Source organism: Vigna umbellata, chromosome 1 (assembly GCF_029865625.1).
Source record: "Vigna umbellata cultivar VRB3 chromosome 1, Vumbellata_1.0, whole genome shotgun sequence".
Lineage (NCBI taxonomy): Eukaryota > Viridiplantae > Streptophyta > Magnoliopsida > Fabales > Fabaceae > Vigna > Vigna umbellata.
The window spans coordinates 10,606,013-10,732,291 of NC_142165.1; the positions used below are offsets into that span (position 1 = coordinate 10,606,013).

Here is a 126,279-nt window from a genome sequence, read left to right on the forward strand (position 1 = left end):
AGTTTATAAAAAAATTAATTTCAATGATAACATATATATATATATATATATATATATATAAATTTATGTTCAAATGGATAACTAAAAACATTCCGTCTTCCTTTTCTATCTTAAAAATTTAATCTAAAATCAATGACTAATATATAAATTAAAATACAAAATTATAAATAAAATACTAGTGATACTGTTCTTTATTTTTCTTATTAAAAAATCAGTTTAATGTTTTTAAATCAAGTTACTGTTTCTTATTTTTTAGGTGGGCTGATTAATTATTCTTTGTCTGTAAGAGTCAGTTTGGAACAAATGATAGAAAAAAAAGGAAATGAAGGTGTATGGAAAGAAATAAATAGGAGAGAGAAAAAAGCTTTTTCTAAAAAAGAAAAAATATATACATAATTAATTATGTTATTTTGTAGAATTTGAATCGTGATAATTATAATTATAGGTACAAAATAATATAATTAATAATGTATAAAAGAGTTCAAAGATTACTTAATGGGAAAGACATGCTTACTTTCGAATTTGTTAAAAAATTTGTTTTTTAACTCACACCATAGACTTTAGTTTTGTAAAAAATGAAGCATATGAAAACGTGGTGACACTTTCGTAATTATGACGAACTTATATATCTCAGTTATTTAGGGATAGAGGCAATAAGATCGTTCGGCTTCGGTTCTGATATGAACCGAGGTAGTATGCCCTGTCAAACAGGTGACTTTTTCTGGAACCGAACGTCTCAAGCACATTTTGTCCATTAATATGTCTCGGTTGTTTGGGGACAGAGACAATAAAACTGTTCGACTTTGGTTCTGCTATGAACCGAGACAATATGCCCTGCCAGATAGGTGACCTTTTTTGGAACCGAATGGCCCAAGCACATTTTGTCCACTAATATGCCTTGGTTTTCTGGGGATAGAAACAATAGGACCGTTCGGCTTTGGTTCTACTATGAATCGAAGCAGTATGTGTCCTCCCTATATGCCTCAGTTTAGGCGCGAAGTGAGACCTTAACCGAGGTAATAGTTCCTGTGTAAGTTCAAATTTAGAACCCTAAACGAAAACATATTTTCTCTTGCAATGCTCTTCTTCTTCCCTTTCGCGCATCCAAGTCGTGCATCCAACCCTGTTGGAGGCTTCCTTTCTCTTCTTTGTTCCGATTCGTCTTGCTTCAAGTCGTGCATCCAACCTAGCCTAGGGTTCTTCATCGCGTGAACAACCTAGGGTTCTTGTCTCTCCGTTCTGTTTCGCAGCAAAGGAGGAAACTTCCTTCCCTCCCCTTTTTTTGATTTCGATTGAGTTGTTTTCTGTTTGATTGATTCTCTGCAGGAGTGGTGGTGTTTGATTGATTATGTGCAGGAGTGGTGGTGGGAGCGCGTTGTCCTCATCTTGTAGTGATTTAGAGTTTGCATTTCGTCTTGGGGGTTGATTTTCTGGGTTGGTATTGTAGAGAGGCGAAAGAACGGCGACGACGCAGCTAGGGTGTGACGTGGGCGCAACAAGGGCATTGCGATGGCAGCGAAAGAATGGTGATGACGCGACTAGCGCTTGGTGAGGGCTCGAACCGTTCGGTTCACTATACGAACCGTTCGGTTTAGTATGTATCGAGGATTGAAATAAAAAAAAGAAATAAAACACCCTACTGCCTCGGTTACCTAAGAATCGAAACAAAATCCTACCCCTTTTTTGCCTCGGTTCATAACCGAGACAAAAAACATACCCTTTTTGTATATGCCTCGGTTGCGGAATCGCTGCCTATAAGCAAAAATAAACGCTGTCGTTTTCCTTAGTGTACTAGTGTAGAACACTCATAATTTTATTTCAAAAGGATTACTATACAAGGATTTATAATTCCATTCTTTCAAATATAATTACATCAATCCAGTACATTTTTTTTTTAATTTCTAAGTATTTAATTTAATGTTGAAATTATCATTTTGCCTACAAACTTTACTAGTGTTAAAGTGTTTTCTTAAGACAATAATAAGAAATAAAAAAGAAAGAGAAATATATAAACAAATAATCCCTCCTAACTCATGGTATGGAAACCAAGACCATAAGCTGATCCAAGTTTAATCATGAAATCATCACTTTTATTACCCTTCCCAAGAGTTTGCAAAGCTTAACCTATAACATGGTGAATAGGTGTAGCAATATTCACGGAGTTGAAACAGGAAGAACATGTGTAGAGTTCGCATGCAGGTGACGAAAACTTAAATATATATTGGTATAGTCATGGGTGTAATTTGTACTTTATAATGTCTTATATGTTTTGGTTATAAAGTAAACGAAGTATATGATAATTTTAAAATTTTTATATGTTTATAGATTTTGATTTTTGAAAAAAATCGAAAGTTATCAAATTTTTACGTTCTAGTTTCTTAAAAATTGAGATATAAAAATTTGTTAAAATTTCAAAAATTATTTATTAAGAAAATCAAAGCATAAAAATTTTAAATAATCAAAATATAAAAGTTCACCAAAATTTTAAGTTTGTTAGTAAAAACAAAGTTTTAGATGTTAGTTATTTTTATAATCGAAGCCTATTGTCTTTTATGCTCCAATTTTACTAATAATTAAATCTAAAATTTTGTCTAGGGTTAACTTTGCACCTCCACTTTTATATTGTTGCTCAACTTCTAGGCGGTGAACCGGTAAGTGCTTATTTTGTGTTTTTGGTGAAGTTTGTGTATTTTTGGGTTTTTTTGGTAAATTTTTGACTTTTAGGTTGTTATTGTTGTTAATATTGAAGTGAGATTAATTAATTTTCCAAAACGCGTCCAAGATTGCATCTTCATTGTTGCTCATGTTTTATGCTCCTAGGTTCATATTACTATCTTGAAAATTTAGTTTTAGTATGAGCCTATAATATTTTTTCAATAAAAAATTTATTTTTTGTTTGTTAGATATGTGATTAATTATATGTTTAAATATATTGATTTAGTTTTGTTTTATTTGAGATTTTTATTGCATGGAGTTAGTCTTAGTTTCCCAATTGAGATTCAATATGAAAATTATTTACTCTTTACAAGTTTTTTTTAAGAAAATATATTTTCTAAAAATTAATATAAAAGGAGACACTGAATAATTTATATCAAAGAATAAAGTATATAATGTATTTGGGAAAACATCAAATAATTCATTTGCAACAAGCCATTGGAAGAAAAAAAAATTCATATTCTTTGATCTTCCGAATTGGTTGAAGTTAGAGGTTAGACATTACATAAATGTAATTCATGTAAAGAAGAACGTGTTTGATAGCTTGATTAGTACACTATTTAACATTCAGAAAAAAGACAAAGTATGGAGTAAATGCTCATTTGGATTTCTTTGAAATGAAGATCCGAGAAGATTTGACACCAAGGAAAGTTGGTAAGCAAAATTATTTAAACCCTAAACCCTAAACACTAAACCCACAACCCTAAACCCTAGACCCTAAACCCTAAACCCTAGACCCTAAACCACAAATCCCAAACCCCAAACCCCAAACCATAAACCATAAACCCTAAACCCTAAACCTTAAACACTAGACCCTAAACATTAAACACTAAACTATAAACCCTAAACCATAAACCCAAAACCCTAAACCCTAAACCATAAACCATAAACCCTAAACCCTAAACACTAAACCTTAAACCCTAAAATATAAACCCAAAACCCAAAACCATAAACCCTATACCCTAAATCCAAAACCCAAAACCCAAAACCCTGAATCCTAAACCCCGAACCCTAAACCCTAAACCCTAAACCATAAACCATAATCCATAAACCCTTAACCCTAAACGATAAACCCTAAACCATAAACCATAATCCCTAAACCCTTAACCCTAAACCAAAAACCATAAACCCTAAACCCTAAACAATAAACCCTAAACCTTAAACCCTAAACCCTTAACCATAAACCCTAAACCAAAAACCCTAAACAATAAACCCTAAACCCAAAACCCTGAATCTTAAACCCTGAACCCTGAACCATGAACCCTGAACCCTGAACCCATAAACCTTAAACCCTAAACCCTAAACGCTAAACCATAAACCTTAAACTTTAAACCCTAAACCTTAAACCCAAAACTAAAAACCCAAAACGCAAAACCCAAAACCCTAAATCCAAAACCTTGAACCCTGAACCCTGAACCTGAACCCTGAACCTTAAACCCTGAACCCTGAACCCTGAACCCTGAACTCTGAACCCTGAACCCTAAACCATAAACCCTAAACCCTAAACCATAAATCATAAACCATAAACCCTAAACCCTAAACACTAAACCCTAACCAATAAACACTAAACTATAAACCCTAAACCCTAACCGCTAAACGCTAAACCCTAATCCATAAACCCCAACCCAAACCCAAACCCCAACCCAAACTCAAACCCAAACCCAACCCCAACCCCAAACCCCAAACCCCAAACCCAAACCTCAAACCCTAAATCCTAAACCTTAAACCCTAAACACTAAACACTAAACCTTAAACCCTAAACCCTAAACCTTAAACCCTAAACCATAAACCCTAAACCATAAACCCTAAACCCGAAACTCTAAACCCTAAACACTAAACCCTAAACACTAAATACTAAACTCTAAACCCTAAACGCTAAACCCTAATCCATAATCCCCAAAGCCCAAAGCCCAAACCCCAACCCAAACCCAAACCTCAACCCCAACCCAAACCTAACCCCAACCCCAAACCCCAAACCCAAACCCCAAATCCTAAATCCTAAACTCTAAACCCTAAACCCCAAACCCCAAACCCTAAACCCAAACCCCAAACCCCAACCCCAACCCCAACCCAAACCCAACCCCAACCCCAACCCCAAACCCCAAACCCAAACCTCAAACCCAAAACACAAACCCCAAACCCCAAACCCCAAACCCCAAACTCTAAATCCTAAACTCTAAACCCTTAACCCTAAACCTTAAATTTTAAACCCTAAACCTTAAACCTTAAACCCTTAACCATAAACCCTAAACCCTACCCCCACATGTACGCTATGTTTAAACATAAATTGCTTTCCATGTAACAATAAATCAAGAGGAAAGTCCTAAACCCAATAAGATTCTTCTATCTATAGTTCAATTGTTGGACATAGCATGTTGTTAAGGAAATCAACTACTAAGATAAAAAAGCTTGCATGATTGCCCCTCAAAGTTAGTATTTTGGTTCATATATTTATAATTATTTGATTCTTTTTCTTCCAATTATTTATAATTGTGTTAATATATTGTAGTAGTTATAAACAAATTGACACATATGAATACGATCACTATGTAATGCAATAGATGACAATCGTTGTTTATGCTCGTATTATAGCTAGTTGGAAAACGATAATAATTGCATTGAGTCAAATACTTTGCAACTTTGTTTGTTTATATACTAATTGAAACTATTGTCTTTTATGCATAAATTCAAGAATACTACACTAATTCTTGACAAGTCCATTAAGTATTTAAGAATATCTTATACAAAATATATAATACAAATGTACAATAGTATTTAACACATGTGATTCTAGATATTTAACAAATGTACATTGTGATTCATTTAAAAATTTACAATATTGTTGTATCCTACTGATTTTAGGTATCATTTATAATATATTTTGGTTTTGTCTAATTTTATATTGTTGTATCGGACTGATTGTAATTTTGTCCAAGTTTGATGTGTAAGCAGAAACAAAAACAATAAAATCATTTGAAAAAAAAACACATAAAATAGACTTCGATAATTACCAAAATCAAAGCATAAATGGGATACTAGACTTTGGGTTCGTTAAAAACCGAATCCCAATACCTTTTTATCTAAAATTATTTAATTTAAAGAGTGTTAGACTTTAATTATAGTAAAACCCGAAGCTTAATCATTTTTTATTTAAATAAATTATTTTATTTTAAAGATATTGGGTTTCGATTATCTAGAAAATCCAATCATTATATGCCTTTTAAATTAAATAATTTTTATATGAAAAGAGTTAAGCTTTGGTTATTAAAAAACCAAAGCATAATCCTTTCTTTTTATATATTTTTCTATTATTAATGGTGTTATGTTTTGGTTCTTATTGAATCGATGTCTAATACTAAATTTATACTTCAATTTATAATTGAGATAAAAAAATTACTTTTTTTTTATGTTGTCTACATATGTCTAGATTGTTGAACTAATGCACAGTATACAATATCTTAAATAACTAGGGCTAAAACCCATTCTTACATTGGTGAGTGAATGTTGTTTGTCAATCAAACTTAAAATTTTATTTCGATAATATAAGAAGAAATTTGTATTACAAATAAACCTTGATCTAATGGTCGTGCCATCCAAGTTTATAACTGTGAAACTATCATTATTCAACTGGGTGCCATGAAATCCTTCTCGTTTTGCTATCATTGATCAGTGAAGAGTTGCAAAAGTTACTTGAACAAACGTAATTAATTCCACGCAAACAAGTTCTGTATAAAGCGAGACTCTCATTCTCATTGCCAAAGTGCTCACTATTTTCAAAGCCATGCATGTCATGAATCATTATCTAATTCATTATTAACGTGTTACGTTAATTTTAATGAATATCACCTGTTTAGCCTCTAAAAATCTATAGCATTATTGTATTGATTCTTGCCAAAATTGTCACTCTTAACGAATATCCATTTATACAGTAAAAGATGTTTCATCTTGAATAGAACGTGCACGAACGAATGATCAAATGATTATTTAAACATACATCGTAGTCAAAATTATTATATAAAGATCTAACTTTTTCACTGTTTTAAATATAAATTCAGGGTGCCTTATATAAAATAAATTCAGGAAAAAAACTCAATCAGTAGAAAAACAGATGAAGAAAAGATGACTCAATTATGAATGCTATTGCTATTAGCTAGAGAGAGGATAGAGATATGCAATTGTGCGTGGAAGCTAATTTTGGGCGATGTTACTGTTGAAAGTGATAACATTGGATTTGTTTCAATGCACAAGTTCAGATTTCTTGCCTTTGAGGAATGCTTTTGGACGACATAGGATAAATGGGTTCCATGTTTGGTCAGTGGTCAACTACAGTCAACGCAGACTCCATCATCATCATCATCAATTAATCAGTGTGGCAAATAAAGTTGCTTCACTGTTCTGTGGACAAACAGACATGGTGATGGTACTAAAGGCTTTGTCAAATGTCAATGAAATTGAATTGGCTAATTACAATTTTCTTCATGAATTCCATTTTTCCAATGGATATACCTTAATATTATAAATATTGCATATTTCTTTTCTACATTTTATGTTTATATTTTCTTTTATCTTCTTACTCTCTATATATATCACTTTCTACAACGATGATCATGCATTTTCTTCTCTTCTTTTACCACACACCACTTACATATTATCAATAACTTTTTTAAAACTATATCATAAATATAAAGCAGGTCTTTTACCTGAATCTTATATTTTAATTAATATAAAATCTTCTATTCATATAAATAATCTGTTGGTTAGTATATTTGAGTACTTATAAACCACAATTAAAAATAGTTTAAGTTTGATCCTTTGAGTCAATAAAAAATCGTCCAAATCAGGGCTTTTGAAATAATCATTCTAAATTTAATGCATTTATCATGCTAACAATATATGATTAAACGAAATAATATTATACATGTAAGATGTGGTTATTACATTAAATCAAAAGTTCAAAATTATGGACATTTTTTTAATATTGATGCTTAATCATTTTTAGATTATAGCATTAGTGTGAGTAAAGTTAAATTTTAATTTTGAAATGAAGTTCTAATTTTATGTTTAACCGATTAAAAAGAGTTTTAAAGTGAGAAGATTTTACTTTAGATTTTTTATAAAGGTTAGTGATAAATTTTAAAAGATATTTGGTACCAATAAATATAGTAAGAATAAACTTAACTATTTCCAATCTAATAGTATTAATTTTACAGAAAAAAGGTGACTTTATGACTACCTCTTCCGAAAAAAATAATTGTCTAGAAAAGATTACGTAAAAAAGTGACTTTGCGACAATCTCTTGCAGAAAAAAAAGATGTTTTTGTCTCATAAAAATTACGTATATTTATTTCCAAATTTGAAAATTGTTTCATTCAATGCTGTGTTTTTTTTTTTATTGGAAAGTGTATATAAAAAAGAGAAAATAAATTGGTTATATAAGAACCGAAAGTTTCATTTTGTGTCTGCCATTGGTCTCAAATTGTGAGAAAGTTCCCTTTTTATGATCTCTGAGAAAGAACTGAATTCGAAGTCGTGGTTTTTGCGCAAATGGGTATCGATCAACGTCTGCGGCGGAGCCGGTGGTGGAACGCCGTTGTTTTTATCGGAATGGTCAGCTTTACAGTAACCGTTACCAGTTCCGACAGTCACGAGAAGCAGGAACAAGTGGTCTCCCGAATTGCCTTCGGATCATGCTCCAACCAGAGCGCTCCTCAGGTTTCAAAAAATTTTCCTATTTTGTTATGCTTTTTTGTTTTTTATTTTTTCTACTTTTTATTCTTGTTTTGTCTTTTCTTTGTTTTATTTTTACCCATTCTGCAGTGTCGTGTAATGGAACTGATATACTAGTTATTCTGTTTCTTTGTTCCAACCACGATATCTCAATTCTTGTACTAACATGCTGTTGGAGTCCCAGTATTACGTCAGCTTTAAGCGAACTGCAGCTCTTTTGTACTCAACTTAAAAAAAGAAACAGCAATAATAACAACCACGACAATTATGTAAATTTCTGTGAACAAAAGAAATTTGATTAATTTTATGTAACAAATAACAAACCAACTGTTTCTGTTTATAATTAATTTTCCTTGGATTCTGGAACCTGTTCCCTGTTTGTAAGAATTCTTGGTGGGGATGATAAGGAATGTATAATTTTTCACGAAAGAGTGAGATGCATCTGAAACTTCGTTTTATCCCAATTTTTAGAAGAATTCAAAATTCATTATGCAGTAGACAACTTCAATAAATGGTGTATTTCACACCCTTCTGCCACTGAAAATCAATCATTCGTGCTGAACCAAAACTAGACAACTTTTTATTTTACGCTGTACATGGCAGTATGCAACTGTATGGTCTTTTATAGTATTTCTTAATCAAGCCAACAAAATTGTATTTCATCTGCCGCAACTAAATTCAAGAAATCACAGGGCTAAGCTTTAGTGTTCTTTTTGGTTGTAGTTTGGGTTTACAAATCGTACAGCTTTAGACTAAAATCCTAATATCTGTTACTATTTAGGCTTCTAATTGCTACGATTTCTGGGTGTTGTTAACTTCTTCATGTCAGATCATTAACGTTTGTGTATGCTGTGTGTTTGCCAGCCCATTTGGGATGCAGTGGCGGACTTCCGTCCCCAAATTTTTATATGGCTGGGTGATAACATTTACGGGGACTCCAAACGCCCTTTCAAAATATTTGGACGGGAAAGGACTGTTGGGCCATGGAAGAATGTTCCACGATTTGTTCCTTCTTCTGAGCAGGAAATGAAGGCTAGATATGAAAAGGCTAAGTCTAGTCCTGGCTATATTCGACTTCATCAGAATGCTAAGGTGTTTCATTCTAAGATTTTCTATTTGTTATTGTTTTCTAGTTGAGATTGTTATTGAAAGCACAATGTTGAAATGCCTGTGGGCTGATTTACTAAAATGGTGACTATGTTTATTGGTATCTTGGCCTGACTTTCACATTTGGTTTGTTGATAGGTTATTGGTACATGGGATGATCACGATTATGGATTAAATGATGCAGGAAAAGAATTTCAAGGGAAAATCACCAACCAGAAGTTGCTTCTTGATTTCTTGGATGAACCTCAAGATAGCCCACGGTAGGTGGATATGCATTATTATGTTGGACTGATCTTAACCTTGCATTTTGTGTTATTTGATTTGTTCTGCCTAACTTATTGAATCATTCTCTTGATTATTGGGGTAGTTTTCTTATATGATGCTTACGGTTGTATTGCATGTGAAAACTCTTTTTTCTTCATGGAGAGGAAAGATTACATGTCTAGCAGATCATGTATTCACCCATTCACAAATTTTAATAGGAAGCAGATATTGATTTACATACTTACCCTATCTTCTCATTTCAGGCGGAAACAGGCTGGTGTATATGCCTCATATACGTATGGTCCTGTAGGTAGAGATATCAAGGTATTGACCAAATGTAATATAATATTCTTTCTCAAATTCCTACAATTTTTTCTATATTATTGTCCCCTGGTAGGATGGTAGCCATTACTTGATCATTTTAAATGTCTTACATGAAGTTAAAACGCAAACTTTGTTTTTGTCAATAATAAGACTTGAGAGTTGCTTTTAAATCGTGTTTTGACTTTTAAGCACTCATCTTGTGCTAATACTGCTTTTATTGCGGATTGTGGAAAACTTCTCAGATTGTACTCTTAGATACTAGATATCACAGAGACCCTGTAGGAAGTGATGGTACCATTTTGGGGAATTCACAGTGGTTGTGGTTGGAGAAAGAGCTCAAGGGTCCACCAACGGCTCTTACCATAATTGGATCTTCTATTCAGGTACTACAATTACTAATAGTGCCAGACATAGTTCAAAATTATTCATAATAATAAACAAATGATTTTTTATGACATCTGCATCTTTGAATTTTGGTTGCATCATCAACTATTATGCCTGTGTTTTTGACAGCGTGTATCTAAATTTGACTTGAAGTGATTACATTATATAGTTAATCTATATGTCAGGTTATATCAAATCTTTCGGCAACCATTCATCCATTGTTTGCAATGGAGTCATGGGGTCGTTTTCCAAAGGAAAGAGACCGGCTATTTAAATTAATAGCTGATAGTAAGGTAACAAGTTTCAGGACATTCATATTCTACTTCTATTTTCTGTTTTACATCTTTGTTGTTAAAAGGAATTTACATTGTTACCAATTATGTTGGTGAAGTGAGTACTCATTTCACTTCTCATTAGTCTTTTCTATGCAGAGAGCTGGAGTGTTTTTTCTCAGTGGAGATGTGCACTTTGGGGAAATCACGAGATATGATTGTGCTGTGGGCTATCCACTTTATGATGTAACCTCAAGTGGGGTTACTCAATCAGTCGAGGAAGTTGTCCCACCTTTCCTACGTTCTTTTGTGAGATTTGTTGCATTGTTGACCCCATCTACAATGAGAGTAAAGGGCCAACACTGCAGATACAAATCTTGTATATATGGTAAACTTTTCCTTCTTATTTTTGGTAAGGATATTTATATTGTTTTTCATGCTTTTGATGTTTCAAATGTGGGTTTTCATTAGGTCAGCCAAACTTTGGAACCATTGAAATAGATTGGGACTCTCACCCAGTGACTCTCAAGTTAAAAGTGAGGGACAAAGAGAGCATCACGGTTACAGGTGTTGATGTTTCATTGACGGAATTGCAATCATCAAATTCAGAGAGTTTTGACAGAGAAAAGGCAGGACATGATAATCAAAAGCATTGCACCCTTGAAGTTAGTCTGCCATGGTTTGTAAGATATCGCCTAGCGATCTTGTTCTTTTGCACCTTAATTGGTAAGTCACTTCTCTAAGTTCCACTAACAAAGCAAGTGATCATTTAGTTTGTATGTCAATCTTTTAAGGTGGCACGCTTAGTATTATAGTATGATGATTAAATTGAACTCTTTCTTTGTTGCAGTGTTTCTTGTTGCATTCCTAGTGCTAGTTTACACTTGCTTCAGACTTTTCAGACTAGAAGGCTGCAAAAGAAAGCACGATTGATGCAAGTAGATTCATGCACAGTCAGCAAAAGGGAGCATGTCCTATCTCTTCTCCTTTTTGTAGATTTAACATCTGTGGTTGTAGGTGAATAAGATGTATAGAATTCTTCTACTGTTTCTACTAATCAATCCTTTATCAATATGAACAATTCGGGTGTATTTGAGTTACATTTTCAGAAATTGTTTAGTTTTCAAAATGTAGCTAAGCAAGGTTGTTCAGATAGATAGCTTGTGAAGGGTGGTGCAAGATACAAAACTGGAATTGAGGGAGAGGTTTGTTGAACTAGATGGAAACAGAAGTATATGAGAAAAATCTCCCTACTGTTTTTGTTTTGGATGAGAATTTGATTGCTGAATGGTGAAAAATTATTTTGGAAACAGTTTTTTTTGAAACCAATTGTTTTTTGAGTTAGCTTTGTGAGTTTATTGGTGCTTTGACCATTTTATTTGATGCTTTATTTGATTCATTTGTTAGTATTTCTTAGTATTTCATAAATTTGTGTTCTGTTATTTTTTAAAAGCATGTGTTTTCAAAATTGCTGTGCACTTTGACACAAAGAGATAGAAAAGAAAAAGAACATTGCAATACGTTATGGGAAAAGATACGTACTTGGTAGAGCTTCTTCAGAATCAGTTTGTTACACATTTATATGCTATGAAAAAGGACTTTTTACCGTATATGAGAACCTTATAAAAAACTTCACAAAAATATATAAGTTTTAGAAAAAGTAATTCAGAACGTGTTTCAAAACACGAATTTTAATAAAAAAAATCATATTTTAAAACAATGTTTTATAATTTATTTATGTTTCGTTTAAAACAAGAAAGCCTTATTTTTAATTTTGTTAGAATATCGTAATGAATTATTCAAATATGAACAAAAATTAAGAGAAAATGAATTGATTTATTTAATAAAATTGTGTCTTTTAAAATCCTTTCTTTTAATTTCTAGCATTAAAATATTTTAAGTTCAGTTGTTAATATCTTTAAGGAAAATTAATCAATTACTAAAAATAATCATAATTTACAATAGTCGAGAATAAAGTTTAAGTTTACAAAATATTTTTTTGAGTTTTAGAAAAGATGAAAATATCTCTCTTGAATCACAAAAGAGATGAAGAGACATTTTCTTTAAATTAACAAGAAATAAACACCTCTTTTTTTTATCATAATAAAAAAGAATGATATGATGATTAAAGATCTCTTCCTAAACAATTTAATTTAATAAAAATAAACATTTCTAAATTCCATTGATATCAAATCTTGAATATCTAAAGAGACTTGCTTGATTTAAAAAAAACCTGCAAAACATAAAAAAATTTTGGTGCCCAAAACCTTATTTGGATCTTTTGGAGTTAGAGACATGTTACTTTATAATAGGAATTCAACCATATATTTCATTAGAAACATCAAAATGTTTAATATTATATTTGTTTGATGTATGATCCTTTTTTATATAATGAAAACATATGACAACATTTGAGTTTCTAGATCTTTTTTAGTTTCTTATGGGCAATATCCAATTTTTATGATTCATGAAGTAATTGTTTCTTCATGATCATTATGAAAACTAAAAACAATACTTGTCTTCCATAGGATTCATTGTTAGCCATTAAGTAGAAGTGTGCTTGCTCATCCGAGCGCTTGAGTTTGAGGAACTTGAATTGTTATCCTCTCAAGTAATATAAGTTTTTTTATTCTTGAATATTTTTTTTCCTTCTTCTATTCATCCTTTTTGAAATTTGAACAATCTGCCTTAATATGTTCTCTTTCTCCACATCCATAGCATTTGTAGTTTGAAGAATATCATTGGTTCTCTTTTTTATCACTTCTAAATTGTCCATTTCCTTTGAACTTCATGAACTTGTTGAACTTTTTTATCATTAGACTTAGGTTTTCATCATTTGAGTTTTCATCCTTCTTAGGACTTTTATTCTTTATAACTTCAAACTTGATAGTCAAGTTATTTTTCCTTCCTTGGTTTTCTTCTTCATTCATCCACCCTAGTTCAAGTTTATGCGCTCTTAACTTTCGAGAGAGAGTCTTGATTGGCATAGTTGCTAGGTTAACCTTTGGTTGTCATGACCTGTTCAAAAATTTCAAAACTTTTATATTAATTTCAATAGTATCAAAATTTTTACTTAACCCAAAAAGACAATTGACAATATGTGTGAAGCGCTTCTACACGCCATAGATTATTTCTCCCTTTTGCATCCAGAACATCTAGTATTCTTGAATCAACGAGTTTCTTCAAGCATAGTTGACATCATTTGTGCCTTCATAGGTTACCTATAAAACTTCTCACATTTCTTGAGCACTTTTACATATCGATATCTTATAAAACTCATCCAAGTTTAAAGGAGATGAAATAAAATATTTTGCCCTAACATCATACCGTGCCCTTTTAGTTTCTTCGAGTTCATTGTGAAAGGGGATTTAGTTCCTGCAAGTAATTAACAATTATAGTAGGCAAATAAAATCCATTTAAAAGAGCATCACAAACACTTCTATCTACATACTCCAAAAATATTTACATCATCATAATTTTCTCCAATAAAAAGAAGAGGTCTATTAATAAACGCGCTCTTGACAAAGGTTTGTTTTATCCAACCATTTTCAAAGATTTTGAAAAACTACCAAGCTCTAATACCAATTATTAGAATCACACAATGGAATATTTGTATATGGACAAAACCAAGAGCGATTAATTGGTTTCTTTAATAAAATCGTGCTTTTAAAAAAATTTCCCTTGGAAAAAGAGATTTACATAAATAATTTTATATTAGTTCATATCAAAAGACCTTACGCCTAAGTTGTTAATCTCTCTAAAAAAGCATTAATTAATCACTAAAATAACCACTACTTACAATCATAAAGAAATATATTTTAGGTTTAGAAAACACCTATCTTCAAGGCACAAGAGATGAAAGACACCTCCCATGAGATCCACAAGGGATAAACACCTCCTTTGAATATGAACAGTTTCTCCTAGCAAGAGTAGCAACACTCAATCACTTAAGACACACTCAATGAAAGTTCTTGCTCTACCCACACTAGGTTTTTCAAAGTCATTTTTCACAAACACAAAGAGTTTTTCTAGCAATCACAACTCTAAACCTATAAATGAAAAGTTATTTTGGAAACTAAGTTTAGTTAAAACATATAAAATCTCTCTATTGAAAATTAAGTCAAGACATTGAAGAGTCTAATCGCAATTGCTACTGATAATCAATTATCTCAAATGATAATTCATTATCTCATAAACCTCAAAAAACATTTTGTCACTGTGATAATCGTTCACCAACACTGATAATCGATTATCAATAACAATAAACGATTATCACATAAGTTTTTATGAAAAGTAAAATTTTTCCTAAGTGTTATATCTTTTGACTAATGATTTGCCAATTTAAATAATATACACAAATTATAAGATTTCAACAATTAAATTTTTAAGTTTTCAATATATCTTTTCAATCCAAATATTCTTTAAGTTTCAGCACTTTTTTATAAGTTATCGTCATCAAAACTTTTTCTTGAAAGGTAATCATCATCTTTTGTCATCAAATTTAACTTTTTTGAATTTTTTATATTTAATATATGAAAAACCAAAATTATGTTTTATGTTTTACAAACTTTATTTATGTATTGGTTTCTTTATTTTTAAATCTAACCCTAGTTTTCTTTATCATTAGTGAAGGGTATAGATGCAATGAAAGAAGAAAAGCAATTAATTGTGGTTGAATTTTTGAAATTCGTAGATAGTTTTCGAAAACCATGGCCTACTTTAATATAATAATATTCACCAAAAAAGATAAAAAAAAATTAAGTTTCTTATTCTTAAAATAATCCAAATCTAAAAGGTTAATATAAAAATCTAAGATAATTTTAATATAATTTTTTTCCATTAGTATTAAAGAAAGTAAGTTACAAAATAAAAACAGCATTTTTGACGTATTTAACGAATCAAATTAAACTAAATCTCCTTTATCATCCTTAGCAACAGGAAGTCAACCTAACCTAAAGCCAACAAAGTTAATTTGATGCAACTTCCTCTCTTTTTCCACAACCTTCATTATCAGTTGCATTTGAAATAGTATTCTTGTGGTCAATGATAATTGCAACACCAATATTTAAAATATAAAAATAAAATTAGAAATATACATATAATTTTTTCTTAGCGTTTAGCCTCTGTCCTGTTGTTGAATTCCATCTGTCTTCTACTGCTAAAAACAAATAATTTATTTCATGTCTCCACGGACATTTGCTTCTTCTCTCCTTCTACCTGTTATATATAATTTTATTTTACACTCCCTTTGTTTTCATTTCAAATTTTCTTCTCGTTATATAATTTCCAAGCTAATAAAACAGTTGCGTGTGTGACGGCTACATTATCCAACCACATAAGCCACGGAATCTTGCATTTTGTCTCAAGTCAAACTACATTTATCTTCCAACTTGTACAATTCAACATCGTAGCAGAAAAGAACAAGACATGTTCATACTTACTTCACACCTTCCAGAAGAACTACAAAGAAATCCAGCTCATTATTAAAATGCTGTTTTACCCGAAAGAACAATTATTCAAAGTGAACATTAATGTGAATCTCAGTAAAAATAAGCACAGCATTTCAAAGGTGGAAAATTCCAAAAACAAAACGAGTTTGACCGGGTCTCCACCCCATTCCATACGGTTTTTTGTTTGCAACACAAAAAATTGAAACTTGATAACACAGAGTAACGCGTTCTTTGAATTTAAGCTCAACATACCCTCCAAATCAAGAAAGCACTCATTTTTTTTTTTTGTTTTTCTTCACCACTCAAAAATGGCCACCGGGGTGTGGCCCGTAGCCGCCGTATCACTGGTGCTCCTCCTCTGTTCCTCCATCCCAAAATCTGAATCCCAACAAGAGTACGTCAACAACAAACAACTAAATTGCTCCCAGCACGAAACCAACGCCACAAATGGCAACCTCTGCAACAGTGTTCCATCATGCGCATCCTACCTCACCTTCAAATCTTCCCTCCCAGATTACACCACCTCTATCTCCATCTCTTACCTCCTCAATTCCAGCACCTCCGCCATGGCCGCCGCAAACAACATCACAGATGTCCAATCCATCCCCTCCGAAACCCTCATCACCGTTCCCATCAACTGCTCCTGCTCCGGCCTCTACTATCAGCACAACGCCTCTTACAACATCAAAGTACAGGGCGAAACCTACTTCTCCATCGCCAACAACACATACCAGTCCCTCACCACGTGTCAGGCTCTCATGGACCAAAACACCTACGGTGAACGTGACCTCGTTGCGGGTCTCGACCTCCACGTGCCTCTAAGATGTGCCTGCCCCACCCAGAAACAGAGCGAAGCAGGGTTCAAGTACTTGCTCACTTACTTGGTTTCTCAAGGAGAAACGGTTTCTTCCATCGCTGAAATCTTTGGTATTGACCAACAGAGCATCCTCGAAGCAAACGAGCTTTCTGATACCTCCTTTATTTTCTACTTCACGCCGATTTCAGTTCCTCTAAAAACAGAGCCGCCAACGAATTTACTGAGAGCAGCGGCTCCCCCGAACGACTCCCCGTCACCGCCGCCTCCGGCGGCGGAGGAAGACTCGGACTCTTCCAAGAAGTGGGTCATTATCGGAATCGTGGTTGGGGTTGTTGTGCTGCTTCTTGTCTGCGCTGCTCTATTTTTCTTCTGTTTCTATCGGCAGCGACGGGTACAACAGCCATCGCCGACTCCGGCAGCGAAGGCTTTCTCGGGCCCCACCCACAAACAGAGCGACGAAATGACTCTTCCGACGTCGCAGTCGTGGTCTCTTTCTTCGGAAGGGATTCGTTACGCGATCGAGTCGTTGAGCGTGTACAAGTTTGAGGAGTTGCAGACGGCGACAGTGTTCTTCAGTGAAGAGAACAAAATCAAGGGTTCTGTTTATAGGGCTTCTTTCAAGGGTGATTATGCTGCGGTTAAGATTCTCAAAGGGGATGTGTCGAGTGAGATCAACATTCTCAAGAGGATTAACCACTTCAATGTTATAAGATTGTCGGGTTTTTGTGTTCACAAAGGTGACACCTATCTGGTGTACGAGTTTGCCGAGAATGATTCTCTCGAAAATTGGCTGCATAGTGGTAATAAGAAGGACGAGAATTCGGTGTCTCTGAGTTGGGTGCAGAGGGTTCATATTGCTCATGATGTTGCTGACGCGCTTAATTACCTTCATAACTATACCAGTCCTCCTCATGTGCATAAGAATTTGAAGAGTGGGAATGTGCTTTTAGATGGGAATTTCAGGGCAAAGGTTTCGAATTTTGGGTTGGCGAGAGCGGTGGAGGGTGAAGGGGATGACGGGGGATTTCAATTGACAAGGCATGTGGTGGGGACTCAAGGGTACATGTCACCTGAGTACATAGAGAATGGTTTGATTACTCCAAAGATGGATGTTTTTTCGTTTGGAGTTGTGCTTTTGGAGCTTCTTTCGGGGAGAGAGGCTGTTGGTGGGGTTAAGAATGGATCTGGGGAGCAGATGCTGTCGGTGACTGTGAATCAGGTGCTTGAGGGAGAGAACGTTAGAGAGAAACTTCGAGGTTTCATGGATCCAAATCTGAGAGATGAATATCCTTTGGAACTGGCTTATTCCATGGCTGAACTTGCCAAACGCTGTGTTGCTCGTGACCTCAATGCAAGACCACAGATTTCTGAGGTTTTCATGACTTTGTCCAAGATTCAATCCTCTACGTTGGATTGGGATCCCTCTGATGAGCTTGAACAGTCTAGATCTGTCAGCCAAATTTCTGATAGCAGATAGATGAGGAACTTGGCGTTATGGTATTGTCAATAGCTTCAATGGAATAAAGAGTTTTTTAAATTTTGAATTATTTGGTCTGTTGTGTATCACATGGAATGATGGCTGCTACAACAAATTAAAGTCCACACTTACACATTTCGACATATCATTCTTTAACATGTTTGGTAACTCAATAAATGATGTTGTCTTGTTTGTTAACGATGATATTGATACCAAATACGACTACTGAAAACAATTCAGCTAGGACGAAAAGCAAGGATTTCAACTTGTATGTTCTCTATTTCTTTTCGTGGAATATGTTATACTTCAGAGTAACAGTGTGTGAAACGTGAACATTGGGATTTTTTTGGTTTATTATTGAGCCTTTGATGCCAGATGCATATAAGTGCATGATGCACGGCTTCTTCATATTTATATGACAACGTAATTTGTTTACGTATGATCTGGAAACCACTGTTTTTGATTTTTTGTTTTAATTTGTATTTGATCGGGATTCCTCGACCTGAGTTACCTATTCAATTTTCGTAATAGAAAAATAGAATTGAACAAACAAAACGTGCTTCTGATGTTAGATTCCAATCCAACAGGTAATTGGGCACACTTCAATTTTTTAATTGTTTGACCTCTGCGGACTTCAAGCGTTTGGTTTTGAATGTTAATTTAGCCTCCAGAAATATCTGTTTATTGCTTTCTTTCCTTATAAGTTATGTGCTGTTGTCTAATTCTCATTGAATGATTTGTCTTCCTTAAAAAGGATATTTCAGACATGCTCAACCAACATAAATTGATTGTCTAATTCATACCTAAACCCAAAGTGTTTTCCAAATGGTCGGATTTGATATTTAGCAACATTTTAGTTGCACACGAGTAGTGCTTTGAGAACATAGAAAGCAGAGTTCAAGGTAACAATTTGTGAAAGTACGCGGCTATAGAAGTTGTCTGCACAAACTGAGAGCTAAAATTAGATTGATCTAATACCTAAGTCTTGGTCCTTCCAAACCAAGATGAACACGTTCCGAATGCAGCAAATATAGTCAAAGCTAAGATGGAACAACATTTACGGTTAGATTGAAAAATAATGTCATCATACAACATGAAGACCAAGTTTCGGAGGAGACTGACACTGTCACAGTCAAATTAACTTAATGGTCAGCATCTACTTTGAACAAGTAATCAAAACATTATATACCTAGAAGCCTTTCATATAATATATGATTAATCTCAAATTGATTCAAATTGCATACTAATTGAATATCCAGTTATTTGTAGGTTTTAAATGTTTAATATTTGTTTAGATAAACGAATAGGGAATAAATTCTTTCCAAGAAATGTTTCTTTTTTCTGTTTTACCGAGACAAGAGCAACTGGATTAGAGGCTGCAATTGGAGAAACAATTTAACATATACCTGAAATAAACTATAAGGAAAGCTAACTCAACCGAAGGCAGTTGATGACGGAGAAAATGAGGTTGAATACTTTTGTCAATGCGTGTTGATTTGGAATGTGAAAATTAAGTATGCAGAATACTAAGCTCATAGCCCCATACCAATTTAACAAACCAGAGTTTCGTCTTTTTTGATCAAACCTGCCCAAAACATAAAAATTGAGAAGAATTTCTGTCTCCAATATACAAACAAACTCAGTAAGTTTAATGCTACTTGAGTTATTTCTTTTTTTAAAAAAATAATTGCTTCTACTTTTTCAGACTTCTTAGCCTACCCAAAGTTGTATTTACCTTTCTTTTTCTTTAACATAATTTAGTTTACCTCCTCGTGGCTAAAACCAAAGCAAATAAGCAACAACTTAAGAAAGGATCAAATGTACGTAGTAGAGAAGTAACACTACACAGCATGGGTTGCTACAACATACGGTATCAACTAAAAGTTACCTCCTGTCATTGAAACAAGTAAAATATATACTACTATATTCATTCTCCTGGTAAGCAATCAAAGACTTCATATAATTAAGGATCACAAATTAATCTAGGAAGAGAATCCTGATCCACCAAATACAGCAAATATGGTAAGGCACAAAGCCTTATGAGTCTATATATAACTAGTATGCAACCTTTTTCATGGTCAGTGTGTGTGAGCCTGAAGAGGGAAGAGTGCAAACTGATTCTTATCCAACGCAATCCCATATCATCAAGAGCAATAAAAAAAATGTTGATCACAACGTTATGCAAAAGAAGGAAGAATATAAAACATGGCCAACTCAATTCAATATTATAAAACGATAAATAAAAAGAGCAGATTAAAAACATCAAACACATCAACAATCACTTCTAAAATTTTCTCCTCTCAATTATTTTTGCTTTGAGACTGCAACTTCCGATCAAAATAGTATGCTAATAATAACAAAAAAAAAGAGTTACAACTACCCGGCCACTCACATAACCTGAAACAGTGAACTATGTTTACGCCACTGCAGTAATGCTCTCACCCTCCACAATCTCCTTCTCCAACTCCTTCACAGATCTAATCAAACCCCTCGTGATGCCCTTGAGATGCAAACCATTCTCTTTCATTTCCTCAAGTAGCTTTTCCGCCGTTTCCCAATCCAAAGCCTTCAAGCAGAGAGACTGTATCAACTTCTCATACTCATCCACATTGGGGCGAACGCCATAATTTTTCATCTCTGAGAATAAATTCAAAGCCTCATCAAACCGTTCCAACTTGCAATATCCACGAATCAGGGTGTGAAACATAACGGGGCCCAACTTAACATGCTTCTCTTTCGCTTCTGCCAAGATCTTCCGAGCCTCTTCCATCTCCCCACCATTTGAATAACCACTAGCAAGAGAAGTATAAGTGTACACATCCGGTCGCAAACCCCTACTTTCCATCAGCTTCATGGTCTCCACAGCTTTCCCAATTTCACCAGCCTTTGAATAAGCTGTGACAATGAAATTGAAAATATCATTCCCAGGCGGCGGCCCATCCTTAATCATCTTCACCAATAACTCCTTGGCTTTATCAACTTCCTTAATCCTACACAATGCCCGAACAACCGCCATAAACGGCTTTATTGCACGCTCCCTGTTCTCCTCAGGGATATCCTCCAACATATCCAAAGCCCATTTCACAGTTTCATCTTCTCCACAGAGCTTGCCAGCCAAAAAGCTAACCGTACTCATCGGTGGCCGTTTCCCTTTCTCCATTGCCACCACATACACTCCATGGGCCTCCTTAGCCTTCTTGCCCTTACACAACCAAGACAAAATGACACCAACTTTCTCGCCATCAGGCAACGCCTGTGCATCAACCATCTTCTCACAAACCCCACAAGCCCAATCATAAGCACGCCGCCGACAAAGCGCCTCGATTGTGATGTAATACGTGTCTGCATCCGGCACACACTGAAAGGCCTCAAATTTATCAAACACCTCCAATGCAGCTTTCCCTTTCACCAACCTCGAGAAGCAAAGTATCAAATCGTTGAGAATCCTCACATTGAGGATTCCACTCTCCTTCTCTCCAATCTCCTTAACCAAATCCCACAGCGAGTACGCCTCTTTCTTCCTCACATCATTTCCACATATTGCCAAAACAAGAGACTCCACCATTGGGGTGGTCACCTCCAATGATCTCTCACTCCATGCCCATCTGAAAAACCTTATCAGATTCTCACCCAAAACAAGCGGATTTTCGATTACTTTTGTCACCAATTGCTGATGCAGAGTCAAATCCACGTCATTCAAACACGACCCAAAGGACCCATCAGCACTCGTTTGAAGAAGACGTAGCACACTCTCCAACTTGTCCACGTCAATCTCGTACGTGTCTCCTTCTACATAAGTGTCTTCTTCTACATAAGTGTCTCCTTCGTCTACGCGCTGTCTGTCACCGCCGTTTTCTGAAGAATCCGGTGAGAGCTGTGGGAGCTCATCATCGACGGTGAGCGTGGAATCGGTGGCGAAAAATCGAGGGTTGTTGAGAATTTGAGGGAAACTTGATTTGGGGATTTTGAAAAAGATAGGGTTAGAGATGCGTTGGTGAATTGATGAGCAGTTGCGAGCACCAGCTACGGAACGTGTTGCTCGTGCAAGTATCCGCGTCCACATTCTTCTTCTGGAGAATGTGTTAATGTGATGCTTTCTTCCACTGTCTTCTTCCTCGTCTTCACAGAAGATTAAACCTAAAATTACGAACTTCCATGTGTCTTTACACTATTACGACGCCGTTTTGAACCACTTCGCCTATTTCTTCTAAAAGCCCTTGTTCCTGCGGCCATTTGTACAATTCTTTTTTTAAAATGGTAAATGTCAAGAATTTTGAGGATCCGATTAAAATATTTTAAATTTTAAATAAACATTTAATATTGCTAAATACTTATTTAATAAATAATAACTTATAACTGTTTAACATATAATATATATTAAAAATTAATAAAAAAGTGTAAAAATTGAATAATTCTAACATATATTAAAAAAATATATGTATCATCATGTGATGTAATGGACGAACTATTGTATCACTTTATGCATTCTTGTTAACTAAATAATTTAAAGGAAAGAAAACGAACCGTCGTATTGCACTCCAAAAGTAATAATATATATATAACATATAACAAAGCCCAAAAAATGTTTTACCGTTTGATAAAAATAATAACTATTTTTTGTGAATATAAAATTAATAAATGTATCAATAGTTAGTTGTTCTTACCAAACATAAATTACCAGTTATTGATTTAAGTGGTAACCAGATTTGATATCTTATTCAAGTTTTAAGATTTAAGTATTTATATGAAAAATATATGATTGAAGGATTATATCTCATTAAAGGTAATGAGTTGTGTTATCTAGTAAATGTTGATAGTCGGTGAAATGAAATTTATTTTATTTTAATAATTAAGATAAAAATAGTTGCATTTAAACTTTTAATTAATTTAATATATGTACCATAAAATTTATATTGTTAGTTTTTACAAAAAAAAATAATTTAAAAATCACTCATTTATTGAATTTGATATTTAAAAAAAAAGAGACAAACACTATACTTGTTATTGGAGTGATTAATTTGACCCAATTTTTTTTATTTAAAATATTAGCCTAGTGTTGCTAATATAGCATCACAATGAAAGCAGAATGTGTTGTATGTAAGCATCACGAGTTAGGGTTCATTTGGAATGGGCTGCTTCTTCCTGCACTCCCCTTTTTTCTTCCAGCAGCCCCTCCTTTACAAAATACAACAAAAGAGCATAGAGGAAGGTTGCGAGTGTTATTAGTCCATTAAGCGTTACTTTTTTATTAAGGGTAAAATTTGCATTTCCCTACTCGAATGAAGTTGCAGGTGAAAAACAGGGGGTGCAGGAAGAATTTGTCATATAACGTGGTTGTTCAAGTTTAAAATATTTTCAAATTAGATTCTTTCAAGGAATTAACCATATGTTTTATTTTTCTGAGTTATTGCTTTCTGTTCTTCCTTATCTCTTTCTGTCACTGTTCCTTTGCTTGTGACTTTTTCTCTTACATTTTCTACCTCTCAACTTTTCTTCATTTACATTTTAATATATCACATTGCATTTTGATAAGGGAACGCTTCCCTATAAGAAAACTTATCTTATTATTTATTTAGTATTTGAGAAAAAATACCCATGAATTTTTTTTCTACTCTTTTATATCCATATATTTCTGAATATTTTTGTATTTTATTTTTTAATAAATTTATGTAAATGTTTTTTAAAAAATTTAAAATATAAATTTAGTTTAAAATATTAATTTTTAAGTATAACTTCAATCAAATTACTTAATAAAATAATAATATAAAAATTTTATTCTTTTAATTGTAAATTTAAATAAATTGTGTAAGGATATAATATTTTAAAAAAATAATCTTTTATAAATAAATTTAATTTTATAAGTCTAAATAAAAATAAAAATATATGAAATAAACTTATATAATTAATATTTTTTATTGATAATTTTATTTTGATTACTTAAATTTAAAAAAAAATACTTAAATAAAATTTAGTACTAATTTTTAATAAATAGCAAAAATTAGCGAGTCAAAATTATGATACGAGTATTTGTTTATCCTAAAATAAGTAATTATATATATATATATATATTATTTGTAAATATTTATTAAAAATTTATTTAATAGACATTACAAATTTTACTCACAGACGTGTACGGGTAAGACTTCTTTTGTCATACATACTCTAATTCTTGAAAGACTTTGGAATCTATAAGTTGAAAAATATAACTTCACGTTGTGCAATTCAGAAACTTTTTTGTGAAAAATAACTACTTTTCGATTATACAGTCAGAAATAATTTTTTATACAAAAAAAAATACTTCCAACCAATGTAATTTTGTAATCCAAAAGTGAAATGTTTTTTTCTAAATTACACGACCGAAGAACTATTGTTATACAAAAAAAAATGACTTTTAAGTTTTACAACTTAAAAAAAAAAAAAAAACTTTAACTTTCATATTACACAATTTAAAAAGATTTTACTTCGAAAAATTTAAACAGAAGAGACAAAATAGAGATTTTCATAAGAAAAGTATAAGATTGCAAAAGGAAATCTCCTCCTTTCAATTACACAGAAGTCCAAAGCAGCATAAAACCAGTTTCACAATAATTTTATGACCATCGACTGAAGAAAGAAAAAACAATAAACTTACGTCTCTCTATTTTACTTACTATTTAAATCACATCACAACATATATATGTTAACACAAACTTGTCATTTAAGAAAAGTACACAAAACATCTACGATTATCGTCAAATTATAATCTTTGTCTGTTTTTCTTATAAACATGTAACTTTTACCTGTTTTGAACTCTACCGAGAAGCTAATTTTTTAAAAGAAAATATTTTTTAACAATTATTTTTACAATAGCTTATATTATATATTGTTAAAAAAGTGATTAACATATGCTTCGTAATATATCTCTCACAACAGAGATATGAAGTGAAAAGACAAGTTGTTATCATCTTTGTCAGATATTGGAGGGAACTTGAAGTTCTGTTGTGTCACGAAATTTATTTATCAATATTTTCTCTTGTGGCCCTTTTGATGACCATCATCATTGAAAGTGACAATTATCATAAAAAACATTCAAAGGGTCGTCTTTGGTTGCTGTATGTTGCTGCATACAACAGCTTAGCTTCACTTCAGCCACACACTGCCACGGACACGTAGTAACAGTAACAGTAACAATAGCAGTAGCACCTTCTTTCACGCACCATGCAATCGCATTCAATGATTTTTCAGAAAATCAAACTAAATATTAAACACGTTTATTACAAGAAATAATTATTTGAAGTTATCTATTAACATATATATCTCAATATTTTATTTCAATAATAGCATTTTATGTGAAACTTACAGGTAATACACTAATTTCTTTTTCTTCTTATGTGTAATACATTAATGATATAATCTGCTGCAATTTATAACTCATGTGTGTTTAAACATTAGAGATGAAAAGTGAGACAGTGAGAAAGAAATTGAAACCAAAAGAAATTTGTTTAAATTAAGTGAAAGAAAAATTAAAATTACTGATTTATTACATTGCCAAACTCAATGTGTCTTCACTCATTTTTTTTCCCTTTCAAACCAAATACTTTGAAATATCTACTTTCATTTCTTTTCCATTTGTTTCTCTGGTTAGTTTCCTTTCTCTGTACTGAACAAATGCTAACCTTTTTTCCTTTTAACCTTGTCCCTGTGGGTCTGAAAAGGAATTCAATTATTTCAACCAAACTTAACAACACTTCTAATTCAAAATCTTATTACAATAAATTTAAATTTACATGTTATTCAACTTTCTTATTTTTAATTAGAAATATTTAAACTCACGTTTGGATTCTTAATCATATATTATTTTATTAGACTTCAACATTAAAGAAGAATTTGACTCTAATTTGCAGAATTTCTTAGAATCATGCATTTTGGATTGTTAAAGTTACCAACAGACAACAGTTCAGTCACTCACATGCACATCGTATCATATCTGTGCACTTTGATTATGTAATTGCAGTTGGTCCCATTTTGCAATGTGCAAACCTTGCCTTTGATCTATACATACTCAAGAGGGTGTGGTTTCGTAATTGCAGATTCATAAGGAGCATTTTTTCCTTTGCTAAATGTGTAAATCGTAGTAGGTGATGAAGTATACCAATGCATTTAGTCTCTGGCTTCTAGAAAAGATACATCACAGCTTTTCAACTAAAACTACTGTTAAAATTTTCTGATGCAACAGACAAACGTACCTGAATCCACCTTCATCCAATTAACTGTTCCTATGACACGCTAAAATACTTTATCAAGCATCATCATGAGGATATGAAGAAATGGATTTGTACATGCTTTTCTTTTTCAGTTGTTCATTATAAAAGTGACTCTGTGATGGCACATATGGAGTGGCTATAGTGTTCTATCACTTTCCAAGTGTTGCTTTCATTGGGCTGAGTACGGTCTTAAGCCACACAACCAAGGATAGCCTATATAACTCCAAAGCAACCGGACACAAACTTTGCAGATTCAGCATTTCGGGCCACTCATCTCATCATGTGGACCTATTGTAAACTAGTTCTTATCATTTTCGTCCTTTCCATGACATAGCTAATTCTACATTTTCTCAGCACTACTATTTAGAAACTCTTGGAGCTGAAACACTCACACCACATTCAACTCTCTGCAGTTACTCCTCCCCCAAAACATAAAACATGGTGTTAACTTTTTTCCTAGAACTTTGTTTATTGTTCAAAGCTTGTTTTATACTTTGTTGATGTCTTAATGATTTTTCACTTTTCCCCCTCTGTTGTTTATAGGTTCTGGTTGCAAGTCATGGAGAGGAGGAAAAAGGGGCAGAAGGCATTGCTGCTGTGGATTTTCGAGGCCACCCAGTAGACAAGACAAAAACCGGAGGATGGCTTGCAGCAGGGCTCATCTTAGGTTCATATTCATCTCAATCCATAGAAATTGGAGTCATGTTCTCAAGGTTGAACCAAATTTGGCTCCAACAAAATCTTTTTTTTTTGTGCAGGTACTGAACTGGCAGAAAGAATATGTGTGATGGGCATAGCCATGAATTTAGTGACCTACTTGGTTGGAGATTTGAATCTCCCTTCAGCTGATTCTGCCACCATAGTTACCAATGTCATGGGAACTCTCAACCTTCTTGGCCTTGTTGGTGGCTTCCTCGCTGATGCCAAACTTGGCAGATACCTGACTGTTGCCATATCTGCAACCATAGCTGCTGTGGTATGTTAAAAGATTTGCATATTTTGATACACTCAATAGTCACTTCACTCATTTCTTTGGCTTTTAAGCACACGTAGGCAACCAATTTTCTCCCTTCCCTTAAGGGAAAGTGGTTTTCAAGTGCAAATTATATAAAATGAATACAAGAATGTTCACTATTTACTCTTAACATCTTTCTATCTATACTAGAAGTCAGTAATTAGTTTTCATGTCACTTCTCTTGGACCAGGGAGTGAGTTTGTTAACTGCGGCTACCACCATTCCTAGCATGAGGCCCCCCACATGCAGTGGTGTCAGAAAACAACACCATGAATGCATTCAGGCTACTGGCAAACAATTGGCTTTGCTATATGTAGCACTTTACACTGTAGCAGTGGGTGGAGGAGGAATAAAATCCAATGTCTCGGGTTTTGGGTCTGATCAGTTTGATACAACAGACCCGAAGGAGGAAAGGAGGATGATATTTTTCTTCAACAGGTTCTACTTCTTCATCAGTATTGGGTCCTTGTTTTCTGTAGTTGTCCTGGTGTATGTGCAAGACGACATAGGAAGAGGGTGGGGTTATGGGATTTCAGCAGGAACAATGTTGCTTGCAGTTGGTATTTTGTTTGCTGGCACGCCATTCTATCGGTTCAAGAGGCCACAAGGGAGCCCCTTAACAGTTATATGGAGAGTGCTGTTTTTGGCTTGGAAGAATAGGGATCTTCCTAACCCTTCACAGCCCTCCTTTCTCAATGGTTATCTTCAAGCCAAGGTGCCACATACTCAGAGGTTCAGGTAAATTTTCCAACCTCTTCTTCAAGCACTCATCATGTGGTTACCAGTAATTTGTATGAACCAAAATAATAACAAGGGTAAGTGTAAAAAGTTTTAGATTTTTCTTAAAGAACTTGGTTTTCAGTAACTAACCGTAACCGTAGTTTCCTAATGATTTATACACGGTTGTCTTTCTCTTCAATTATTGCATAGCAATGTCAAAAGAAATCCTTATTTTGTGTGGTTCTGATAATGATTGCTTACTTTCACGGGATTACTATTTCTATTAATATCTGGGACAACATGAGTGTTTTCTTATTGTCTCTTGAAAAGGACAAATTTTACGTTTGAGAACAGTTTGTCCAAAAGAAAGTTGAAAAACGAAAAAAAAGACGCAGCGTCTGTTGGAATAGTATTTTGCTCTTCTCTTTATTATCAAAATTAATGTTGTAAAATGATTTTCGAAAACTTTTTTAGTAAACATGTTTGGTTTGGATTCTCCTTCTAGTTCTGCTAATGAAGACGTAATTTCTTCTTCACCCATCTTTGTCACCTTGGGGAACTAGAAAATGATATGCAGATACATCTCTCCCACTCACTCAAATAATAATGCAGACTTAGATCTCTTTTTCCATGGACACACTGCTCCGTACGTTCTTCACTCAGACTACCATCCTTTCAAACAATCACTTTATACAATTAATTTTTTATACAGTAAATAATAATACAGTTTCCACATAAAACTTATATGTATGACTAGAGTAGTGTAAGCCACAAGCTGAGACATCTACCTCGTACCCCCCCCCGCCCAAATTATTTAGGCTCCAAATTTTCTATTATATTCCTTTAATAATTTAACTAAATTATTAGATGAGAACTTTTGTTGAAGACATTAATCTTGATTTTTTTTAATGAAGATATTGCTATAAGCGTATACAAATGAAATTCAGAATCTACTATATATATATTACATTATATTTAAAAAAAATGCATTAAAATGCATTGCTTTCAAAATAAGAGTGATAGTGTAACGGTTCTCATTATCTATACCCAATATTTAAAATTGAAAATTTTAAAGTATATATAACTTTTATTTCAAATAATATATTAAATGTAATTGTTATTGTATATATTGAGCGTAAACTGTTCAACATATTTAATACAAAACCTTGAAAAATAATATTGTAATTAAAAAATAATAAATTATATTAACATTCTATGAAATCCTCGGGAAGTAGTAAAGCCAAAGAAATATTCTAGGAAATCCATTGATGTATATCTCCCTTCAAACCCAGTAATCTATAATTGAAATCATATATGAAGAATTTAACATAAACTAACGGGTACTTTCACTGCTTGGCACTTGATCGTACAGGTTCCTTGACAAAGCTGCAATTCTAGATGAGAACAGTTCAAAGGATGAAAACAAAGAAAATCCATGGATAGTTTCCACAGTGACTCAAGTTGAGGAGGTTAAAATGGTAATTAAGCTCCTTCCCATTTGGTCTACATGTATCCTCTTCTGGACTGTCTATTCTCAAATGAATACCTTCACCATTGAGCAAGCTACATTCATGAATCGAAAAGTTGGATCTCTAGAAGTTCCAGCAGGATCTCTATCAGCTTTTCTCATAATTACCATTCTCCTCTTTACCTCCCTAAATGAGAAACTCACTGTCCCCTTATCTCGGAAACTCACCCACAATGTCCAGGGGCTCACAAGTCTTCAGAGGGTTGGAATTGGACTATTTTTCTCCATCATTGCCATGGTTGTAGCTGCAATTGTTGAGAAAGAAAGGAGGGGGGATGCAGTAAAAAATAGTACTGCAATAAGCGCCTTTTGGCTGGTACCTCAGTTTTTTCTGGTGGGTGCGGGGGAAGCATTTGCCTATGTTGGACAACTAGAATTTTTCATTAGGGAGGCTCCAGAGAGAATGAAATCAATGAGCACAGGACTTTTCCTATCTACACTTTCAATGGGTTATTTTGTCAGTAGCTTATTGGTGTCAATCGTGGACAAGGCAAGTAACAAGAGATGGTTACGGAGCAATCTGAACAAGGGAAGGCTAGATTACTTCTATTGGTTGCTTGCAGTGCTAGGAGTGCTGAATTTTATATTTTTTCTGGTTCTGGCAAAGAGGCATCAGTACAAAGCTCAGCATGGCATACAGCCTAATAACGGTGCAGAAAAAGAGCTTGTGCGTACAAATGATGTGATAGTTGGAGTTGATGGAAAAGAAGAAGCATAGGATACAGTTTTAAAATCTCAATTTGTTTGACCGAATATATGGTGTGGAAGAACTAAACACTGTGCCCCGAATTTGTTTATTTTGATGTACTGTTATGCACTGTTATGTATTCAAAGATCAAAAAAAGACAAACAACATTGAGAGATGTTTCCTGAAGAAAAAGCAAATATGAGATGAAATGTAAATTCCCTGACAGAAAATATAAATAAATTAACCACTAGGCAGGTTTCACGAACAGAAGCCTGAATTTGACTAATGTTATCAGTAGAAAACATTACAAAATTATAGATTCAAACTATAACAATACCTTCAAAACAAAACTTTGTCCATTGGAGATGAAAGCCTTAAACAATGGCATTAAATAGTTTTAGTAGCAAGAAGATAATAAATATCCTTAAGAATACAGTGGACTTCATAAAGCATCAGTAAGCGAGGGAGGTTTATGACTTATGACCAGCGGAGGACGTAGAGCTCGGTGCGTTTCCTCCTTCTGTTTGCGGGCCTTGTACATTTCCTCTGTCTCAATAACAATTAACCTCTTGACCTATATTAATTACAGTGTTTAGCAATGTTAGTATCCACAGACACAAGTCCTTTCAAGCAGAAAATATATTTGGGTAGATCTTGTGCTAAAACCTGTTGGAGCATCCCCCTAACCGTAGGTGTGTTCCATCGCATGACAGTTCGATTGCATTTGCGTAGGCGAAGTGCTTCCAAAGTGCGCCTATGGAGCCTCCTGGTCCCTGGAATACCCCTCACCAAAGTTATGTAGAGATTTGGGCTCCAAGCAATTGGCACGCAAGCCTTGTATGCCTTGAACGCATTCATGCCTTCAGCTTGAAGCCAGAACAGAATTAAGAAACAAATCAAGTTAATATGACTTTCCTTCATTCTCTAACTAGATACCAAAATTTACCAATTATAATACAAAATAAATAAAGATGAGAGTTACCTAAAAATCAGTATAATTGAGAAAAAAAAATCAAAAGTTCACACACTTCATTCAACTGAAACATTCGAAATTAAGTTATGTGAGCAGAACAGAAAACCTCACCTTGTAAAAATTAAATTGAAGAGACCTATGAAGAGTGACAAGTATATTCAAATGAAGTAGTGAAGGAAAGATAACCAGTCCTTTTGAAAAACCTTTTCCACTGAAAGGAGAACCTATAAACACACATATATATGAAAATGATAATAAAATATTTAAACAGTAGATCAGACATTTCATCGAATAGGTTGCAGGCAAATAAGCAAATAGGTTGAATTCCAATAGTTACACCATCCCGCCAAATACGAGTTATTAACTAGCGTTCAGTGCATGTAATACGGGAGACTCGATCATAGATACAAAGCAGAACATGATTGTCACAAATTGGGAAAAAGAGAGAAGGGACTAATCAAATAACTAACAAAATAACTACATGCTAACGGTGAATAGCTTCAGATTAAGAATCAAAATGTGAGAAAAAGAGAGAGGAGAAAAGAAACCTGACCGCCGCTGCTCCAAGTCTTGAGGCAAGCAGAGAATTTGTTGGCGTCGGAGAAATCGGAGTCGCCGAACTCGTGTTGGAGACTGAACTTGATCTTGGAATCGGAGGCAGACTCTGAAAACCTCTTCCGAGAGGTAGAGGTGGCCGCGGTGGAAGGAGGATGAGGTTCGTCGTCGACTCACGCGTCTCGCGGAGCAGAGGTGAGGAAAGAAGAATCAAAACCAACACACCGGCGGTGCTTCCAAAGGGTAAAGAAATTAACAGCAACGCATGTAAAGCGCTTATGTTATTTTATTTTAATAAATTACTTTTAAATATATGGCACATTTGTTGTATTTGTAATTATATATAATATATAATTTATATCAGTATGTACTAGATATTTCACTAGCTATATTGTTTAATATATAATCAAATATTTTATTTAATATTAATCGTATCCATAAAATATAATAAAGTAGTATAATATTTAATATAATAAAGTAGTATAATATAATATATAAAATTGTTTTTTTTTTTCATTATTCTCTCATAACTGTGTTTTATCATGAGTTTTTATGTTGAGTTTAAGGAATTAGAGCCTGACTTACACAACACCTGTAATAGATAAGAGAAACGAGAGTAATTGGTTTTTTAAATATGTTTTCGTTATTAATTAAAATGATAAATTTTCATTGGATTAATTTCTTAATTTATTATCTATCTCGATTTTATGGTCTTTAATCAATTTTAACTATCCCAAAGTCACTTAAGTGTGTAATTATTGTGAAGTCTTACTATGTGATTTAAATTAGTTTAACTATTTTTGTTTTAGAATCATAATTTGAGATAAATCTTGACATGATTTTTTGACTGGCCTGACCATTTATCAAACAATAAGTTTAAATGAGTATGATGAAAAAATAAACACGGTTGAATAAAACCAACTACTTTTTCTTAAGAATTAGATGAACAATCTCTACATATATGATGATAGTAGAAAAAGTGAAAATTTGTGACGATGACATGTCATAATTTCACTAATTTTTCATGAATTCTGTGAAAATTAAATTGTTGATGATAGATTAAGACTTTTGAATTTTCATCACCAATATATGGAAAGGGTTTGAAAATTTACACTAGTGCAAAAAACACCTTTAATGCCAAAACTAAACGAAAAAGTTAAAAAAATAATAATTTTTTATTCTATTTAGACGTCTGTTATGGAGGGAACCGACTTCTGAAGCACTTTAGACGTCTGTTAATTGGGGAACCGACATCTAAACCCTAAATCCATAAATTTAAAAAGTCACTTTTTGACTCCATTTAGACGTCTGATCCCGCCACTCCGACTTCTGAAGCACTTTAGGCGTCTGTTAATTGGGGGAACCGACGTCTAAAACCTAAATCCAGAAATTTAAAAAGTCACTTTTTGACTCTATTTAGACGTCTGATTCCGCCACTCCGACTTCTAAAGCACTTTAGGCGTATGTTAATTGGGGGAACCGACGTCTAAATTTTGGCATTAAAACACCGTGAACGCGAGACAGTCGTTACGCGCACTCATTATTCATCATCTTCGTCGCGTTTTCTCTCTACGAGTTACGCTTTTCAGGTTCGTTTTATCACTTTTGCACCGTTTTAAATTAATTTTACTCCGATTACATCACTCTTTGATGCATTATCTTTCATTTGAACCGATTAAAATGCGTTTTCATTGGGTTTTGGTGCAGTTATTCTCGTGTCTTTAGGCGGCATTCTATGGCGGCGATTTTTGCGTTTTGTACTCCTCCAATTCCCTCCACTACGTTTTTAAAATCATCCAATAAAAAAAATGTACAATACATTCTCTTCAACTAAAATATAAAGTTGTAAACTCGAATCACCATGAGTTAGGAGCAACCTCAGAGACGTCTAACCTATATGGATCGGACGTCTATATAGACGTCGGACCTATATAGGTCGGACGTCTATATAGACGTGGGACCTATATAGGTCGGACGTCTATAGAGATGTCTGACCTAAAGGGTCCGACGTCTTATTAACGTCACCCATATAGACGTCGTACAAAGATCAGACGTTAAAAGCTCAAAATAACATACGTCTAAAGTCCTTTTTGCACTAGTGTTATTAGTTATAATGTCATCATCATTAATTAAGATTTCACTTTACGCAACTTTAGTTTCATTCAGCTTTCTTCTGTTCAAATTTTGTATCACGAGAACAAAATCTACATTGAACTAAATTGTCAAAAATTGCAGTGAATCAAAAGTAGTTTGTCAAAATTGAATTAAATGTAAAATTAGTGCAGATAGACTGAATTGAACTATATTTTATTCTACCAAATTATAGTTCGGTAAATTACATTAAACTATAATATGAACTAAACTGTTATTTGTCTTAACTTGTTTTCGAACAACACTATTTTTGAACCAAACTGCAATATTTTTTAATTGAACCGTTTATAAACTATTTTTGAATTGTGTTGAATTTTTCTGAAACCTTGAAAAAAAGGAGAAGAATTAACACCTAAAGGTCAATTTGGTTATGCTCGCCACTTTTTCAAATATTGATTAAAGAAACAAAACATTTCATTTCATATTAGATATGTAACTGTTGAATACGAACAATTTTTTTTTTAAGAATGAGATGAACAATCTCTAAATATATCATGATAATGGAAGAAAGAAGAAATTTGTAACAATGGCACACCATGATTTGACTAATGCTTCATGAATCCTATGAAGAAGAATTTGTTGACGACAGATTAAGACTTCTGAATTTTTCTCACTAAGATTTGAAAACTCATTAGCTACAACATCATCATCATCAATTAGGACTTCACTGTATATAACTTCAATTTTCATTGAGCTTTCTTTTTCAAATTCTACATTAGAAGTGAACAAAATGAACGGCATTGAACTGTTAAAAATTGTAGTGAACAAAAAAGTAGGTTGACTGAATTAAACTGAACTAAAAATTAGTTTAGATAAATTGAACTAAATTATTTTTTGTTCTACCAAACTATACTATACTAAACTATAGTGAATTGTAATGTGAATCATGTTATGTACCTTAACTTGTTTCCTAATTGTACTATTTTTGAACCAAACTACAGTATTTTTTAACCAAAGTGTTTGTGAATTGTTTTTAAATTGTGTTGAATTTTTTTAAAAATCTTGTCAAAAAGAGAAAAATTAACACCCCATATCAATTTGGCTATGTTTGCCACTTTTTAAAAAATTATTAAAGAAACAAAGCATTCCATTTCATATCATATTAGATACGTAACAAACTTTAGCACCACATTAGAATTGTTTAACTAAATTATTCAATTAAACATTGCATTTCATTTAAAAAACTAAAAAATATAGTATTTACCCACTTCATTCATAATATAGGTTCCTTATAAATAAATAAAAAACATAAAACTAAGTAAAATAGGAAAGATTTATCCCACACAAGAAATAGGATCTCCCATAAACAACAAAATCAAAAAACTAATACATCTTCAAATATAAAGTGTAACTTATCAATACACATCTTCAATAACTAAAATTAATAACACTTGAAGGTCCCACTTTATCTTGAAAGGTTATCTTTACAAAAAAAATATTTCATCATTTTTAAAAACTAAAAATTATATAAATTTTTCATATAAAGTCATCTTGTTCAAATTTATCAAGCTTTTTAGAATCCTCATAAAAAATTATAGAGAAAGGTGTCTCTTTCAACCAATTACAACATTCACCAGAAAAAAAAATAAAGAGACAAATATGAGAATGGAGTGAGGAATAAAATTTCATCAACAAAATATAAGGATTCTGTCATTTAAGTTATTAGAAAAGTAAAATCCTTCGAAAATTTATATACTCAACAACATACTTCAACTTTAATAGTAGGAAAAGAATCAACAAATTTTACAAAGGTACAACTAACAAAAATTTCTACAAAGGCCTTGAAAAAACACAATTTTAGTTTGTTTTGCACAAGTTAGACATTGAAGATCTTCATGCTCCAACTTGAAAGAAGATATTGAGACATTATTTTTATCATTACTTATTTTATTATGAGATATATTTATGGACATGAATATTATTTGATGAATATTCTTAGGAGTAATTTTTTTTTTATTTAGTTGGGTGTATAAATATATATATTGGTAGCTTCTGAATAAAAGAGACGATAAATTTTCTTGTTCTAAAAATTATCGGTCCGTGCCCAGACCAGCATATGATGATTGTTGAAGAATTTCTCCACCTTGAAAATCCATTCAAGAACGAAAGATAACCCATAGAAATGAGAAAATATTAATCAAATGTCACGATGTTGGTAGGCCACCTTGATCGGAGCAGCTACTCTGTGATCCCCTCCATTTGAACCAATTTCAGAGTTCACACAGTATTGTCTCACCAACAGCAAAAGATCTTGTACGTAATAATTAAGAAAGGAAAGCAGATTCAAGAAGAAGCAAGAAAGCATAATCAAAAGGAGAAACAGACTAAGATAAGTCATGTACCAATCAATTGTCTTTCTTTAATACTACAAAATCATTTAATAGGACATTATTTTTGTGTTCCCCAACTGTCTGCTTGGGCTCCCTTCCTTTTATTTTAGTTGTTTCATATTCTTTATTCTCAATTCAACTACACACGTTTTTATGTATGATATTGAAGAAAAATATTTTAGTTTAAAGAAGGTAAATATATTTGGCTTTAATTATGAACCTAACTGAAACCTAATTTTTCTTCTTTTTTTTTCATTATTTTGTCCTTCTTTTTCCATTCATTATTTTGTTCTTTCTCATCATCATCAACTTTTGTTTTCTTTTTCATATTCTCATCTCCTTGCACACAAAAAAAAAAAAAATAGAGACATGAGATCCATCATTTTCATCTCTGCATTGAAAATCCAACTCACGTCATAAAAATCCATATTTGCAAAAATTTCAATTCAACTAAAAATCCCAATCGACACAAATCAAGGCAACAAAAAAATCTCAATCAAGACCTGTGACACCTTTGTCGCTATGGAGTCTTAACAAAAAACACAAACTCAACTAAAACCGCAGAAAACAAATTGAATGGAGAAAAAAGAAAACACACTCATTGTTCGCTTGACGTTGAGTAGCAGTGGTGACTCGTGTTCGAGGATGTTGGATGGAGGTATTCAAGAACATAAAAATAAAGAGAAAGGAGTAAGAAAGGAGGGAAGAAAGAAAGTGTAGGAACAAAATGTTTGACGCGATTGTAAAATTAAAAAAAGAAAAAAACCTTAAACATTCAAACTTCTGGTAGACTGAATCTTATCTAAAACCTAAATCTCTGTCTAAATATTAAATAAAAAAATATCAATGACATTTTTAAAATTAATAAAAACTTCTAGACACTAAATCATATATATGCTTTGATTTTTATTAGAACCAAATGTATAAATATTTTTAATAATTTCAAAAATATCACTGCATTTTAATATATTTTGATTTTATTAAAATCCAAACATGAATTTTTTTTGTACAAAAAGATTTTAATTATGCTTTATATATATATGGATTTTAAAATATACCAAACTTTCTGTTCATATCATTTTGCAGAGTTCTCTAGTTTTATTTATGGCAGTAATATTATAGGTATAAACTCATAACAAAATTTGAATCCCGATAATCTATTCTGCTAGTTCTTCCAAAATGTGAATCAATCATAAACACAACATGTGAAACTCCTACATAAAAACAATGGTAAGAACACAAACATGTGAAAGGGTCACATATTGCTTGACTGTTGACAGATCATATTAATCGTAAATATATCCATTCTATTTCTCTTTAGGTGTAGACATATGTTGAGTGTCCAAATATCTTTCTCCTTATTGCAAGCAACAACCAAACTCAATCATCAAATCAAGGATGACAAACCTCAGTTGCAAGAGGCAACACCAAGAGATCAGGACCCACATACCAGCTTGTTACAGCCACAACATATCCAACACAAACATATATACACACACAAGACAATATGCTGGTAAAAAATAACATACAAGACATGTGCTTCATGATAAAGAGCCTTTTGATTTCTTTCATGTGCATGCACACGTATGAAAGCAAAATATACTTTTCATTAAATTAGGAAATAACACATACAGAAATCTCTAGTGATCTGCGCAAACAGTGTAGATTAATAGAGCATAAAGTTAGATTCATGCACACTTACAAAGCTTGCAGTTCAGTAATGACTTAGATTTTTCGTTCTGCTTTCTACAATTTAATTAAGGCAAAACACGCACCGATGGCATATATGATACCAACTTGGAGAGAGACCTAAACAACTTAAAAATAGATAGGGTTTTTGGCTCAGCTATTGGATATTATAGTAGAGGATTGTGTTAAAGAAGCATGGGCATGCCATCCATTGGAAATGGCTTGCACATAACATTTTCCATGTAGTAGTTAGTTGCATCCATCACCGCAAACTGCATATCTTCAGAAGGCTTCCAATGACGTTTTCTCTGATTGATGAACCAGTTGTTGATCTGTTTCAAATCTAGGCCTGTTGATTCTGCCAGTGCCTGCTTTTGGGATTCCTACATATAAACCCCATCATATTCACCATTACCATAACATTAGTCATGAATATGTAATGGTAAATAAACCTTACCCACATAATAATTTAAGGTTTCAACATTCGAATTTGTGTTGTTTTCTACTTAACACCACCATCAAATGTGTCTGCATTTTGGTGGCAATCAGATATGAAAATTTATAAACCTACGTTCTAAAACACTGTAAATGCATAGTACAGAAGGGAGTGTTATTGTCTTTAACACACTTGCACTTTGTACTGTAGATTAGAAATTGTTGAAACAGACAAAACCTTAAATGATTAATAATTTGTGATTTTCAATCAATAATTAAGAGTTTCCTATGTAGAGCTTAGTTACCGAAGGGTAGGGCCACTTGTAATGCCGGTTCCACCAATCAAGCAGTTGCTGTCGTGCTTCCTTTGGCAACTTTCCATTCTTTTTCTTCTTCAAAAATTCCTTCTTCAGGCTCCCTAGATATCCACTATACTTGCGCAGAAGCTGGACTTTCAGTTCCCGATCTTCAGCTTGAGTGTCTAGGTTGTTTTCATGCACATCAACCTCATTCTGTGATGATGATTCACTTTGACCTTAATTTCAAATAGCCACAACAAAAATGGAAGAAAAATTAAGAACTATTAGGAAAAATAGTTCGTGCAAGAAAATTATCCATCACGAATTACAGAAATGTAGCACAGAAATATTAATTTAACAATAATATATCAAAACATTCTAAATCTTCTTCCCAATCCCCTTACTTGATAAAAAAAATAGTGAACGATTTCATTTTATATATCTTAGACATTAAATATATTAGTTATTCATTTAATAAGTATTTGTTTATGAAAGTATTAGGAGCAATAGTAGAATAATATCATAGGAGGACAAAATAAACCTATATCTTTTCTTTTTCTGAATTATACAGTACTACAAGCATTACCTAAGAAGTGATAAAAACATGCTCAGAACTAAGTTTGATTAACATTATTTTCTCTAATGCACACTAATTATATTACTAAATAGGAAAAGCTTTCATAGAAAACAACTGAACTTTTGATCAGTGCTTAATGGTCTCACCATGCATACAGGTTAACTGCATATTATAGAAGGCCTCAGTACATACAACCTTTACTCAAACAAGTTATAATATATAAGAAATATGGTTCACCAATAACTAAATATGTAACCCTTTCATTCATGACTATATATCATACAAAGGAGGGAAATAACAAAAATAATCATGAAAGCTTAATATTTACAGTGATTTTTTAGAATTAATCTACAGAAGGAACAACTTAATTGACAAAGAAACATATGGCCACAGCAGATAAGACAAGGAGTTTCCTTTTTCTACTAAGTTTTTAAAGGGACCTTGAAAGAGAGAGCCATGCATCTAAATGAGGAGAGGAATTAATCAGAAGAAAGAAGAGGTGACAACTCACTGAGTATGTGTGAAATAATAAGGAACACTAAGGCCACAAGAACCAAAAAGAAAAATCCCTTTAAAAAAAACCCTGAAACCCTTCAAGATTATCAATCAATGGGTCACTTAATTAAGCAGCTTGGGGTTTCGAATAAACTTTTCATCATTAGAATAATAAAACCAAGTCTCATTTTTCTTGATTTCCCCTCAAGCAGTAATTTTGACTCATAATCGTTTTCAAACTTTTTGACCTAATTCAAACACCTTGGACCCATTCTTCATAACAATCTTGAAAACAATGTAAAAGGTTTTAACTCAAGTTCTTTTTTAACTAATCACTATTTGTGATGAGAAAGGTCATTTGACTAACTACTCTTTTCATCTAATTCGCAAAATAATATATGATAAAAGAATAATTTTTGGTATCACATCAGTCTTACTGAAAAAATATTTATCTAGTAGACGCATGTGTGGTTTTCCTTTCTTTTTTTTGGTATTATATCATCTGTGTGGTTATAATTACCCAACCAACTAATATTGATATTTAATACCAACATTAAGCTTTGAAAACATGGCTGGGGAAGATCAGAATTATGACCAGTAACTAGTTCTGGGTTTAAAAATTCTGAGACACACAAAACTACCACTAGTCTAAGAGGATAGCAAGCTAAACCATGATTTATCACTACTAATGTAGACTCTGACTAAAACCTGTCCTCAGATTTGATTTCTAGTCATTTCATAGAAAAACAAAGATCCGTGGCTTCTTTAAATAAATCATTTTTCTCTCTTTTTTCTACATAGACCACACGAGCATGGTTTTCTGGGTACAAGGATGAGGTGTTGTGGTCCCGTAGAAGTTAACCATATACTTCTGGAAAGACTATGACAATTTGATAATTTGATAGGAAGGTGAAGCATAAAACTAAACCAATAAGGTTGGCTTCCAACATCAAGACCCTCACACCATTATAAGTACACGAGTACTAAGAAAAGACGGAAAAGAAATTAATGATCTTCTCTCACTCTGACACGCTATCTGGGTAGCTCACCAGCACCCACTTCCCCAACCAAGAAAACGTCCATAATTGCTCTACAGTACTGACAGATTTGTAGGAACAGATAATGAATTCAGGTAATCACCAAAATCTGATGAAACTGCTAGGGCTTTGAGCTGACACTCAATTCTTGAGAAAAAAAGCATGGCTTCTTTAAAGGGTTTCGTAAGCTCTTGCTCATACTTAATGAGCATCTCACAGTAGGCCTCCATGAACTGGTCCAGGGCTGGATCTTCCCCTATAGAACCACTTCCTGTCCTTCCTGATGATGCATTGATTGATTCACATTTGGCACATGACTCCTCTAAGCTAGCCACCACTTCAGGAGGTGCTCCAACCTGTAAGCACTCCACTCATGCCATCAAAACAAGCAACACACGAAAACAAAAAAGAAAAAAGAATCTCGAAATGAAAAACCAAAACAGAAGGTTTGGATCCTCATAAAACCCGTGAAAGAGAAGATGTTAGTGCAGTTTTAGGTTCCAAGTTAAAGAGTGCATGATCATATACATATATGGACAGCTTGTGTTGGGAAGAAAGGGAAAGATGTGTGTATTTGTGTGAATATGTAGCAAGTAAGAAGAATTTAGAATTGATCACCTTTAGGCAATTGAGGTAAGACGACAAGAGACGAGGAAAAAGAGGATGTGCCATGATTTTATCCCTCACACTGCAAGTGTCGGTGGGGTTGTGGTGGGTGTAGTGATGATCCTGAGCGATGCTGTTGGTAGCGACAGGTACTCTTCTATCAGTGCGCATTTGAGCACCAGAATTGTTACTAAGAGGCAGAGAAAGAAACTTCCTATTAGTTTCCATGTTCATCATGTCCATCTCAGAAAGCTCACTGCAACTGTTCCCTCCAAACCCTATCATAGTTACAAAGTAAGCTGCGTTAAACCCTTGAAAGGAATGAAGAGCTCTTTTCGTTTCTCTCTTTGTAGAACCAATCACATGGTACATATATAATGCATTTATTTATATTTACATTGTATGTAATATTAACAGTAATACCACTAGCTGTATATCTAGCTCTACCTCTTTGGCTTGGATCAGTTGTTCCTAGTCCCCACCTTACTGTTTTCTCAAAAAGAGCACTGCATATAATTGTCCAGAGAGTACTCCCGGAAATGAAGCTAAAAAATCTGAGTCTTTTTTTGTAGAAAACTCCAAAGAACCCAAATGGATAGTCAGTCAGAACAATAGGGATTTTTGGGCTCTTGGCTCTATAGCCTGTAAAAGGTAGTGGAATCAGATTCAGATTCAGAGTCCTCCCTTGGGAATGTGTAGTCTACCTTCCTCCTTCTGTGCATCAACAGTGTTGCTTCTTAATCTCATTCTCTTTCTCTCTCTATCTCTATCTCTTTCTCACACCTAAACTCAAACACTACCAGTGCTGTGTGTTAAATGCAGGTGGAGACACAGAGGCTACACACAGGGTTAACGTGTGTCTCTGCAACTTAACTCAGAGTTTTCCTTCCCAATGAAAGATGTATCTGTGTGAAACTCACCCTCTTAGGTCTATGCACTACCACTGTTCATGCGTACTATATTGTTGGCTATCTCTCACTCACATCATGGAACGGAGGAGAGAGAAAAAGTGCTTCAGTCATCCACAGAAAATTAAATCACAGAATAATGCATCACCACCTATGCTAATCATATTAGTAGTACTAAGTACGTACTTATATGCCATGCCTCTTAATTAACTTATATATCTACTTCATTTTTAACACGCTTAAGTATTAAAATATTCTTGAAAAGATTGGCAGATTTACACATAGATATGTGTAGGAACTAAGAACTAACTTTTGATATAAAAAAGGATTAATCTGTTAGCATCTTAGAAGCTTTTAGTGAGTACTATGTATGGATTGAGATGTGCACATTTTTGGCGAGATTGGTTGATTGGAACCCTAGCAAAACTTAATGGCTTAGAATATAACACCAAGTGCAAAAACCTGTTGGCGTTGGTAATGAAAATAATATAATAATAATATTAGGGTTAGAGGTGGTGGGTGTGATTGAAAGGAATCAAACATCAACCGTCCATTCCATGGACATCTATCACCCATGTGATATTCCTTTGGGGAGATATTGGATCTTTTTTATCTATGTAATATCTCTCTCTCACACACACTCAAAATCTCACACACAGCATACAATGATACAACACACAAACACCACTTTTGCTTTAGCATGATGGAATTGGTATATATTAGCTAGCCACTAGGAATAGGAGGGTGGGAAAATGAGAGGAAGACGACACCGTTTTGTAAATTGGAATCCATGCAGAGACACACCCATGTCAGAGGGGTCATGTCAATCTAATCAAACATAGAGGGAGAAAAGTGGGTTGGAAGAGGTAGACATAGCAAAAGAAGGCCATGTTATATAAGATGTTGCCCTCTTTGTGGGACACTCCCTTCGTCCCTTCCTTTCAGTTTTTCACTATTGCGTTTCTTACCTTACCCTACACCAATCATTCACAATTTGACATTTTGTGTTGTGCATGCCATTTTCTTTTCCATCATCTCCATACTTTTTATGCAAAACCTTTCTCTTATATCTTACTAATCTCCATTTCACACATTTTATTACTGCTCTTTCATTATCATCACTTTAATAACGTTTAATTGCTGGAACATATCTACTAAAGATCATTTTTATCAGTTAACACTATACAAAACTTTACTGTCATAACACAGATTTGCTAAACGTTTTCTCTTATACATACATACATATATATACATGCATATATATATATATATATATATATATATATATATATACATATATATATATATATATATACATATATATATATATATACATATATATATATATATATACATATATATATATATATATATATGTCATGAGAGATTCTGGTGAGTGAATTTGAGTATATACATAGTATTGAAAGTTACCGCTGTGAGAAACTTTTAGTAAATTTGAGTGAATTAATTAATTAATGTTATTGCATAAGAATTTATATTGTAAACTTAGTTTAAAAAATAATTTTTGGATACATTGTGCAAAAAGAATAAATTAAAGAGTTTATGAAACTATAAATTATTTTTTTGATTGTTTGTGGCGATTAAAATATATTAGAAATAGGTAAAAAGAGAACAAATTAATAAGTGGAAAAAAAATTAAGAATAGGTGTGTTTGTTAGAAGAAAAATAAAAGGAGAAGGAAGAAAGTATGAATTACAACTTTTTATTTCTCGCCTCGCCAAAACAATATGAAAAATCTTACTCTGATTAATTTTTTAAAATAATTAGATTTTCTCCATCTTGATTCAATCTCACATATTTCTTTCATCTTATCCAATATACATCGCAGTCATGAATATAGTGCATGAAAATAAAAGTGAAACATTTCACTAATATTATACAATTTACAATATCTATTTTATTATGTCAGTAATAAATTTAGATAATGATTGATCATACATTTATTAGTTTTTCTATTCATTTTATGTAACCTGTTTATGTTAGTTAGTATACATATTTAAATTATAAAACCACTGGTTTTATCAAGTAATTATTAAATCGATAAGTTACTTTGACAACAAATGTACTTTACAACCAATTAAGTTTTCTCTAGAATAAATAGTTGGATTAGTATATTTTCTCTCCGAAAAGTGTAGGTATTTTTTTTGGAATTAAATGTGATATTTTTATTGAGGAATAACAAACTTTTTTTAGGGTTGAGACATTCTTAATAAAAAGAAAATCATAATCTCACAAGTTAATTAAAGTTGATGTTTTTTAAGAAATTATTGGACGAAATCCCCTTTGAGTAATTGTCACGCATAGATCTCAAAAAGTTTTAAAAATAAACATCCCATTCGATCAAATTAGACCTTTTGAGCATAACTTTTTTTTTAAGTATTTACTGTAGTTTTAGATTTTTTTTTAATTCATTGAGTGATTAAATTTTTTATATTTTTAAATTGAGTCTCATTTAAATTTTTAATTAATTAGATGACATAATTGTTATTTGACTTTATAATCTTACTTGTATGTTATTTAGGACAATTTTAATTAATTTTCAAGTGTTGAGTGGTTAATTTTAATTTTTTTCAAAATATATAAAAAAAAGAATCGCTTAAAAATTAAGTAAAGTTAATTAAAACTAATGTGATTTTTTTTAAAATTCATTAAATCTGTTCTATACATTCATATGATAAAAAAAAATGTAAAGTTTTGTAAAAAAATATAAAACCATATCACAATAATTATAAAATTTTGAAAATTATATTTTATTATTATTTAAAATATATTAGATAAAAACGGATTGTGGTAGTTACCTAAAGTAATTATCTTCAATTATTGTGATGACATGAAAGTAGTGAGAAGCATGATAATTTTGATATCGAACCCACTATCAATGAAAAAAAAATTATGATTTTATATCAACATAACTATTATTTTATATTAAATACAAAATTTCACATTTCTTCATTTAAAAAAGTAAAAAAGAGTATAAGATAAGATAATAATCTTTTAGTACCATTAATAAGAAGATAAACAACAAAATGAAATTAAAAAATATAAAAAATTATTTTTCAATAAAATAAAATAATTAATAGAGATTTGGTTAAAAATATAAATTTATGAAAAATTTAAAATTCAATTAAATATTTGCATATTCAAGTATTCATATTTGTATGATGATTGCTTTTGAATTGATATGGAAACATACCTATTATTTCAGAATTTTTAACCAACGTACAAAGTTGGAACTTTGTATCTCCTACATTTATGTTTGTTTCTAATTGACATAAGTATTTTAAACCAACATACAAAGTTCAGCTTTTGTCTATTTAATAATATTTATGTTTTTTCTAAGTCACATAAAAAGTCTTTCTTATTCCATTGGTAATGTTATATGTACACTATTTTAACAATTGCACTAATTAACCGAAAATAAGAAATTATATAAAAATATTATTAGGTTAAAATATTTTTTGTCTTAATTTTTAGTGTTTTTGTTCAATTAAGTTTCACAACTTTATGCTAAGTCAATTTAATATACTCATTATTCATTAAATTTGTATAAATATTGTTAACATTATTTCTGTATATGTAATATATCAATTTGTAATTTTTTTAAAATGTTATTTATTTTAGCTTTATGAAGTTTTTTTTTTGACATTCCATATATTTGTGACATAAGAGTGTTAGGTGGTATATTTCTAGTATTAATGTAATGTATTTAATTAAGTTTTTATATTTATTTTTTTATTTAATTAAGTTACAATTATTTTTAAAATTTAAACAATTACTCTCACAAAAATAATTGAATTAATTTATTTACCAGTAACAATTGTAAAACTTATTATATTATTTTAAATATTATTTAATTCATAAAATTGAATTAAGTAGACAAATGAAGTTAAAAGATGTAAAAAATAATAATGATTTAGTTTAAATTTTATATGAAAATTAACTTTTTCTGGTTAAAAAATTTTAATTTATAAATAAATTAACAAAAGAAAAATATATTTTCTTTAATTATTTTAAATATTCAAATTTAAAAATTACAATAAAAACTTTACATTTATTTTTTTAATATTTTGTTTTTGTTTTTCTTTAAAGATTGGGTTGGTTCTTATAATTGTTAATTTGATTGCCAAGACAGGATGGACCGAACATTATGATTAAATTTTTTAAAAAGTATAACTTTAATTTTTTAAATTTAAATTAAAAGATAAAATTAGTTTTAATATTTAAATGAATTGATTTCTCATATAAATTTATAAAATTATTTTAACATATATATATATATATATATATATATATATATATAAAAGTTATAATTAGATTTAATTATTAATTTAGTTCTATTTTAAACAGGAACAATATTTTTCAATTTTAAAAAATATAGAAATCAATTGATTCAAAACATAAATATAGAACTAAATTGAAAGACACGTTTAAATGATCATATGAAATGACACATTGAAAAAACTTAAAAATATATATATATTACAAACAAACACGTAACATATAAAAATGATTATATAAATATAATTGAACACACATTAAATCAAATGAGACTTAATTAAATAAAAAAATAAGGAAAATAAAAGCAACAAAAATAAGAATCAGCTAACCTTATTATTAATCGAAGTCACTAAGTGACTTTTATTCTTTTCATTGAAAATTTATATTTAACGAGGTTCTCATGTATTTCTTTTTTTATGACTTTCAATTAAAAAATAAGGACCAACATTATTATTATTTTTCATTGAAAACTCGTATTCATATAATGAGATTATCATATGTTTTTATTTATGATTTTCATGTTACTATTAGAGTGATTTCCTCATCTTCATTCATATAAGTGATATATATGAGAGTGACTATTAGACTCATTTCCTCATTTTCAACTTTTCTCGTATATTTTCGTGTAAACTAATTGTAGTTTCATATATGAGAGGAATTGAGAAAATAAACTAGATTTTATAATTGATTATGTTTGACGGAGTGTGATAGAGTAAAAAAAATTACTCTTATTTAATTTGAACATAGTGTTAGAAGTTCTACATCAACTATAAGGTCAATTCATAGTTTATAAGTGGGTGTAAACCTCACCCTACAAACTGATTTTGTGGGATTGAGTTAGACTTAAAGTCGATTTCTAACATGATATCAAAGTTATGATTAGAACCTATTCTTACGATATTTGTTATTTGTTTAACATATTATTTCATCATTATTAGAGAAATGTCAATTCATACTTTATAAGTGATGCTAAACCTCACCCATCTATCACGTAAAAACAAAAAAAAAAAGAAAAGAGTGTCATGTGTAGGATGATAATGGAATTTAGTTTGATTATGTGAGCCAACCATGCAATGGCATGTGGTGCACAGAACGAGGCAGAATCAAAGGTGATTTTATCAGCAAAATATAATAATCATTCCAACAAATCTGATTCTATAATTCCCTTACATATGGATTTTGGATATCCTTTTACGTTTCATAAGTGCTTTTCAGCTTACTGTTACTAACATAGGATTTACCACCAACTTACACATAAAGTGCTTTCTCCCACTTCAACCTTATCATTCACAAATTTCATCCACTATATGCATATTCTTTTTCCAATACATTATCATATGCAACATTGATTATGTATATGTGAGAATATTATCATATTCCAGAATGTAATGTAAAAAGAGACCATATCTTGATATAAATTTTTAAAAAATGTCTTATAGACTAATATAATTAGTTGTTAGTTTATTAGGGTTTATTAGTACTTACTTACTTTATTAGCTTTAATAGATTGGTAAACTGTATGATTTAAAATTCATAAAAATCAATACCAAAGAATAAGATTTGGAAGATTATGACATGCGAATATTATCTTTCACAACTCTTCTATCTCATACATACTATACTTCTTTAAATAACAACTAACATTATCATTTACGCATTTTTTTTTTCAAATGCCATTATTCTTCTGAATATATCAAGTTCATTCTATTTTATCCTTTTAAGCTTTTATTTTTATTTTTATAAGTTATGAATATTCTTTACAAAAATAAACTTTATTTGAATAGGTGAGATTTGATATATTATTTATTCTTTATCAATATCAATTTTGATTTCCAATAAAAATAATTCTTCAATACTATTTAAAAAATTACATTTAAATTATTTAATGGAGTTAGTGGTTTGATATTGAATTTTATGAAGAAACTAATTACTTTTTTTTTTCTATATAATAAGTTTGATGACCTTTTTAAATAGTATACATTTGACATCTAGGAATGTTTTAAAGAAGAATAACCTTACCTTGTTAATCTCACACTTTATTATGTTTCATAATGTGGAAACTCATTAAATTAAAAGTAATATAAATAAAAAGTTATCAAATATTAAGTAAACATATTCATACACTTTTAATCGTGTCGTTATTTGTTGTCACTTTTACCAACATATGTTTGTGGGGCTTTTGGTTTGATCTGATTTTGCGAATCACTTTTCAGAGAGAGAAAAACAAAAGCTGATTATGCGTTTATGGATTCTCTTGAACTTCAACGTTGGACCTTCACAGATATTGCTATTGGGACCCCTAACTACTATTTAAACTCATCAACGTTTTGCTTCATGCTACGAACATACTCAAATATCAAAACTGTTAACCTTAGTTTTCTTATATTTATCTCATTAGTTTATTTGAGAATAATTTATATTTACAAATTATTAAATCTAACCTTTACATGATTTCTTTTATTTTTAAACTCTTTTTATAAGTATGAATTTATTATAGTTTCTAATTAGTTGACCATTTTAAAAAAGGAAAAAATTATAAAAACTTGTTATTAATTTATTTATATTCTCTTTTAAAGGTTTAATAATCAGAGATGAGAAATTAGCGTTTATATTTGTTAATTTATGTAAGGTCTTTTTTTAGTTGGTACATTTTATCCAAGTGTATCAAGTTTTAAGTTAAAAAAATCTCTATTAAAAAACATACTCTAAATTTAAGGGTATTTTAATAATTTTAAAATTTAATTTTAAAAAATAAAATAAAAGGTAGTTATTTATCATTCATGACTTTATAGTTGCTGTTATGTGTATTAATTATTTTTTAAAATAAAATAAAAGGTAGTTATCTATCATGCGTGACTTAAGAAATATTTTAAATTATAATATTTTTAGGAATACATAATTTTTAGGAATATATAATTTTAATGTGATTGTATAAAATAAATAAGATATTTTATTATAATTTTTCACATATAACATTAGTGTAGTAGGTGATTTAATGTAAAACCTTATTAAAATGTGAGATTTTAGAAGTGATTAATGTATATTATTTTAGATGTGATTAATGCATATTATTTTATATGTATAAATAAAAGTTGCAAAAAAGAAATTTGTTAGCAAGATGTTGCCTCTAGATGACATTAATGATCCATTCATTTTTAAAAAACAATTACCTGTAACTATAAAGTCATGATGATAATAACTACTTTTTAAAAAAAAACAATTAATGCAGATGATAAATAATTACCTTTTATTTTTTTATTTTAAATTAAATTTTAAAATTATTAAAATATCCTTAGATTTAAAGTATATTTTTTTTATTAGAAATTTTTTTGTAACTTAAAACTTAGTACACTTTACTGTACCAACTAAAAGAAGACCTTACATAAATTAGTAAACCCATATATATAATTATAGTTTATATATATATAAACTATAATTATATATATATATATATATATATAATTATAGTTTTGATATTTTTATACAAAAACAATTTTCATATTTTTTTGTAACATTATATTATTAAATGAGGCTATGAATAGAGAAGAAAGCAAGTGAAAGTTAATATCACATGAAAAATAATTTCTGAATTCCAAGATATATCTATCTATATGCATTATTTATGCAATGGATAATGTTAATTTATCCAAAAACATCATGAAATAGGACTGAAATAGTAAAAGGTGGTGATCGTGGAAACATTGGAAGCGATTGAAGTTGCTGTGTTGTGAGAAAATTTTGTGATGTCCTGCTTCATCACCAACCATGTCATTGTTTCAACTTGAAATCCTTTGTATTGTCTTTTTCATGCCTCCTTTTCTGTTGTCTTCTTCAAATTCATCCAACAACTTTTTCCTATACAGGTAGCCTCCATGGCAGCACTGTTTATAAACTATTTAACACTATTAACTATGATAATACTATTGAACAACAATTAGGATCTTAATTGGATACAATCTGTTATTAACTTACACGTGTGTAATCTTAATTGGATACGTTCATATTGTTGGGTTCAATACAGATTTTGATACAGCCCATAAATTCTTTCATTTGACGGCATGAAATAGTGATGCAAGTACGAGGTAGTTGGCACCATATTAAGGAGCTGATTTAACTTGTCTGTTTTATCCAACGCAAGTAGCTAGGGAAGATCTGTTTCTGGGCCTATCCTTCACACTCCCGTTTTTCTACTGGACCTTCTCTGTGAGCTAATTTGCTTGGGGTTTCTCCCCGCACCTCCAAATCTTCTTTCCGCACCTCCAAATTTTTTGTTAGTGATAAAAGAATCTTTTCGACAAAGGTAATTTTTTTTTCTCTCCTATAATTAACTTTACCCACTCACAATCATCCACTTTTACTCATCTTGCAAATCCTAGCGCCGCATCCCATATGCTCTCTCCCCCTCTCAACTCATTTTCTTTCGAATTTCGTCTCTTGTCACTGCATCAACCAACCTTCGTTCTTCATCCCAGCACATCGGATATCACAGGTACTTATTCCTTTTCCTTTAGATCTTTTTCTTCATATTTCATTTAAAATGACTAGTATAGTGTATATACACATAGAAATGGTGGACCTGAATGGATTTGAGAAAATAGGGTTCATTGGAGCGATTATGATTCTCATCTTGAACTTTTTAGTAACAATGTACAAGTATATCTAGCATTGTATATTTGTTTTATTGTTATCAATATTATAATCATTATTTTCTTTGAGATTGAATAGAATATTTGCAAACTTCATCCTCTTAGTCATGTTAATAAATCATAATTGTTTAGTAAGATTTAATCTTCCAGCAAAAGGATATTTAACTAAATTTTGTATCACATTATGATTATGATTATGATATTTGGATATAACCTTCAATGTCCCCATTCATCTCTATTAGAAATTAGCTTGGTCCTCAATTTAAAAGGACATTTGCATTTTCTTGTGAAAAACATCATATTTATATTTTATGTACTTTTCACCTCTTTCACATCTTAACAACACAAATGTCTCTTTTCTGAGGTAGAGCTTTATTAGATCTTATAATTACGACAACAAGAACATATTAAAGACTATATATGTCAAACTCGTTCAATTAAGTTATCACTTGTGAGAAAACTCTAATCCGTTGCAAAATTATTTATATAATCTTGTACATTTCATTGATAAAAAAAAAAAGAAAAATCTAACATAAAACTAGATCCTTAAACTAAAAGGATAATCTTTCATCTTACAGTATAACCACCTGAAACATAATATCATTACCATTAAATACCTTACTTCTTCGATAATAATACTAATAATAATACCTCAAGAAATTATTAAAAAAACAAACAAACAAATTACAAAATTTAAGATAAAAAAGTTTAAAATTTTTAAAAAAATTTCATCAAATTTCAAAGTTCGGCTAAAGAAATCACCAGATTTCAAAATTCAATTAAGAATTTAACCACATTTTAAATTTCGATTAAGACTTTAACTAGATTTTGAAATGCTATGAAATCTTTATCTAAATTTCAAAATTTGATAACTTCCTTAACCGAATTTCAAACTCTAACGAATTCTTAAACTGGATTTTGAAATTTTCTTAAACAAATTTTAAAATTTAGTAACTACCCCAAAATTAAATTTCAAAATTCAATGAATAACCAAATTTTGAAATCTGATAACTTTCTAAACCAAATTTCAAACTGATAACTTTCTAGACCGATTTTAAAATCCATTACTTTATTAACCAAATTTTGAAAAATTTTGAAATTCGATAAGTTTCTAAATCAAATTTCAAGATTCGATGAATTTCCTAAACACTTTAAAAATCCAACACATATTGAAAATAAATATATCAAAATGAAATATAAAATTTCAAATAAAAACACTTATACAACGAAGAAGAAAATTAAGGTGAATAGAGTAAAACAAAGAAGTTTTGTTTTCTGATGCACACAAGTAACAGCACCACCCAAAGACAGAAGGATGAACGTAAAGAGTGAAAACTTGGATGCATAAGAGTAAATATAAAATTCATATTATTAAATGCAATTTGATAAACAATAATTATTACTTACCTAATTCTTTTTATATTTATTTTTAGTGAAGGACATAAACGTTAATTTTAAAGTGTAGGAGAAGTGCCGAGTTTACTTTCTTGCTGTTTTCCACCTTTCACGAATACGTTTGAAAATCAATTGCTGTTTTCCTTCACAGGTGAAGCATCTCGCACTCCAGTAAACCAACCTTTGTCTCCTTAAGGAATCCTATCTATAGATTATCAAACATAGTCCCAACACACATAAAACATAAAATCTCAATAGGAACCCTATATAGAAAATATAAGTACTAAATATAATAATTGCTCCTCACAAAAGTACGCAGTCCTAATCAGATTAACTTCTGCGTAATTGCAAAAGCAATAATTATTTATAAGAAAATCAACGTAAAAAAGGAAAAAAATACACATACATTTACAATTTACCCCAGTTCAAAATTCCACAAGGAACAGCCATGACATGATTGTAACTATTATATAGTAATTGCCTTAGTTAACAAACTACAATTTGTGCAAAACATTCAACACTAGAAAAGCATACAGAAATTAAAGTTGACCGAACAGCAATTGTTTTGTAAACGCAACTTTGGAGTGGAGTATCAATGAACATTTTATCAAATTCACTAATAGAATATAAGTAGATCAATCAATGTTTAAACATAAGAATAATACTTTCAAGTCCACTGGAAATAGAAATTTGGTAAACAACCTACAACTTCTGGATTACAACTGAATTGGCTATCCCAGCTTGCTCAATAGACTGGTCCCAATCAATGAGTTGTTTAGGAGGAAAACCCATTGCTTGCAGTTGGTAATTTCTCACTCCCCCAGGTCTTGATGCATCAATGAATGCACGAACATCTCTGATTGTATGGTGGTGATTGAAGCGAGAAACCATGCGTGTGCCATCGGCTAACCTCAGCTGGATTGATGTTACTGGCTGTGACTCGTCTACCACTAACCCCAATGTTGGCAGTGGAGCAGTAGTAAGCGAAGCACCAGTTGTTTGAGTAGCTTCGTCGCTGCTGGAGCTGGGGCCACCTAAGGTTCTTCCAACACCCTGGAAAGGAAGATGGCGTGGCTTCACCGGTTCCTGCACATAAACATTGACAAAAGGAAAAAAAGAAAGGTAAAAACCTTATATAAGTCAGATAACAAATCCAACTATAAAGAAAAAAAATAGAAAAAGGCGTACTGGATAGTCTTCATCCCGCCTTGTGAGGTTGACATGGACAGCGGTCCTTCGATCGGCTGGTTCAAGCTCTTTGGGACACACAGACTTCTTTATGCTCTGTATTGATGTAAAATAATTATAACTTAATGAGAAGACAATGATAACTTCACAAGTTGCAAGTATGTGAAAGCAGTCACAACAAGAAGTGCCACGAATTGAAACTCCTTTATGTCCTAAGCTATTGAGTGAGATTCTATTTGGATAATCTTCTTTATATACAATTTAAGTAAAAGAAAATAACAAAGTGAAATTAATTGAATTCTTCTTTTATAAACTAAAATAAACGTATGCAATATTATCAATTGCAAACTATGAAAAATGATGGAAAACAAACAATTCTCTATAACGTAGAGCAAACAAGTGTTGCAGTCAAAATGGTGGAAAGCCAACAATGCATTATATCATATAGTGGCTAATGTTGCAGGCAAATAGCAGAAGTTGCAAGGTTGTTGAACTATATGATATATCAATTATAGATATATAAAAGTTCAGTAGGTAGTAAATCACAATAAAAAGTTCTTTTGGCAAAAAACTAATTCAGATATTCGATTGAATATAGACCACTCGATGGAGATGAGGGGTGGGCGAAAAATGCAGAACACATGCCATAACCACAACAATAGTAGAAGCCACAATAGCAAACGAAATTGCTAACACAGATCCGATAAGCTCTGTAATGTAACAGTAATATAGTGCCGATATAGCGGCTATTTAATAACACTGCTCATGCACCAGAAAAGTTAAACGAACTTCTATGAGATCTAACTGCATAGGATGTTTCTAACTTAAGAAAAAACCTTAATTCATTTCACCATTTTCCATTTAGTTTTCTTGTAAATGCTAATGAAGAGTTTTATCCAAATACTGTACCAGTAGAAAAAAAAAAACTTACAAAAATAAGCTGACCCGATGACGATAAGTTGCATATTTAACATAACTTATTTCAGTAACCTCTTCAAAGCAGACTATAAAAAGAGACTACAACTTACAATCACTCAGTGAACACTTTCTTTAAGAACTTAGTTAAACCATTTACCGAAATGCACATGCACCTTTTGAAGACGTGCTTATTAATATACAAGACACGGATAAAAGCCTATGAAGAAGAGCTTGTAATGGATCATTTACCTCGAGAAATGGCGCATTTTGTGGATCATCCAGACTCCTCAAAGGGCCATCATTGACAGAGAACCCATTCCTCCAAAACGTGACAGTGTGTACAACTTCCTCTAAACGCTGAGAAACAGACGGCACAGTCTCACCAGAAAGCAACCTCGCAGCGCCACTGAAACTTGAAGAATTTCGAGGGTTTTCAGGAGGCGGATCAACAGCAACTTCCCGAGCATGTTCGAAAATTTCATCCACACTGTTGTTCCCTTTGGAAGGATCTCGAATAAGCATCCCACTGAAAATGACATCAAATACAGAAAGAAAAAAAATAAAAATTCCAATGAAAATGCTACATTAGATCACACTCTCAAATTTTCATAATTTCAATTTTTCAATCAATAAAATAAACAATTGTTTTAAATACCTATTCTCCCCGCCAGTGTAGTACTCGTCGGGTTGGAAATCTGGATCGGAATCAGAATCAGAGTCACGGGAGGAGTGTTTGAGATCACCTAGGGTTCGAATTTTACCTTGGCGGCTGGAAGAAGGTTTCTTGCCCAGAGACCTGCGCGATCGGAGCTCGTAGGGCGCACGCGACGGTGACGGAGTCGGCGAATGAGATGGTGACCGCGAAGGGTAAAAATCCGGAGAATGAGAATCGGATGGAGGGGAAGTGACGGCTGCGTTGGGGTTGGAGTTTGGAACAACGTCGTCGTTTTGAGGGATGATTATAGGGTTATGGGCATTATCAAAGAAGGTGGAAACAGCGGCATCTAGGTCAAAATTATGGCTTTCGAGAAAGAAAAGTGCTTCTTCTTTGGAAGAAGAAGTAATTTCACAGAAAGAGTGTACCATGGCTGCGGCGGCGTTACCATCGGTATTCTCTTTCTCACCTTCCATTCTTGCCCTCTTCTTTCAGTCCCTTCTTCTCTTTCACAATGTCCCACATTGAATATATACACACAACCTTGCTTCGCAAATTCCCAATCATTCATACGACACCGTTTTCACCCTTTTCGCTTTATCTCTTGCGTGTACTGTGGGAACTCAACTCAAGAAGATTTTTTTTAAAAAAAAATATAATTTATTTTGTAACAAAATCTTGTTTGAGTATATTTTGAAAGTATCATGTGGAAGGATTTCATCCACTTTGATTCATGATGAAAAGATATTTTTCAGAAAAGAATAAAGCTATTTTTGTACAATTTAGGACATTTTAAAATAACAGGTCTAATTTCAAAAAATCAATATTTTTTATTGTATGTATTTGTTATAATTTTATAACATGTTTGTAACACTTATTTGTATTCCCTTTTTAGTTAAGTCAATGTTAATTTACAATTAATTGTCCATTCCAAATTCAGATTCATAAAAAATGTTGTTACATTTGTGTGCACTGATAAGAGAAACTCTATAAACAAATAATCAAAATTACTTTAAAAGGAGAACACAAAAAATATTATTAGAGAATTAAAAACAACCTACTAAAATGAAACTCTAATTTGAAACCTTTTGCTGTTTAATTAAATTTTCAATAACTTATTATGTCTTTTCATATTTATTGATGCTATATGAAAATGTGCAAGTTTAGTAAGCAAATGATGTTTATATGTTAGGATTGGTTAAGCCATAAGTTGTTCTTTAATTGAATTAAACTAAGAAATATATTCAATAATAGTTAATTTGAGGTATTGTGTAATGTTTTTATACCGAGTTGATTAATGATAGGATGATTTTAGAGTTTCTCTTGTCATGCAATATAATGTTTGAAAATATGGTAAAAATCTATAAGTTATTTAATTTGGATGGTCTTGTACGACTAAAGATTTGATATTGTATATCATCATAACATTAGGAAACTGTCAGGTAACAAATTCAGCATTTACAGCAAAATCGTTTAAAGACGGGATGCGTATTATCTTAACATAAAACCTCTTAAAATCAAATTTAGGCTAATTAAAATAGATCTCTTACAATAAATCTCTTGTAATTTCAGAGATATTATAAAAAAAATTAGATATATCTTTTAAAAAAATAATTTAAATAAAATTTTTAAATCAGAATAATATTTTTATATTAATTATTTTCTTAGTTAAATACACTCTGTAATTATAATAATTAGTTTTAAATAGGTTTATCCTTTCAGTTCTTATGAAAAAACTAAATTAAAGGTAGGCTGACTTCTTACATTACAATATTTTTATTTTAGAATAATAATTTTGAAAGCTAAAATGGAAAAAAAAATTTCCGATATTCTAAAGTAAATTGATTATCCAACATGACCAATAAATAATTTATCCTTATTAATTACACGTTGTGCTCAATGATCGTATTTGGCCTCCCTTTAATTTGTTTCGAAAATCTACACAAAGAGATTACAAATGAACAATAAACAAAGAAGAAACTGAGGTAAAAACACAACTGATGAGTATATGTAAGAAGAAAGAAAGAAACGAATTTCCAACGATTAAGTTTTTCTCAAATTTGACAGGAGAAAAAAAAAATCCTAACATATATATATATATACATTGTTTAACATATTTCCTCTTTTCACAGCTCTAATTGATTGAATTTCTTGATCTAGCAAAATCTGGAACAGATACAGACAATATGCATTATTTATATAGTAATACATGCAAATGTATTGGCATGTCACTCAAGAAAAACACAAACCATTATAAGAAAAGTAATGACCATTTACCTCAAACCTGAGGCCAAATTTGCGCTCATTAACTGCCATCAATCTTGAAGAAGTACACAGTGCCATTAAACATGAGTTGCTAGCAAGCATTCCCATTCACGTGTGTAAAAGATTTGAAGTGAAGTAGTCAATAATGATTAATGACTGCAAATCTATTTGTATGGTACATGTTTTGAGGCAGTAGCTGCCTCCATTACTAAGGATATCGGTTGGCGAGCTTGAAGGCAAGCTCCTACATCAAATGGAAGCAACCTAGAACCATCAAAAATAAGATTAACGCCAGGAAGGGTTGCTTCTTTACTATCATTTGCTTCTGGTTCAGGTTCTGGTTCTGTCTTATTGTCTTCAGGGGTTTCTTTGACTGGGCTCGTGGCATCTTCATGAGGAAGAGTTAATGCGTATGATCTGCATGCACCATGCAAGAGCAGACACTTTCTGAGACTTCAGATGATTAGATAATCCAATTTACGAAAAGCATTCTTTCTGTCTTGTGTTTGTCAAGGCAAATAAAGTTTTATCAAACGAAAACATATATAACTTTAAGCATCGGATTAATAGGAATTCAGCAACAAACCTAAGAACACTGCCATCACAGCACATCACTTCATTTTGGCAGCTTTGTTGGTTAGCAAGTTTTAACCTCTGACGCACGCTCAATACCACCCCTGAAGCGGGAGAAATATCAATAAGTGGATTCCATGTTGCCCTAGCTTGGTCCGTAGGTTGTCCAGTATCTTCCTCTTTCTTGTAAAGAAGCTTTGCAGCTGGACCTGTTGAATTGTACTCATCACAAATGTCACGTAACTTTGTCCTTAAGATTTGCATTGCATCATGGTGTTCGCCAAATGAGCCGGATTGAAGTATCTTAGATGAAACTATCCTTCTACATATACTATTGCACAACGTTGGACTAAATAGCGGTATCCCGAATTCCACACTCAATGGCACCCATTCATATTTCTCTATGGAAGAGAACTGGTCTGATTTTGTTCCGTTAAATAGTTTCAATAGCCGAACATAACCAACTGTCCACAGTTCCATTTTGTTTGCCAAATTATTCAACAGCGAATTCAGCTTAAAATTTTCCTCTTCATCCTCTAGTCCTAACTCTTTTCCTACAGAGGCAATTGATCCATCAGCGTTTCTTAAAGGCAAAGGGACATCCAAAGTAATAAGTTTTCCAGATTGATTAAGATCAAATCTACTGAGAGGCAGCACAAGCACAGCTGACTGTTTAAGAAGTGAATTTAAGCAATGCAAAAGTATACTTCCCTTCACCATGTTTCCTTCAAGCTTCCTTCCTAAATCTCCTATTGCGGAACCATCCCAAGACCATATAAGGGCTTTCTCACAACCAGTCAATGGAGCAGGAAGCAAGCGCATACATTGGCCTTTCATCAAAACAACTGATAGAGGCCCACTACCTGCAGTTGAATATAATACCAATTTCATCCATGGACTCATGGAAGAATATGCAGGAGGACCAAAATGAACAGGGCCTCCTGTAGGTTTAGGAAGAATTGATGAAGGGGGGAGAGGCACTAAGGACACAAGAATACCATAGTCACGAAGAAACAAACGATCAAGAGTAGTTGGTGAAAGAGAAGCCAAACTTTCAGAACGGAGAAGGTCCACACGATATATCTTTTTCCTTTTCAGCATTTCTATCTTGACATCTGAACCTTCAAACACTGCTGGTTTCTCATTCTCACGGAAATTTATGTGTGACTTGTCAGCTTCAAACATTGGTAGTTTCTCATTCTCACGGAAACTTGTGTGTGACTTGTCAGCTTCCTGAATGTGAGGATCACTTCCTTCCTCCAACGTACTGGAATGAGCCTCATCATCCATCCCACTACCAGTACTAGGAACACCTTCACTGTACACTGAAGCCTCCACGAATTTCCCTGAAACAGAATTTATTAAATCCCCATTACTCATGACAGTCTGTAAAACACCAGACTCTTCTGATTTTTCATCCAAAGAAATTTCAGCTATCACAGAACTTGGCCCATCATTGCTTGATGTAATCATGTTCAGGTTATCAGAGCCTTCCTCTTCTTCATCAGTAGCTATTCCACCTGATTGAAGACATTCTAAGACATAACGCAGACTAAATAAATGATTTGCAAACTCCTGTAATTCTCCCTCATATCTTGCACCTTCCAGGGTACTAAGATCCTTGCAAAGATCAGCAATGCTCGCATGACCCAATTTTCCCGCTTCATAAAGTGTAACAGCATGAGATTTCAGGCCTGCAAGTTTGACGACAAGCAAGAAGAAGATAAACCAACTCAGACGCCATAATGAGTAGCATAATTCATTTCATCCAAATTGCCTTGTAGAATAATATAACTTATATTTTGACAAAACAGGTTAAACTCTGCACTAAGTCCCTGTGACTGTCTTATTTTAAGTTTTCCTCTGAATAACTTGTCTCAAGTAAAAATGGGATAAGCAACCCATCCAAAAAATAAATACAATTAATACTTGCAACCAATCATGTTTAAGTATATTAGAGAATTATACCGATAATTTTGAATGAAATTGTTCAATCCCATAATTACTTGAGATAAGTTAGACAGACCTTTAAAATTCTAGTCCCTACTAGAAAATTAAGTTTTAGTCCTTACATGTTCGTAAGTGTAAAGTTTTGGTAACTATGGCAAGCACTAATACTAGGAAGGTAACATTTTTTATAGTATAACGCCGATACATAAACTTTCGTTTCTACAGAAATTATATAAGGATTAAAACCTATAATTTTCTGGTATAGAAATTAAGACTTAAGATAGGCACAGCAAAAAGGATCCAATGAATAATTTAACCAAAAAATTATTCTGAAAATTATAGCAAATAGTTAAACTTTAAGCTTCACGAATCAAGGAGTGACGGGTATATATAAACCTGGTGAAACAGATCCCATCATGAGGTAGGATGTAATATTAGCATCAACTATGAAAGCAACACGAGTGTAGGAAGAACGAGATGCATGGTTCCCTGAAGCTGGGGTATCCGCTTGATGAATGGAATCATTCTCGAAAAGCGTATTATCATGGTTTTGACTAGCAACAGAACCATCTTCGTCACTAAATGTACTCATAGGAGATGCAAGTATGGTTGAATCTCCAATAATAGATTCTGGATCAATCACTTTTGTTGCCCATCCCAATCTACACACAAAAGCACTAGCAGCCTGCAGCTGTGACAAGTCAGCCTGTAGGGTTGTTGCCAACTCACTAACCGTCACATTTTCATTTGAAACTACAAAAACTGCATACAACAACCTGAAAGAAAAAATCTCTTACATTAGAGTCCAACTATATGGAAATAAATAAGCTCTTTGAACAAAATTGATGGAAACATAGACTGAAACAACTACTTTACTCTTCAATAGGATCTTCATAAGTTTGCTCCCTGTTGGAAACAAAACCTTCAAGCTTTGAAACTGAGCCACCATAAACATAAATATTATTGAAATCAGATTTATAAGATACAGCCTTTGAAAATAACGTACTACATATTGTCACAGAACAAAAATCTTCACCGTACAAAAGATTTGTTTTGGTTTAAATTAAAGTATGAAAGTTCCTTATAACATTTAATCACCCTTAGATTTATAACTACACCTAAGTAGTTATATTATATTACCGACAGCAGGGATAAATTTCTGTTACATACTATATTTATATATCCACTACTTATTATCAATTTGTATCAATTAAAATTTAATTAGATGTAGCTCATTTAATTTTGTTTTTCTTTTATAGATATCTTCATTTAATCAATCCTGAGGAATATAAGACTCCATTCATCATTCACTTAAAGAACAGGAACTTTTTACAGTTTTTTTACAAAGTCTATTATATATCATGAAAAATATTAAAATAATGTTTTTGTTTTGGAAGTTTCATGAAAGTAATAATTATCTTAAAATTTCTTAAATATTTTTAATCAAAATAATTTCCTAGAAGAAATAAAACAGAAAAAAACTTGGGGCTTAGCATGACACAATTTTGAGGGCTCAAGTTTCATTGCCTGGTATGTTTGTGAAGATAGAGAGGAAAGGATAAATTACACAGGTTTTAACTAATATATGCTAAAATCCTTCACAGGTAAGAGATTTTATTACATATCCGCGTGTGTGAAAACATTTGTTGAAAGAAATCAGTTTCTTAAAGTTTTTATAGTTTGAGAAACTTCTTACTGAGAAATCTACGGGTTTTTCCTTTCTCGTTCAGGTAAATGAAAGGCATTATTTATTTGTTCTTCTTGCATAATACAGCGACAATACAGATCAATGCATGGAATTGTAATCAGAATCGGTTCCTTGTCATGTTTAAAGGCAGGACATCTCCAAACATTTTAGAGTATTAAGTTTGATAACGATACGAGAACTATGTTACTTCAGTCTGAACCACAATGCCAACAATTGAAGAAAACTATTATTTAATTAAGTGTTATTAGTTGCAGAACTAGTCAGTAATCCTAGACTTAGTTAGAAATTCTGTGTTGCGCACATCAAGTCGTCACACATACTCAGCTCACTCCTGCCCAATTTCATGTTGTTTTAGGTTTCTGTGGCTTAATTCAATCTCTAAGGGGTTTATTCGGTTCAAACACTAAATGTAACCCATCCTTTACATGATTTCTTCACAAGCTAATGATAACCAATTTCTGATACGAATCTTCTTTTCCAATTTGAAATATTGGAGGCTAAGGATCAAACTCGACCATATTGGGCTATTTTATTTGGAACTTTTCTTCAAATTGATATTTATATGAAATAATACGTGTTAACAATCGAGGTTCAATTTCACTGGATATATTTCATCATTCAGAATGTATGTGAAAGTGAAAAAGGAGAAAGGAAGAAAGAAATCAAGAAACTGTGAAAGTTAAGAACAGGAAAGGAGAATTTGTGAAAAACTTATCCCGGTTCGTTCCTTTTAGGAAACTGCCAAATAAGAGAAAGTGTTCATCATGTTATTCTTGTAAATATAACTATGAAAAAACCAAGTTGAATTAAAAAATAAAACTAGGCCTCCAATACGTTTGGTTTAATTTAGTCAAGCCCCCATAAACAAATCTGTTAACTTTTTGAATTTTGTGGTCACTTGCCTAAATCTAGACCGAAGTCACCAAACGGAGCTAATGAACTACCTTTGTCCATATTATGAAGCTCAAAAAATAAACTCAGTCCTCGGAAAGGACAGCGACAAAGGTAAGATAATTAGAAAATATTAGGGAAAAATACCCATAGAACAAACCTTTAAACCGGTCGTGTGGATAAACAGGAACATCCAAATATACTAGTCCCCGTCTGCATAGACCCCTTATAACGTGAGGATCAAACGTGACAAATGAATTTGCATCATCCAAACAGACTTTGTCTATTGCCGCCATTTCCTCCTTCGAGAGTTTCTATAAAGTAGAAGAAAAGTAGAGAATAAATCGACAAAAGTAATTAAGCCAAAAAAGTTATGAGGAATACTAGACTACAAACAATACATACAATTCTTTATTACTGGGTAAAATTTCATATTAACCCTACCAAAACATGGGTTAAATTTTTATTAGTACAACATGAGATTTCGCTTTGAAGAGCGTAAAGGTTATTATTATAGTATTCCATGTTATTCTTATTACCAATTAACCACATAATAAGTGAAGCTCCACTGTTTTATAAGGGTGAAGAACATACCCCACCTTAAATTCCTCCAAGGTAAGGTTCACAAGGCAAACTGCCCACCACGGTTCAATTGGAAAATCCACAGGTTGAGTAGGCAAAAGGTCTTTTGCTATCGACTTGTTCAGTTTCCACATTATTTTCTGGATATTCCAAAAGAGCAATTGCTTGGTGAGACATGACTCATAAAAATTTGCAACCCTACCTTTGATCATAAAGGCAACTAACACTAACTTAGGCTATACTGCAAATTCAAATCATCATCCAAACAATAAAAGTAAAGCAAGTGAACTTCACAGATTTAAATATGCAAAGAACAAAAACAAAGATAATATAAATTGATACGATGGTTCATCATGCTTGCTGCAAGTCTGGTCAAAGTTGTATATGTGCAGACAAGAAAGAAACCACCGTTCTCCTTCTTTCTCCAAATTCTACTTCTCTTTCTACTGCTTCTCTAATTATCCTGGTTTTATATTCCACAAAAGGTTTAGAAAAGAATCATAGACTATATTTCCTAATTATGTTACAAATATTAATAATGCATGTCTGTGTCTGACTTGCCAGCATCTAAAACCTAAATGATGACACTGCCACATAAAAAAGTCATATTTGTCTTGTGATTTAATTTCAATTCTTTATAATTTTATCTTATATCTAGGATTCACTTCTCTCTAATAAAAATATTTTTATTTATATGTTCCTCTGTATAAATGGGTTATGATATACTCACATCTAAAACCATTTGAGAATTGTAATTTTTAAATTGAAAAATACACTTTGGTACTCTTTCTTTATTCACGACCTATTGTCATATATTTTTTTTATTAAAAAGATTCAAGTGGTATCCTGATTATTAAGTTATAATTTCCCCTCATACATAGCCCTTTATACATAGAGAGAGAATAGAAGATATATGCGGCATGATTGCTGTAGGTAATTAGACATACACAAATATGTATACAATAACTTACATGTAATCCACAGTATTGAAGATACATTTAAGTGTAACGTACATGCCAATCTATGCAGTACCTTAGACCTGCACTTGTTCATTATATCAATAAATTCGTTTCTCCCGATTCCTGTAAGTCTTAAAGCATCTGCAGCACTAAAATTCGGGATGCGGTCATAAGGTTGCTCTGCAAATAATTGAAACAAGCAGTAAACTTCCACAGGCTAGCTTCCACCAAATAAACCTTTTCTAGTCTACAAGTTTATCTACCTTCAGAGTTCAGACTATCAAGCAAAAGGTAATGCAAGTATACTATGAAATTTCTGAACATAATTTAATTATGCCTTTATTATGATATCATTGTGACAATAGAAAAATATGTCAAAGAAGTTTAATCGCTTTCTCTACTCTCCTCTTTTGAAAAATGAATTGGACTAATGGCAGGCAAAGAAACCATTAAAAATCTGGCTAACAATAGATTAGTAAACAAACTTAAATACAAAGTCATTTTTTCTTTAAAAAATGAAAAAATGAACCTAAGATTATTGTTATTTCTAATGGACATTGTTATACATTCTTTCAAACTTAGACCTGAATAGTATAATACATTTATTTGAACTTTTGTATGTTTTTTAGTGTTAAAACATATAAACTGGTGCTTTATTTCTAGTTTTTGATGATGTAAAATTATGATATCATGTCTCTTTAATATTAATTATTTTTTGTTTTTATTATAATTATTACATTAATAATATCAATTTGGCTATGGTTTAGCAACTATAAAGCCTTGAATTTGATGCCTTGATCACGTACTGCTTTAATTTTAAAAATATTTTTACTAACTTCCCTTAATTTAACTTTTAAATCCAAGCTCCTTTATGCATATCTTCATTATAATACGAAACATTTTCCACTTCTATGATGTAATTTTTTTGCATACACTACCAAAGCCATACCTCCCTAAATTTTAGACATTTTTCTATGTTTTTTCTCTATCCATTTGTATTTTCTTACGATTTACTTGGAATTAAAAATAACTGCACAATACATGAAATATTTGATAGTGTAAATGAAAAATAAAAGACTTGTGCAAATGCGAATGCCACAAAATTATCTACTCATTATTGGTCAACAAAGCATTTTTTTCTCTGGAATATAATAACAAGAAAAGAAATATGCCTAATTTTGTGCTATGTATAGCAAGAGTTAGTTAAACACAATATTCATGAAATCAATTTAACTGGAACTGCAAGGAAAAATTACCATTTTTCATGACTTCAAAAATCATATCAATGTAATATCTGAAAGCTGTTACTCTCATTACACGGCATACATAGTCCGCCAGATGATATGGAAATAGCTGCAAGTGAGAATATGAACATTAAAGACAGACGACCTAAGACAGAAAATAAAACATAACAGAGCCCCACAATATCTAAGAATAGTTACTTATAAGTTCTTAATTATTGAGGAGGAGGATGAACAATTCTTTCATAAAATCATAATGTAATAATATGATTAAATTATTTATTAAAACCTTATCCTAAAATTGAAGACATTATGTTTTATTTTTAGTCACAACGTCAGAATTCGATTTTGAAAATTTTCTCCACAAAAGTTCTTTAATATGATCCATGTGGATAAGAACATATGCATATAAAGTTTTGTAAAAGTGCATTTGATATACAATTTCAAATTTCAATTGGAGAAATCAAACAGAGTAACAGACATTCTGTAGAACACATACAGCTAGATTCCTCTGCAAGTAGCGCATCATATCTTCATAATATTCATTTTCTTTACAAACTTTACGAGCAAAACAAATTTCCCATTTAAGCCTCTTCTTTATGCAGTATTCGATTATCCTGCATAAAACTTACATGGTCAACAATTGAGAAAGCAGATTATAATCATGTATTTACTGGAAAAAGTTATTCAAGAAACGAAGATATGAGCCCTGAAATGAATGGAAAGCGTTACATTTTGACTTATGACCTAATTTAAAAATAGAAAATAAAAAACTTATAAATGACGATTTCCTGTCTGATACTGCCAACTCATTCTTACAATTAGACCCAAAAGGAATATTAGAAGCATCCTTTATCTTTTCTCAATAATAGGAAGTATGACTTAGGTAGGTTTTAATAGGAAATGGTTAAGAATCTGGTAATGTTTAATACTCAAGGATAACAAGGTATGCATTACGCTATTATAAATAAGTATTCGTAGTATTGTGATAATTAAGTCTATTTTTTTTTATTTCTCCCTTTTGGTACGTGAGGTTGTTCTGATCTGAAATCAGATTCCAATATCATAACACTCTCATTCCGAGTGATAAATATTAGTTTCCTTCCTAGTTAAAGTCATTACGGCCTTTGAAAATCAAAAGCTTTCCTAATTCCTTTTGAAAATTTACTCCCTTTCAAAAGTTAAAACATATGTTTCTTACCACCAAAAATGAAAAGGTCGTTTTCAAGCAAAGACCATACACAAGAAATTCTTCACAATTGACCTGTCCAAGTACTACAATTCACTGATAAAACTTTCTAACTTGTGTGCAATCTCACCTTTTCATACACACAAACCTAGTGGCTAAAAAAAATCATGATATCTTAAAACTTACGAACTTGGTTTTATTTTGTTTACAGAAAACAAAATGAAACTTATTTGAAAAGTTAGTATAATTAGAGGAATTACACAAAAGTGCAGAAAAACTCACTAATTCCTTTGAACCCTTTATATAAAAAAAAAAACAGACCCAAAAAAGGACATGAGCAGAGCAGAAAAAGCTGAGATGCCAAGTTTCCAACTGCAATGCTATCTCAAAGTTAAGCGGGCTCTCCACCTTAGACTCAATAGTTTTCAATTATTCAGTGAAACATAGGCAGGCAATGTTCAGCAGTAGAGTTAAATAGTAAATTTAGCCAAATAAGTTAATCAAGTTTTTATTCAAAAAGTTCTTAATTAGGGCATTAGAGATTGTATCATAATTTCGACCTGAAACTTACTGAAATGAACCAAAAAAATACTTACAAAAGCCATAATCTATTAAATTATTTCAATCAGTCGAAATAAACTCTACTAAAGCTCTTTCAAGCATCTCCTCAAGCACTTAATCAACGGATATAACAATTACGATAACTACTAACTCCTGAGTACTAACTATAATATTAAACAATGAATCATGATAATATAAACAATATCTGTTAAATACATAAATTTCATTGAACCTTTTGTGCCATTCTTCTTTTGAAGACACAACTGGATAGAGTCGTTTGGGAAGATTCTCCCATGTGCATTCTTCCTTCACCGCTCTTTCCAACCAACGTTCCTCAGCAGTCTGTGTAGCACGTTGCATTTCCCACTACGCATTAAACACCACCATTCCTGAAAAAAAAAAAAAAAAAAGAGAGAAGGTAATACATTTATTCATGATTCATCCACGTCGGAATCTTGCACTCCAAGTCACGTTTGGCCAATAGTTCAACATCCGCCAAATCAAAACCCGTTATAGAAAATAATAACGTACAATTAAGAATCGAATCAAATGCAGCGTAAAAATTACAGAGATCCAAACCAGATTTCCAATGAGCATGTAATTAATGTTGAGGAATTAAGCGATGCAGTATTAGTAAACAGTGAAAGCGAAAATGTGAGAATGTATGTAGATCAAAGGTGAAAAACCTGATGTATGGCGAGGGTGTTGGATTGGGGTTCATTGTTTGGGAATTGGAATCTGCACACTCTTACTTCTTCTCGAGAGCGATCTCAGGAGCCAGATTCGTAAAAGCTCCTAGTTGCACAGCATTGGGGAATCATGTCTTGGTAATAAAACAAAATAAAAGTTAAAAATAATTATTAAAAAGAGGAAGATGGACCAATAATTTTATGAAGTTTATGTAAATTAATTTAATTGACTTTTGACAGTGCATTTTTTTTGTTTGCATTCTCTAAAACAAATTTATTACCACTAACAAAATATTATACATCTATATTTATATTTTTATTATATTAAAAAATATTTTAATTTTATTACTTTTATAGCACTATTGTTTTATAAGAAGTTAATAAAAAGGTAGAAAAAAAAATAACACATATTTTTTGAAAAAAAATAGAATCTATTATGTTAAAAAAAGAGGAAATTAAACATCTATTATAAAATAAAATTAAACTACCTTAAACATGAACTATATAAGAAATTAAGACAAGAAAAGAAGGTGACTTATATTTTGTAGAAATCTAACTCTTAACACCAAAATAATGGAAAACAGAAAACAAAATTGTCTTATACAAATTTTTACAAGTATACTCTTGAGTAATATTTTTAAATTAAAATAATTATTTATGATAAAAAGTTACCTATAAATAAAAAAAATAATTATAATAATATTATAAAAATTATTTTTATAATTACATATGATTTTTTCAAATTAATAAATAACAAACAAATATTTATAATAATATTACAAAAATTATTTTTATAATTACGTATGATTTTTTCAATTTAATAATCTATAACATTTATAAATGAATTTTTTTAGTATATATCATTATACTCTTTACAACATTTTAAGTAATTATTTTTAAACTAAAATAAATATTTATAATAAAAAATAGTTATGAAATAAATAAAAATTACATATTAAAATTATAAATATTGTCTATATTTATTTTTTATAATTTAATAATATTTTTTAATAATTATTTTATTATAACAATAGTTTTGCACTTGTTTTTAAGAGATAAATTATTTATTTTTTAAATAGAAAAAATTATTTCATTGCTAATTTTATTAAATAAATAAATAAATAATTTATTAAAAGGTAAAATTTGTTCAATTAAAAAAATGACATGAAAAGAAGTCAGCAAATGCTATATCACATTATATTGGATATCATATAAACAGTGAAGGAAGTTATTCTAAAAGACATTTAAACTTAAATTACACATTTAGTGACTCTTTGTTTATTTAAATTTTATTAATTCAATGATAAACTTTCCATACTAAACTCTAAATAAATAAATAAATTGCAACTATGCTTATATTTTTAAACAAATATATATTATTGTAAAATAAATTAATTTATTGCCATTTTAAAATTTTAATTATTCAAGAAAATTAATACATAAAAGCTACTTAAAAATAATAATAAATTTATAAATTATATAATGTCACATATTAAAAATAAATTATACAATTATAATAAAACGGTTCCGTTTTTGTTTATTTGGTTGTTTTCATTTTCTTCTGTTATTAAGAAGTTTTCTTCTATTTAGTTTTGTTCGCGTAATTCTCACATGTAAACTAGTTTATGCATTTTTTTAAGTACCTTCACATGTAAACTAGTTTATGCATTTTTATAAGTTTATGCATTTTTTTTAAGTACCTAAAAAATGCATATGATAAAAGCATCTTTTATTCGGTTAAAAATCTAAATAAAATCCAAACTTTTTCTGATTTAAATTAAATTACTTACAACATCAATTAAAAATTAATTACAAAGATATTTGTATTTTCTGTGATAATTACTTAATTTTATGGAAATTTAAAAAACAAAATATTATTTCTCATTTCAAAGGTTCTCAAACACTGATATCTTAAAAAAAACAAATAGATGTCTAATGATAAAGTAAAGATGGTCAAAGCTATACTCTTAAGGTTTGATAAAAAACATTTGTTTAAATTTCAAATTCATTTAGCCGTTGCCATCAGGCTATTTAATTAATTAATGATGTAATTAAGAATACAAATAGCAGCATCCATGGATTGCATGCAGCACGAGTTACTCTTTTATTATTATTTTGACATTACTAAATGTATATATAATATAATGTCATGCCGAGACCATTTCCATGCTACTTCCACAAAAATGGCTACTCACTCTTCTATCACTCTATACTTCTCTTTTTGCTTAACACTCATCACTTTCACGCTTTCTTCTTTTCATGCTCAAGCTGGATTTCATGCTCCACACCCTTCTTTCAGATACTGTGGTAATTTTCTGAACTAACTTTAAGTTCACATCTTTGTTTCATTCTTCAACATTTAACTTTCATGCATCGTCTTAGTTACCAGGTAGTTGGGATCTTCCATCAACAGATTCCACTCTGTACACTGTAATGGGTTCAGTAACCATTTCTGATTTGTTTATTGTTAACGGAAAACAGCACTACCCTATGAGATCAAATAGACGACCCTTTGAGTCTTGCCTTCAGATTCTATTGTTTTGAAATAACGCAGTGGAATGAAAAAGGTGTTTGTGAGTTTGAAATTCAAAATTAGTTCCTTTTTCAATCAGAAACGGAACATGTTAGTTGAGAAAAAGTGAAATCAATTTTTTTTTTTTCAACAGGAGTATTTGAACAGCATTAAAGTGTTGTTCTGTTAACCTAGCTGTGTGGTTAGGGTTTTTGTTGCTTGTATTGCTGGTTAGCTCCCTCTGTTTTAATTTGAATTTTATGTTATGCAGATACGAATGCAGCCTATGCTGTAAAGGTGAAGGGAGTGGAAATATTACCTGACCCTGTGGAGAGAGGAGTTCCATTCACCTTTAAGATCCCAGCTTACACGCGTGAGTGCTGATGCTTCTCCTGATTTTTCCCCAATTCCTATGATCTTCTGGCTCTGTGTTTTTATGCTATTCTTTCAATGCATTATGTTTAAATGAGTTGCTCAAGCTTAATATGGCTATTCTATTAGAATTAACTCTGAGTGGAGATTGTTCATGTAATTCATGCAGCTGAACCAATTCAAAGCGGGGACTTAATATATGAAATTTCGTATGTTGGAGTGGAAGGTCCACCTGCTATATTTCTCCATGATCTTTGTGAGGAAACACCATGTCCGGTGCCTGCAGGCAACTTTATGCTTGTTCACACCGAATTATTGCCGCCATATACCCCACCGGTTAGTCTCCCCCGTATACACACACTATACACTGTCCAGATTCTCTCTCTGTCTTCAAAATACACTGTTTTCGATATTCATAGGGTTGTCTGTTATGTATTATCGACCACTGCAAATCGGAACTGATACTTTTGCTTTTATGATGTGAATGATGGTAGTAAGTTGTCCTGGTTTGGTTTAGCACAAAAAAAGAAACGAATTCAATCGAACTGAAAAACTAGCACCAAATTGAATTGGAAACAGCTTACCTTATGTTTGGTGCATTGTTCCTCCGTTGGTCCATGGTTTGGTTTACTTCATTAATACTTTTTGAACAACCATGTTTGGTTTAGCACAGAAAACCAAACTAGAAAATGATTATTCGGTGCACTGTTAAAAGTAGTTTTGTTTTGTAACTCTTAATTCAATTTGGTTTTCAAATGTTACATATCAATACAAATCAAGCATGTTCTATGGTTTTTGTTATTATTTGTTAATCTAGTCAAGGCCATTTGAGCTGAATAACTCATGAAGCTTATTGTGGTACTAATTAATCCAAATAACTATAGATAGTGTATGCTAGGTATTCATTGCATACTTGCTATTAAATTTTGCCACTACTTATGCAGGGCACTTATGATGTGAAGCTGACATTTAAGGATCATAAGGAGAAGCTATTGACTTGCATCACCTTTCCCTTCAAAATCGGTGCTACATCTGCTATCTAAATTATCTAGCGCCAAACAGTTCTTAGATGCAATCCAACTCTTGTTATTTTTGTTTAGGATGCAGTTTTCATATGAACTAGTTAAGTATCAGGCTATGAATGATACATAAATAGCCCAGAAAGATGTCACTGACATCTCCTTTGTAGGGGTCTTAAATAAATTTGGACATTTAAAAATCTTTATAGTTTGTTACCAATTTAGGAGGATGATGGTTTTCATTGTTGCCCTTAAATTTAGAGTAAGTATGGTATAAGTGGTACCATTTCATGGTATTCACCCACAAGTTAAGGAGCATTTGGGAATTGCCCACTAAAGAGAGTTTAATACAAAATATTATGAAGAAAATTATTTTTATAAAAGAAAGGAAAATAGTTTTTTTAAGGTAATTTTTTGCATCTTATATTATAAAATAAAAATACTTAATTAATTAAGTTTTAAACCGATAATGGTTTTAAATATTTTTAATTGAATTTTTATTAAATTTGTCATTTATCAATTATTAAAAAAGTTTATATTTTTTAATTGAATTTCTGCTATTTAATGATTTAATTTTCTATGAAATGGATTATATGAATGTAATTTTGCCATATCACCATTATTTATTGTTAGTATAATTTTATAATTTTATACATTAATAGTTACACTTATAAATTTAAAATATTCCATTAAATAACTCACCTTTTGTTAAGAAAAAAAGCTTACACAAAATATCTAATTAAATTAAACCAGCATTATAAATATTAAAGTTTATAAACACAAAAAACAAATAATAAAATTCTAACTTTTCCACTTTTTTGGCAACTGGCCGAGAAATTTGGATAATAAGAACCAATTTTTTTCCAAATTCCAAATTTGATCAGCATTTTTGCAATTATTTTTTATTTTCTACTAGATTGCTTTCACCAAGAGCAATTTGAAAATATATAATCTCTTCCTGACATGTTCTCAAATCTTTAGAGTCATTAGTCCTTTTGTAAAGAGATATCAAAACCATTTCAAAGTGGGTAATTAACATCTACTAAATAAAGTACATCTCAAAATTAAAATCAATCCAATACTGGCTAACAAATTACACTAAACTCCAAATTCTTCTAATTTTTCCAAAAGCCTATATTTTGTTGGCATTTCACCATAATTCTAAAATTGAAGACTCAAACATCTTCCCTTACCTTACCTAATTCAAGTGCGATTTACCCAACAAATCATCATCATGTTCAATTTTCTTATCATGTCAAATCAAATCTAAATTTTAAGATTTAGAATTTAGAGTTTTTACACTTTTTAAATCAATTCTATGTTTGTTACACCATATAGTCCAAGCCTCCAATCCTTCAAATTTTCAAAAAACTTAATTTTTTTTCCGCATTTCACAGTAATTTCCCAAAATCGGAGTCTCAAACAACTTATAAACACCAAAACCTTTAAATTAAAAACGAATAATCTAACTTTCCTAGGATAGCTTAGAATATGATTTATTTTAATCCCTAGAAAGAAGTTTTTATAAGTCCACACCTCATTCTTAAGTATTTATAATTTTTTCACAATGTTATATTTTCGTTCAACTTTAAACCCAACTAAAAACTCAATTCCAATTACTCCAACCAAAAATAAATTCTCAATTATCTAAACTTATGCTATTTGTATCATTTCTAAATCCATGCATCATACAATATACACAATTATTTACTTTATAATTTATAAATCACAAAAAAGTAGTAAAATATTTTTCAACACATAAACCAAAGGAGGGAAGTATTTAGCAATAAAATGAAGAGAGTTTTTCATAACAAATTTGATTCAAAAACATACTTTTATATGTAAAAAATAAATAAATCTTATAAACAATTTTTTTTTGTTCTTTCTGACATTTATAAGTTCATTCAACAATTGATTTTATCAAACAGTTCTAATTGAATAAACTAGTTAAACAATTTTGAATCTCTACTTAAAAAATGTGCTCTTACAAAGTTTGTCAAACATAATGATTAGTCACACAGTCAGTATATATATTTTTTATTTCTTCACTGTTTTTATTGACTAATTCAATCACAAATTTTTAAGTTAATATTTATTTCAAAAAATCGGTAATAAAATACTTTTAATATTTTTTTATACAAAATATATCATTGTTCTAAACTTTAATTCTAATTATATAAAAATATGATTATATAAAAGTAAGTAATCACTGGAGTCTGAGACAATAGACTGTACACACACATGATAAATTGCTACTCAAAACATAAAAAATAGTAAATTCAAATATCAAATTTACACGTCATCAAGTTTCTCACAATAGGGCAAATGTTTCTGGGACCAATTTCCCTCTTTAAACTTCACTCTCTCTAATTTTCTTGCATTTTCTCTGGCTTTCTTCCCTTCCTGTGCCATCTTCGCACGTTTTTTCTCAATGTAAGTGCTTTCCACTTCTTTATCCCGTCGATTTCTTCACGCCCTAGCGTATGCACTCGTAATCCGTGAATTTTTTTAGTACAATTTTCACTGATATTTTCTAAGGTACGGTTTTCGGATTAGGTTATTTGGGCGTGCTTAAATCGAACCCTCCCAGTGTTTCATTGGTTGTGATCGATAATGTTATTGATCGAGATTGTGAAAGTTTGATTAGTTAGTAGAAAGTTGGGGTAGTTTTCTTTTTCTGGTTTCGGGGGTTCTCTAGATATGATTAAACAGATACTCGGTAAAATACCTCGCAAACCCTCAAAATCATCTCACGGCAATTCAAACGGTGAAGGAGGGTTAAATGATGGTTTCTCACTGACCTCATCTTCTAATACCCTCTTGAAATCGAATTCTGTTTCTTCAAAGTCTTCGAGTTCTGGTGCAGTTGGGTCTCGTTCTGGGAATGAGACTATTGCTCAACACTATACCAATCAAGCTAAGAAATCAGCTCCTACAACGGCTTCAATAATGGCTTCTACAGTTTATGAGGCTTTGCCTAGTTTTAGGGATGTCCCTAGCTCGGAGAAGCAGAATCTTTTTATTAGAAAGTTGAACATGTGCTGTGTTGTGTTTGATTTTAATGATCCTGCCAAGCATCTCAAAGAGAAGGACGTTAAACGGCAAACTCTACTTGAGCTTGTTGATTACGTTTCATCTGTGAATTCGAAGTTTAACGAGTTAGCGATGCAGGAGATGACAAAGATGGTAGCAACAAATTTGTTTCGCGCTTTACCTTCTTCCAATCATGATGGGAAGTTGGCAGATATCAGTGAGCCTGATGAGGAAGAACCTGTTTTGGAACCGGCGTGGCCTCATCTGCAGATTGTGTACGAATTTCTCTTTAGATTTGTGGCTTCGCCTGAGACAGATCCTAAGCTCGCGAAAAGATACATTGATCACTCGTTTGTGTTGAGGCTGCTTGACCTTTTTGACTCGGAAGATCAACGAGAGAGGGATTACCTGAAGACTATTCTCCACCGTATTTATGGGAAGTTCATGGTGCATCGACCATTCATTAGAAAAGCTATCAACAATATCTTTTACCGGTTCATATTTGAGACAGAGAAACACAGTGGGATTGCTGAGTTGCTTGAAATATTGGGCAGCATAATAAATGGTTTTGCTTTGCCTTTAAAGGAAGAGCATAAACTGTTCCTCGTCCGGGCACTGATTCCGCTACACAAGCCTAAGTGCGTTTCTCTTTATCATCAACAGCTTTCTTATTGTATTACTCAGTTTGTCGAGAAAGATGTCAAACTAGCTGATACTGTGGTTAGAGGCCTTTTGAAATATTGGCCGATAACTAATAGTGCAAAGGAGGTAATGTTCCTAGGTGAGTTGGAGGAAGTTTTAGAGGCAACACAAGCAGCAGAATTTCAGAGATGTGTGATCCCATTATTTCGTCGGATTGGTAGATGCCTTAATAGCTTACACTTTCAGGTGCTTATGAAATTCCATCGTTCTTTTCTTATATGAATTCTGCATTCATTTTATTAAGCATTTGCCAGCAACACCACAGCTCTTTATCTGTATTCTGATGTTATTCATTTCCATTTTCATTTTGCTTCTCTCAGCTATCTTAAATGCTATCTAATATTTGAATATTACTCAATTTTTACAATGCCATTTCATATTCTCTGTATACGCATGACTCTGTGTGTGGGTCTAAGATAGCAGAACTAAAATAGGACAATGTATGAATTTTGTTTTGATATGCTTTGTATGAATTTACATCAGGAAACTAGCTGTGGTTTTGAAGGATTTTTTAATATACTAGGGTAAGAATATATCAGTTAAAATTTGGTAAGTACGTGGCTGTGTAATGATGTACTACCTTAATTGACATCAGGTTTCGACCATCAGGTTTAAAATGTACAGCAAGCTAGTTGGCCTAAAATATTCAACTCTTAACAACATAATAGAATACAATTTTCTACTGTTGCAATTGAGTTTGGCAAAATAGTGGACTATTTTTTAGAGCATTCACATTGAGATATTCAGAACTTGTATTAAAAAGGGGTTCAAATTCATAAGTTATGAAACGGTAGTTTGTAATGGGTCATATTTGTTCCTTCAGATTATTGTAGTGGACACTTGTTAATAACTTTATATAATGCATTGTAATTGTTAAAATTTGGATAAATTTAACAAATGTAAGAAGTTCTACCAAGAGTACTTAGTATTGATGCTGCAAAGCCCAATTATGTTACATTAACATCGGATTTTTTTTTCCATTTTCATCTTCATATCTTTATCTTTATTTTTTTGGGGTGGGATAGTATTTGACTTGATATCCCTTCTTCTTTTCATGATCATTTGGAAAATAACATTGTTATATGGCTCTACGTATAAATCTCAATTTTTTATATTGATTCATAATTTCATATGAAAGGATCATTCAATTTTTCTTGGAAGTTAAACTTATGTTGCCAACAGCACATTATATATGGTTGCTTTTATATAACGATTTTGTTTGGACAACTTTCTATAATGACTTCCCAAAGAGAAAAATAAGAAGAAAAAATAATTGAGTTTCTTCGTAAGTTAAAATTAGCTTATGCATTAGTTAAAAATTTAGAGAAGATGACTGAGCGAACTTATACAAATATGCTTATGCATAAACTAATTTTAACTTATGGTAAAACTCATTTTTTTTCTTATGTTTCTCTCTTAGAAGTTCTTATGTAAAAATTTGTTCAAACAGATTCTAAAACTTGTTTTTGGTCAACCTATAGGATATTGTTAAATCTCAGAAATTTGATATTTATTTTCATATGAAATAATATTGAATTTTCATATAGTTGAACTTTTGTTGCAACAATATATTAATATGATTGTCTTTTATGTTAGAACTTGCATTTGGGACAGCTGTAGATTGTAGATTTTTGGGTTCTTTATTGAGTTTTACGAATACTTACTATAGTTTTATTATCTGGAATTAGTCTCAAAAGATTAAAACTAAACAATGAAACACAGCTTAAGTGCACCATAAAAGTATGTGTTCAAATTAAAAATTAGCTAGATTTACTAAGTTATGTTTGATGTTTTCTTTATTCTGTTGGCAGGTAGCCGAACGAGCTCTGTTTCTGTGGAACAATGACCATATTCGAAATTTGATCTTACAAAACAGCAAAGTGATACTGCCTATAATATTCCCTGCTTTGGAGAAAAATATACGGGGCCATTGGAACCAAGCAGTTCAGAGTTTGACCCTGAATGTTAGAAAAATATTCTCTGATGCTGATCAGGCACTTTTTGACGAGTGCTTGATGAGATTCCAAGAAGAAGAAATCAAGGACAGGGAGAAGCTAGAAAAGCGGGAATCCATATGGAAAGAACTGGAAGATGTTGCCGCGGCTAATGTTGTAAGTAATGAGGCCATTCTTGTGTCAAGATTTGTGTCCTCTGTTGCTATCACAACCAGTGCAAATCAATTGGCTACTGCCGGTGGTTGAGAGCTATCAGAGATCCAAATTGTTTGATCTGACCTCATGATGAGGAACAAAGGTGACTGGGGCGTTAATGTGGATATCAGTCAGCTCCTTGTTTCTGGGCATTTTGTCTCCACAATTTGTTCTATAATCATGGGTATTATGTACCATAAGGAATGTAGTTTAATAGGCGATGTTTGTTTTAGAAGTCTAGCCATTGAGATTATGCAGTGATACATAAACAATCATTTCCTTTCGCTACCTTTCTGCAATTTAAACATTGGTAATTTCTATTTCTTGCCTTTTGCAGAAAAAGATCCCAACCTTTGTTCACATTTACTGTTCCCTCTGGGAGTAGTTTTTAATTTGCTGGCTGACCTGCCTGTCATATTGGATCTTTTTTTTTTCTTTTTTCTAAAGGTGACATTATACGTTCGAATTTTTGGTGCTTTTCGGTTCCCTGCAATATATGTCGCCTTTCAAGGATTGAGATTTAATGATACATCTCTGTACACCCTTCTTTATCCCATTCGGTGAGTGATTTGCCAAGTATAGAGTTGAACACAGCTCCAAGTTAATGTGTGGTCTTATTTTTATAAAGAGATATCTTTCTTGTACACGTTATTACCTTAAAATATATATTTATGTTGATAGGTTTTGAAAAACAAAAATCATCTGCGAGCTTAGTATAGTGATGGAATATCAAGTTGGTCTGGATAAACTCATCGGGAAGTCTTTCCTTGCAAAGGCAAAAACATGAAAAAGGATACAACATAAGCAATTAGTACCAAATCTTTTAGAAGATAGTGAAGTATCGCAATCAGTCAAATATATTGACAGTGCAATTAGAACTGGACGACTAAAACTACAGAACACATCAATTACTTGAAACATCCAGATAAGACGTGCATGTTACTTTAATCATCACCATATGCTCTAAAACTATAACGTTCTTGATATGGGCCATTGAACCAGAGATCAGCTTCAAACCACTTTGGGTACCGGACCAAGTCTCCAGCCAAAAATTGCATGAAACGCTTGCTTCCTTGAGGCACAACTCTCACTTCCCCTTCTTCAATGTACACCAGTTGGTCTACCTGCCAGTCCCAGGGAAGCTTGCTTTTCCCAGTCTTCCACACTGACCATTTTGATACTCCAAGCTCAGTTAGTCTCTCAGGAGACACTTTTCTTTCCACTTTCACATTGTACAATTCCTCCAAGGATTTCTCTATCTTTATTGCTTTTATGCAATACCTTCCTTTAGAAAAATTCCCTGACCTTCCAAATCCCCTGGAACCATTGTTCACAGGAGAATAGCTGATGACCGATGTTGTCAACAAGCTTGCCATGCCAGGTCAACAATTCACTCTCAGTCTGTTTCACTTTGAAAATAGCACAAACCTGCAAGGACGATTTTAATAAGTTCGTAGACTTCCAATGTTCATGTTATAAGCATTGAATAACTCCACAAGGCACCAAAATTCCCACGAGTAATGTTTGTTAAATTTTAATTGCAAGGGAGGGGGGAGGGAACTGACGATGATATAGCCTTCTGTTGTTGATTCTACAGTAGCAAGTTTAATGATGCAGCTCACTCTCTTTCCATCTTTATGTGGGTTTGTTTGTTTTATTTAGCTGTTATTTTGTGTCCGTTTCCATCATAGATGAGAAGTGAATGGCATATACCATACCCAACACCAACGAATGAAAGGACCAGAAAAATGAACATGAATTCAGAAAATTATCAAATTGCATTCACTCACAGATGGAGACACCATTCATTAAAAGCACATAACAAATCTTCAGATTCCAAAACACAAGAATCAATTAAAATGTAAAAACACCCGCTTTCTAATTAGGGTTTCCTCACAAGGCCCTATTCGATAACACAGGATAAATGATTTTCGTATTTGATAAGCGCCGATGCTGAGTTGACATGAAAAGAAACTAAGAGGAAAAATGCAAAATGAATCAAAAGATGATTAAAGTCTGAGACTTCACCAGTTCAAAACAATTGCAGGATTGAGGATGCAGAATGGAATAACCGTTAAACGATAAACCCTCAATGGGAGCAGCAGAGAGAGGTTTATCCTCAAAGTTGAAGCCTTCAAGTAGAGTGGAGTTTCTACTCTGTTGCCAGCACAAAGTTTGTTTCAAATTTTGGGAATAAGGCCTTTTTCTTACCTACTGATATTTCTGAAAATATGAAAAAAATAAAATAAAGAGGAAAATTAAAATAAAAGGAGATACAAATCATAAGCTTTTCCTCTGAAATAATTATTCCCCCAATTGCCATTCTTTTTATTTTATCTAATTTCTTAAAAACAAAAAAATTAAACACATGGGTATTTAAAATTAATAAACTTGTATTAAAATAATAAGAAATGGTTTTAAATTTTAATTGACAAAAATGTATTTTACACAATATTTTAAATGTATATTATTCTTTTCTTTCTTAAGTATTGTTCTTTCTAATTGTTTTTTAAATAATAATTTTTTCGTCTTTTAAAGCTATTTTTTCGACAAAATACCTATATATAAATAACATAAAATTATTTAATTTAAAATCACTTAAATTAAAACCAAAAATAAGTTTGAATGGAATACTGTATAACTTGGTAGTTAAAAACTTGAGATCGAAAATAAAGATTTAGTACGTTAAGTTCTCTAAGAAAAACCAATCATTAACAAAACTAATAGATACTTATTATTAATAATGCTATTATTAGCATTTGAAGAAAAACACAAATATAGTTCAGAAATTAAGAATATTTTTAGCTTAACTTATACCAATATCATATTCTTTTGGATTTAGATACAAATTTAACTAGCTCAATTGTATTCAATTTGCTTTATATTTAAATTTAGACGCAGTCTCCAATAAATGAGTAGAGATAATTTATACTTTCTGTATGAAATAAAAATTAAATAAAAGCAACTAACATTTTTAATCAATATAAAAATAGTTTTTCAATATTTAATTCAGCAAAAACAAAAATATTTATTAGAGACTAATCAGAAATATCTAAATAGAATTGCATTTATGCAAATTCTTTTCATATATTTTCCTACACACGAGAACTTAAAGCTTATAAATTTTTTTTATTTTGTCCTAAAACTATTGTTCCAAATTTATTTCTAAATTTTTCAACAATTTTAAACCTCCTATACAAAAATTATTTTATTATATTAAAAATAATTATCTTAAAATCTACCCAAACTTTCGAATTCCACACAAAAGGTCTACTTATTATTCACTATTTTACTTTTACTTCTTTATTTCTTTATTAGTGCATTTCTCAGAGCTTGGATATATAACCATGTCACTCTCTGTCTATATCCCCCAAATTTTCACACTAAATAGTGACTTTAATTCCTTAAAAATATAGGCTTGTAAATTTTAAAAAAATATTAAATAAGTTATTAAAATACGGAAAAGTCTCTTAATTTAATTCTTTATTATGATTTTATTAATATTCATTAACACTTTCCGTTTTTGTTCAATTCAGGAATAAATTGATAGCACTTATTTTTAAGTTAAAAAAGAAATAGAGGAAGGAAAAAGGACAGACGGTTTTGGTGGTTGAAGTTGAACGTGTGCAATTGTGGTGCGCAAATTCGTCGTCTTTTTCATTGATCATAATCATAATCATAACCGATGAACCAAACACAGAAGAAGAGGGAAAAGCTAGTTACTTTACTCCTGTAACTCTCTTGTTTATCTTAATTTTTTTAGCTTCTCTTGTTATGTCATTGCTTAGGCTTCAACCCATTTATGGAATATCTCAGCTCTCAGTGGGAACTCCATTCCCACAGAAGAAAAGACCCCTCCTTTTGAGACCACAAGCTCTTCCCTCCAGAACCCAGGTACCAAATCTTCAGTCTCTCATGCCACGTTCTGCTTTCTTTGTAACAAGCCCAAATAACACTTATAGTGTAAAGTTTTTACGTTGTCTTCTGTTACGGATTGAATATGGTAAGATTGTTAGCTTTTAACAATCATATGTAGACTGGTTTTTAATTCGTTGATCATGTAAAAATATTATGCTATCTTTTACCTTTTTAGAGGATTATGGAGGGTGTTTCAGTGGGTGGAGAAGTTGGTGGTGCTGGTGGAGTATACTCTTATGAAGCCTTGAAAAGATTAGACAAGCTATGGTCAACCATATGCTCCTCTCAAGAAGGTTCATGTCATTCCATGATTCTTATACCCTTTAGGAAATGAGAGAACTTTATATGATCTTCTAATGTATATTCATTGCAGTTGATCAAAAGCCTCAGCAAATTGTCTCTACCATCCCAGGCTTGTTTGGCTCATCTGGTCTTGCTGACAGAGCAGAAGGTTCATATGATGTGTTGGTGTGTGGTGGCACTCTAGGAATCTTCGTTGCCACTGCCTTGTGTAGTAGGGGTCTTCGAGTTGCGATTGTGGAAAGGAATGTACTGAAGGGGGTAATTTCAGCTTCTTGATTGAGTTATCAACATTCAATCCTACAATGAAAAGGGTCAGAGAATTCTTTGAAGGGTTAATTAATTGAGTTGTCTGTGTTGTTTTTATGACTAGAGAGAGCAAGAATGGAATATATCAAGAAAGGAGCTTTTGGAACTTGTAGAAGTTGGAGTCCTGGAAGAAGATGACATTGAAAGAGCCACGGCAGTGAAATTCAATCCTGTAATTCCTGAACTTCTTCAGTTTAGTTGCCAATCTGTTTGTAGAAAGGGTCATCTTGATTAGGTTTGAACACACATCGCATACCTGAACACAGCAAAAGATTGATAATAGGGTCTTGTTAGTTACAAATTAAATGAAAAAAAATCATAGAGCAGTGCAAGATGAAATGATCTAACAACTAAGGAATATTGGAACAGTTTCTTTCTCCAATCGACAAAAAGATATCTCACAAATGGCACAAGTCTTAAATGCTGCCTTCAACCCAAGTCTTATTTTGTAACCTCCGCAGGATTTATGCTTCCTACACTCCCCTTTATTTTATTTTTAATTTACTTATTACTAACTCCTCTATGGCAACTTCGTAAACTATGCAGAATAGATGTGGATTTGAAAGGAAAGGGGATATCTGGGTCAGCGACATACTTAATCTCGGTGTTTCGTCAGTCTTCTTACCATAATAACTGCTTTCTTGTATTTTAATTATGAATATATAAGTTAATCTTTGTTCTTATCTAGTTAATATTTTTCTTTTCTGTTCTGTCTGGCTTGGCAATGAGCAGTTGCAGTTGCTTAATTTAGTGTATGCTTAGATTATTTAATTATTAGAGAAAATTTACTTATTTCTCCAAAGTCTTTTTAACTAACACTTTGTTTATAACATTTTTTTATACAAAAAGTAAGCTAATTCGACCACATATATAATTGGTGTATATGTATTTCCCTATTTTTCATATTCCTTTCAAGAGAGAACAGAAAATTTGTTGTAGCTGACTGGATGTAGAATTATTGAGAAATGTGCAAGTGGATTGTACATCCAGTTTCAGAATTCTTCATCCAGTCTTAAACTATTTTGCATAAAAAATGCGATTAGACAACTATGTTTTAAGACAATATGTTACGTACTCACCTGAGTACGTAAACTAACCAAATACACTCTTTCACACTCTTTCACACGTAACAGACTAATAACGAATGATATTGGATGAATGAATCTTTTTTATTGATGGTAATATCTGAATAATAAACAAGGATAAACAATAATTAGGAGCATAACCTCCCTTACAAAATAATAATGTCTGTCACGAAACTCAGTAATCAAAAGTATTTCTTTAACCCTAGACTCTAACTTTATTTATATTAATTATTTCCCGCCCATCTCTTATTAAATATTTTCTAGAATATATCTGCATTTAATATAAATATCCTTATATTTAATATTTTAATATTTAATATAAATATCCCTATATTTAATATAAATATAGGGATATTATCCTAGCATATATCCTTAATTATAAATATCTTATATTGAATATTTTCCTAAATATATATTTATTTACTCTAATTAACTTACACTATATTTATTTACTCTAATTAACTTATACTAAATATTCTCTCTGCTCATATACTTTCCGACCCTTATTATTATCCCTACCTTAACACAATAACAAGTCATATATGGTTCAAATCATGAAAGACAATGTACTGGGAGTGAAGGTCCGCAAATTATGGAGTTGGCAATTAAGTAGAGTTGCTAAATATTTGTTAGGAAGTTCCACATCATTTACCTCAATTCCTGTTGTGTGATTTATATATTTGTAGGACAGCTTCACTTAATACCAATTGATTTTAAGCTAAAATCTGACCCGGTATGAGAGCCTATAACTTATCTTGATAGTTGTGTATTCTAGTAGGTAATTGGATATCTGTCTGGCTTAACTCTCATAAACATGCATTTTGTTATTTTCCTATAGGCATAGAGCACAGGGTTTACAATGAAGTCCTTAGACCGTAAAATTTAGTATTCCGTTGAAGAGCTAGACTTTTCCTTAAACATTCATCTTTGCTATTTGCCACTGCAGACCAGAAAAGCTTATAGAGATTGTAAAGACACGGTTTCTCTCCCTCGGTGGAGTCATTTTTGAGCAGTGCAGCGTCTCCTGCATTAATGTATATGAGGATGCTGCAGTGAGTTCACCATAACTTTTAAAACTAGTTATTCTATCGCAATCATGACGTGTTATTTTATGAAATTCTATTACTGATGAATTATCATAGTTAAACCAAACACCATTCTAGGCTGTGTAGCCTGGTCAGATGTCTCATTTTGTTGAAGTTCTGTATACGTTTTTGCATTTAAAAACACCACTTAACTGTAGATAAACATCAAAGGGTTACAAAAAGAAAGTCCTACACTGTATCAGAAAAAAATTGCATAGCAGATTGAGGATGGACATTGAAGCATGGAAACAGAAAATACATGAACCTAGCATTGCAATGGAAATTTTAAATTACCATTTAATTTATGTGACTGATGCATGATAATTTTTATTATATACGGAGATAGTGAATCATGAACCACATTTTGTTTTTCTTTTCAGGTTCTAAAACTTTCTGGGGACAGGATATTGTCATCTCGTCTCATAATTGATGCCATGGGCAACTTCTCCCCTGTTGTAAAACAGGTCAGGAATTTACTTTTACTCACCGTTGCATCCTAACAGATATTTTATGATTTTCATAGTATTATCACAAGGATGTTTGCACATGTTTCATGGAATACAGGCACTGATTGTCCTTTATAAGTTCTCCTTTGGGTCGTCTGTTGTAGTTCTATCATCCATATGCATGACACATTAACTGTCATTTATATGCATCCAAATGCAAGTGATGCAATATTTGTTAAATAAATAGCCACCCAAGTTCAATTATGGTCCCTTTCATCCAGTATTATTGTAAAAATCAACACTAACAAGAACGAGACTGAAAACTTCCATGAAAATATAAAAACTTCTGTTGATTAAAGTTCTACACATGCTATTTAATGAATGATAAATAAGCACATACTGAGTATTAAAATTAAAACCTTTTCCTGAAGTTTCTTCTGATTGCCATGTTCAATGATTTCACAGATAAGAGGTGGGCAAAAGCCTGATGGTGTTTGCCTTGTTGTTGGAACATGTGCACGTGGCTTTAAGACAAACTCCACTAGTGATGTCATATTTAGCAGTTCATCAATAAAGAAAGTTGGAGACTCAAAAGCACAATTGTTTTGGGAGGTACCTTTTACTATATCAATAGAAACATAGTATCCTTATGCTATTTTTAAGAACTTTCGCTGAAATCTTCACAGGCATTTCCTGCAGGCTCGGGTCCTTTGGACCGTACAACTTATATGTTCACTTATGTGGAGCCTCAACCTGAATCCCCAAAATTAGAAGAATTATTAGATGAATACTGGGATTTGATGCCAGAATACCAGGCTAGTTTCATTTTCTTCATCTTCTTTGATGTGTCTTGATCTTTATTTTGTCCATTTTGAAGGACATTGTACCCTTATGTTACATTTGGCAATTAGTTATTTTAGCAGTCATATTAAAATATTTAATGCCTTTGTATTTATCTGTCTTGCTTGTAAGATTATTTAAAGCTTTCGACTTTAGAAAAAAAAAAAGCAGTAGGCGTGAACTCATGATGAATTTAGTCATAATTTGCTGTTTGTTTTGCCTAACTAGGGGCTTCATGAACATTCTATTGAAGTTCTTTCTGTAAAATTTCAAAGTGTGAACAATCTGAGTGCAAAATTAGAATATCAAAAGATCAGTTTTGTTCCTTTCTTCTATATCTTATATGCTCCGCTCTGTTTTTCTAGTAGTTACTGATCAAATCCAGTTTTGCCTTTCTTTCTCTACGTTTTAAAGAGCTTCTGTGCAATGAGTTCTGCAATGGCTATTCTAATCCATAAAGGTTTACACTATTCAAATATTATATTTTTTAAAGTCATATAAGGTGCCAAAAATTTTACAATTCTTCTGATTCATTTATTTATGCAAGTGTTCTGCTTTTCTCAGCTTGATACTGACGTCAATTTGCAATTTTTTCATTATAGGGTGTTTCACTTGACAATTTAGAGATACTGCGAGTTATTTATGGAATCTTTCCCACGTATCGCGAGAGGTAATGTATTGCATATGAGAAAATTATCTAAAATCCTGACGTGCTCTTTGTATTTCAATTCCCTAAGTTTTTTTTGAACTCATTTTGAATCTGCTTACTTGTATCTCAACTTATAATTTCTTTTAACATTACACCGTACAATGTTTGATGATGATATGGAGCACTTAGCAGTCCGCTACCAGCTTCTTTTAATAGAGTTTTACAGGTAAATTACGTTTTACACTTCTGAAGCCTCTCTAAAATAATAAAATTAAGTCATCTGATCTATATCAACTAATATTAAATCATTGAAGCTTCACTCTCTGTAGTTTGGTGATGCCAGTGGCATACAGTCACCTGTTTCATTTGGTGGATTTGGAAGTTTGACCAGACACCTTGGGAGACTGTCAGCTGGTATGTCTTTCAGTGAATTTTTTAAACTTGTGATGTACATTTTGGTACTAGTTGAAGCAGATCTATTGCTATGTTGTAGGACAGGAGTTACCTTTTTTTTTTTTCAATCTGAGACATTAAACTCTGAATGTACAACGATAAGTTGCACGAATTAAATCATGGAGTCAATTCTTTTTTACCCACTTCCAGATTGTTCTGGAATTTATTTTCCAGAAACATGAAATGAAGAACATATACAACGATATCATTTGACTAAAATTTGACCTCAAAACGGAGGATGTAGTGAGTCTATCATCACAATTCCCACCTCTCATGAGTCATGGTTCACTACCCAAATGGCACTGCTGGTGATTTGTATACCCATACCTAATTGTTATAAGTATAAATGTGTGGAGTGAATATTAATCAATCGTCAGTCCAAGTTTGTAAATGCTATAAATAGAACATGCAATGGTGCTTAAAGTATCTGTATAGAAAAAGTATTCATGTGTATAGATGCATTTGGTTGGTTTTTTTTAACAAAGTAGCTCAAACAAGTAACAGCTAACTACAAAAAAAAAAAAAAAGATGTACTATTGAGATAACTGATTCTTTCTTTTCTCCACTTTATTGTAATGAAGGAATACATGAAGCAATCGATGGTGATTATCTTGACTCATACAACTTGTCCTTGCTGAACCCTTACATGGTACTCTCCAACTTTTCTCAAAGGTTTGAGTCTTTCAGAGTATGTGGTATGAAACTAAATACCTGACCAAGATTATGTATCATGCAGCCCAACTTGAGTGCTTCATGGCTGTTCCAAAGAGCAATGTCAGCAAAGAAACAGTCCAATGTTCCTGCAGATTTTATTAATGAACTTCTTTATTCCAACTTTAGTTGTATGCAGGTGGTATATTTCTCTCATGACTGACATTATTTTGATGTGTTTTCTTACCGTGGCTTCTTGCATATCCTTCACTTTTGCAGAGGCTAGGTGATCCTGTGCTACGACCGTTTCTACAGGTATACTTTGGTCCCAATCTGAATATCTGGATATGTTTTTTTTGTGTGTCTTCTGTAAGATGTTTGTTCTCAAAAGACTCAATTAATTGAGATGAGAACCCATATCACTTGGAATGATGACTTTCCTAAGATATCATCTCTTATATTTACAGGATGTTGTACAGTTTGGGCCACTTTCCAAAACATTAGGCCTGGTTATGTTAACAAATCCTCAAATACTCCCATCCATATTCAAGCAGGTACTTCATGATGCAAGGAAATTTCACATAGTCTTGAAGTGCAACTTTTATATATGTTCTTCTCTTTTAGTATCTCATATTATATATGTAATTAGTCACACATATAGGAACCTAGTTGGAGTTTGATAAAAATATGTAGCATAAATAATTAGTGAGGAAAAGTCTTAAACATAAGGGGTTAAGAATTTTATGTTGTTCCAGGTTGGTGTTCCTGTACTTGTTGATTGGTCGAGACATTTTGTGGGGCTTGGATACTACACCTTTCTATCGACCTTTGCTGATCCTATTGTGAGGTAAAAATCTTTAAAAGGTCCTTTTAAACCACTTTTTAGCTTCCTTATTTATTCAACAAGCATATAGATCCTATTGACACACCTTGTATTCTATGCTCATGTTCAATGAATCGCAAGGCCACTGGTACATACCTTGCCATCCAAGATGAGTTTCCAGTTGAAGCGGCATCTAGAGGCTTGGAAATATGGAGCTGGTCTAGATTATAAGTTATAGGAATTATTTTTTAAGTCTGATTCATACCAACTGGAAACTTATTTTTTAATGTTGTTTAGAAGAAGATGAGGTGACATATGGTAATACAATCGTCTATTCATTTCACGCTCATTTGTTGTTCAATCTCAAGAACAAATTTGGTGGAATGACATTAATGTAACGGAAAAGATTACATTGAATCTCTTTAAAAAAATAAATATAAAGGTAAAAAATACTATTAAGTCATAATTTAATTTAAAGTTAAATATGTTTTTTTTTGTTTTCAAATTAACATCCTTTTGACATACGACATGTGAAATGTTTTGTATGTGAAGTGATTTATAATATAATTTTCATGTGTTGTTTATTGGGAAATAAACTTTCATCAAATATTTGGAAGAAATAAATATATCATTTAGTTTTTAAGACGAAACAATTTTAAAAAATAGTTTAAAAATAAAATAAAAAAACGTTTAATCTTTAATTTATATTATTGACCGGGTGTTCCAAAACCAAGCATGCAAATCAAATCACCAATATAGGGCATACTCTATCTGATGAATTATGGTTTTCAGAACCTTAGCAGTATGTCTGGTCTGCTGAAATATCAGGATTGTTCACTTAACCAAAATTATATTCTTCCATTTACTACCGTCTTAATGATTGATACACAATAATACCTTTTATTATTTTTATTCTCCGGTTCAAAATTTACAGACACAACAACAGCCAGAGGCATACTCTATCCAACTAATCCATCTTTGGATGCCCATGCCACATATTTCCACAGCAACTAAAGTCATGTAAATCTCAATCTGATGTATTTCTACCCCAAATTTTAGATAGCTCCTTTACGATAGTCTTCTGTTTAACATCTTCCCCTTCCTTATGCCACTTTTTTGACACATTCTCAGCCTGCAAATCCAAGTTTTGAGTTAGGCTTGTGAATTGAAATGTTCTCAGAAGACTGAAGAAATACAATTTTAAACTTGCCCATATTTTGAAGGGAGCAAATTGTTCTTTGATACTCTCAAGTTGTGGCTCCACGTACTCTTTTCCCTTAGTTTTGATGTCACTGATCTGTAATGTAACAACAACAAAAATTCTGATAAAAACGATTTTTTATGGTCATAAATGTCTTTCAACATGATGAATAATTTAAGAAGAACGATGAATGAAAATGGATCAAGGTAGACATTCTAGTGGATTACTTAACTAATTTAAAAAAAAAAAATACATATATTAAACTCTAGGATCAACATATTAAATTATGTTGGTATTTTGTATGAAAAATATATTTTAAATCTATATAATAGATCATATACGTATCTGACCAATATCCTAAAATTTGAAACTTAAAAAACTCCTAAAAATTAACTTGTTCATGTTCAAATGACAGATAGTTAGGCATATAGTTTCAACAAACCAAGTCACTTACATTATGCAGCTCTAACTTGGAGGCCACCGTACCAAACACCAATGCAGCACCACCAAATACAAATGCAGTGGCAACAGCAAAAGCCTTTCCAACTAAAAAAATGGTAATTGAAAAATTGCATTAGAAAACATATGCATCATTCCCAAAGAATTTGCCCGAAAACTTTTTTCCTTAACAGCATTATTGATATAAACACAACAAAATCTGGATGAAGTCACAACAAACCAATCACTAACGAAGTAAATAACCACCTGAACATTAATTTAGTACAGGTCCTAAACATATGAGTTCCTTATAAATTACAAACAACTCTCTTCAATTTTAAACAATTTATGTATGCGGACCAACATTAAAGTAATATTTATATTTTTAAGTAACTCTTATGAAATATGCTCTATGTACCACAACTTTACTCCCTCAAATTATTAATATACTCTTTGGACCCAATAAAATTACCTAAACTCCTCTGACACCTTCCTCTTTATACTACTGCATCAACCCAAACAGATTGGACCAAGTTGCTTAGTAGAAAACACTTGATGCTTGTTTTTACCTTCAACCATTAGCAGTTGTAGATTCCACTATAAACCCCACAGAGACATTAAGTGATTATGTGAAAGATGAGGGCAACAAGCTCAATATATATAATCCAGTCAAGTAGATATCAAGTCCACAATGTACATATTCATAGGTGAGAAAAACAATTTATTTCCCTGATTTGCATAAACAAACCAGGTATCTACAAATATTGAGAATTGCTTAAAACACTCAGTTTATAATACAGGGCAAAACAAAGCAATGAAAGATCAAAGATATACAGTACAGCAGGAATTTAATGAAATGTACCATGTGCAAGCCCTTCACCAGCAGCTTTCAACTTCTCCGGGTTAACATGAGTGGCAAACCTATCTTGACGCAATTCATTAGCTGTTGAGGCCGAAACTGTGTTTGCTGCTTCGGGCAGTTGCCACCTGTGCAACCAAACCGTCGTGCATAAGCAATTCAACAATATCACTCATTTTAAACATTAAAAAGAGAAGAGGAAGAATCACAACCAGCTTCTTTGCCTATTAAAACCCTAGTTCTAAAATTGAAAAGTGCAAATAGGGTATACTATCGGTATAAAACAATTTTACATTGTTATTCAATCACAAAATGCAATAAATTTGTTAAATTTTACAATAATTATCTTAAAAGTCATTCTTGTGACGATTCTTAAATACTTAGAAAGTATAGAACTTTTATACGGATAACACACAAAAATGAAGCTCAATTTAAAAGTAAAGGATGAAATTCAAATGGGAAACCGTTATGCATATGATATTTGATTGACGATGTAAAAGTATCTGGGAAATTGTAAGAGAGAGTGATGATTATTAAATACTAAGGAAGTATAGAATTTTTTATACTGATAATACACAAAACTCAAGCTCAATTTAAAACTAAAGGATACAATTCAAATGGGAAACCATTGTGCATATGATATTTGATTGATATGCTAAAAGTAATTGGGAAATTGAAACAGAGATAGACGAAGAAACCTTTTGGGGCCAAAAGTGACTTGGGGCAGGGAAAGGTAAGCACGTAGAGGATTGAGAGCGTCGGGGGATACGGAAGAATGGATTTTTGGATCGGAAGGAAGGACCCATTTGGAGGCAGAGAAGGAAGAAGTGGTAACTTCATCATTTCTGAACACTCTGGAAGGAAGATGATGTCTTAGAACCTCGGGAAGAACATCCGAATGATCATGTTCTTCGTGGAAGTTTAGGTTGTTGTTGTTGTTGCTATTGGACTTAGGAATAGGGTTTTTTTGGGCTAATTTTCCTACGGCTTGTTTGGATTCCTGGAAAAAATACGATGCTTCTTTCCCAGCTAACCTTCCCGCGAGAAAACTCATCTTTCAGTTTTACTCTGTTTCTCTCTTTCACTCTCTTCCACCATATTTATATGGCTCCCAAGCTATGTATGTCGTTGAAAATAATTAAAAATTAACAATTTTTAAATGGTTGTTTGAAAGAAAATTTGAAGAACTTTTAATACTTTAACAAAATAAAAAAAATTAACATGTAATTGGTCAAAATTTCAGCAAAAGTGATTAACCAGAAACTAGTCACTTACAATCGCAAAATATATTTATAAAGAACTATCACAGAAAAACATTGACAATGCATCATGTCTAAATTCTATTATATCAATGTTTTAAAATCTCCCCCTGGTAAAATGTTTGATAAAGTTATCGTATAAATGATAAAGAAAGTATAGAGTATAATGGTTTATGTAATTCAGGAAGACGATCTGCAGAAGGGATATCATGTAAATTGGTTTGTAGTAGAACATGGCAATTACTTTGTAGAATAAAAAATGAGTTTAGTTTAGTTTAGTTTATGAGTAGAAAGTGTTCTTTGGTAAAGAAACTGAACTGTGAAAAGCTTAGATTATAAAGAAAAATGTTGACTAGACTCAAAATGATTATCAAATTACTTGGGAAACAAGAACTATGCAACATCTCTTATGCTTGCACAACAAGTTTTTGGTTTGTATTCAACATCTTCGTAGATTTCTCTGCTATTGTTTATTGCAGTGCAAAAAATAATGCTATTCTTGTGATTGTTTTGGGTTGGGCTACCTTTAGGGTAAGGTGGTTAGAAGGCAATTTCTTTCTGCACCTCCTTAAATTTCTCCCCGCACATATGAATAAAGTTTTGTTTTTTGATATCTCCTTTAAACCATATTCCGAAAATCTTATTTTATAAATTCCGTTATAGATAATTTCCAAAATATATAATTAAAATTCCCTTTTATAGAGGATAAAATAGATTTTGAAACATATGGAGTGTACACATAAATTATGGAGGTACAGGAAGAAAATATGTGATAATCAAATCAAATGAATAGACTGAAAAATCAGTGATTCTATGAGATAGTCAATTTATTATGTATTTTAGTCTTGAACGGAGAAAAATGAAAAAAAGACATATTCGTGTAGTTCTTGTTTTTCTGTTGAACTTTATCTTCTACATTTAAATATTTAACATACATATAATATTTCTTTGGTAAGATTTCGCGTTTTATATTTCAAATCTTCTTTTAATTTTTTCATATCACACAATTTTTATGAGTTAATAAATTAATAAAAATAATTTTTTAAGAATAGGTATGCAAAAAGTGAAAATGATATATGCACACGAGACAAATGAAATACTAAAAAACAAATAGTCAGTAATATAATTCTTTTTTCTGAAATGACATTTAAAAAAAAATAATGTAACATATAAGACCTGTAAATCATTTAGATGAATAAAGAATAGAAATTGTATAGATATTCTATAAATAGTTATTTTTCATCTCATTAGAAATTTGATTTTTTTAACTTTTTTTTAACTTTATCTAGAATTTTGTGTTAAATTATATTAATAATTTACATTGGTTCATGTAATTTAAAGTATAACTTTGATGTAAGGATTCTAATGTGATGATTATTAGAATATAAGGTATTAAAGTTATTGGGATTATTTTAGAATTATTAAAATTAATCCCTCTCTTCTCACTCTAAAAGGGCATTTTGGTATTTTATTAAAGTTAATTAAAATATCATAAAAGAGGAAAAAGTTTTAGTTCTGTTGACACATTAAGTTTCTGAAGAGATATAGAGAACGTAACGTTCTCAGGAAAGAAGAGAAACTGACAGAGAAAACCATCCTACAACTTCTATATCATCCAGAAGGCATTAAAGAGGAGTAAGAGGAGAGAGAACATTTGACAGGAAGAGACAGGAAGAAGTGCACAATGAATCCAGGTTAGTTCTCTTTTACTGTGTATTATGGAAATTGTGAGTATCATGAAAATTCAAGATCCTGTGTGTGTTGTTTTCATTTAATTGAAAATTAAAGATTTGCTTACAAGTGGTATCAGAGCACAGTTCTGAATTTTATGATTCTCCTTGAATGGTAATATTTCCAAATTTTAAAACCCTAATTTTTGAATTATAAAATTTAGGGATTTTATATTTGTTGGCATGAAAATTAAATTCACTGTAATGTAATGTGTGAATCTCGGAAGCCGTAAGTTTTTAATTTGATTGTCAGTGAATTCGATCCGTGCAACTTTAAAAATGGCTTTATGCCGAGAAGTGAAAAATTTTTGATGGAAGTGAATTGAATTCACTGTACGTGAATTATGAAATCTGCAAGCATTTGAATTCGCACCCTGAAAGCCAATTTTATTTATTTTTATACTTCCATTAAAGTATTGCACGTGATTTGATTGTATTGTGGAATTCTATTTGGAAGCAACTTTACTGTTGAACGTGAATTTCATTATGGAAGCAGCAAGTTATTTGATTATCACATTGATGTGATTTTGATCTGTGCATAAAATTAAAGTTCATTAAAGTTGCTTTATGCCAAAATTGAAATTTCGTGTGCAGTAACCAAATAAAACCTGCATAAAAGAAAATTCAATCCCTTGCAATTTTTTTATTTTATTCATTGTTGCATTAAAGCAACTTTATTGTTGCGGCAGTGTTCTTGTGCTCATGTATATTTTAACATTGTTATGCATTGAATGCAAATTAATTGTGAATTAAAAGTTTAAAGTTTCAAATACTTTTAATTTGAAAAGTACATTTACTGACATGCATGATATAATTTTGTTTTATGAATTATATGTTTTGGAAGAAGGAAATTCAATTATGTTGAATTTCGGAGAGTAATTAGTCATTGATGTAAGGATGTTATGGATTACCCAAAGGTGAACCATGGTTTATAATTGATGACATTAAAGTGAAACATTTCATGTACTTAGTATATGTTTGTATATCCAAAGATAGCATACATATAGTCTCAAGTATGATTGATTGTTTATTAAAGTATATATATGGAATTTGTCAGTTTAAGAATCACCCAAAGGTGAACTTAAATGAATGACTTTATTGACTACCTATCAGTTTAAGTGTCACCCAAAGGTGAACTTGAATGTATGACTAGTGTAGTAATTTGTTTGAATCCATTAAATTTAATCAAAGCATTAATGTATGAGCTTCTGTATTATTTCCAGCTTACATGAATTTAGCAGGTTTGAGCAACAATGTCGTCAAGTTTAATGGGCTCAATTATGCCGATTGGTCAGAACAAATCCAGTTCCAACTGGGTGTTCTAGACTTGGATATGGCTATTATGATGGATGAAATGCCCGCAGCCATTACAGAGACCAGTACAAGTGACGAAAAGTCTCTTTATGAGGCTTGGCATAGGTCTAACAGGTTGTCATTAAACTTGATGCGCATGTCTATGGCAGAGAACGTAAAGCCTTCCATGCCCAAAACGGAAAACGCAAAGGAATTCATGAAAATGATCAAGGAGTATTCACAATCAGACATAACTGACAAGTCTATTGTAGGAACTCTTATGAGCGAGCTGACTACCAAAAAGTTTGACTGGTCACAGCCCATACATGAACATGTAACTGGAATGGCTAATATAGCAGCAAGATTGAAGTCAATGGGAATGGAGGTGAATGAGTCTTTTCTAGTACAGTTCATCATGAACTCTCTTCCTCATGAATTTGGCCAGTTCCAAGTGAATTATAACACTATTAAGGATAAGTGGAACTTCCAAGAAATCAAAGCCATGTTGGTTCAAGAGGAAGGGAGATTAAAGAAAATGAGAGATCATTCTATCCATCTCACAACTCATGAAGGTGCTAGCTTCAGTAAAGGTAAATCAGGAAAGAAGAACAAGAAGGACAAAGCCCCAATGAAAGTGAATAAGGGCGGTATCCAGAAGGACCAGAAATGTTTCTTTTGCAAGAAAGTAGGTCACTTCAAGAAAGATTGTCCGAAAAGAAAATCTTGGTTCGAAAAGAAAGGTACTTTTTATGTTTCTGTAAGTTTTGAAGCAAATATAGTTGAAGTGCCTAATAATACCTGGTGGTTGGATTCTGGAGCTACTACTCATGTTTCTAATATTATGCAGGGATTCCTTTCAATCCAGCCCATAAAAGGAACTGAAAAGTATTTATATATGGGGAACAGAATGAAGGCACGAATAGAAGGAATTGGGACTTACAGATTGATTCTAGACACTGGCTATTGTCTGAATCTTGAAAAGTGTCTCTATGTTCCTGGTTGTGCTAGGAATTTGATTTCTGTTGCAAAGTTGGATTGTTTAGGTTTTAACTTTAGGATTGAAAATGGTATTTTTCATTTGTATAAACTTTCGTACTATTATGGTTCTGGTACATTATTGGATGGTTTATACCGTTTAAATCTTGATGTTAATTTTTCTGAATCCCTGTTTAATGTTGAACATGTTGTTGATAGAAATTCTAGTGCAGGAAAGGAATGTTCTGCTTTCTTATGGCATAAAAGATTGGGTCACATATCCAAAGAAAGGATGTTGAGGTTAGTAAAGAGTGAAATTTTACCTCAATTGGATTTTGATGACTGGGATGTATGTATTGATTGTATTAAGGGTAAACAAACAAAACACATATCAAAGAATCCCGCCACAAGAAGCAGTCAACTTCTTGAGTTAATACACACTGATATTTGTGGTCCTTTTGACATTAAATCCTGGAGTGGTGAAAAATATTTTATCTCCTTTATTGATGATTTCTCACGTTATTGTTATATATATCTATTACATGAAAAATCTCAATCAGTGAATGCCCTTGAGGTGTTCATAAATGAGGTGGAAAGGCAATTAGATAGAAAAGTAAAAGTGGTGAGATCTGATAGAGGTGGTGAATATTATGGTAAAACTGATGAGAGTGGACAATGTCCAGGTCCATTTGCAAAGTACCTTGAAAGTCGGGGTATATGTGCACAGTATACAATGCCCGGTACACCACAACAAAATTGTGTAGCAGAAAGGCGGAATCGTACTCTTATGGATATGGTTAGGAGTATGTTAAGTCATAGTGTTAATACCCAATTTCGTCCGGGTAGTTAAAAAATATCTAGAGTTAAGAAGGGGTAATAAAATAAAATAAATGGACAAAGATAAATTTGATACGAAGTCTCAAAAAAAATGATTTTGTTCCGTTTTCCTTTTTTTTATTACTTTTATCCTCTGTTTTTATTTTGTTTCGTTTTTATTTATTTTCTCTCCTATTTATATTTTATTTTGTTTTATTTTATTTTGTTTTATTTTATTTTGTTTTATTTTATTTTTATTTTTACTTCATTTTATTTGGTTTTATTTTATTTTGTTTTATTTTATCTTAATTCTTTGTTGTTCTACCTTACGTTATTATTTTAATTCTATCTTTTATTTTGCTTTATTATATTATATTTTATTATACTATATAATTATTTTATTTCGTTTTATGTTATTATTCTTGTTTTAGTTTCTTTATATTAGTTTATTTTATTGTATTTTATTTAGTCTCTTTTAAAAAAAAAGAAAAGGAAAAAAAAAAACAAAACAAAAGCAAATGAAACGTAATCAGCCAGGGGACTCCACGCGCTCATATTTGTTTTCAAATGCTATCAACCCATTTTTGGTGGAAATCTTTAGCTCAGTGGCTGCAGGCCTAAAATATCTCTGCTAGGTGTCGTGAAAGAAAGAAAAAGACAAAGCTGGTAGTCATGAGAAAGGAGAAGCAGACAGGGATGGCTGGAGCAGGAAGCAATGGAGTGTCAGGGTGCAATGGAGTTTAACCCCTCACGCAAGGTGAAGAAATAAAAAAAAAAAAGAAAATTCAATTGGAGAAGAGGCAGAGAGACTGGTCGAAGGAATGGAAAAGGAGGGGATAAGGGGATTCTCTCTAACACTACGGGGATTTCCTCGGTTGACTGAACATATTCACCTACTCAGAAACTCCAACCTTGGACTCCTCTCATCAATAACCACCTCATCACCATCCTCCCTCTCACACACACTTCCTTTTGCTCTCTACCCCTCCGCTCCTCTCATCGGATGTCGAGTTTTACTGCCATAGCACTGGATAGGTTGATAGAGCCGGGAGATTAAAATCCGGTTGATAAATCTACTCCAACTTCCATTCCTGTTCCGAACTCACAGAAGCTCGAGAGGAGTACTAAAGCAGTTGCCAATAAAAGTAAGGCTCTTCGCCCTCCATTGAAGCCTACGCTTTATTCCACTCGTGAGGTGACACTCCTTCCGGAAACTCCTTCCTCGTTCCTTCCTTCACCATACATTATCAACCACAAACGTCGTGGCCCAAGTCTTCTCATCAGGATTTCCTCTGATTCTGATGTGGATGTGCATAATGATGAAAATGTTAATGACAAGAACTTCGGTGCTGTTTTTGCAAGTTCAACTGGTGACCTCCATGTTACTTTTACAAACACTGAACTTGTTAAAGAGGATATGGTGAATGGTGTCTATGACGGCAAACTGGGTAGGAGCAGCGGTGTTGACCCCGCAAATTGTACCAGAGAAACTGAAAGTAGTATCTTAACCGATTATTTACTCAAGGACAAGTCACTGACATTGAATTTGGACAGAGCTAGGGAGGTTGAAGACAATGAGTTTTGCAAGCAACACAGATGGGGAAGAAAGCATGTTGCTAGTGGTTTTAGCAAGCAGCGGACGGCGTTGTTCACGATGTTGAAGACACGTCGTGGAACAAGAGGGTTTCTCCATCGCGCGGGAAGGAGGATGGAGGGCAGAACTTCTCCGACAGGCGTGGACAACATCGTCGGCGACGGTCGCGGTCAGCCAAAGGAAGGTGGCGCTACTAGGAGGTTGACGATGATCCTAGCGGCGATTGGCGATGCTGGCAAATGGGGGGAAGCTTTCGCCCCGACCGACGATGGCCCCAACGGCGAACGGTGTCGTCGGCGACGCCCTGGACCGCGGCTCCTGACGGCTGATTCGGTGGGGGAGACGGTGGCACGTACCCGCGGGAGAGACAAGCTTCAATGGAGTTCTTCTTTGTCCTCGAAGGAGACCCTAGGTCTTTGGGAAATTGATCAAGAATGTGAGCACTGCTGGCAGACCCCTAAAGTGTCTGCTGGGAATAAGGCCTAGGGCCTACCGTGGTCTGTCTCTTTTTTCTTCCTGTTGAGAAGGGGTTTTTATTCACACCCCCTTTCTCTGGACTGAAGCCCATTTTGTTTGCAAACAAAAAGGGAGAGGTTTGGACTTGGACACACATTTCGGGATGCACCTCCGTTTTCATCTTTACACCTTGGCAGTTTTAAAGTTGGAGAAAAAGGACTTTGACCCAAACCAAAGGGGCCTCAACTTTACTCCGCACCTCTGGTTTTTATCTCTGCACCCCTATTCTTGTTGGGCTGTTCTCTTGCTTCATTTTTATGCTTTTGTTTCTTTATTTTTATTATTATTTGTTTGGTTATTAGTTTTTATTGCATGTAACCCCTTGTATGATAGCCCACACCCCTTCGTTTTATTTATATCTATTAGACTTGTTTGTTTCGTTCTCCATAAAAATTACAAAAAAATATTAAAATTATAAATATTTTAAATTAACAAAGAATATATTTTAAAGGTTAAGCACATGTGTGATCGCACGCATCGTCCTTGTGCTAAAAAACCTTTTCTGTTTATTTTATAAAAATACCAAAAAAAAACAATATTTTAAAGGTTAAGCACATGTGTGATCGTGCGCATCGTCCTTGTGCTAAAAACCTTTTCTGTTTATTTTATAAAAAAAAAACCGAAAAAATATTTTTAAAGGTTAAGTACATGTGTGATCGCTCGCATCGTCCTTGTGCTAAAAAAACCTTTTCTCTTTCTTTTATAAAAATACAAAAATATATTTTAAGGCTTAGGCACGTGTGTGATCGCTCGCATCCTCGTGCTAAAAACCTTTTCCCTTTCTTTTATAAAAAAATACTAAAAAATATATTTTAAGGGTTAGGCACGTGTGTGATCGCTCGCATCGTCCTCGTGCTAAAAACCTTTCCTTCGTGCTTTATAAAAAATACAAAAATATATTTTAAAGGTTAGGCACGTGTGTGATCGCTCGATCGTCCTCGTGCTAAAAACCTTTTCTCCTTTTTATAAAAAATATAAAAAAAATACAAAAATATATTTTGAAGGTTAAGTACATGTGTGATCGCTCGCATCGTCCTTGTGCTAACAACCTTTTTCTTCTTTCTCAAATAAAATTATAAAAATATGTTTTAAAGGTTAAGCACATGTGTGATCGCTCGCATCGTCCTTGTGCTAAAAACCTTTTCTTCTTTCTCAAATAAAATTACAAAAATATGCTTTTAAGGTTAAGCGCATGTGTGATCGCTCGCATCGTCCTTGTGCTAAAAACCTTTTCACCTTTTTCTCAAAAGATACAAAAAACTGTAAAATCTTCAAAAACTAAAAACATCAACACTTTCAAGCAAACAAACAGTCTTTCTGCCAGAACTACGTTATCCTTGATTCTCCATCAAAAGTGGAGATACGTAGGAGCAAGGCTAGTCCTTGTCAGGTTCACTTCCCAAAAATCCAAAATCATTTCAGAACAACTTTGCAACCAACTTCCAAACAAACATCTCAAACAGTTTCAAAAGAACTACGTAACCCTGATTTCTCATTCTGAATGAGAATACGTAGGAGCAAGGTCAATCCTTGTCGGGCCCAAAAAACTAAAAAATATATTTTGTTTATTTAGAGTTTTATTTTAGGGGATAGTTAAACATATTGAAAACCACATCATATTCGCGTATTTAGTTAAAGGTACTGCCTTAGGGCAGGCGTTGTAGGGTGCTAATACCTTCCCTACGCGTAACCGACTCCCGAACCAAGAATCTCATTTTCGCAGATCATGCCTTATCATTTTATGGTTTTTCCGTAGTTTTCCAGAATAAACTATGGTGGCGACTCCAAATCCATTTTCGAAACCCGTTTCCTTTTTTGGATCGTCGTCCCGTCGCGATTCCGGTTGCGACAGATGGCGACTCCACTGGGGACATGAAGAGAGTCAGGCCATTTAATTAGATGCGCGAATTTGACATGATTTTTCTTTGTGTTTTTTTTCCCTGTTTTTTTTCTTTATCTGTGTTTGATAGTTGGAATAACTGCATGTGAATTGTTGAATATGGAACCCTAGGGTAAAAAACATGTTCATATCTGCCTGGGAATTTTTCTGGTTGTTTTGCAGGTGAGGGTTTGGGGTATGCATTGCATTCTCCCTTCACACACACACTTTATGCATATAATGAGTGGGGCCCTATACCCGGGTCTGAGTGTAACTTAGAAATAGAGGGGTTGTGTAGCGGTGCCATTTGGGACATACTTCCTGTTTGGCTATCGTGAGAACCCCAGCTAGAGTTTGTTCTCTTCACTTGCGTCTTCGCATCTAGTTGATTACTCGACTGTTGTGGAAATACTATGAAGGGGGCCATAGCTCTAGTGACTATCGACCTTTAGGTTCAGGGAGCCATCCTTGTGAGGTTGCATATACTTGACCTTCAACCTGAAGCGCTGAACCTTTATTAGGGCACAAAGGGAGATGTGTGCAGTCTTATAACCCTCATTTTTGCTTAATAAAATCCAACACCTTGTACATATCACTATATCTTTTGATACATTTTTTTCTTTCTTTCTTTTCTTTCTTTTTCTCATGCATTTTTATGGTCTTGTCACTAGTTCTAGTCAGGAAATTATAAATTTGTGACTAAGCCTTTGAGATAAAATGGAAATTAACATGAGATCTGAAGTCAAGGGGGGTTCAAGTTCAGACATTTTAAAGGAAATGTTAGCCACTGAAGTAAAGGAGGGTAATATGGTTGGCTTGAGAGAACCGATGAAGAAAATGAAGATAATCCTGAAAGATGCATTCAAGAAGGAGTATGAAAATTTGTTGAGCCTGTCAAAATGGAAGAATCTGGGCAAATCTTAGATACATCTCCCGAGGGAAAAGCTCTATGCAATTACCTTGGGCAGTTTACCCATGTCTTGCAGATAACGAGAATTATAAAAGTACACCATGTGAAGTTGGAGAGAGAGAGTTCATGCTTAAGGGTAAAGCGAGGAGCCTTCCTCGGGGTTACCTAGGGTGGTACCTGTATCGTTCGACTGAGGAGGAAAAGTGGGAAACAATTACGAATGTACTAGCTTTTATCCTCTATGGTGTCATGCTCTTTTCTAATATCTCGGATTTTGTCGGCTATGTCGCCATGAACGCATTTTGTGGGATACAAAGTTTGTTCTAAAGAATCCACTCACTATTGTCCTAATTGAAGTTTCCAAGACCCTTAGTCGAGGTTATGATCCATGTGGAAGGAAGATCTCTCGCGTGAGTAAGGCCATTTTGAATGCCACATGTCACGTGGACGAGTTGTTGCGGTGTAAACCGAAGATGAAAGAGGCAAATGAATGAGCGCAACTCTGTGCAGGCTCAGAGGAGGAATTTTTTTTTAAATCGCGTGTCTTCTTGACAGCAAAGATCGTGTATCACACACCGTTGCGGGATTTACCATAATGTCCCCTTCATGGGTATCTAGTGTTGTGTGTGTGTCAGCATAAAAAAACAATTTGGGTATCCTGTGAGAGGATCGCCAACGCCAGCATCTCTTGCCACATGGCGGATCATATGAGAAATGAATCTTTGCTGAAATGCTTCATCAAGTTAAGGACGCTTGGGGGCAATGTTGTTCGCTTCGAAGAAAGGCCCAAGATCATGGAGTTTTGATGAAAGGTTCCCTTAGCCAATGGATCACAGAGAGGGTTAAGACAGTCAAGTTGTCATTTAATGTAATTTCTCCAGACCCAAATTGTGAAGAGCAATTTCACACTGCTGAGCAGCGTGTGAAAGCAGTAGTGGGAAAACTGAATAAGGAATGTTGACATCAAGCTCAAAAAGGAGACATAAAGAATTGATAATTCAAATGAAGAGGCATATTGTTGAGCAAGGGGGAATTAAAAGAGAAGTCTCTCACAACTAGCTTCCCTCGCCAATGAAGCCATTGAAGGTGTTCCGGAGTTATTGATTGATGGTGAGTCTGCAGTGTCAATCTTTAACCTACCTAAGGGGATTGAACTTTCCTCAATTGCTGCAAGAGCTGACTAGAGAAATGAAGAATGTGATGGCTAAGGCCCGAGATGGTTGACCAGGACTTTCTATGCTTCACATTTTGTGAACTTCTGGATGTGATGGATGTTTCATTGTATGAACCACCCTATTGACTCGGTTTCATGTTAACTTCCAAACTATACCGGGGCAATGTTTTCACAGCTTTATAATTTTTCGACTAGAGTATTTGAACTACATTGTCTCTTCTTTTTCTTTTCATTTTCTTAATTTGTTTTATCTAATAAAAAAAAAACCAAAATACGGTTAAGCATCCAAGATACCCTAAAGGACTCGAACCAGTTACCAAATCTTAGAGAACCAAGGGAAAGTTCAAGAAGGGATGAAAGTCGGTGTCCAATAATTGAATGAGCAAATGAGTTGAATCCTAGAGGTCCTAAATGCCTTACAAAACCCTGGGGATTCACCCACACCACATCCACAACAAAGACTTTTAGGGGCACCAATTTTCCCTCGATATGTCCTCTTCCTGAATTACACTCCACCCTTGGGAGTGGACTCAGGACAACTTTGCATTCAAAAGGCCAAAAATAACGCAGTTGAAAGAGGAAAGAAGCTTGGGGCACTTTCATGGTCCCTATCGAAATCATTCAGCCACGCCTTGTGAGCAAGACAATGACGAAGCAACCCGAGTTGAAATCTTTCCCTCTGGTCATTACACTAATGGATGTTGAGTTTGAAAAATGTAAACTAGAAGTGCAAAAAAAAGGATGAGAGTCATAGAAGGTGGAGGAAGCCTTGAGTTTGAAAATGTTGCGGGGCTATGCTTAGTCTCGGAGATGGTGATACCTCCCAAAGTTTAAATTACCTGGAGGGACCACTTGTCTTAAGAGCCATCTCAGGGTGTATGGCAAGAAAATGGTTGTGCACACATGTGATGAAAAGTTGTCAAGTCATTTCTTCCGAGAGTTTGGCTAGCATGGCACTAACTATTATGCTTATCTTGAACCTTCACACGTCTAGTCTTGGGAGGATCTGGTAGATGCATCTGAAAGCACTATAAATATAACCTGGATGTAGCACCTGATAGATTACAACTAAGAGCTTGGTGAAGGATTCTGAATCATCCAAAGGATATACCCAAAGGTGGAAATAGGTTGTTGCTCAAAGAGGGTCTCTTACGAGTGACAAGGAAATGGTTGTCATATTCTTCAATACTCTACAATCACCCTTCTATAAACATATGATGAGTAGTGTTTCCTCGAACTTCGTAAACTTGGTGATAATCGAAGAAAGAATTGAAATTGGTGTGAGGATCGGAAAGATTGTGCAAGGTCATACCATGATAAAAAAAATGTGACCGAGTTCAGGGAAGAGGAGAGAAGAAAAAGCTCAAATATTGTTGACTTACTGATGAGTTGAAACAGTTCTAAGAAAAATTGGAGACTCGACCCAAACTCAACTTCCAACCAAGTCGCCAGGCAAAAATGTTGATCAAGACGAAAGGCCTACGAGATTCACTCCTATCCGTATGACTTATGCAACGTTTCTCCCAAGTCTCGTGCATAAGAAGGCTTGGTCTTTACTTGTTACATGAAGCCTGTAAAGCCTCATTTCCACAAAACTCGTGATGCATCATATACAAAAGGTGATTATCATGAAGGGGTTATTGGTCATTCCACCTGAACGTGTTGGGTGTTCAAGCACAAAGTGCAATCTTTGATTGATTCAAGATGATTAAAGTCTAAAGACAGTCAACCAACACTAAGGCAGGGCTTGAGAATGTCTCTACAGATGCCATAAAGAAATGAAGTGTCTTGCTACCGGGGAGGTATGCGCATTGATATCGCGCTTTCATCCATGACTTTTGATGTGAACATTCACTACATGGTTCTCCAAGCAGTGCTGGAAATCGAGTCCTGAAAGCGTATTACGGAAAAAAAAGGAAAACAAAATTAAAAAAAAAAAAAACAAAAAAAATGAAGGAAATCTTGAGTCACTTGTCTTTCTTGTAAATCGTCAAAATCTTGTTTTTCGAAAATAGCAAAAAAAAAGAAATAAAAATAATGAATAATCAAAAAGAAAGTTGTAGTGTCAGACTTTTCCGAGGTCAAATGTTTAATCAAAAATAACAGTTTGATGTTTTCTCTCGAGACGTTTGTGCGCATGGTGCTTGAAAAATCTCACCCTTCACCTTCCAAAATAAAGGATTTTCCCCAACGAACACTGTCACTGCCCTCAGTAAACCTTTACACTGGGGCAGATTGGCTTGACCAAAATTACTCTCGCTTGTGCTAGTTGGGTGATCCTTGAATTCATTGAGACAAACAAAAGAAATTCCAAAAAGAGAATAAGCCCACTAGATTGAAAACCCGAAAGGACAATCTAGAAAGGAAAAGAAAGGGAAAAAGAACTCATGTTGAGGTCATCTAGTCATGCAGTTAATCTTTTGAAAATAAAGCAATCAGAGTTCAAAATGATGTGTGGCCTTCTTCCTATCTTTATCTAAAAAAAATGTGTAACCATTGTCACCCCGTTTGAGCCAAAAATAAATTCTTTTTCAAAATTACCCCAAGCAAGGGTTGTCATCAGGTAGGAGTCAACTCATGATGCAAATGAAGAACACTCAATGATCAAACGAAGAAATTTCATCAAGAAGAGTAAACAAAGAAAAAACAAAAAGAACAAAAAAATCACAAAGTGATGATGAAAAAAAAAATGAAAAATGGAGATTCAAGAAAAACAAAGTGCTCAAAAGGTCAAATAGTTGACACAATGCTAGATGACAACCCTTGTTTCAAAAAATGTATCCGATAAGCATTCATTTGGGCCTTTAACCCTTTCTTTCAATACCTTCTAGCCCTAGCCACATTACAAGCCTAATAAAGTCCACACAGATTGAATAATGTTTGCTCAAATTTTCATAAAGCTTAATTTTGCGATAAGACGAAATGACTTTCAATGTGTTAAAAAAAAAAAGAGGTTAAAAAAAATAATAAAAAAAAAAACAAAAAAACAAAAAAAATTTGAAAATGAATGAAAAAAAAAAGGAAAAAGTAATGTCTCAGGAAGAAGGGATCTCTTTGCCAACTAGCCAGAAGCATACAAAAGAAAATCAAACCAATTTAGGCCATCCTTTTAGCCGATCCTTTCATGCCCACTACCTCTTCCAAACAAAACCTCATGCCAAGAAAAAAACAACAACAACAACAAAAATGGGGCAGCTTGGCGGATCTTACTTGAATTTTCCACCTGAATTATCATGGATTCATCACCATACTAATTACACCAAACCGGGGCAACTTTTGGGTATCTCATGTTTCCCCTTTACATTTCCATATTGCATCTCCTTTGAGGAATGTAGGAGGTGACTTGCCCGCATGGCTATCCTATTCTCTTCCAAACTATTCTAAACAACTCCCATTTTTTTCATTTGCCAATAAATTCAAGCATGTGTGCATTGATGTCTCAAAAGAAAAAGTCAAAATGTAATAATCTCAAAGTTAGATCTCGGACGTATGACATTCCTTACTTCTAGAAGCATTGAAAATAATGACCAGTTTGATGATTGCAAGTAAGACATTTGACTCAAGCAAAAAAAAAATGTTTTCATATGTGCATAACATAAGTTGCCATCAATCCACTCAAAAAGAAAGTCTTTCTGATCGAAACCATCTTCATTCATATGAATGGTTATCGAATCCTTCTTCAAAAACATAAAAAAGAATAACATTCAGATTTTCTCTTTCAAGCCATATTGTTTCATGTCGATCAAGCTTTTTCTCTCATATTAGAGTCTTGACATTCTGATCCCGCATCAAGAATTTATTACTTTGAGATGAAAGGTTTCAAAACCTTGATGTCTTTTCATAAATCAAATTTCTGTCAAAATTACAAAACATTTCACAAATTACAAGTTCCAAGAATTTCAAAATTTGAAAGCCCAGTTTCCACACTGGCCCACAAAGCCCAGTTTACACACTGGCCCAAAAGCCCAATTTTCACATTGGCCCCAAGCCCAGTTTTCACACTGGCCCCCAAGCCCAGTTTACACACTGGCCCAAAAGCCCAATTTTAACATTGGCCCCCAAAGCCCAGTTTCCATGCTGGCCCACAAAGCCCAGTTCCACACTGGCCCCCCAAGCCCAGTTTCTACACTGGCCCCAAAGCCCAGTTTCAACACTGGCCCCCAAAGCCCAGTTTCCACACTGGCCCCCAAGCCCAGTTTACACACTGGCCCAAAAGCCCAATTTTCACATTGGCCCCAAGCCCAGTTCTACACTGGCCCCCAAGCCCAGTTTTCACACTGGCCCCTAAGCCCAATTTTCACACTGGCCCCCAAGCCCAGTTTCCATACTGGCGCATAAAGCCCAGCTCGCCTGGCCCCTAAGCCTAGTTCCCACACTAGCCCACAAAGCCCAGTTTCCATACTGGCCCCCAAAGCCCAGTTTCTACACTGGCCCCCAAGCCCAGTTTCCACACTGGCCCCCAAGCCCAGCTCGCCTAGCCCCCAAGCCCAGCTCGCCTGGCCCCCAAGCCCAGCTCACCTGGCCCTTCAAAAAAAAAAAAAAAAGAGAAGCCCAATTTTGCCTAGCACCCTAAACACAGTTTCATTTGGCATCCTGAATTTAACTTTCTTCTGCGATATTGGCCCTCTGCAAGGCAATGGTCAAATCCAGGTTGTTGTTCTGCGGTATTGGCCCTCTGCAAGGCAATGGCCAAGCCCAGATTTTAGTTTTTCTAACGACCCTCTACTTGGCAATGGTCGAATTTAAGTTTTCTTCTGCGATATTGGCCCTCTGCAAGGCAATGGTCAAATCCAGGTTGTTGTTCTGCGGTATTGGCCCTCTGCAAGGCAATGGCCAAGCCCAGATTTTAGTTTTTCTAACGACCCTCTGCTTGGCAATGGTCGAATTTAAGTTTTCTTCTGCGATATTGGCCCTCTGCAAGGCAATGGTCAAATCCAGGTTGTTGTTCTGCGGTATTGGCCCTCTGCAAGGCAATGGCCAAGCCCAGATTTTAGTTTTTCTAACGACCCTCTGCTTGGCAATGGTCGAATTTAAGTTTTCTTCTGCGATATTGGCCCTCTGCAAGGCAATGGTCAAATCCAGGTTGTTGTTCTGCGGTATTGGCCCTCTGCAAGGCAATGGCCAAGCCCAGATTTTAGTTTTTCTAACGACCCTCTGCTTGGCAATGGTCGAATTTAAGTTTTCTTCTGCGATATTGGCCCTCTGCAAGGCAATGGTCAAATCCAGGTTGTTGTTCTGCGATATTGGCCCTCTGCAAGGCAATGGTCAAGTCCAGATTTTTGTTTTTCTAATGGCCCTCTGCTTGGCAATGGTCGAATTTAAGTTTTCATCTGCGATATCGGCCCTCTGCAAGGCAATGGTCAAATTCAGGTTGTTGTTCTGCGATATTGGCCCTCTGCAAGGCAATGGTCAAGTCTAGATTTTCGATCTTCTAACGGCCCTCTGCTTGGCAATGGTCGAATCCAAGTTTTTATTTGGTGAATCGCCTCTCTTTGGGCATTGGTCAAGCTTTTTGCTCCGTTGTAATCTCCTTCCTGAATTCGGTCATTGTATGTTTGACTTGGTTGTTATTCTCCCTCTTTCTCTTTAAAACCCAGACGAAATTAGTATTTCTATCTTTACTTATCTTTTACTCTAATAATATAAAAACTTTGTTTGTCATATTATCTAGTAAAATCTAAGTAAAGAGGGGCAGCTGTTAATACCCAATTTCGTCCGGGTAGTTAAAAAATATCTAGAGTTAAGAAGGGGTAATAAAATAAAATAAATGGACAAAGATAAATTTGATACGAAGTCTCAAAAAAAATGATTTTGTTCCGTTTTCCTTTTTTTTATTACTTTTATCCTCTGTTTTTATTTTGTTTCGTTTTTATTTATTTTCTCTCCTATTTATATTTTATTTTGTTTTATTTTATTTTGTTTTATTTTATTTTGTTTTATTTTATTTTTATTTTTACTTCATTTTATTTGGTTTTATTTTATTTTGTTTTATTTTATCTTAATTCTTTGTTGTTCTACCTTACGTTATTATTTTAATTCTATCTTTTATTTTGCTTTATTATATTATATTTTATTATACTATATAATTATTTTATTTCGTTTTATGTTATTATTCTTGTTTTAGTTTCTTTATATTAGTTTATTTTATTGTATTTTATTTAGTCTCTTTTAAAAAAAAAGAAAAGGAAAAAAAAAACAAAACAAAAGCAAATGAAACGTAATCAGCCAGGGGACTCCACGCGCTCATATTTGTTTTCAAATGCTATCAACCCATTTTTGGTGGAAATCTTTAGCTCAGTGGCTGCAGGCCTAAAATATCTCTGCTAGGTGTCGTGAAAGAAAGAAAAAGACAAAGCTGGTAGTCATGAGAAAGGAGAAGCAGACAGGGATGGCTGGAGCAGGAAGCAATGGAGTGTCAGGGTGCAATGGAGTTTAACCCCTCACGCAAGGTGAAGAAATAAAAAAAAAAAAGAAAATTCAATTGGAGAAGAGGCAGAGAGACTGGTCGAAGGAATGGAAAAGGAGGGGATAAGGGGATTCTCTCTAACACTACGGGGATTTCCTCGGTTGACTGAACATATTCACCTACTCAGAAACTCCAACCTTGGACTCCTCTCATCAATAACCACCTCATCACCATCCTCCCTCTCACACACACTTCCTTTTGCTCTCTACCCCTCCGCTCCTCTCATCGGATGTCGAGTTTTACTGCCATAGCACTGGATAGGTTGATAGAGCCGGGAGATTAAAATCCGGTTGATAAATCTACTCCAACTTCCATTCCTGTTCCGAACTCACAGAAGCTCGAGAGGAGTACTAAAGCAGTTGCCAATAAAAGTAAGGCTCTTCGCCCTCCATTGAAGCCTACGCTTTATTCCACTCGTGAGGTGACACTCCTTCCGGAAACTCCTTCCTCGTTCCTTCCTTCACCATACATTATCAACCACAAACGTCGTGGCCCAAGTCTTCTCATCAGGATTTCCTCTGATTCTGATGTGGATGTGCATAATGATGAAAATGTTAATGACAAGAACTTCGGTGCTGTTTTTGCAAGTTCAACTGGTGACCTCCATGTTACTTTTACAAACACTGAACTTGTTAAAGAGGATATGGTGAATGGTGTCTATGACGGCAAACTGGGTAGGAGCAGCGGTGTTGACCCCGCAAATTGTACCAGAGAAACTGAAAGTAGTATCTTAACCGATTATTTACTCAAGGACAAGTCACTGACATTGAATTTGGACAGAGCTAGGGAGGTTGAAGACAATGAGTTTTGCAAGCAACACAGATGGGGAAGAAAGCATGTTGCTAGTGGTTTTAGCAAGCAGCGGACGGCGTTGTTCACGATGTTGAAGACACGTCGTGGAACAAGAGGGTTTCTCCATCGCGCGGGAAGGAGGATGGAGGGCAGAACTTCTCCGACAGGCGTGGACAACATCGTCGGCGACGGTCGCGGTCAGCCAAAGGAAGGTGGCGCTACTAGGAGGTTGACGATGATCCTAGCGGCGATTGGCGATGCTGGCAAATGGGGGGAAGCTTTCGCCCCGACCGACGATGGCCCCAACGGCGAACGGTGTCGTCGGCGACGCCCTGGACCGCGGCTCCTGACGGCTGATTCGGTGGGGGAGACGGTGGCACGTACCCGCGGGAGAGACAAGCTTCAATGGAGTTCTTCTTTGTCCTCGAAGGAGACCCTAGGTCTTTGGGAAATTGATCAAGAATGTGAGCACTGCTGGCAGACCCCTAAAGTGTCTGCTGGGAATAAGGCCTAGGGCCTACCGTGGTCTGTCTCTTTTTTCTTCCTGTTGAGAAGGGGTTTTTATTCACACCCCCTTTCTCTGGACTGAAGCCCATTTTGTTTGCAAACAAAAAGGGAGAGGTTTGGACTTGGACACACATTTCGGGATGCACCTCCGTTTTCATCTTTACACCTTGGCAGTTTTAAAGTTGGAGAAAAAGGACTTTGACCCAAACCAAAGGGGCCTCAACTTTACTCCGCACCTCTGGTTTTTATCTCTGCACCCCTATTCTTGTTGGGCTGTTCTCTTGCTTCATTTTTATGCTTTTGTTTCTTTATTTTTATTATTATTTGTTTGGTTATTAGTTTTTATTGCATGTAACCCCTTGTATGATAGCCCACACCCCTTCGTTTTATTTATATCTATTAGACTTGTTTGTTTCGTTCTCCATAAAAATTACAAAAAAATATTAAAATTATAAATATTTTAAATTAACAAAGAATATATTTTAAAGGTTAAGCACATGTGTGATCGCACGCATCGTCCTTGTGCTAAAAAACCTTTTCTGTTTATTTTATAAAAATACCAAAAAAAAACAATATTTTAAAGGTTAAGCACATGTGTGATCGTGCGCATCGTCCTTGTGCTAAAAACCTTTTCTGTTTATTTTATAAAAAAAAAACCGAAAAAATATTTTTAAAGGTTAAGTACATGTGTGATCGCTCGCATCGTCCTTGTGCTAAAAAAACCTTTTCTCTTTCTTTTATAAAAATACAAAAATATATTTTAAGGCTTAGGCACGTGTGTGATCGCTCGCATCCTCGTGCTAAAAACCTTTTCCCTTTCTTTTATAAAAAAATACTAAAAAATATATTTTAAGGGTTAGGCACGTGTGTGATCGCTCGCATCGTCCTCGTGCTAAAAACCTTTCCTTCGTGCTTTATAAAAAATACAAAAATATATTTTAAAGGTTAGGCACGTGTGTGATCGCTCGATCGTCCTCGTGCTAAAAACCTTTTCTCCTTTTTATAAAAAATATAAAAAAAATACAAAAATATATTTTGAAGGTTAAGTACATGTGTGATCGCTCGCATCGTCCTTGTGCTAACAACCTTTTTCTTCTTTCTCAAATAAAATTATAAAAATATGTTTTAAAGGTTAAGCACATGTGTGATCGCTCGCATCGTCCTTGTGCTAAAAACCTTTTCTTCTTTCTCAAATAAAATTACAAAAATATGCTTTTAAGGTTAAGCGCATGTGTGATCGCTCGCATCGTCCTTGTGCTAAAAACCTTTTCACCTTTTTCTCAAAAGATACAAAAAACTGTAAAATCTTCAAAAACTAAAAACATCAACACTTTCAAGCAAACAAACAGTCTTTCTGCCAGAACTACGTTATCCTTGATTCTCCATCAAAAGTGGAGATACGTAGGAGCAAGGCTAGTCCTTGTCAGGTTCACTTCCCAAAAATCCAAAATCATTTCAGAACAACTTTGCAACCAACTTCCAAACAAACATCTCAAACAGTTTCAAAAGAACTACGTAACCCTGATTTCTCATTCTGAATGAGAATACGTAGGAGCAAGGTCAATCCTTGTCGGGCCCAAAAAACTAAAAAATATATTTTGTTTATTTAGAGTTTTATTTTAGGGGATAGTTAAACATATTGAAAACCACATCATATTCGCGTATTTAGTTAAAGGTACTGCCTTAGGGCAGGCGTTGTAGGGTGCTAATACCTTCCCTACGCGTAACCGACTCCCGAACCAAGAATCTCATTTTCGCAGATCATGCCTTATCATTTTATGGTTTTTCCGTAGTTTTCCAGAATAAACTATGGTGGCGACTCCAAATCCATTTTCGAAACCCGTTTCCTTTTTTGGATCGTCGTCCCGTCGCGATTCCGGTTGCGACACATAGTAATATCCCTTTATCTTTGTGGATGTATTCATTAAAGACTGCTGTATATCTGGTTAACAGGGTTCCTAGCAAAGCAGTTTCTAAAACTCCTTATGAACTATGGACCGGAAGGAAACCCAGTTTAAGACATCTTCATGTTTGGGGTTGTCCAGCAGAAGTAAGGTTATACAATCCGCATGAAAAGAAACTTGATGCAAGAACCATTAGTGGTTACTTTATCGGTTATCCTGAAAAGTCAAAGGGATATAGATTTTATTGCCCTAACCATAGTACAAGAATAGTTGAGTCTGGAAATGCTCGGTTCATTGAAAATGGTCAATTTAGTGGGAGTGAGGAATCACGAATAGTGGACATTCAAGAGCATACTGATAGTGTTTCTACGTCTAATGTCTCTTCTGAAGTTGTTATCCCTCTTGTTGTATCACAGTCACACAACAAGCAGAGACAACAAATTAATGTTCCAATCCCACAAAATGAACGTATAAATGTTGAGCCAGTTGACAATGAGCAAGTCATAAATGAGCAATTGATAGAGGAACCACAAGAAGCAGCATTAAGAAGGTCTGTAAGGGAGAAGAGACCTGCTATTTCGAATGATTATGTGGTTTACTCTGTTGATCATGAATGTGACTTAAGCATTGATGAGGATCCAGTCTCTTTCAGACAAGCCATGGAAAGTAATAATTCAGAGAATTGGTTGAATGCTATGAAAGAAGAGTTGAAATCAATGGATGACAATAAAGTATGGGATCTAGTTGAATTGCCTAAGGGTTCAAAAAGAGTCGGTTGTAAATGGGTCTTTAAGACTAAACATGACTCAAAAGGCAATATTGAAAGGTATAAAGCTAGATTAGTCGCCAAAGGTTTCACTCAAAAGGAAGGCATTGACTACAAAGAGACCTTCTCTCCTGTTTCTAAGAAGGACTCTTTGAGAATTGTTTTGGCTTTGGTGGCTCATTATGATTTAGAGCTTCACCAAATGGATGTAAAGACCGCCTTTCTGAATGGTGACTTAGAAGAGGAAGTTTATATGGACCAACCAGAAGGTTTCACCATAACAGGAAAAGAAGATCTAGTGTGTAAATTAAAGAAATCAATATATGGACTAAAACAAGCTTCCCGTCAATGGTATCTAAAATTTAATGATATCATAACTTCATATGGTTTTGTAGAGAACACCGTTGACCGGTGTATATATATGAAGATCAGTGGGAGTAAGTTTGTAATATTGGTTCTATATGTTGATGACATTCTTCTTGCTACTAATGATATTGGTATGTTACATGATGTAAAGAAGTTTCTCTCTAACAACTTTGAAATGAAAGATATGAATGAGGCATCTTATGTGATAGGAATAGAAATATTCCGTGATAGATCACAAGGATTGTTAAGTTTGTCTCAAAAAGGCTATATTAATAAAGTGTTAGAGAGATTCAGAATGGAAAAATGTTCTCCTGGAATAGTTCCAATTCAGAAAGGAGACAAGTTTAGTCAAATGCAATGTCCCAAGAATGATTTGGAACGAAAGGCCATGGAGTCTATTCCTTATGCGTCAGTGGTTGGGAGTTTGATGTATGCTCAAACTTGTACTCGGCCAGATATCAGTTTTGCTGTTGGAATGTTAGGCCGATATCAAAGTAATCCCGGAATGGATCACTGGAAAGCTGCAAAGAAAGTTCTTAGGTACTTACAAGGTACCAAAGAATACATGCTCACTTATAGAAAGTCAGATCATCTCGAAGTGATTGGCTATTCGGATTCAGACTATGCTGGGTGTGTGGATTCAAGAAAATCCACATTTGGGTATGTCTATCTTTTGGCTGGAGGAGCAATTTCTTGGAAAAGTGCAAAACAATCAGTCATTGCTACTTCCACCATGGAGGCTGAATTCGTGGCATGCTTTGAGGCCACAGTTCATGCTTTGTGGTTGCGGAACTTTGTATCGAGGCTTGGTATTATTGACAGTATAGCTAGGCCGATAAGGATTTATTGTGATAATTCCGCAGCCGTCTTCTTCTCTAAAAATGATAAGTACTCAAAGGGTGCTAAACACATGGATTTGAAGTACTTGTCGGTCAAAGAAGAAGTGCAGAAACGTAGAGTGTTGATTGAGCATATTGGTACGGATTTGATGATAGCAGATCCGTTAACTAAAGGACTACCGCCCAAAACTTTTATTGGCCATGTTGAAAGTATGGGCATTATGGATAAGTCAATGTTAACATGATGTTGTTATCTATCTATATAGATATGTATAGTTATATGCTTGTACTGTCATGACACTTGTGAATTCAATTAAAGTTATGTTTCTCTTTATTCTATTGTTATCCACATTAAATTATATACATGTATTATTGATTGTGGTGACATGATAGGTCTCCTTTAGAGACATGAAAGTTATAAGATTGATTAAAGTTATGTTGAGTTGTTTTGATTATGTGATACATGGAAGGAATCTTGTCGATCATGACTTTTGCCCGCCATGATCCGATTATTTCAATTCATATAAGGATGATGACTTGATAATTCTAATGAATAGTGCGCACTTAAAGTTTATTTTAGATCTTCAAGTCATCACATGAACCAAGTGGGAGAATGTTAAATTATATTAATAATTTACATTGGTTCATGTAATTTAAAGTATAACTTTGATGTAAGGATTCTAATGTGATGATTATTAGAATATAAGGTATTAAAGTTATTGGGATTATTTTAGAATTATTAAAATTAATCCCTCTCTTCTCACTCTAAAAGGGCATTTTGGTATTTTATTAAAGTTAATTAAAATATCATAAAAGAGGAAAAAGTTTTAGTTCTGTTGACACATTAAGTTTCTGAAGAGATATAGAGAACGTAACGTTCTCAGGAAAGAAGAGAAACTGACAGAGAAAACCATCCTACAACTTCTATATCATCCAGAAGGCATTAAAGAGGAGTAAGAGGAGAGAGAACATTTGACAGGAAGAGACAGGAAGAAGTGCACAATGAATCCAGGTTAGTTCTCTTTTACTGTGTATTATGGAAATTGTGAGTATCATGAAAATTCAAGATCCTGTGTGTGTTGTTTTCATTTAATTGAAAATTAAAGATTTGCTTACATTTTGAACCTTGAATTAATATGTTTTATAGACAAATTATAACCCAAAGAGTAGTAATATAAAAATTAAGACAAATCAATCAAAATATTGATTCTCAGACAAGTAATTCAATTTCTATTTAGGATTCAATTATCTTTTTCTTGATTTTTTGTTTAAAAAAGACATTTTTGGGTATGGTTTGACATATTGTATTGCTATAAGTCTTGATAGAAAATTCTAAAAATGTATACATTATAATGAAATAAATATATGAATATAATTGATTATACGGTTGTGTATACCGCGGTATGAATACCAATCTATATGTTTAATTGTTGAAAGCTTAAAGTATATTTTGAGGAGTAAGAATTTGATGTAATTATATTGATATTAGAGATATGAGTTTGGCACGATTGAGGGATAGGTGATTGAAGTGTGTTTATGTATAGTATATGTTGAATTGGAAAGGTTGTGTTATTTGTTCTTTAGGTTGATATGGATCAAGTAATGAATTGCTATTCAAATGCTAAGTTATTATTGTATACACTACTTACTATGATAATGATAAGTATCACATATTGATATATTAATCCTATTTTTAACTTATATGTAGACATTTAGTTTTGTTTTATTTTTTTCTTTTTAATACTTTTAATTTAAATTCAAATTTTCTTAATTTTTTTATTATAACTTTACATTTTTTTTTTCTTTTACAAGAAAATGAGAAGATTTTGGTTCAAGTATAGAACTTAATAAGATTCCTCGAACATCAAGTAAGATACTTTTGTTAGGAGACTCTAAGGCATTTATTCAAGAGACACTACTCATAACGAATTAAGAAAATATATGCTTGATATTGTTCATTAATTAGTTGAGTTAACCTTTAAGTACTTTAAGCATCTTTTCAGTGATGAATTGGGTTAAAATCAATTTTATGAATCACCAAATAAGGTGCATAGTTCAAGTTCTTGCCCTAGAAAAGAGAGATTGTCATGGAAAATAATAGTAAAATTAATCTCTAATAACTTTTTTATCATTTCATTCTAAGTTACCTTTATTGTTCTTGATTTGAGTTATTTTAATTAATATTTATTCTTTTATTCTAAACTCTTTAACATTCTTATTTGATTACTTATTCTTATGAAATATTTACTTTTATTTTATTTTCATGAAATGTATTTTTAATTTTTTTGTTTTTTATTCAAAACTCTATACATATAAAATCTTTAATACTTAGGACTTTTGTGCACTAATTATTTTGACAAAAAAAAATACATTTATTAAATAATTAGTTACATGGATGTTGAAGCGATAAAGTAATTAGCTTAAATTATGACATTAAACTTAACACTTTGTTCACTTGAATGGATCTGAGAAAGAGTCATTGAATGAATTTGAGAGGATTTGAAGGTAAACTTTTTGTTGTTTATTTGAGTGAATTTGGAGGTAAGTGAGAGTGGATTTGAAAGTAAATATTTTTAATCTATCACATCAATCAAATCCTACACTAATTCTCAAAAATTTTACTTCCAAATCCACTCTCACTTACCTCCAAATCCACTAACATAAACAACAAAAAATGTACCTTCAAATCCATTCAATCACTTTCCCTCAAATTTATTTAAGTGAACAAAGCCTAAATGAGAGAAATGTCGAAACAATTATTTCTTCTTTGGAACAAGTAACACTCAAGAGTTGTTCAAACACTTGTAAATGATGATAGTGCACGAGGTTCTAGAAGTTATGAAACCATGTATTTACATGTGAACATTCAATTAAAAAGTTGATGACTTAAGTGACAATTTGAATTTGTTGAGTTATATAACAAGCAACACCAAGTAAGAGTTAAAAGAATATTCACGCAATGGTCACTCTAATGATAAGTGAATGTTTGAGATAGAAAGAAAATCAAATCTCTTATCTTGTAATGGTATTGTGCAAGCAAGGAAGTCTTACTTTAATTGAAAAAGTAAGGTTGTCATGGGAGATTAATTTATCAAAGCGACACATATATAATGACAGTATGATATTGATCATTAGCATACGATAATATTTATATATAAGACCGATGAGTTAATAATGCATGTGTGACATCACAATGAGATCCATGCATATATATGTGTACACACATGATATAGTCCTTTTAGATGTGTTGTTCTTTTTTAATATTTGCTAAGAAATACTTTATATAATATTTTGACGGCAAAAATTATAATATTGAATACAATAATCCATAAAAAAAATTCATGCCTTGTTTGATAATATAAATTAAGTCGCTTAAAATATCAAATAATAGTAAACTCAGAATAAGATTTTTACATTTACGTGACAATTGTGTTTGTGTAAAAACCTACTAAAGATACGTACTCTTGGTAGGATCTCTACTAAAAAAACACATATTCAATGATAGAAGAAAATTACTACAAAACTAATTTTTTGAAGCAAGGAAGAAAACAATACTATATAAACTTAAAGCAAAAGAGAGTTAAAAAAATACATTACTTAGAGTTCTATGAATGTTTCATTACTTAAAAAAAATATACAATAAGATTTACCCTTTAAAATTTTTATTCCTTAAGAATTGTCTTTTACATTCGTAATTTTTTTTTATGTGATAAACAAAACCTAGGAAATGACCTTAAGTAATGTTTTTTCCCCATACTTTTTCAATGCCTTTTTTCCCATACCTTTTATCCTCTTGGTGTGTCAAAATAAATATATTTTACATGTACTACCTATTTGCACTCTACAAATTAATTAAGATCTCTAATAATTAATTAGGATTAATTATGTTTTAGGCGTGGCTCTTGGAGAAAACAATAGCAATAGGTTATTATTAATCTATTTATGAATTTTCTGTTAATCATGTGATCATTAGATATATCAATACGAATTTTCTGTTAATCATGTGATCATTGCAGATAAGTTATCAGCCTCGGCTGCATCAAATAAAACTATGATAAAATGTATTGACCATGAAAGGTTAATCAAATCTTTAAATATTTTTATTCTCTTTTAATGTAAGCTACTCAAAAGTCATTGACTGATTCCGTACCCAGCATGTGCTCTTAATGATCACATTTATAAATCATTAAACAAAACGTCTATTAGTTATCACAAGATTGTTGAATGATTATGGTGACAGATTAAATACCACACATTCATCTTTGATTACTTTAAGAAGCATGTCTGCATTTTCTTCTAAATATTTTCCAACATCTGATATAAATTTCATTCAAAATTAATAAACTGAACCATCAATAATTAAACAATTTAGAATGTAATTAAAATACACTAATAATGTACATTTTTTTTACAATATTATCTAATCATAAATCATTATATTTGATACTATTTATTTTTTGCAATAATTAAGCTAACGTTGCTTTCTAATTTGTTAGCAATGCAATAATACTCACACCGACCATATCATACAAAGAAACATTCATATTTTTAACATTACATAGTGCATTCATCAATACACAAATATGAAGTAATGTGAAATCTAATTTACGCAAAAAATTTATAGTAATGTTAGATTACCATATTACACGTCTACAGAATAATAAATAATGATATATATATATATATATATATATATATATATATATATATATATATATATATATATATATATATATATATATATATATATATATGATCCTTTTTATTAAAAATAAATTATTGTCAATCAGGTGCATTTTATTATTGACCGAGTTTCTTTCCCAATAAGTTGAAACATAATTTTTAACCAGTTTTACTATTGTTTTACTCTTAACACTTTTTTTTTAAAATTATGAAAATTGTAGTAGCTATTACTATTAACGTAGCTAGCGCGTGAATGGTCGCTAAAACAATCATCAATACTAACTTTATTTTGTGCTTAACCAATTTTTTATTTGCATATAATAATAATATTGGATTATTGTGATATATACTGATTTATAATAATCCTTTTATATTAGATTTATTTATTTTTTTTAAAAAAATGTTCTGTAGAAATTTGTAGACATAAATTTGGCTAAATATAGAGTGAAATATGGAAGTAGGGCACTGAAAATGGTGGTGGTGGTGGCTAGGCAAAGGGCAATTGATGGAGAATATTATTTTAAATTTGTTACTTTTGATTTATTTTCCAACTACACAATTATTTCCCTCAACCATGGTGTTCAAAAATCTACACGCGCACACCGAAAAGGCTATAGCTGGAGCTGGTGGTGGCCTTGGTGGGGGTCCTGTAACCAGAATTAGTATGTGCACTTATTCCACCCGATGTGGACCACAAACCCTCCACCTTAATTTCACACCATAACCATTCCCTATGGATTTTTAGTGCATGCAACTATGCAACTCAACTCAACTCACAGATATCATACACACACACTCTACTCTACACACTACCTGTACCCAAATCACAAGTGAAAATAGAAAAAGTAATTGTACAAGAAGTTCTGGGACCTCAGTGTTATGTAGGTAGGGTGAGACTAAGAGCATGTGGAGTCTATCACCTTCTGTCAACAAATATTCTTGTGTGTGTGCACAAGATGGTGGAATTTTATTAATTATTTGCATGGTTGTTGTGTGCAGTAATGGGTATTAAACACACTGCATTCAAGGTTTGGGGCCTATCACACCAGAGGAGGTATAATGATTGAACTGTTTGATCACTGATATGAGTCAGTGCATCCCATTTCATTTTCATATATTTTTCAACTCATCAAAACTCTAAGGGTCCCCACCCTCTCTTCTTCCTCCCTTTCCAACACTTCCAACTACAATTGATACAAAACACCAAATCTCAGAAAATCCGTTGCCCAACCGTCTCTTCCATATTCTTCTTTCTTCTTCTCAACAGTTGTTTTCAATGGGCACAGGTAGAGAGAGAGGGCCAATGAAATGGTAAACGTTTGCATATATCTGATGGTGGATCCCCCAGTTTGACCAATGAAAATTCAGATTTTGTACTCAACATATGCAACATCAAAAACTGTGTCAATTATGGCCACCCAGGTTTGATTTTGAGCAATGAAAGAACAAGATAAACTGTGATGGTATGTGTAATAACTAAGACATACAATACAAGTCCGATCTTAAAAAAATTGGCTTTAATTGCAATGCAACAGGAAAGTTTGGTTTAAGGCAAGGAAAATGTACACAAAACTGCAGAAACAAACTCTAGTTTATAATTTATTGTTTTCATACTTCTAAAGCTCAAAATCTTGTTTACCTTCTGTACAAGGACTCTCTACTTACTAATCTAGCTGACAAACAATCACTATGTCTAACATGACTCTGCTAGCATATAAAACATATATATATATATATATATATCTGTATTCCCTGTATATGACAAAGAAGGTAGTGAATAATAAAGAAAGCATATCTGATTACACTATTTATCCTGCTACATAAAACCTGAGAGATCAAGCTATCTCTTGTTGTGTAAAGGGTTGGATCCTGTTGGCACTCTGCGTTTCTCTGACATAAACTCTCTACCTCTGCTGCTGATGGGAGAATTTCCCCAGGGATGAAAATCTTCATGGCTTGAAGTGGAGGGGCCTGAGAATTTGGTCCTGATGCAGTGAATTCTCGGTGTGAGGAACAGGAGTGTGATGATGATGAGAAGCAGCGAATGGAAATGCTTCATGGTCATGCTCTTGTTTTATTTTTTGGTGTTTAACAGGGTCAAGGAGAAAGAAACAGAGAGTGATGGAAATGCAGAATTTTGTGTAGGCTAGGCTTGTAATATTGTGTATATATTTATATGGACACGGTTAGGTCCAACATGTGCATACTAAATCTGGTGATATTTATGAAACAATTGTGGTGTTTCCGTGTGAGTTTGGGTGGTGGGGCGTGTCCTGATTACCGTCTGATTGTGATCAAATGGTCAATGATGGTTGGATACATGAATGCTGCGAGTAGGGTCTGGCATTCGATCAGGGTGCCTAGAATGACGGTTGTGTGGGTGAGGGTGGTGGGGTGGCAATATTCAATGAAAGATAGTGACATACAGAACTCAACACATACCCACACTCGCGTAGGAACAACATATATGTGAAAGCCTGAAACAAAGGACGCTAATGTTTTTTTTTTTTTAATTTTCCGATCATATGACTTTATTATAGTTATTTATAAATTTTCAACTTAAAGCAAATTTATAATATATTAAGATTTTTATTATTAAAGTTTAGATTTTTATATTAAAGCTGATGCAAATATTAAAGGAAGAATTTAAAGTATATTCTTTTATATTGATTTGATGTATTGGAATCCAATATTAGGAAGTAATTTCATAAATTTTGTAACAAAATTTAGACATCCTTGTATTTAACCTTCTGAAAATGGCGAAAACACCCACGGTGTTTCATTTTTAAAGTGTGAAAGCACGCGCGTTATGCCAGGGGTGTTTTGGTCATGAAAAGTCAAACATCGCCGACGCACTCGAGAGGCATGTGGCGTTGTAATAGGACTATCTAATTAATAAGAAAGAATTAAAATAATAAACATGTTGAAAGGGACCATAGTACTGTTAAGGTTATTCACACACACACACACAACTCCGTAAAGTAGGTTAAGTAGATCCGAATTTGCTGGGTCTAAGTCAAAATGGGGATTTTGAATATTGGTCCATTTCGAAGAATTTGGAGCCTTAAAATAGTTTATTTTAGTCTTTGATGAAAATGAATGGGAAGCGCTTTCAATTTTGACTAATGAAATGGTAGAAATATTTATGATGATACCGTAATCTTTTTAGGAATAGTTTAGAAGTTTGTTCCAAGACTTATTCAACAAACACACCAATGAAAACCTCTCGGTTGTTATAAATGGTTCAAAATATAATAGATTAAGGGTGTCGTAATGGTGATAGTCTTGTGGTGAATGATTGTGTCATGTATAACGCATGTAATTAGTATCCATATATTTAGACTAGACCAAAAAAAGTATGATTTTTAAAAAAGCATGTCAATAAAGAGAAGAGCATCGATTGTCAATGTTATTAAATATTGTGGATGATGTATCTTCTTGCACGGGTGAGAATTGGTAAAAGCCCCGAGGCTTCATCGTGAAGTGTCTTTGTGAAAACTCGTTTCCACGTAGCTTTTTTTGCTTTTGGTATGGCAAAAGATGAAACCATTTATTATGAGACGAAGAAGAAGGAGAAGAAGAAGCACTTTTTGTTCTGTGACCGAGCTGTTTCACACTCAAAGCTGCAAACATTCCTCAAAAGGGGTATCAATATGGTTGGGCGTTAATTCAAGATTAAATGTTGGAGACAAGTTAATGGTCAAAATTTCTAAAAGGGAAAGTGATCATACACAGAAAATTAGTAGATTAGAGAAAGGGACGTTCATTTTTAACAAATCAAAAATCTTGGCGGAAAGTTACTTAATTTATTTAACCAACCAACAAAATGGTTACTCTTCTTTATTACGTTTACTGATCTATATCACATTTTGAATTTTTACAAGAAAAGTCATATATTTTGTTCAAAAAGAAAGAAAAAGAAGAGGTTAAGAGAAGCACTTTTTGAGATTGTACGACTGAAAGCCATCGTTTTCTCATCCAACCATGTAAGAAAATTGGCACTGAAATTCTGTGGTCCGCACACAAATGCAGATAAACTTTCAATATGTGTTAATGTGGGCATATGCATTTTTTAACCCTTTTAAGGGGCAAGGAAAACTGCACTTTGATATCGTTTTTTACCATTCTATAATCCACAGTGTAATAACTATCTAAGAGGCTACGTAGCACGGAAAATAAATAAATAGGAGATGAGTTTCCAACTGGAATGACCCCACAGAAGGAGCTATTTCATACCGTATTTTACCTTGTTTCCAATTTTCCAGTTCATGGAGATTTTCTCTTCATCATATATGTAACTTCTATTTTCGTGTAAGGGCCATTTATGAGCATCATTAGGAACTATAATGAGTGGTTTCATGGTGATTCGATGTTTTATTTTGATAGCTGTCAGAAGAGAACATTTCAATCTGAATTAAGATATTAATCATAGCCATCAAATGTATGGTTGACTATTATGGTTTAGAATTAAACTTATGTCTCCTGATCTCGGGTTTCACCTACCATCAAAACCTGGTAAAATTTGCCATAATGCTTATGTAGAACTAACTGCTAATCAATCTCTCAGCTCAATTATTGGCCATTTCTGATTTGGAAGTCTAAACTAACCTTAGTTTCATAATTAATGAGCACAATGTGGACATTTTATTCTCAAATACAGGATTAGTTAAGTATCATTAACTTATCCGTATACTTAAAAAGGAAGTTATGTATTTTTGCAAGCCAATCGAAAAAAGAAAAGAAAAGAATATGATTAAAGTGATGATATTGAATCTAAATTCTACGTGGTGTAAAAATAAGAAAATTGAAGATGCTATGAAGATGTTAGTAGTATTACTGTAGAGGAGAAGCATTGAGAATTTGGTGAGTGGCATGAAGTCCACTAGCTGAAAGAGCATCCTTTTACTTTTGATCAGAAGTTACTCGAGTGGTTTGTTGAACAAAGTTTACATTCAGTACTTCTCTTTAATCTTTATGATGCTATATTACAGATAAGTCAACCCACTGGATTCATATTCAACTGCTATTTATGTATTAAAGATATGCTGGTTTTTGGTTACGCTATAAATTAATAAATCTTAATCATGGTCATTACCATACTAATTAAGTTAAAATTTATTCATAATACTTCATTTTTCATTTAATGAAAAAGTATTTTTAAAAAAGTGATGTTTGATCAGATTAAATTAGTTAAGAATAAATTATATCAGTCTATCTATCAAACTTACACTTTTCATTTATCTATTTATATTTTAAGTAAACAAATATAAGCTATTAACAAACTGTCAATTCTCCGTCATACCCTTCTTTGCCTGCAGTTTGCAAAAGTTACGTAGCTTCTGGACTTTCGAGTTTGGAATGACAACTCCTAGCTTTCGAATGGGCCTTTTTCATTCCCCACCCTATTGATTATTACCTGCATCTCTTATTAATGAAAAAAGACAAAAATACCCTCCTCTTTTTGCACCACACCACTTACATCCGTTCTCCATTGTCACTGCACTCTGTGTGAGAGGAAGAAAAAGGGATGCTTGTTATAAAACTTCGTTCTAAAAGATATCATATATGTTCAAAGAACTTTGTTATAAAAATTCACATCTTTTATTGTTTGGGATGCATGGGTTGAATGTTTATTTATTTATTTTTTAATTTCCTTTCTAATTCTTTAGATGTTCAAATCAATATGTATCTATTAAAGATATTATAGTATTTAATTTATATTCAATTGGTTTAACAAATTAATACTGTAATAAATACATCGTATAAATCTTAATATTCATATATTTAATCTTTATTTATAGATTTTTGTTATAGTCTGTACTACATTATATTCTACCAAGTTTACTCCAAAAAATATCATGTGTCCTGAAACATTTGCTTCAGAAATTTTGTTTTGAAATTTTTGTTATAGAATATATTTTATGTATTTAATTTTTTAAAAAAAAACTTGTTTTTGAAAATTTTTCAGAACAGGTAATGAGAAAGTCATCTTTACGAAAGATAAAATTATCTTTTGAAAAGTAAGGAGATAGAAATAGAAATTGTGAGGATGTAGAAGAAAAAGCCTTGGATGGTTACAGAAACACGGGGCTTAGAAAGTTTTCAGAAAATTTTATCCGAAATATGAGTGGGCGAGTGTCTTCAGGAAAAGTAGGTGAGTATTTTCGAAAAAATATTTCCAGAATTAATTTAGTGCGTTTCGGACAATAAAATCCGGAATGATGAAGTGCAGGAAAGATTTTGATAGGGTGTATGAAGAAACCGTCTTAAGTGAAACCTTAAAGAATAATAAAGTTTCGATTAATATAAAGTTTAAGAGAGTGAGAAGCTACCTTATTATAAAATAAAAATATCACTTTTTTTAACTATTTGTATTTATCTTTTTATTTGGATAAGCAATTTTAATAATTTTAAAAAATTAAATACATAGTATTTAAATTACTTACAATTCAATTTTTTTTCATTTTTTT

General features: G+C 32.7%; 13 protein-coding genes and 1 pseudogene across 19 annotated transcripts; 7 read left to right on the forward strand and 7 right to left on the reverse strand.

The window, feature by feature from the left end:
* The first annotated feature begins 8,152 nt into the window (after positions 1–8,152).
* LOC124842053 (Calcineurin-like metallo-phosphoesterase superfamily protein) lies at positions 8,153–12,068 on the forward strand. The gene is made up of 9 exons (XM_047318465.2): positions 8,153–8,427; positions 9,307–9,534; positions 9,688–9,809; positions 10,077–10,137; positions 10,380–10,520; positions 10,707–10,814; positions 10,953–11,181; positions 11,265–11,519; positions 11,644–12,068. The coding sequence occupies exons 1-9, from the start codon at positions 8,260–8,262 to the stop codon at positions 11,724–11,726; spliced, it is 1,395 nt and encodes a 464-aa protein (XP_047174421.2). The 5' UTR covers positions 8,153–8,259; the 3' UTR covers positions 11,727–12,068.
* A 4,186-nt stretch (positions 12,069–16,254) lies between these two features.
* Positions 16,255–18,735, forward strand: LYK5 (Protein kinase superfamily protein). Its single transcript, XM_088094178.1, has one exon. It carries the CDS (start codon positions 16,552–16,554, stop codon positions 18,535–18,537), a length of 1,986 nt encoding a protein of 661 aa, XP_087950304.1. The 5' UTR covers positions 16,255–16,551; the 3' UTR covers positions 18,538–18,735.
* A 1,999-nt stretch (positions 18,736–20,734) lies between these two features.
* LOC124844526 (Tetratricopeptide repeat (TPR)-like superfamily protein) lies at positions 20,735–22,728 on the reverse strand. The gene has a single exon (XM_088094186.1). It carries the CDS (start codon positions 22,598–22,600, stop codon positions 20,954–20,956), a length of 1,647 nt encoding a protein of 548 aa, XP_087950312.1. The 5' UTR covers positions 22,601–22,728; the 3' UTR covers positions 20,735–20,953.
* A 4,305-nt stretch (positions 22,729–27,033) lies between these two features.
* LOC124822292 (Major facilitator superfamily protein) lies at positions 27,034–30,906 on the forward strand. 2 transcript variants are annotated; one of them, XM_088094190.1, is made up of 5 exons: positions 27,034–27,221; positions 27,324–27,447; positions 27,539–27,756; positions 27,986–28,533; positions 29,888–30,906. In XM_088094190.1, the coding sequence occupies exons 1-5, from the start codon at positions 27,219–27,221 to the stop codon at positions 30,759–30,761; spliced, it is 1,767 nt and encodes a 588-aa protein (XP_087950316.1). In that variant the 5' UTR covers positions 27,034–27,218; the 3' UTR covers positions 30,762–30,906. The 2 variants fall into 2 exon arrangements, with proteins under 2 accessions (XP_087950316.1, XP_087950320.1); XM_088094194.1 differs by lacking the exons at positions 27,034–27,221; positions 27,324–27,447 and having other exon boundaries at positions 27,527–27,756.
* Positions 30,907–30,930: 24 nt separating this feature from the next.
* On the reverse strand, positions 30,931–32,541 carry LOC124822293 (ribosomal protein L30 family protein). Of its 3 annotated transcripts, none has more exons than XM_088094220.1 (4): positions 32,253–32,541; positions 31,714–31,768; positions 31,398–31,597; positions 30,931–31,305 (listed from the first exon to the last, which is right to left on the reverse strand). In XM_088094220.1, exons 3-4 carry the CDS (start codon positions 31,587–31,589, stop codon positions 31,174–31,176), a joined length of 324 nt encoding a protein of 107 aa, XP_087950346.1. In that variant the 5' UTR covers positions 31,590–31,597; positions 31,714–31,768; positions 32,253–32,541; the 3' UTR covers positions 30,931–31,173. The 3 variants fall into 3 exon arrangements, with proteins under 3 accessions (XP_087950346.1, XP_087950340.1, XP_087950336.1); XM_088094214.1 differs by lacking the exon at positions 31,714–31,768 and adding an exon at positions 31,816–31,928; XM_088094210.1 differs by lacking the exon at positions 31,714–31,768 and having other exon boundaries at positions 32,253–32,540.
* Positions 32,542–38,334: 5,793 nt separating this feature from the next.
* LOC124840897 (homeobox protein knotted-1-like LET6) lies at positions 38,335–42,931 on the reverse strand. Of its 2 annotated transcripts, XM_047317037.2 has the most exons (5): positions 42,326–42,931; positions 41,891–42,156; positions 41,376–41,628; positions 39,170–39,399; positions 38,336–38,812 (listed from the first exon to the last, which is right to left on the reverse strand). In XM_047317037.2, the coding sequence occupies exons 2-5, from the start codon at positions 42,119–42,121 to the stop codon at positions 38,615–38,617; spliced, it is 912 nt and encodes a 303-aa protein (XP_047172993.2). In that variant the 5' UTR covers positions 42,122–42,156; positions 42,326–42,931; the 3' UTR covers positions 38,336–38,614. The 2 variants fall into 2 exon arrangements, with proteins under 2 accessions (XP_047172992.2, XP_047172993.2); XM_047317036.2 differs by lacking the exon at positions 42,326–42,931 and having other exon boundaries at positions 38,335–38,812; positions 41,891–42,219.
* A 10,780-nt stretch (positions 42,932–53,711) lies between these two features.
* Positions 53,712–56,407, reverse strand: LOC124840898 (plant UBX domain-containing protein 4-like). Of its 2 annotated transcripts, XM_088094231.1 has the most exons (5): positions 55,994–56,407; positions 55,888–55,927; positions 55,482–55,758; positions 54,315–54,410; positions 53,712–54,212 (listed from the first exon to the last, which is right to left on the reverse strand). In XM_088094231.1, exons 1-5 carry the CDS (start codon positions 56,361–56,363, stop codon positions 53,829–53,831), a joined length of 1,167 nt encoding a protein of 388 aa, XP_087950357.1. In that variant the 5' UTR covers positions 56,364–56,407; the 3' UTR covers positions 53,712–53,828. The 2 variants fall into 2 exon arrangements, with proteins under 2 accessions (XP_087950357.1, XP_047172994.1); XM_047317038.2 differs by having other exon boundaries at positions 55,888–56,407.
* Positions 56,408–57,888: 1,481 nt separating this feature from the next.
* On the reverse strand, positions 57,889–68,621 carry LOC124840900 (uncharacterized). 2 transcript variants are annotated; one of them, XM_047317040.2, is made up of 11 exons: positions 68,493–68,621; positions 68,039–68,195; positions 66,556–66,673; positions 66,072–66,168; positions 64,889–64,995; positions 63,874–63,996; positions 63,435–63,588; positions 61,552–61,612; positions 61,072–61,451; positions 58,739–60,419; positions 57,889–58,569 (listed from the first exon to the last, which is right to left on the reverse strand). In XM_047317040.2, the coding sequence occupies exons 2-11, from the start codon at positions 68,164–68,166 to the stop codon at positions 58,317–58,319; spliced, it is 3,102 nt and encodes a 1,033-aa protein (XP_047172996.2). In that variant the 5' UTR covers positions 68,167–68,195; positions 68,493–68,621; the 3' UTR covers positions 57,889–58,316. The 2 variants fall into 2 exon arrangements, 1 of the variants encoding a protein (XP_047172996.2); XR_015780745.1 differs by lacking the exons at positions 64,889–64,995; positions 66,072–66,168; positions 66,556–66,673; positions 68,039–68,195; positions 68,493–68,621 and having other exon boundaries at positions 57,889–58,053; positions 58,165–58,569; positions 63,874–64,256.
* A 2,022-nt stretch (positions 68,622–70,643) lies between these two features.
* Positions 70,644–72,618, forward strand: LOC124840899 (uncharacterized). The gene is made up of 4 exons (XM_047317039.2): positions 70,644–70,802; positions 71,279–71,380; positions 71,549–71,715; positions 72,324–72,618. The coding sequence occupies exons 1-4, from the start codon at positions 70,679–70,681 to the stop codon at positions 72,420–72,422; spliced, it is 492 nt and encodes a 163-aa protein (XP_047172995.2). The 5' UTR covers positions 70,644–70,678; the 3' UTR covers positions 72,423–72,618.
* A 2,121-nt stretch (positions 72,619–74,739) lies between these two features.
* LOC124840894 (Protein phosphatase 2A regulatory B subunit family protein) lies at positions 74,740–78,608 on the forward strand. The gene is made up of 2 exons (XM_047317032.2): positions 74,740–76,319; positions 77,945–78,608. The coding sequence occupies exons 1-2, from the start codon at positions 75,099–75,101 to the stop codon at positions 78,332–78,334; spliced, it is 1,611 nt and encodes a 536-aa protein (XP_047172988.1). The 5' UTR covers positions 74,740–75,098; the 3' UTR covers positions 78,335–78,608.
* A 409-nt stretch (positions 78,609–79,017) lies between these two features.
* Positions 79,018–80,470, reverse strand: LOC124840895 (uncharacterized). The gene is made up of 2 exons (XM_047317034.2): positions 80,312–80,470; positions 79,018–79,711 (listed from the first exon to the last, which is right to left on the reverse strand). Exon 2 carries the CDS (start codon positions 79,657–79,659, stop codon positions 79,228–79,230), a length of 432 nt encoding a protein of 143 aa, XP_047172990.1. The 5' UTR covers positions 79,660–79,711; positions 80,312–80,470; the 3' UTR covers positions 79,018–79,227.
* Positions 80,471–81,897: 1,427 nt separating this feature from the next.
* Positions 81,898–89,191, forward strand: LOC124840901 (Lycopene beta/epsilon cyclase protein). The gene is made up of 18 exons (XM_047317041.2): positions 81,898–82,177; positions 82,377–82,494; positions 82,575–82,762; positions 82,875–82,982; positions 83,357–83,421; positions 84,842–84,947; positions 85,361–85,444; positions 85,892–86,038; positions 86,113–86,241; positions 86,869–86,936; positions 87,108–87,141; positions 87,245–87,329; positions 87,950–88,017; positions 88,105–88,218; positions 88,299–88,334; positions 88,487–88,573; positions 88,775–88,866; positions 88,984–89,191. The coding sequence occupies exons 1-18, from the start codon at positions 82,058–82,060 to the stop codon at positions 89,078–89,080; spliced, it is 1,746 nt and encodes a 581-aa protein (XP_047172997.1). The 5' UTR covers positions 81,898–82,057; the 3' UTR covers positions 89,081–89,191.
* Positions 89,192–89,672: 481 nt separating this feature from the next.
* Positions 89,673–92,435, reverse strand: LOC124840903 (coiled-coil protein). The gene is made up of 5 exons (XM_047317042.2): positions 92,039–92,435; positions 91,344–91,468; positions 90,498–90,589; positions 90,053–90,139; positions 89,673–89,974 (listed from the first exon to the last, which is right to left on the reverse strand). The coding sequence occupies exons 1-5, from the start codon at positions 92,392–92,394 to the stop codon at positions 89,870–89,872; spliced, it is 765 nt and encodes a 254-aa protein (XP_047172998.1). The 5' UTR covers positions 92,395–92,435; the 3' UTR covers positions 89,673–89,869.
* Positions 92,436–114,582: 22,147 nt separating this feature from the next.
* On the forward strand, positions 114,583–115,371 carry LOC148204604 (secreted RxLR effector protein 161 pseudogene; annotated as a pseudogene).
* The last annotated feature ends 10,908 nt before the right edge of the window (positions 115,372–126,279 follow it).

Excerpts from the sequence above, each read along its gene's own strand:
- LOC124840901 (XM_047317041.2), top strand. The coding sequence starts at position 82,058 with ATGTCATTGCTTAGGCTTCAACCCATTTATGGAATATCTCAGCTCTCA. Across the intron at positions 85,445-85,891 it reads TCTCCCCTGTTGTAAAACAG|ATAAGAGGTGGGCAAAAGCC; the intron begins GTCAGGAATTTA and ends ATGATTTCACAG. Across the intron at positions 88,219-88,298 it reads CCAACTTTAGTTGTATGCAG|AGGCTAGGTGATCCTGTGCT; the intron begins GTGGTATATTTC and ends TCACTTTTGCAG.
- LOC124840898 (XM_047317038.2), bottom strand. The coding sequence starts at position 56,363 with ATGGAAGGTGAGAAAGAGAATACCGATGGTAACGCCGCCGCAGCCATG. Across the intron at positions 54,411-55,481 it reads AAAATGCGCCATTTCTCGAG|AGCATAAAGAAGTCTGTGTG; the intron begins GTAAATGATCCA and ends ACATCAATACAG. Across the intron at positions 54,213-54,314 it reads GGCGGGATGAAGACTATCCA|GAACCGGTGAAGCCACGCCA; the intron begins GTACGCCTTTTT and ends GTTTATGTGCAG.
- LYK5 (XM_088094178.1), top strand. The coding sequence starts at position 16,552 with ATGGCCACCGGGGTGTGGCCCGTAGCCGCCGTATCACTGGTGCTCCTC.
- LOC124840897 (XM_047317036.2), bottom strand. The coding sequence starts at position 42,163 with ATGATAGGGTTTGGAGGGAACAGTTGCAGTGAGCTTTCTGAGATGGAC. Across the intron at positions 39,400-41,375 it reads AGCAGTTTCATCAGATTTTG|GTCAAAGTGAATCATCATCA; the intron begins GTGATTACCTGA and ends TTTGAAATTAAG. Across the intron at positions 38,813-39,169 it reads ACAAGTGGCCCTACCCTTCG|GAATCCCAAAAGCAGGCACT; the intron begins GTAACTAAGCTC and ends GTTTATATGTAG.
- LOC124844526 (XM_088094186.1), bottom strand. The coding sequence starts at position 22,600 with ATGTGGACGCGGATACTTGCACGAGCAACACGTTCCGTAGCTGGTGCT.
- LOC124840899 (XM_047317039.2), top strand. The coding sequence starts at position 70,679 with ATGGCTACTCACTCTTCTATCACTCTATACTTCTCTTTTTGCTTAACA. Across the intron at positions 71,381-71,548 it reads TAAGATCCCAGCTTACACGC|CTGAACCAATTCAAAGCGGG; the intron begins GTGAGTGCTGAT and ends TAATTCATGCAG. Across the intron at positions 71,716-72,323 it reads TGCCGCCATATACCCCACCG|GGCACTTATGATGTGAAGCT; the intron begins GTTAGTCTCCCC and ends CTACTTATGCAG.
- LOC124842053 (XM_047318465.2), top strand. The coding sequence starts at position 8,260 with ATGGGTATCGATCAACGTCTGCGGCGGAGCCGGTGGTGGAACGCCGTT. Across the intron at positions 9,810-10,076 it reads GAACCTCAAGATAGCCCACG|GCGGAAACAGGCTGGTGTAT; the intron begins GTAGGTGGATAT and ends TTCTCATTTCAG. Across the intron at positions 10,815-10,952 it reads AATTAATAGCTGATAGTAAG|AGAGCTGGAGTGTTTTTTCT; the intron begins GTAACAAGTTTC and ends TTTTCTATGCAG.
- LOC124822292 (XM_088094190.1), top strand. Across the intron at positions 27,448-27,538 it reads TGCAGCAGGGCTCATCTTAG|GTACTGAACTGGCAGAAAGA; the intron begins GTTCATATTCAT and ends TTTTTTGTGCAG. Across the intron at positions 28,534-29,887 it reads CCACATACTCAGAGGTTCAG|GTTCCTTGACAAAGCTGCAA; the intron begins GTAAATTTTCCA and ends TTGATCGTACAG.
- LOC124822293 (XM_088094220.1), bottom strand. The coding sequence starts at position 31,589 with ATGAATGCGTTCAAGGCATACAAGGCTTGCGTGCCAATTGCTTGGAGC. Across the intron at positions 31,306-31,397 it reads TTAGGGGGATGCTCCAACAG|GTCAAGAGGTTAATTGTTAT; the intron begins GTTTTAGCACAA and ends TAATTAATATAG.
- LOC124840895 (XM_047317034.2), bottom strand. The coding sequence starts at position 79,659 with ATGGCAAGCTTGTTGACAACATCGGTCATCAGCTATTCTCCTGTGAAC.
- LOC124840903 (XM_047317042.2), bottom strand. The coding sequence starts at position 92,394 with ATGAGTTTTCTCGCGGGAAGGTTAGCTGGGAAAGAAGCATCGTATTTT. Across the intron at positions 90,590-91,343 it reads TGGTGAAGGGCTTGCACATG|TTGGAAAGGCTTTTGCTGTT; the intron begins GTACATTTCATT and ends CCATTTTTTTAG. Across the intron at positions 89,975-90,052 it reads TTGCTCCCTTCAAAATATGG|GCTGAGAATGTGTCAAAAAA; the intron begins GCAAGTTTAAAA and ends TTGGATTTGCAG.
- LOC124840894 (XM_047317032.2), top strand. The coding sequence starts at position 75,099 with ATGATTAAACAGATACTCGGTAAAATACCTCGCAAACCCTCAAAATCA. Across the intron at positions 76,320-77,944 it reads TTAATAGCTTACACTTTCAG|GTAGCCGAACGAGCTCTGTT; the intron begins GTGCTTATGAAA and ends TTCTGTTGGCAG.
- LOC124840900 (XM_047317040.2), bottom strand. The coding sequence starts at position 68,166 with ATGCAACGTGCTACACAGACTGCTGAGGAACGTTGGTTGGAAAGAGCG. Across the intron at positions 66,674-68,038 it reads AAAGAAGAATGGCACAAAAG|GATAATCGAATACTGCATAA; the intron begins GTTCAATGAAAT and ends AGTTTTATGCAG. Across the intron at positions 61,452-61,551 it reads TATGAAGATCCTATTGAAGA|GTTGTTGTATGCAGTTTTTG; the intron begins GTAAAGTAGTTG and ends TTTTTCTTTCAG.